General features: G+C 44.6%; 3 protein-coding genes across 4 annotated transcripts in view; 2 read left to right on the forward strand and 1 right to left on the reverse strand.

Moving 5' to 3' along the window:
* Positions 1 to 2789: 2789 nt before the first annotated feature.
* Positions 2790 to 79604, reverse strand: SUPT6H (SPT6 homolog, histone chaperone and transcription elongation factor). Its single transcript, XM_068270151.1, has 37 exons — positions 79445 to 79604; positions 58577 to 58698; positions 56477 to 56644; positions 56314 to 56384; positions 56020 to 56215; positions 55832 to 55916; positions 53611 to 53881; positions 50444 to 50545; positions 45744 to 45860; positions 43652 to 43741; positions 42409 to 42551; positions 39038 to 39186; positions 38107 to 38205; positions 36001 to 36130; positions 34423 to 34573; positions 34169 to 34323; positions 31721 to 31916; positions 31451 to 31590; positions 28698 to 28815; positions 28534 to 28610; positions 26930 to 27065; positions 25739 to 25876; positions 25485 to 25652; positions 24954 to 25081; positions 23517 to 23724; positions 21316 to 21463; positions 21043 to 21185; positions 20818 to 20958; positions 20534 to 20729; positions 17799 to 18037; positions 17271 to 17384; positions 9595 to 9719; positions 9376 to 9488; positions 9096 to 9173; positions 5942 to 6111; positions 5252 to 5454; positions 2790 to 3777 (listed from the first exon to the last, which is right to left on the reverse strand). The coding sequence occupies exons 2-37, from the start codon at positions 58677 to 58679 to the stop codon at positions 3591 to 3593; spliced, it is 5196 nt and encodes a 1731-aa protein (XP_068126252.1). The 5' UTR covers positions 58680 to 58698; positions 79445 to 79604; the 3' UTR covers positions 2790 to 3590.
* An 8370-nt stretch (positions 79605 to 87974) lies between these two features.
* On the forward strand, positions 87975 to 95627 carry SDF2 (stromal cell derived factor 2). The gene is made up of 3 exons (XM_068265911.1): positions 87975 to 88192; positions 90803 to 90999; positions 94740 to 95627. The coding sequence occupies exons 1-3, from the start codon at positions 88021 to 88023 to the stop codon at positions 95025 to 95027; spliced, it is 657 nt and encodes a 218-aa protein (XP_068122012.1). The 5' UTR covers positions 87975 to 88020; the 3' UTR covers positions 95028 to 95627.
* A 21242-nt stretch (positions 95628 to 116869) lies between these two features.
* BLTP2 (bridge-like lipid transfer protein family member 2) overlaps positions 116870 to 144179 on the forward strand; it is a 118994-nt gene continuing 91684 nt past the window's right edge. For both annotated transcript variants that reach the window (XM_068270152.1, XM_068270153.1), the window contains exons 1-2: positions 116870 to 117034; positions 141829 to 141961. In XM_068270152.1, the coding sequence (XP_068126253.1) occupies positions 116967 to 117034; positions 141829 to 141961 (201 nt within the window). In that variant the 5' untranslated portion in view covers positions 116870 to 116966. The remainder of the gene's footprint in view (positions 117035 to 141828; positions 141962 to 144179) is intronic.

Here is a 144179-nt window from a genome sequence, read left to right on the forward strand (position 1 = left end):
TCATCCATAGAGGCCTTTTTTTATTCCTAGACATTTTGTTTCCATATGGGATATACATACTACAATATTGATTGAGTATAAGTTTAAAAGCTTGCCATTTCCCTTCAGTGTCTTCCCCGTGTAGTACATTATCCCAGTTCACCAAACTTAGTGCCTGCCTAATTTGATTGAACCGCTGCCCCGTGGCCTATCAGTCACCAGATCAAACGTTATCATGTTGTGATCACTATTTCCCAAATGTTCTTGAACCTGCACATTTGATACATTATCTGGTCTATTAGAAATTATCAGATCCAGTAACGCATTCCCCCTAGTTGGTTCAGTTACCATTTGAGTCAAGTAATTGTCCTGTAGTGCTGCCAGAAATCTGCTGCTTTTACCAGAATGGGTAGCCTCCATACTCCAGTCAATGTCTGGAAAGTTGAAGTCACCCATAATTATGACCTCATTTTTACTTGCAGCTTTTTCAATCTGCTGTAGTAATCGCAGTTCTGCAGCTTCATTAATAACCTTACAATTGTTCCCATGTGGCTGCACATCTCCCCACATCTGATCCCTTCAGGCTTTCCATCCTCCTACATCTTTTCCTGCAAGGCTGACCATTTCACAACTTGTCTGTGAGAATGCACCTCCTCATCTCGCATGTCGTGATGTTGCCTCACCATCTCACAACTGATCATGTGTGATTGCATAGAGACAATCTCACAACTGATGCCCTATGGCTTCCCACCAGCTAACTTCTGACTTTGTGCAGCATGCAACCACCTCAAAACTGATCAGTGAGCCTATCCTTCATATCACATCCTATCCTTTTAGGCTTCTCGCCTACTGTATCACAACTGATCTTACTAGACTGCTCACTACCTCACAAATGATCTTGTGAGCCTGACCATCACATCACAACCTATTAGGCTGCTCACCATACCACAACTGATCCCGAGAGCCTGACCCTCATATCACAACCTATTGGGCTGCTCACCATCACACAACCGATTCCATGATCCAGGCCATCATATAACAACCTATCCTATTAGGCTGCTCACAACTGATCTTATTATGCTGCTCACCATCACACAACTGACCCCATGAGCCTGGCCATCATATCACAACCTATTCTATTAGGCTGCTCACCATATCACAACTGATCTCATTAGGCTGCTCACCATCTCACAAAAGATCCCATGAGCCTGGCCATTATATCACAACCTATTCTATTAGGCTGCTCACCATCTCACAACTGATTCCGTGGCCATCAATAAATGTAATCCCACAAGACTGCACATCATCTTGTAGCCAATCCTGTGAAGCAGTTCATCATGTGAACTAATTGTGAGGTTTAGAAATCAAACCTCAGCATGACTTTCTGAACATCTCTACATGACTGCACTAAAGTACCAAGAGCAATTAACGTTGTGTTAGGTTTCATTTAGTGAGATTTCCAGTCAGTTCCATGACATTACCTTAGGCATTACATAGGTTTTACCTATATGTTCTATGCATACGAAGTATGGTCTATCCCATTTTTTTTTTAACTACCAGGGATGACGACTACACATTCTAGCATACTTTTTTTTACCTTTCTTTTGCAAACAACCAGCAGGAAGGATAAAAGCTCATGTGACCCAATTCTGGTAATTTCTATTTAGTGAACTGGCCCCAGGCTTCTAAGTCTCTGTGGGACTTCCACACTGATCTCCATCCTTAAGCAAATCTGTGAGGTTAGCGGTGCACAAATGTAGATGCTTAATTCCGAAGAGTTAAACTTCTGGGTCTTTCAGAGGCTTGCCCTGTCCTCCTACTCCAGGCCATTCCAGTGCTGAGACCCCCGGGGCACGGCTGAACAGAAGCACAAAACCCTCTCTGGATTTGGCGGAAATGGCTGAGCACGATTTGGTCCGCGCTAGTTCACAGGCTGCTCGTGCAGAAACATGGACCCGATCAAGCTCAGAGTTTTCCAACAACATCTGACTGGATCTGTGCTACTGCACATGCGTGAGCCGTTGACAAACCCTTGTTGACTGATCTTGTGCAGGGACAGCGCTGGTGGAGGAGGATGCCCTCTCCTGGAGGAGGATGCCCTCTCCTGAGGTAAGTACCCAAATCGAGCACTTTTTTTTCCTACAGATTTTAAGAAAACACTGCATCTGCGAACCCAGTCCCACCCAACCATCGTTCTGCTTGGGCAAACAACAGTCAGCCATATTAGACGTATTGTGCCAGCGACAAGCGTATTCCACAGCAGGAAGCTTCCTGATATTTACCTCTTCATAGTTTTTGGCACTCAGGTAGGTAGGTCTGTATGGAAGTCACTGTGTCAACCAAAGATGATTATTGTATCATGCTTGTCTGCCAGCACAGCTGTAGGAAACAGTCTGATTGCTGAGGTAGGCGCTCACACATCAGTAGGAGAGACACATTGGAGCTAATGGCGCCCACACATCTAGCAAATTGAAGCTAAGTATTCTAGTCAACCATTTTATTGAAATGACTATAATGTGACTAATTACAATATTTTCCATTTGATTCTATGTACATTTCAGCCTGTTGCGGATTGCATGCAATATAAATTTGTATAGAACTTCTGATAGGAACATTTGCATATAATGATAGCAATATTACAGTTTCCAAATAACATTATCCCAAATGCCTGAAACTAAGCAACAACCATGTGTGTGAGCACCATAAGACCCTATGGTGGGATGCACATCTCTCTACAGCACACTGGTGTCGCTATGGAAACAGCACAATTACATCACACATCCAAAAAAAAAAAACATACAGAAAGGCAATAATGTTCAGACTGTTTATTTGCCTGTTGCATAAACAAAACAAATAAAAAATAAAATAAAGATATCTAAAGGTGCCATTAGAATCTCAGGGCACCCGTACACTGCAATGGAAATGATAAAAATGCTAATCTGTCACATACATAAGCACTGACCCTGTGCAGAAGGGCACAGTCGCAAAAATTACAGATAGCTGCACACTGCAAGTGCAACAAGAAACCAGAGCAAAGAGGAAAATAAATACCCAAACGAATAAAAGTTTGTTGCAAGTAACCTGGTTTCAGCTTTCCGAGGATCTCCTATAGCCGTCACCCCTGACTCATCAATGCTTGTAGTCAGCCCTTTGTTCCTCTTGACTATACAAGCCAGCTCCTCTCAGTGTAGAAGTGCGTGAAATTTAGCCGAGTGTTGAGATCTTAGCTTCAGACCTCTCTAGTTTTACATGCTTTGGCAGAATATGCAATTAAAAAGGAATAGTGAAGCCCATCCTATGTTTAAAACATAGCTCATAAAAAGCATAACTGTCGGATTTTCCCAACGTGGCTAATTTAGTAATTTGACTTTCCTTTCCTGAAAGTGACAGAATACTTGGATAATGAAAACAACCGGGGCTGAGTGCTGAATAATATTATCAAACACTCACCAACGCAAGCACCACATTGGAAGGGTCCAATCGTCTCCTGAAGGTCAGCACAAGTATTGGCCCATTAATTACAACCAGCCTCCACTGAGTCTGGGAACCATTTCATATATACAGTGAAAAATAAAATGGGGGATGCTTCCATATGTCCTTCCAGTTTGTTCTCATCGGTCCATTTCATCCAGTAACGGTGTGGCATCTCCTGCGACTGACATAGGAGTACTCTCGATCATAGGACTTGGAGAAGGACGAGGAGTTAAGCGCTGCTTCTGTTTCCGCCTTTCTGCCTCCTTCTCATGCAACCACTGCTCGGCCATTTTGCCCCAGTCGATGGGAGTAGTACTGCTGGTTCTGACAGAATACAAAAGAGAATGGTGTTAATGTATGCACAACAAAGTAGAATAGATAAAGCAGCTTAGAGAGCATTGCAACAGACAGCATGCTGCAGGTGTGGATAACCTGTAGACCTTCAGCTATTCATTTTTCGGCAGATCGTTTTGATAATTATCAAATCGGATGAAAATCGGTGCCGCAACAAGTATGCCCAATCAACGATTCGACCCATTTCGGGCAAAAATCAGTCTAATGCATCAAGCGGACATGCTGGGAAATCTCAGAGCAGCGTAGCCGATAGGGCGTGCAGTGGTAGCAGCTTGCGATATCACGGCCGACAATCACGACGGAACCCACGGGTGTTGTCGCCCCAAATGTTATATGCGCCCCTTGGTGCCCATGCACTAAAATGCTTTACCCTTCCGCTGTGCTTCTACATTCGTTCCCCACATGCTGCACGCGTATAGTGCATGTGTGACATCACAAACGCACTATGTGATATACGCCCACAGCACATGGGGAATAAAGGAAGAAGCACAGCGGACAGGTATATATATTTTTTCAGCTTACTGTAAAATCACATTTTTTTTCTAGTTGAGAACAGAACTTTATACATAATGTAAAAGTATTTTGCCCTGTATGGCTACAGGAGGCTGAACTATAAGAAGATATGGCTGCTCCTCCCTCTATGCATGTTTGTATACCTTTGAAAACAAGTACTGACTTTTCAGTGTTAGTTGAGGCCCTATTCACACTTGAAAGCGCAATGAGTGATTTTTCAGCGGAAAAATCAGTGAACACTGCGGCCGATTTTTCCGCGGTCGCATTTAACGCTTCTATAGCACTGAAACGTGATCGCCGAGAAATCGCCTGAAAATAGTGCAGGCGACACGTTTGCGTTTCGCGATTTAAGGCGATTACCACAAATCGCCCAAGTAAGAACGGGCCCATAGGCTTTAATTACACTAGCGCTTTCAAAAGCGCTAGCGTTTGAGCGTTTTGCCGAAATCGCCGGCAAAACGCTAAAGTGTGAATGGGCCCTTAGGGTCTCTGAAGGTGGAGGATACTATCCATCTTTGATGGTCTCCGATTTTGCAATTTTTTCTCACTCTAATAGAGTTTAATGGGTACAAAGACTTGAATGAACTAGCCCTACACTTATGGACTCTCACACATGCTTGAAAAATCAGAGCACCTTATTTGTTAGGCCCCATGGAGATTGGAGCAGGATGACTTCAGGAGGCTGGAAAAAGCACCAGGTAAGCAATTCGGGCATGTCTCCAACTATCGGCTTTAACTTCAGCTAAATCTAGACAGAGCAAGAATCAAGCTGTAGCAAAATAAATTCTGCCCACTATTTTGCTTCTATATACTGTTTATATTCACTTATCAATTGTTCAGTTGTATGTTCAGATAGATAGGCTTTTGGTTCAAGTAAACAATAAGAAGATTCTTTTCATCTCATTCTGTGCACATCAGATGCTGTACTCACTTTGTCTGCTGTCTGTGACGGGAACCTGAGGTGGAACTCTGTGAATGGGAGGATTGAGGCGTCGGTGGTGCAGGTGTGGGCGTAGCACTTGGCGGCAGTTGATGATACTGTGGAGTTGTCATGGGTTGACTTGGGGTAGCATATGAGTAGCTGGGGGTCATCAGAGGAGTAGCCACAGGCTGCTGTGCTGGAGTGGCGAAAACCTAGAATACACACATTATAATCAACAAACAGCAAAAGGCATTTCAACACAATTTACCCCATAAAGCCACATTAATCCATGTCATGCACTGATGGATCAATCAGTCCAAAACAGTCTGTATGCATGTTGCATTATTGTGGCTCTAATATTAAAAAGCTGACATGTCTTTGCATTCCAACGGCTCTGGAGCTGTGCTTAGCTCGCAGGGACAACAATGGGTAATTTGCATATTTCAGCAGTGATGCACTGGGAGACATCTCGGAGCTCACTCCAACCTGAATTATCGCAAATAATTTCCGTTTTAAGAAAGCAAGACTTTTGTTTTCCAACACAATTTATGAAACTAACTCAAAACCTTCATTTTTATAAATAGCAAATAATGCTAACAACATTTCTAGTGAGATACTTCTGACAGGGAACACATATTAAAGCATATGATTGATTGGCTAATGTTGTAGTGTAGAATGAGAGATAAAGAGAATACTTACATGATAAGCACTGCCTCCGCCTCCACTGCCTCCCCCATAGCCATACTGGCTGGAGGCCCATTGAGCAGGTGTTGCATTAGGATTCTGTCCATGTCCAGTAACTGCAGCAATAGCGCTAAACATCTGGGAGGTCATGTTTTGTGGGAGGGCATTAACAGCACGGGTCAGATCTGCAAATAAGGAAGGTCATTACAAACTGCTAGAAGAAAATTGACTTCTAAAGTCTGGGGTGTACTAATGAACAAGCAAGCATATTCAGATTTGCCTTTACATCTCTACAAAAATGTACCAACATGTATCCATCTTACGTTTCCAACACTGCCTCTCTGCTCCTGCTAGATATTCTTCAGAAGCTGAAGAGTACAACCCAGTGATGTCACAGGCTACAATAGGCAGAGATGCATTGCATACATGCAATAAATGTTAATCTATTTGCAGAGCTATGCATTTTAGGAGAGGTAGTTGCATGCATATTTAATGCAAACTGTATGTAGCTTGGAACTTGATTAATCAAATGCACTGCCTAGTGGCAAGTTCCAAACTGAATACAATTTAAATGCAAGCAGTATCTATAAGCATGTCAATGACCAGCGCTAGTTCTGTAACTATGTAAGCATGTGACATAGCAGTAGGAAAGCTCCTTTTTACTTTTAAAGAGAACCCAAAGTGGTTTCTAAGAATCCTATTAGCACACAGAGGCTGGATCTGCATATAATGCCCAGCCTCTGTTGCTATACTGTTTCCCCCCAGGCTCCCCATGCTGTGCTGTCCCCTATAAATCAAACGCAGTGTTAGCGACATGCAGCGTGTCGATAGCAGGCTGTTTACCTCTGCAATGTCACTCTCATCTCCTCTATATTTCCTCTCCCAGCCTGCGTCCCTTTCCTTCAATCAGCGGGGAGGGAAGGGACGCAGGCGGGGAGCGGCGACAGAGGAAGCGGGGGAGCGGCAAGAGTGACAGTGCAGATGTAAACAGCCTGCCAACGTTGTCGCTAGCACGGCATTTGATTTATGGGGGACAGCAGAGCGCAGGGGCGGCCTGGGGGAAGACAGTATAGCAACAGAGGCTGGGCATTATATGCAGACCCAGCCTCAGTGTGCTAATAGGATTCTTAGAACCCAGCTCGGGTTCTCTTTAAAGCAATGCTGATCATGCGTTGCTGTAAAGCTGCTTTTTTTTCACTGATTTTTTTTTCCTCAGACCAACTTCTGTAATTGTATACTGCTCATGAAGGGAAGGATGAGCTGCCCGAGTGTGATTAAAGAGGAGCTGTTAGGTATAAGGTCTCAGAGAAAATAAACACATATATCAGTAGCTAAAGATTGGCTGTACTTACATTACATATGCATTTCACTGTCCATGTTTGGATTTCACAGAATTTGTATATAGTATATGCAGAGATAGATGCTCCTGACAGCTCATGGCAGGCTCCATGTTTTTCTGTCAAATGTGTCGTCATGTCCTGCCTGCTTCCTGATCACAGATAAGCTCGTACTTGAACAACACAGTGTGCAGTGAATATTAATGAGCCATGTGGCTAGGAACAATAGCTGACTCCTGCAGTGTACTCTGCCCGAGATTTATCAGTGCTACGCGATTACAAGCTGCTGTAACGTCTCATTAGCAGCCGAGGGGAGAGCCCCAGAATGCTTTGCAGTATGGTATGCGGCTTGCGTCTTCTTAAGAATAACAGCCTTGCTGATAAGCACACATCAAAGGTAACTGAGATTTTTATCTTCACTAATTGCTTTTGGGCTTCCTTCTAAACTGTTTAACACAGGAGAATAGAGGTTTAAATTAGCTTCTGCAGCCTGACAGTTACTCTTTAAATAATAAAAAATTGTAAAAAGATGAAAGGCAGCTTGCCGCCAAGTAAATACAAACAATAATGGTTCCAGAAGGTTCTATTGCATACGGTGCCAGTTAGCAGCAAACCAATAGGCCACTGATATCTCTCCGCACACAGGCAGGTCTGAAAATGTCATCTCTCTCCTCACACGGGCTGGTCTGTAACAGTCATATGTCTCTGCTCACACAGGATGGTCTGTAACGGACATCTCTCCCCACACAGGATGGTCTGTAACGGACATCTCTCCCCACACAGGATGGTCTGTAAAACTGTCATCTCTCTGTCCCCACACATGCTGGTCTGTAACTGTCATGACTCTCTTCACACAGGCTGGTCTGTAAGGGCTCATTCACACTAACACTGTGCTGCGCTGTCAGTTTTGCCGCAATGCACAGTGTACGATCTACACGGCAACATGAAAGTCCATAGACTTTCATGTTACCATTCACATTACAGATGTGCGTTCCCATGCGTTACGATGTAATATGATGTAACGCTTCTGGGAACATCTAATCGCACAACGCACACATTCTCCTGATGGGTTGGCTGCCGACGCCTGCGCTCCTAGCGTACCACAACGCGTATTCTGTGCGATGGCCGCACGATGGCAACGCATGCACGAAATCGCATTCGTGTATGCGCTCTGTAGGGTGAATGAGCCCTAACGGTTAACTCCCCTCACACAGGCTGGTCTGTAAACTGTCATCTCTCCTCACACAAGCTAGTCTATAATGGTCATCTGTCATAACTCTATCCACACAGGCTCATCCACCACAGTCATATCTCTCTCTCTCTCTCTCCACACAGGCTGGTCTGTAAACTGTCATCTCACCTCACACAAGCTAGTCTATAACGGTCATCTGTCATAACTCTATCCACACAGGCTCATCCACAACGGTCATATCGCTCTCTCTCCACACAGGCTGGTCTGCAACTTTCATCTCTATCTCCATAGAGGCTGGTCTATAAAGCTGGCTTCACACATGTGAATAGTTCCGTTCCAGTCCTGTCCGTTTTATATGGCTCGGTTCACACATACAATGTGTACTCTTCTATTCCTGTCAGGTAAAACTAATAGAAAGCTGATGCAAAACTGACAGGACTAGAACGGAATTGTACGCCTTTTATGTGTGAACCTAGCCCAGTGATATCTCTCTCTCCACACGGTAGTCTGTAGCTGCCATTTCTCACCATGTATTAACCTGGGGAAGATGGGTTGATCCCACAAAACACGTTCTTAATTTTATTTTGGTACTTTGGTATTGGTATTTTGGTAAAGAAGGGTTATACACATGGACACTTACCGGCAAGGTTTATATTGGCAGGTGTAGCTCCTATAGAAGCTGGAGTTCTAGTTCTGCTGCTGCTACTTGGTGTAATACCTGTCAGAAACAGAAGTTAAGTCTATGAGTTACAATCAGTATTATCCAGAAATGCAGTTTTGGGTAAAGTAATAAAAGTATAGACAGCACAAAACTACAATGAACAACATTTTTCACCAATTGTATTTTTGTTATCCAGTCTGTGTTTTATCGATCAGCAATTTTAGAACATTGTATTTCAAGAATCTCACAAATCCTTTACCTGGAACAGGATCCTGATAATGGTCTTTAAACCATCGGAAAAGTCCATTCACTGTAGGAAAGATCTGTCCTCTATACCTATAACCTTCCGGTGTCACCGTTACGTATTCAATTCTAGGAAGGGAAGCATTGGATAAATGAGTATACTTACAACAGGTCTGTAGACACAAAGATGGATGTAGCCTCCTGACTGGCCGGTGTTTCCAGCCAGAGAACTCACCTTGGTTTAGCTCGGGGTTGATATCCTAGCAAGAATTTCCCAGGGAGCTCCTTATGTGCAGAGACATAGTATGGAATAAACGTGGGCTTTTCCTTCTTGGTTTTTATTAATAGCTCCTCTAATTTCTAGATATGGACAAAGAAAACGAAAAGTCAGTAAAACAGGATGTCCACCTAGACAGCCACCTTCAGCACACACTAGAGAATCAGTTAGGCCTGGTTCACACATAAATCAGCACATTTCTGGTCCTGTCCAATACTAGCCTGTCCTGTCAAGTTTTGCATCCATTTTCTATCAGTTTTACCTAACCGGAAATGTACACCTTTTATGTGTGAACACAGCCATAGAAAAACACTAAACAGATGTAAAACTGACAGGACTGTACTGATTTATGTGTGAACACAGCCATAGAAACACATGCAAAACTGATGCCAACAGTCAAAAACTAACAGCAATGGACACCTTTTTGTCTGCGAGCCAAGCCTTTGTGTTTGGAATATGCAAGGAAGGTTAGGATAATTAAGGAGCACAGCAGAGAAACAACAGACTGTATTGAATTAATATGGAGGCATGCTCCAGTGAAAGGAACCATTACTACCACTAATATTAAATGAATACTAAAGCCACTCTGCAGAAAGAAAATGCCTTACACCTTTGGAGAGAGAAAGCTCTGGAACCCATAGTCTTCCCTTCCCTCTCTCCATGCCATCGGTCCACCACTGTTGCCACATGAAAGTTATTCATCCAACACCTTTGGAAGTACTTGAGAAGGCTTCACTTCCAAAGTGGGTCTGTACTACACTTACACACGCTCACTATGGGTGTGTCGTATTTGGAAGCACTCAGGAACACGGATGCTTCCAAAGCCTTTCCGAGGACACTCGAAGGTGCAGACTTTCATGGGGGGAGTGGGGGGGGGGGGGACAACGATGGACTGAGGGCACAGAGAGACCATGAAGCCTCTACAAAAGGGGTCCCCAAACATTTTGGGTCTAGGGCCGGGTCAACATACTTCAGACTGCTGGGGGCCCGGAGTATACATAAGATGATATAGAAGTCTTTGCGGGCCAAAAAGTAAAGCATACCCAGGTGACAATCTGCAGTCCAATTGGACAGCAGTGTCACCTGATGTGAAATTTGATTGGAAACCAGCAAAATTACTGCTTTCTGGCTTCCATGTGGATGGGTTTTGCCAGCACTGCTGTTCTTGATGCAGACCACCAATATTTAACCTCCCTGGCGGTCTATTAAGATCGCCAGGGCGGCTGCGGGAGGGGTTTTTTTTAATTAAAAAAAACTGTTTCATGCATTCAGTTGGCTGCATGAAAGCCCACTAGAGGGCGCTCCGGAGGCGTTCTTCCGATCGCCTTCGGCGCCCAGAATAAACAAGGAAGGCCGCAATGAGCAGCCTTCCTTGTTTTGCTTACATCGTCGCCATAGCGACGAGCGGAGTGACGTCATGGACGTCAGCCGACGTCCTGACGTCAGCCGCCTCCGATCCAGCCCTTAGCGCTGGCCGGAACTTTTGTTCCGGCTGCGCAGGGCTCGGGCGGCTGGGGGGACCCTCTTTCGCCGCTGCTCGCGGCGGCGATCAGGCAGCACACGCGGCTGGCAAAGTGCCAGCTGCGTGTGCTGCTTTTTATTTCGCTCAAATCGGCCCAGCAGGGCCTGAGCGGCGACCTCCGGCGGTGATGGACGTGTATAGTCGTCCATACCGCTGAGGAGGTTAAAGAGGACCACTGCTCTACAAGATCCAGAGCTTTTCCTCTCCATAGGAGTACAGCCAACCTTTAAAAAAAAAAAAAAGTACCCTTTTGGAATGACCTATTCTGTCCTATGGAAAGTGGAAGGATGACCAGAAGATTCCCTGCAGTAGTTTGCAGCGAGTACTTCAGAAGGCCTAGTGAGATCAAACTTATAGGCTTCGCTGGAGAGGAGGGCACCTGTACACATGCTTGCAACTGGCACATCCGGAAATTTTGTTAATTAATAACAGTGACATCAAGTTTACAGAGCTCTTTTGCTGCACTACAGGCCATGGGATATCTTTTACACATTCTTTGAATGAAGATACAACTTTGAAATGCCCAGATTTGTTTATGGTAAAAATTGTTGCAAATGTCATAATTAAAGAGGAACTGTAACCACATATTGAACTCATCGCCAGCGTGAAGCTGACATCCACTTTATGGGGGAAAACCAAGTCTTTCCAGGAAGAAGAAGCCAAAAAAACACATTAAATACAGTGTTAAGGCTTAAGCCCCGCCCACCTAATAAAGTTAGTCCGCGGCTGAATTTTAATTGAGCCTAGGACGAACAGCCATCTGGGAAGTAACAGTTGTGAAAAGAAAAAAAAAAAGCTCACGTCATCTCTGCAGGACACCTCTGCAGAGGGAGAAGTGTACAGAGATAGCAGGGGCTGGCCGTGTGTGGCTCTCACTTCTCATAGATCTCTTCGTGCTCAGGTGGTGAGCAGGAATTTCTGTGGGCAATCCGTCTCCTCCTCTTCCAGCTTCACCCTGAAGGCTGCATCATCTCGTTCCCCCTGCTTGCAGAGTGTAATATATACACTGTGTATACCTTGCCCAGTGTTGTGCGTCTCTTCACTCTGCTCCCTTCAGCTGTAATCACAGCCGCTCAGTGTACTGAACTGTGTACTGTGCTGCAGAGTGGAGCAACACAACACTGGACAAGGTATACAAGGAGTATAGCCTGCGTTTTGCTAGGAGGAGGGAGAGAGATGCTGCAGCCTTCAGGGGGGGAGGGGGGCTTGCAGGTACATGATGATCATGTAGAGAGGGGGGAGCTCCAGTGGTCAGATAATCCTCCTAGGTGTAGTGGTTGTGTTAGTCAGTGGGTGTGTATATATATATATAATATACAGCGACCACACATGCAGGGGGGGAGGGTCCCCTAGAATACCAGGGAATACAGCTAAAAGGTATGGAGGCTACCATACTACCGGGGGTTAACGGGAAACTTTAAGGAAGCCTGTTTTATACTTATCTGGGGCTTTCTCCAGCCTTGTTGAGGCCACTTCATCCCTCGCCATCTCACCTGGCCACTCCTGTCCCCCACTTCATCAGCAGCACCTGCTCCCTCGTCGCACTCCCGTACCCGGGAGCAATCTCTGCCTGCCATGGGGGAGCACGGCCAGGCCACACATGCGCAGTGAAGCACAACTCAGCTAGAATACTGGGCTGTCCAGGAGTGGCCCAGGGGAGAAGGTGAGGGAACGAGCGACCTCAAATGGGCTGGAGGAAGCCCCAGGTAGGCATAAAGCCTGACATGACTATTGTCTCAGGTACACTGTAAATCCAGTAATTACCGTATAAAAGATTTATACATACCTGGGGCTTCCTCCACCCCCTCTGCACTGATCACTTCCACGCCGTCTTCCTCTGCCTTCTTGTTCGCATGCGCAGTGCGCCCCTATTCACTGAGCTAGCAGGACTGTTAATGAAAAAACAAGAAGGCAGAGGAAGACGATGTGGGGTGGGGGGCTGGAGGAAGCCCCATGTATGTATAAATCTTTTATAGTTACTCGTCTCTGGTACACCTGGAATGAGAACCTGAAATGAAAATAAAAAGTCAAAATAACCATACACGGTCATACTTACCTCCTGTGCAGTCTACTCCTCAATCTCTTTCTCCTCTCCTGTGTCCTGTTTTGTCCACTGTGATCAATGGAATTCTCCATCCTCCATTTTAAAAATGGCCACTACCCCATAACGGCTTCCTGGTCAGTACACTGTTATGCTGGGCATACACGGATTGATTGTTCTTATCAATCGAGCCACTGATGGCTCGATTGATAATTTCCGGCAGGTCCGATACCCCGCCGGTTGTGTTCTCGATGCCCGTGGGCGGACAATGGGAAGAAAACGAGCGAAAGATAAGGAGCGCCCACGGGGACGAGCGGGAATCGTCCGGCCAGGCACATGGCTAATTAATATTCACTGCACGGTGTGACGTGCAGTGTTTACTTCCTGGAGCGGCCGCTCTGTGCGGCGATTGGCCAGGCGGGACCACGTGATGCTGCATGCGTCCGGGCGGGACCACGTGAGTACGCATCACGGACGCCAGAGTGAGCTGCACAACGCGGCTCACTGACGCCCACATCAGAGAGCACCAGGCATTGCGTTAGGGGCACGTTATGTGCCCTATAACGCCCCCTAAACGCAACATCCTGGTGTGTAAGTAGCCTAAGTCGAAAACAAAATGCAGTTTATTTTTTATGGGGCTTCTTGCAGCACCCTGAAATTATCCTGTGCCTGCGCTGTACTTCCACGACCCTCCAGTCAGCATCAGTGACCCTTCTCAAAGTTGGTTAGTTGTGGCCGGTCGCGAGGTACTACGCATGCTTGGCCCTGGGCTGCATGCATTCTGATAGTAATGATTTTTCAGTACTGCGCATGTGTTCTGTACTGCGCGTGTGCAGAACGCTGCCTTGCACAGGAAAGCAATGTGGCGCCTGGCCTGGGGCCATTTATACAGCTTATTGGAGGCTGATACAGCTGACGAGAGGATCGCGGACTGACAACGTAGGCACAGGATGACTGGAGGAATACTGTGAGAAAACCAGGATTTAAAGGGAACCTTAACCGGCGGGGAAAAATAAATTCACTTACCTGGGGGCTTTCCCAAGCCTCCTGCAGCCGTCCTGTACCCGCGCCGGTCCTTCGGTGCCCTCCGGTCTCCCTCCGCCGCTAAGTTTCGTTTTCGGCCGACCGCCAGTCGTCCTCCGGCAAAGCGTCCTCTTCTTCCGCATTCCCCGTCGTAAAGAGCCGTAAAGCGCGTCCGCATGACGCCAAACGCGTCATGCGGACGCGCTTTACGGCTCTTTACGACGAGGAATACTGAAGAAGAGGACGCTTTGCCGGAGGACGACTGGCGGTCGGCCGAAAACGAAACTTAGCGGCGGAGGGAGACCGGAGGGCACCGAAGGACCGGCGCGGGCACAGGACGGCTGCAGTAGGCTTGGGAAAGCCCCCAGGTAAGTGAATTTATTTTTCCCTGCCGGTTAAGGTTCCCTTAAAGGTAATACTTTGGTAAAGGAGAGGGGACCACAAGACTGCCAGGGAAGACTTTGAAGGGAAACCACTAGATCACCAGAAAATACTGCCAGGAGGGTAGGGGACAACTAGTGGATCAGGTAATTCAGGAAACTGCTCCAGAAAGCGCCTAATAGTCACCAATATAAGGTAGTGATAATCGGTGCCAAGGCATTGATCAAAAATCAATCTGACATTTATGGGAATCTATTCCCAGTAGGAATCTGCAAGGAATTGAATGAGAAAATCGTAAGTGTATGAGCACTTTGACGCTATGCTAAAACTTGATACTAGCTGTATAGAAACAGACCTGATCTGCTTTCATTTTCCTTTCTCCTCTATGGGCCCTTTTCCATTACAAGCGCGATCGCAACTGCGCTGCATTTGTGATCGCACATGCTGCTTTATCCACTTGCTTCATTTGCACTGTTGGGATTGGAGCACGATTGCAATGAGAATCACGCAAGTCGATAACTGCATTCTGGGAAAAATGGGAGCACTAGTGGGATATGAGCACCGCGATTTATATGTAAATCGTGGTGCTCTCGCAATCAGTCAAAATCACAGCCAGTGGAAAAGGGCCCAGCCCATTACAATAAATCACCCTTTTTCCATACATTTATCCTTTTACTTACTAAACATGCTTTACAACAACCATTCAATTTTGTTTGTATATACAGACAAACAAATTTATGGGCCTGTTTCCACTAGGTGCGGTGCGATGCGGCTACACAAGCGCATCGCACCGCAGGTGTCCTGAAACACATGCACAGCAATGGAAGAGTTTCCACTGCGTGCATGTTATGCGGAGCAATCCGAGAATCTGCAGCATGCTGCAGATTCTCGCACGGCCGCATCCGCTTGCAGCCATGTCCCATCTCCTCCAATACACTTCCGCATCGAGAGATGCGGAAGTGATGCGGCCGGCGGCGAAAGTGATGCGATGCGGCTAGATAGCCACATTCGCATCACTTTGTAGTGGAAACCGGCCCTTAGCCTCCTTCAGCTAGTTCTGAACTTCTCTCCACACATACATTGGGCGCCTTCAGATGACATCAGTCAGTTAAAAAAAAAAGTGGTTACAGCCTAGTATAACAGTTACAGCTGCTGGAAGAAAGGAAAAAAACCGTTACTCTGCCAGGAGTAAAAATGGTTCGTCTCATCACTCTCTAGGAGTCCGTTTTTTTTTTGTTTTTTTTTCTGTTTACAGTTCCTCTTTAATGTTTCAATATAATGGCTTCCAACAGTTCTATTAATCCATAATCCCATTTTTAAATACTCTTACATTAGAAAGGGAACAACCTTATGTGTAATGTAAATATATCTTAAGGGGCCCATACACTTAACGATTTTCCCGCTGATACACAGCCAAATCACTGTGATCGAATTGGCTGTGAAATCGCCGCGCAAACGCTGACCGATCGATTTCCGTCCGAAATCAATAGTTCCCGTCCATGCGGAAGATTTCGCTCGACTGCCGGCGGGTCGGGAGTGCATTGATAGCGGCGTTCGAATCCCCGACGACCGACGCAATACATTACCTGTTCTGCTGGTGTGAGTCCCCTGGTCACCGCTGCTCCGTCTCCGTGCTGGGCTCAGAGTCCAGCAGGCTTCACTTCTTCCTGTCCCGGCAGGAAGTTTAAACGGTAGAGCGCCCTCTACTGTTTAAACTTCCCCCGGCAGGAAGTAAAGTGAAGCTGGAGGAGCAGAGCGCGGAGAAGAAGACAGCGGAGACCAGGGGACTCGCGCCGGCCGGGGAAGGTAATGTATGCAGGGGAAGGGGGTGGCGGCGGCAGCTTCACAGATGGTGAATCCCAATCTGTTTGCAGTAAAGGCAGCCATACTATCCCTCTCTGATCAGATTCGATCAGAGAGGGATCTATCTGTTGGTCGATCTGATGGCAAATCGACCAGTGTATGGCCACCTTAAAGAGAACCTGTACTGAGTAAAAATATTTAAAATAAACACATGAGGTAACTTCAAATGAACATTACATAGTTACCTTGCCATCAGTTCCTCTCAGAAGCTCACCATTTTCTTCTGACAATAATCCCTTCCAGTTCTGACAATATTTTGTCAGATCTGAAATATATCAGTTGCTGTCAATAAAATATCAGTTGCTGTCAGTTATAGCTGAGAGGAAGACTAATGTACCAGGTAATGTCCATGTTTCCCTATGGCTCAAGTGGGCGATGTTACAGTTTAACTGTGTGCTGACCAGAAAGCTGTTATGGGTAATGGTCATTTTCAAAATGGAGGACGGAAAATTTCCTTGATCACAGTGAACAAACAGGATGCGGGACAGGAGAAAGACGCTGAGGAGTAGACTACATGGAAGGTAAGTATGACTTGTGTATGCTTATTTTGACTTTTAATTTTCAGTTCAGGTTTTCTTTAAGTCATTGTCCTGACACTCTAGCAAAGGTAACATGTATTCACCAACAGTGGTAGAGGAGAAGAGTGTGATAGTAAACTATTGTTCAGTACCAAGGAAATACACAGAATGCCTTTTACCATCTATACCCCCACTGTATTTCATTCCAATACTGTATAAGTAACAATGGTCAGCCTTTGAGTCCAGTAAATATAGAAGTCTAAAAGCAGCATTTAGACATACATACCTTCTTATCGCCGAAATTACAGTCTTGATAATACTTGTGGTTTATAAGGTCTCTTGCAAAAGATGCCATGGGCTGCACGAATCGAGCAATGATTTCATCCAAGTCCTCAAATTCCTACACAAAATAAGAAAGGCAAGTCAATGACAGTGCAGTGTTCTCTAATACCGAGGCTTGCAATGCTCCACTAGCAGTGCATTTGAGACTTGTCCCACACTTTAGGAAACACTGACTTAGAAGACCATATTCTACTGGGCTTCTAATTAGCTGTGTATGTATCAACATAATATCCTTATACAAGCACTATAAAACATTTATTGTGGCTAAAACATGATAATATGCTTCTGAAAGGGTGGTCTGAATGGCTTTTCCCTCTGTCACCTCTGATGACACAGTCCCAAGTGTAAGTAGATGAGTAAGCAGACCAGCTGAAAGTGACAAATTTACAAATAATTATACACGCTTCAGATAGTTCTATGTACATTAAGTACTTTATCAGAGTAAGTTATATACAGCTCACTTCTGCCATACCTCAGTATTAATCCAGAGCGTTGACCCCAGACTGAAGGCATTCTCCTTGCCCTCCTCTCGCACGTCCACATGCTGATAGATGCCTTCGCTGACCTTCCATGTGACTGTTAGATGGTTCTCTCCTTTACTACTGGGCCGGATGATGACATCTCCCTGATCCATCGTCTCCATCATCTTCTCAGCTTGCTTAAAGTTAATGTTGTGGAAGGAGGGGTGTGCAATGACTCGCTTTATGTAAGCTGCAAAGAAGAAGCCAAATATTTTTAATCAATGAGGAACACATTAAGTTAGCACATTCTGATTAATGGCCTTTACTCTAAATTGTACTACACAACCAGTTCAAGTGAGTTTGATGTTAGTGCTCATCTTAATGAATAACTCATTTTATTAAGCAGTTTACAGTGCACCTGTGACATGTGACTAGACATATGTACTGTACAGGGAGTGCAGGATTATTAGGCAAGTTGTATTTTTGAGGAATAATTTTATTATTGAACAACAACCATGTTCTCAATGAACCCAAAAAACTCATTAATATCAAAGCTGAATATTTTTGAAAGTAGTTTTTAGTTTGTTTTTAATTTTAGCTATTTTAGGGGGATATCTGTGTGTGCAGGTGACTATTACTGTGCATAATTATTAGGCAACTTAACAAAAAACAAATATATACCCATTTCAATTATTTATTTTTACCAGTGAAACCAATATAAGATCTCAACATTGACAAATATACATTTCTGACATTCAAAAACAAAACAGAAACAAATCAGTGACCAATATAGCCACCTTTCTTTGCAAGGACACTCAAAAGCCTGCCATCCATGGATTCTGTCAGTGTTTTGATCTGTTCACCATCAACTTTGCGTGCAGCAGCAACCACAGCCTCCCATACACTGTTCAGAGGTGTACTGTTTTCCCTCCTTGTAAACACCCCCCTTTTTTTTGATGGACCACAGGTTCTCAATGGGGTTCAGATCTGGTGAACAAGGAGGCCATGTCATTAGTTTTTCTTCTTTTATACCCTTTCTTGCCAGCCACGCTGTGGAGTACTTGGACGCGTGTGATGGAGCATTGTCCTGCATGAAAATGATGTTTTTCTTAAAGGATGCAGACTTCTTCCTGTACCACTGCTTGAAGAAGGTGTCTTCCAGAAACTGGCAGTAGGACTGGGAGTTGAGCTTGACTCCATCCTCAACCTGAAAAGGCCCCACAAGCTCATCTTTGATGATACCAGCCCAAACCAGTACTCCACCTCCACCTTGCTGGCGTCTGAGTCGGACTGGAGCTCTCTGCCCTTTACCAATCCAGCCACGGGCCCATACATCTGGCCCATCAAGACTCACTCTCATTTCATCAGTCCATAAAACCTTAGAAAAATCAGTCTTGAGATATTTCTTGGCCCAGTCTTGACGTTTCAGCTTGTGTGTCTTGTTCAGTGGTGGTCATCTTTCAGCCTTTCTTACCTTGGCCATGTCTCTGAGTATTGCACACCTTGTGCTTTTGGGCACTCCAGTGACGTTGCAGCTCTGAAATATGGCCAGACTGGTGGCAAGTGGCATCTTGGCAGCTGCACGCTTGACTTTTCTCAGTTCATGGGCAGTTATTTTGCCCCTTGGTTTTTCCACACGCTTCTTGCGACCCTGTTGACTATTTTGAATGAAACGCTTGATTGTTCGATGATCACGCTTCAGAAGCTTTGCAATTTTAAGAGTGCTGCATCCCTCTGCAAGATATCTCGCTATTTTTCACTTTTCTGAGCCTGTCAAGTCCTTTTGACCTATTTTGCCAAAGGAAAGGAAGTTGCCTAATAATTATGCACACCTTATATAGGGTGTTGATGTCATTAGACCACACCCCTTCTCATTACAGAGATGCACATCACCTAATATGCTTAATTGGTAGTAGGCTTTCGAGCCTATACAGCTTGGAGTAAGACAACATGCATAAAGAGGATGATGTGGTCAAAATACTCATTTGCCTAATAATTCTGCACTCCCTGTATATGCAGTATCACTCATTGCAAAGGTTAATACACTAGTGCATGCAGTGGTAGCGCTCCTGAAAAGTAATTTGTGTCTGGCTATGCAAAGACTCCTGGCAGCTGTATAGTTATGAAAAGCTCTACAATTCATAATTTCTGTGCTAGGAAGCTGAATGATCAATATTTTATGTCATACTAACATATTTGCTATTCATACTTCAGATGTAGAATTTTAACCCCCAAACTGAATAGTAAGAATCAGGGACTTCAGAAGAGTGCTATTTACCATTTACTACACATACGATTAATTATCTCACAAGTTTATTTTTACAGGTTTGCTTTAAAGAAAATGTACTCTCTCTGCATGTCTACAGATAACAGGCAAAATACGCCACATTCTTACATTAAAGGCACACTTTACACTACATGTACTTATTAGATTTTTTTTCTCCCAATCAGGTAAAAATCTAGCAAGTGAACAGGTGTCCCCAAACTGCTGATACCTGCTCCTGTAATTTGCTAAACTGGAAATGTTTTGGCTGAGTCTTGTCGTACATGCAGTGGGGCATCTCTAAATAATTTTCCCACCTTCATAGAAGAGATTGGCTGAGAACAATTATTACTAAAGCTTCACCCAACTCCAACAAGAACAATTATTTCAGGCACAAAAATCTACTGCTTGTATGACTATAAATGATCCTGCACACCCAGAAACATAATTCCAATGTGTAGGCAGCCAGGACAGAGTACTCACTTGTGCGTTGCTGTTTCTTCTTCAACTCTTCATCTTGTTTGAGATGCGCCGACTCTGTATCAAAGTCATAATAAGTGTCTTTTGGTAGCTTCCACTCATTGTTTTTGTCCATCAAATCAGAGGTTCTGCATGTCATATCCACACTGAACTTCTCGATGTTGATTTTCATGATTCGGCAATGGACAGTCATGCCCACCTATATATTACAAGATACAGATTTGTATTTTGACTTAAAGCATCGTAGATGCTAATCAAGTCTCTATGATACGGCCTCAGACACGTACCTTTACTCGTTCCTCAGGCCTCTTCACCACTTTATCACTAATAAACTTGGTTGGGATGAAGCCCGTCACACCATTGTCTAGCCTAGTTTTAACACCAATAGCTTGACCAGGACAGGAGCCGCTGTCAAAATGATTCCATACCTACAACACAATTGATCAGATGATTACCTTACAAACTATGGTGGTTAAGTCCATGTACAACCTTGAGTTTCCTAGACTGTATACCTCACTGAGCTCTGGAAAATTATCCTGCTGGCAAAATGGGCACTGCCAAAGTCCTGTCTCATCATTCCTGATGGCCTGGTCATAACTTTCTCCTTGAGGCCGCCTGTGTGCAATACCCGTAACATTACAGGTAATCAATTTACCTAAAGAAAATAATAAAGTTCATTAAACCTAGGAGAATATACAGGGAAATAGCCACCTATAAATAATATGGACGGTGCATTTTGTGAGAAAAATGCAATGAGGACAACGTGAAATAGGAAGCACAGTTACCTATGTAGAAAGTCTCTGGAGTTTCTCTGGTCAGCACGTTGAAGACCTCCTCTGGGTTAGGCGACCTGAATGTTGTACGAAGGTCTTTGTACCTGCAGCTGAGTTCAGCTCGTATGTCATACAGTGTAATGTGCTTATCACCGTAACCCTGTAGGGAGAAAGACAGTTTAGTAACTTGGTATGATTTAGAGCAAGTTACATAACTTAAAGTGGACCCAAACTAAAAATACAGGATTTTAGAAATAAAATCTATTTTCTAAATTATAATAATAAATAGCAGCCTTTTTTTCAGCTGCATGATGACAGATATAAAATATTTTACATTTATTGGAGAAACCCCTCCCTTCCTTTCATATTGCCGGCAAATAATCCGGCAAACTGGTGGAGTAGATGGTGTCCAGCAAAGGAGGAATTGCTAATGGCTGCCACCTGTATAATCCTAGTTGTGCAAAGAGGAGGGTGAAAAGCATGCACTGAAATGCTCATAGGCTTGAAGGAGTGTTTATTTATACTTGTATGTGTCAGAGTGGTGCAACTAAATATTTTGAATTAAAAAAAATGTTTGGTTTGGGTCCGCTTTAAGTGTCAGAAACAGACAGGAAACAGGGCCAAAAACAAGCAGGGTTATCTTTCCTCAATAATGAGGAGGTCATCCAATTTTGGGTCATTAAAATAAATCTTAAGTGATGAGTTGAAGATCTATTTAACGTACCTGGGGCTTCTTCCTGCCCTCTGTAGTCCTTTAGGTCCCTTGCTATCCTCCCGGTACCCTTGCCTGTGCCACGGTAACCCCAATTGCAGTTCGTAAACTTTGCAACTGTGCATGTACAAAATGCTCCCAACGCCAAGAGCAGGATGGAGGAGGCATTGGGGCGTGTATGTGCAGTAGTCCACGACTTTACTGGGCTGATAGCAGCACAAAGGAACGAACCGGGAAGACAGAGGTATCTGAAGAATTACAAGGGGCTCGAGAAAGCCCAACGTAAATTAAACAATGTCTCCACATCACTTAAGATTTTCTTTAAGACAAAAGTGTTATTCTGCTTTAAACCTAAGCGCCCCCCCCCCCCCCCCCAAAATCAAGAGCTATGTGGCCATTATGCTCATTTCTCAGTTAACATCACAGCACACATTAAGACAATGAGAGAGACCATCTGATGGTTTATGGATTTATATTAGGGGCAATTAGGCCAGAAAGGGTACAGCAAAAGATGGAGAAGCACCACAGGTTTGTTTCCATACAAAAAAAAAAAAATAGAATTGGTCAAATTAATAAATGCATACACAAAAATAATGTCCTATATCTAACAAGCAAAAAAAAATTAGCTGGCTCTCATTACAAATAAAAATACTAGCAACTACGAAGTTAAAACTGGAATTCTAACTGGTCATCTCAATGGAGATGTATGTTTAAATGTGAGCATTGATTATACAGGTTATATAGGGCGGTTTTGTTTATGTAGATTCTATGCTTCACATTATCTATTAGTCTACCTCCAAGACATCTGATGATGCCAAGGAACAGCTAAGCTCTGGCATTTGGGCACAGGTCTCACGCTGCATACAAATTAACATAAAGGTCACTGAAGGCTGCCTGGTCATGCCTCAATGTGTAATACTCCACCCCTGCCGGTGCCTAGTGTTAGGCCTGCTACAACAATCTACTGAGCATCAGAATGAAAACTGCTTGTGTCCAGTAGAGTACAACAAGCTTGATAAACAAAAGCAGAATTCATATGAAGGGGGGCACAGGAAGAGCAAGTGACACACAACAAAGTGGATTCCCTCAGGTGGGGGAGTGGGGAGAACATTGAGATCGGGCAGAGCTCAGACATTGGGGATCTCTAAAGATAAGGCATGCTGGATGTTTGGCAGATGTAAAGGGGCCACTGTACACCATTGGAGTCACTCACTATTCTAAGCCATGGCGGGATTATCTACCACAGCAAAGTTCATTCCAGAGCATGTAGGTAGCATAATATATGGTGGCCTTCAAAAGGCTTTCTCTTCAACCCCCATGTTCTGGCTCTAGGTTTTGACACTAGGTTACTTTGTATATGAGATTTGCAGTGAAAAGCAGTGACGTTTACTGTGATTACACGGAACATCCAATAAAGACCCTGGAAATGTAAACCTCTGCCAAACTGGACATTATCTGCTAAAGGCAAGTATTGTAGTTATCTGTAGAAAAATAAATGAACCTGTCTCTCGAGTTCTTCAGCAAACGCATCCAAATCCAGGTCCTTCAATCTCTCTGGATTTTCTAGAATCTCTTCCAGAGCTCCCGCAGGATTAGCATCTTCCGCAGACTCATCATACTCTAAAGCATCCACAGCCATTTTGCGGGCCCACTCGTAGGTTTCAGGGTGTACTCGAGAACCATCAAGTACTTCAATATAGGAATCCGTACTGGAATGGAAAAATGCCTTCATTTTAGGATGTAACATAAAAAGTATCAATTACAGTAATAATTTTACTATATTTTTTTCTCAGCTGAAGAGCAATCAGTTGTGGTCCCATGTGATGGAACTGTAAAAAAGTCCCTTTGGGTCAAGTTGTCTCTACAGAAAGCATAATTCATAATTCAAGCAAAACCATCACCAAGTCAGGTGGCACTGACGACCTAAGAGATCCAACAGTAAAATATACAGTTACCTACCACTGGACTTTCTACAGCCAAGTTTTTGGGGCACACAAACCTCTTAAAGCGGAATATAACCCTGCATTTCAACTTTGCTCTAAAACATTATTTACAGCATATTACATGCAACCAGCATTTTTTTTTACTACACCAGCATTGGAAGGGTTAAACACAGAGGGTTAAAGTTCCATGGAGAGATATGCAGAAGTTCAGATAGATACATTTAACTAAATAGAATGTAACAAGTGATAAATGTTACACACTCTTTGGCTGTCCTCCAGCTCCTTCTCAGTCAGAGAGAGTGAGTCACATGCGTCTGCAGTTCTCTCCAGGAACTTTAAAGCTCTGTGTAACCCTTCCAATGCTGGTCTAGTAAAAAAAAAATGCTGGTTGCATATAATATACTGTAAATAATGTTTTAGAGCAAAGTTGAAATGCAGGGTTATATTCCGCTTTAAAAAAAAATCTTTTTAAAAGCATGGTTGGCTTAGTGTCCATAGATAGGACATCTAGCTAGTAAGCCTGCCCTGCAGTAATGATGGTGGTTCAGAATTCTCAATGTACAGTATGGACTGAAGAAAAACTTCAAGTGCATAGCTCTGGAAAGGACTTTGTTGGCAAAACCAACAAAAGCAAAATGAAAATAAAGCAGTTTTCTGTGAAAGATCATCATGCTCTAATTTTACTAAGTAAAGCTGCAGAGAACTTTGAGGCAAGGATGAGACTTGTTGAAATTGCAGGCATTTTGCCGCAATACAAAAATTAATGCGAAAAAGCAACCTGCAATCTATTGCTGACAAAAGCAAAAATGGCTTGGGAGGAATTGTCTGCATTTCCTGTGGTGTGATCTTTCCCAGTCCGGTGCTACTGTGGCATAACTTCTAGATGTGAAAACCCAAACACACACTAGCAAAACCAACCTCCCCACAAACCTTTTCTCTGAGCCTTTTTATTCAGATTTCTCTGGCAAGGTTTTTACAAAACAAAACACACTTACCTATCACCAAGAGAGTTGGTGTCAATCTTGATAAAACCAGCACAGTTGATAAAGACCTTAGGGCCCATGTGACACATTGTAACAAGCTGGGTACGGTTTTCTAGACGTGTATTGTTCTGCTTAAGAATCTATGAGGGTGACAAATAAAATACTTCAACACAACATGTACAAGGTAATTAGTGTGTAACTACAGACAAATCCCTTTATAGTACACTCCAAGGGACCAGGAAAAGTAGTTTACTATATCAGAATTGGTCATACATTGTATATTTATAGACATTTGCTGGGACCTGAGGACTGAGTTTACTATTACCAGAGGTTTACTATATCAGAGTTTACTATGAGATTCTGCTGTATTTGTTTTTAAAGTGTCCTAAACTACTACTGCTACAGCAGTTTACTACAATATTGTAATATCAAAAATATGCAGTAACACAAACAGTATAGAGTGGATAATACAGAAAAGATACCTCAACAATGGGTTGTTACTTGGTATTTTACTGTTTGCAGCAGAAAGCTGTTTATACTTGCCTTCAGAAGATGAGTGCCTTTACGTGGTCCAAGGCCACAAACATACTGGATGAGGGACTGGGTATATGGGTGAGCGATAGCCCTGTTCACATCCACTCCCACCTCATTCACTCTATTGATAAACTCACAGTACAAGGAATTTAGCAGTTCCTCTTTCACTACATGCTCCTAAGAAAAGAAAAAAAGAATTAGGGGTAAGTTGTTGTTAAAGTACATAAAAAGTCTACCATGCTGAAAGCAGAGCTCAATGTTACCTGTAAAGGATGAAGTTTCAGACACAGGATGTCGTCATCTGAACTGCAGACTTGTGCAAATTCAATCAGAGGGTCCTGGATACGGCGGGCAATGGAAACCGCCTGACGTAAAACTGGGGGGTAGTCTCTAAAATCACTCTGCAGGAGAAGACAGCTAAATATTAGATCCGTATAATGGAAACTGACCAAACGAAAGGAAAGGAGAAAACATAACATTCTACATGGAAAGGTAACAGCTGAATATTTAAAATGTGAGATTTTCATGCAATGGCCAGCATACAAATGAGATGCAACACTAGCGAGTGAAGTGACTAACACTGATTAATTACAGCAGAGTCCCCAGTATTCCGCACCAGTGGGGATTGCCTGATGCTGGATACATGTGCTTGCCTGTTGCTTGAGCAACCAGCCAAAAAAGCACTAATCTACCCCCAGGTGCAGGCTGAATACTCACCCCTCCAGCAACGACCTGCATCACCTCGCGGGCTCCTAGCAGGTTTCCGGCTTCTCCAGTGCATGGAAGCCGGAGTGTCACCTGACCCACACCAGGTCATGTGACACTCCACCTCGCATGCACGGACGCCACTAGCAGCCCGCGAGGTGATGCAGGATGTTGCTGGAGGATCGGTGGAGGCTCAGTATTTTGTGGCTGGGCAAACCCCCAGAACATTGTAAAAAAGGGTCCCCGTTACCCATCAGGCATGCCGGTTAGCTGAGATGCCCGGATGCCTGAATTTCAGGTAACGGGGATATCTTGTTACAAAAAAACCTGTCACAGGGTGGTATATATAAGGCAGCAAGTGAACTGTCAGTTCTTTAACGTGTTAGAAGCAAGAAAAAAGACAAGCGTTAAGATCTGAATGACTTTGTGTTGGCTACATCAGTGGGTCAGAGGATTTTCTAAATGGCAAGTCTTCTGGGACATTTCCTGTATGCATTTGTTAGTATCCATTAAGAGTGGTCCAAGGAAGGTCAATAGGCAAACCAGGAATAAGGTCATAGGCTGCTGAGGCTCACCGATGGAAAACTAAAGTTAACCTGTTTGGTGTATTCCCATAGAAAACCTAATGTAGCACATAATGAAACCTTAGGCAGGGAACACCCTTATGCGTGTGATTCCGCTGGCGTTTTTCAGTTTTGTGGCACTAAATGTTTTGACTGATCATGGTACATCCAATTTGTAATACTCACTTCTGACTTTTTACTGTTCATATACAAAACAGCCAGTTCATTGTCAATCATCTCCACTCCAATAGTAGACATTTGCTGTCCTTGTTCAAGGTCATGAACAATACGTTTAACATCATCGATCATCATCTGTGCATCCCTAAAGTAACAAAACCACAAGAAAAAAAACAGAAAAAAAACAACTTTAAATACAAAAACAGACTTAAATGCAATCAGTTATTCTTCCATGCTGTACCACCACCTACTGGCCTATACTTAAAATAAATTTGGGCAAAAACCATTTTTCCAACAAGATAAAGACCCTGTTCACATTGCATGCGTTGCCGCCCAGATTTCCGCAACACATGCAGGAGGCAGAAATGCACGACATCAGTGCATAGACTGCAATGTCTGATGTTCACAATGCATGCCTTCCGGACCAGTGCGGTGCGCAAACGCATGCTGCACGCATTTTTTCCTGAAACGGGTGGCTGACCCATTCACTTTCAGTGAATAGAATCAGCCACGCAATGCACGCAAATGCAGATGTTGTGCGATCTTGTGCGTTGCGTTCCGGTCGCATGGCCATCTGTGTGTTGTAATGTGAACAAGGCCAAAGTCGTATGATAGCTATGACCACAGCTTCCCAGATGCTTCACTACAGTCCCTCCCAGAAAGTGTCAGCTACAAAAGTATTTTAAAGGGAACCCGAGGTGAGAGACATATGCCAGCTGAAATACGTATTTCCTTTTAAACAATGCAACTTGCCTGGCACATTACCTCTAATACTTTTAGCAATACACCTTGAACAAGCATGCAAATCAGGTATTTCTGACGATATCTGACAAGATTAGCGACATGCTTGTTTCTGGCTGAGTGTGTCAGACACTACTGCAGCCAAAGAGATATGCAGTATGCTAGGCAACTGGTACTGTTTTAAAGGAAATAAATATGTCAGCCTTCATGTCTTTCACCTCAGGCTCCTTAAAAAAAAAAAAAAGAAAAAAAAAAGAAAAAGTGCACTACATCCCTATCATATGCAGCACTGCCAGACCCCTCTGTAATGGGTATGGGAGTGAAGAAAATAAAAAATGTCGATATGAATGTCTGAATTTGGACACACATCAAAAAATATAGCCTGATGCAACTATTTATTTAAAGTGGACCTGAACTGAGAACTTCCGCTCGGCTCTAAAAGATAAACAACAGCATAATGGTATTTAAAGAATAACCATTTGTTTGTTACAGCTAATACAAATCCTGCAATAAATCTGCAGTGTGTCTACTTAGTGCTTTCATGGAAGCAGACATAGCTTATCCAGTGTTTACAAATTAGCTGCTCTGCCGAGGCAGCCAGCCGACACAACTGAGAGATCAAATTACACTTGTGATTTGTCACAGATGAGGGGGAATTAGACAGGCTAAATGCTCTAAATACATACAGGGTGCATTTCTCTGTTTTCTTTCTGACCTGTGCAAGAGTTCAGGTACACTTTAAGCCAAGAAGCTGACAATATATTGAGAATTACTGAAGATGTTACAGACACTTGCCTGGTGTCCAAATGTTTAACCCCAATTTAGTCACAAAACAGCGGTTTCTCATCAAGAGATCTGAAAGGCAGTCTTACCGATTCTCGCTGGCAATGGCGACAACATGTGGCTTCTTGGCTATCAAGAACTTTTTCATGGTTTCAATGTCTGTAGTCTGCAGCAAGTGAATGATAATATTGTTAATTAACAAGTTCAATACATAAGTGCATATGAATTATTCCCTACCGAGGCCAACACTCACCTTTCTCTCTCTCTCCTCCTCCCTCCAAGCATTCTTACGCTTTGTAAAATATGGCAGACGAAGGAAGTCAGTGACTTCACCTTCACCGTTAATAAGTGAGCAAAACACAGGGTGGTCCCTGAAAAACAAGTATAGGAAGAGCCAAGGTATTAGAGTGGAGATTGTAATCGCTATGTCAAAAAGAACTGAGTACAATTCTGTATACAAGCTAAAATGGAAATGCGATGAATGGGATGATGGGGCTATGGGATCTGTAAAGATTTGGGTACTAGTCTAGTTTAGGGGACTCAGCAGTAATCATCATAGGGAAATTCCACTAAGTGATTGGATGGACAGCACCCTCTTGAACTGCTAGGTTTCAGATAGGTTGAGGTAAACTATGCACACACTATTCAGCCAGTCACAACGCTTCATGCTGTGTAGAGGGTGCTGCGATTGGAGAACGGTTCCCTTTGAGGTTTGCTGCTGGGTCCCCTAAACTAGACTAGTGCCAAGATTTATATTTACCCGTATTTTTCACCGTATAAGATGCTCCGGAATATAAGACGCACCCAGGTTTAGAGGGCAAAAAACTGGGGAAAAAAAAATATATAAACTAAATCTGGTCTGTCCATATTTCAAGAGCGTCTTGTACATGCCCTCCCCCAAATGGTGTCATCCTGTCTACCCCAAGTGTCCTCTTATCTCACCCTGTCTACCCCAAGTGTCCTCATCTCACCCTGTCTACCCCCAAGTGTCCTCATCTCACCCTGTCTACCCCCAAGTGTCCTCATCTCACCCTGTCTACCCCCAAGTGTCCTCATCTCACCCTGTCTACCCCCAAGTGTCCTCATCTCACCCTGTCTACCCCCAAGTGTCCTCATCTCACCCTGTCTACCCCCAAGTGTCCTCATCTCACCCTGTCTACCCCCAAGTGTCCTCATCTCACCCTGTCTACCCCCAAGTGTCCTCATCTCACCCTGTCTACCCCCAAGTGTCCTCATCTCACCCTGTCTACCCCCAAGTGTCCTCATCTCACCCTGTCTACCCCCAAGTGTCCTCATCTCACCCTGTCTACCCCCAAGTGTCCTCATCTCACCCTGTCTACCCCCAAGTGTCCTCTGGTCTCCTACCCTGTGCCCTGTGAACTCCCCCCCCCCCTGTGCCCTGTGGTCTCCCCTCTGTGCCCTGTTGTCTCCCCCCTTCTGTGCCCTGTTGTCTCCCCCCTTCTGTGCCCTGTTGTCTCCCCCCTTCTGTGCCCTGTTGTCTCCCCCCTTCTGTGCCCTGTTGTCTCCCCCCTTCTGTGCCCTGTTGTCTCCCCCCTTCTGTGCCCTGTTGTCTCCCCCCTTCTGTGCCCTGTTGGCTCCCCTCTTCTGTGCCCTGTTGGCTCCCCTCTTCTGTGCCCTGTTGGCTCCCCTCTTCTGTGCCCTGTTGGCTCCCCTCTTCTGTGCCCTGTTGGCTCCCCTCTTCTGTGCCCTGTTGGCTCCCCTCTTCTGTGCCCTGTTGGCTCCCCCCTTCTGTGCCCTGTTGTCTCCCCCCTTCTGTGCCCTGTTGGCTCCCCTCTTCTGTGCCCTGTTGGCTCCCCTCTTCTGTGCCCTGTTGGCTCCCCTCTGTGCCCTGTTGTCTCCCCTCTTCTGTGCCCTGTTGTCTCCCCTCTTCTGTGCCCTGTTGTCTCCCCTCTTCTGTGCCCTGTTGTCTCCCCCCTTCTGTGCCCTGTTGGCTCCCCTCTTCTGTGCCCTGTTGGCTCCCCTCTTCTGTGCCCTGTTGGCTCCCCTCTTCTGTGCCCTGTTGGCTCCCCTCTGTGCCCTGTTGGCTCCCCTCTGTGCCCTGTTGGCTCCCCTCTGTGCCCTGTTGGCTCCCCTCTTCTGTGCCCTGTTGGCTCCCCTCTTCTGTGCCCTGTTGTCTCCCCCCTTCTGTGCCCTGTTGGCTCCCCCCTTCTGTGCCCTGTTGGCTCCCCCCTTCTGTGCCCTGTTGGCTCCCCTCTTCTGTGCCCTGTTGGCTCCCCTCTTCTGTGCCCTGTTGGCTCCCCTCTTCTGTGCCCTGTTGGCTCCCCTCTTCTGTGCCCTGTTGGCTCCCCTCTTCTGTGCCCTGTTGGCTCCCCTCTTCTGTGCCCTGTTGGCTCCCCTCTTCTGTGCCCTGTTGGCTCCCCTCTTCTGTGCCCTGTTGGCTCCCCTCTTCTGTGCCCTGTTGGCTCCCCTCTTCTGTGCCCTGTTGGCTCCCCTCTGTGCCCTGTTGGCTCCCCTCTGTGCCCTGTTGGCTCCCCTCTGTGCCCTGTTGGCTCCCCTCTGTGCCCTGTTGGCTCCCCTCTGTGCCCTGTTGGCTCCCCTCTGTGCCCTGTTGGCTCCCCTCTGTGCCCTGTTGGCTCCCCTCTGTGCCCTGTTGGCTCCCCTCTGTGCCCTGTTGGCTCCCCTCTGTGCCCTGTTGGCTCCCCTCTGTGCCCTGTTGGCTCCCCCCCGCGTCCTCTGGTCTGCCCCCTGCTTATGTCTTCGGGTCCCCCGTGCAGTGTCAGCAGCTTACCTCCTCCATGTTGCCCGCGGCGATTGAAGACATCCGGCTTCCCTATGCGGCTTCCTCTAGTTCCGGCTTCTAATGACACGGGAAGCCAGGCACAGCGAGGAGACAGGCAGGGAATCCCCAATGATGGCGGGTCGTATCGGCGGGCATTCGGAAGTCGGTGATTCCCTGCCTTTGCGGTATAGGACACAGGGACTTTTTCTCCCCATTTTTTGGGGGAGAAAAAGTACATCTTAGATGGCGAAAAATACGGTACGTACCTTGCTGAGGAGAAGGCCATGCCCAGAACTCGGATTCCCTTTCCTTGGCTCTCCTCCATAAAGTCATCATCTTCTTCTACTTGCTGCTCAGGGCGGTAGGGCGCCACCTTCAGCCAGTTGTACAGCTTACGACTGCATGCCTGAGGATAGAAGAACGTCACGTAAATTGTTCTTACAATCACATGATAAAATCCTGGTCTTAGGATTAGAGATTTTCCCCTCCACAGAAATATTACAGACACCTCTGTGTTCTGCATTTGCCTTTCTCACCTTAATAACAAATTCTTTAGCCTCCAGGAGAAGTTTGCTTTTTAACTCTTTCCCCATCTGAGGGTAGAGGAACTGCTTCAGAGCACGTTCAATGGCCAGTGTGCGCTGCCTGTTCCACTCTTGTACCTGGTGGCTGAATTCATCCCTATAGTAGAACTGCTTGATCTCTTCAAAGTAAGTCTGGTCATTGCCAAAGCTGTAGAATAAGGAAATGAGAACGAAATGCAATAACTTACAGTTGGAAATACTAACGTCAGCAAAAAGAAAACAAAAAGCATATATCTCACATCTCCAAACTTGAAACCAGTGCAGTAACTGGTTTTAAGATCGGAAAAAAAACATTTTTTTCAGGCTATCCACCTTCTTCAAGGCACCTGAGAAAGTGCAAGCAGCCTGAACCATAGTGCCAATCCTGCTGTAAAATTATGTCAATAAACACAAGGAATTATACCAGAAGGTTGAGCCCTGGTCTCTTATTCAATTCAGTTTTTTTACCAGAGTTTTCTCTCAGGAGATCATTTTTTCATATTGCCTACAAAAATACTTTTCAGCACTAAAAGAAATGGAAAAAGTACTAAAAGTAGATATTAAAGTTGAACTAAACTCAGACTTTCCTCTGTAAACTATTAGCTACAGCACAACCTTTATGGACAAAAAAAATGTACAGAAATGCTATATACTAAAGTTTACAAGTTGTTTTCACTTTGCAGGGAGCACTGAAAGAGTGAAGCCTCAGTACTTACTGTATGGGGAGAGCTGCCTTGGCAGTTCTTGCAGTCTACAGCAATAGAAGAAAAAGACTGGGTCTCCACCTGGATAAATGCAATTGTAGCACTATTTTATTGCACCATAGTGACAAGGGTTGTCTTGTCACTATGAGACCCAGTCTTTTTCTTCTATTGCTGTGGATTGTTGCACCTTGAAGGATCTGGGTGTGATCTGGTTGACTCCCTGGCTTCACATAGTATTGCAGTTGAGCTTCTAGGACTGCTTTTTTCCTTAGCTCTTGCAGTCTATTCAAAGCTGATAAGAACTACTAATTGGATACTTTGATCTGGCTAAACAAGCACAGGAACACAGAACAAACTATATGTGGAATAAACACTTTTCAGGGCTGGAGCCCACTAGAGCGATTTTTTGAGTGTTTAGGGAGCGATTTCCCTAAACACTCAGATAATGTTAATGGATGGGCCAAATTCCACTGGAGCGATTGCGATTAGCAAAATCACTATCGCAGAACATGCAGCATTTTGGTGGCGTTTGCTTTTCTGTAAAGTATACAAACGCTGGTGTAATCGCTCATGAATCACTGCACACAGCTATTTGAGTGCAATTTTAAATTAATGCAAACTGTAAATAAAATCATAATACATTGAAAGGACCAATCAGAATTAAAATCGCAAATCGCTAAACAATCGCTGGCAAATAGCTTACACTTCTCAAAATCACTATCAAAATTGCCAGAAAACACTTACAAAACACTCATTAAAAACGCTAGCAATTGCTATAGCGATTTGTAGTGGGTTCCAGGCCTCACTGTGTGCTGTGCAAGAGTTCAGGGCCCATATGCATCTCACCTGTTCTCCTACATTTTCTGCTAGGAGATCATTTTTCATCTTCGCTTTAAAGTGAACCAGAGAAGAAGCAGACTTGTGTATTTTACCATATATATCAGTAAGAACATTAGAGAAAACACCTAACCTGCTCTCTGTTTCATCCTCACTGCTAAAAGTGTCTGTTATCAGCTGTGATAAGAATCCCGGATAAAAGGTTGATAAGTTGTGAAAATATCACCTAAGAGAAAACTCAGGAGAAAATGTTAATTGCATATGGGCCTGGGACCACTTTAAGTTTATTTTTAATATTTTCTTTCTTGTTGGGGGCTTTAAAGGTATTCTGTTGATAACTTGCGAAAGTATATTCTGGGAGAAAACTCAGAAGAAAAATTAATTTGATATGGTTCCAGGTGTCATGTCTGTCTACTCTTGGGTAAGGGGTCTACCTACTCAGTCCAGTGGCTGCAAGATATTTGTAGATACAACAGGGCTCATTACCTACAGCTCTCATGTATCCCCAAGTCAATTACACTTGTTAGAAACTGCATGTCAAGAAGTACAGACAATAGTGAAAAACACCTTTTCAAAGGCAAACACACACCTACTACTGGTAAACTACTACTATCCGATAGTTTACCACCTTTCTCCACTTGATATTGTATCAGCTCTCAGTAAAGTGCTTTCACACTAGCACATATTGTTCTGCAGAGACTGGACTTTCCTCATCAATATGTTCAGTTACCAGACCGATCAAGAAGTCCTTCGATTTTCAATTTTATATTGAATCTAACATCTAATTTATTAAACATGTGAAGCAGGGTGTGGGTCCCTTTACCTTCCAATGTCCTAAAGGTAATGCAGATATTTCACAGGCCTGCATTTATAAACTTACCCCTCCACATCCTTCATATCGATGTTGATCTCCATGGTAATTAAACCCTCCTCTTCAGCAATACACATCTTGAGGTAATGATCATCTCGAAGCTCCTTTACGGGTTTATTTTTCAAATATTTGAAAGCATACCCAAAATGAGCTTCATCAATTTCCTGCAAATATGAAAAAAACGAATAAATATGAAAGAAGTATGAAAAAAGTCAAAAACACACAAAAAAAACAAACCCTTGTAAACCATGTAAGAAACCCACCTTTCTTCCTTTCTTTGTTGGCACAATATTGATTTTCCCCCTTTCCTGGAAGGTCTGTCTCAGAACTTGTCTAACCAGAGGTTCTCGAGCAATCTGCAGGGCAACCATATATCGGGCCCCCTCCAGCACCAACTCAGGTGTTGTGAATTGGCTACAACAAAAAGAGAAAGTCAAAATAAATACTGAAATAATACAAAAATTTATGTTAAGCGGAATGTTGGTTTAAAACAAAAAACAAAACAAAACAAACAGCATGTGGAGAAAAGGTGTGTAGAGACCTCTTTTGTGGCAATTTGTCCACCCAAAAATATTTTGACCAGATTTTTCTCTGCTTTAGAGCGCATAACACAAAGATCATCATAAAAATAGCCATCAAGTACTGTACGTCACCTAAAGTGGTTGTGTATTTATACGTAAATGTTCTAAAAATGACGCTCTGATCTATAAAGCAATATACTCTTATTACAGATTTTGCTTGTAAATACTTGACAAATGCCTGCCAGGCTCGTAGCACTGTAGTCGTGAGCTGCAGTCAATCCCACCTACATTGGGGACCATTTCCAAAAAAGGTCAATGTGCATATTCTTGTCATTTACGAATGACCAGTATTTATTACACACTCCCATGCAGGTCTATTGAGGGTGTTAGCAAATTGACAAATGCTGCAAGTGGTGTCTGGGAGCAGTGAATCAAGGCTAAAGTTAATACATTTTGAACAACTGCAGATGACAAGTGCATGTTTAAAAAAAACTTTAAAAAGAAAATTCAGTTTGATTACGTGTGAAAAATGGAAGGTGGTGGTGAACTGATGGATGTTTGGCTGCAAATCACTAAGTAACATGGTTTATAGGGAACCTGAGAGGCTAACCTAGGGTAAATGAAGACGAGGAAAGCCTTTGGGTGCTGTAGTGGTTTCTCTTATCCTCCTTACCAGGACCCTCTGAAAAATCCAGGCCATGCTTCTCTTCAGGCACGAGTGCAGCTGTGCAGATCCCACGTGAGCATTGCCGTGCACGAGCGGCTGGGCCATACTAGCACAGGAGCAGTACGGCCATGGATGTGCCTGAAGACTAGTTCGTCCCCGATCGTCACAGATAAGCCCTTTTCCTGGTCCTGACATCACACTGTGGGCGGGGTTTCACCACAATATCAGCCATATATAGCCCCCTGATAATCAATTTGTGAAAAGGTAAAGATTTCTCGTGGGAAAAGGGGGTATCAGCTACTGATTGTGATTAAGTTCAATCCTTGGTAACGGTTTCTCTTTAAAGAGGATTACCGTATCAGAGCCTGCAGCGGATATCAGAGGTTTTCTAGGAGCTAAGCAGCAGCATATCAAGACATCGGGATACCTGCAAATGTTTTCACTGAGTGTAAATTTTTCCTACAGGCTTTTTTTTGACCATCTACGCATGAGATCTAATTGATATGAGGTTATGCATGATATAAACAAACAATGTAACAAAGACATATGGTGAGTAGATGCAGGATCTTACATCCAATGTACTGCGACTGTCATTTCTCCACAACAAACGCTGTATAAAAACATGTAAGTAAAAACCAGGACAAACGACTGACCTGCACACATAATCCTTGGCAAGCTCCAAAGGCTCAGCTGGAAACTGCTCAGTTTCGTGTCGCTGGTAACTGTCTCGCAAGTTCTCACCAAACTGCTCCGGTGTGAGACCAAACTTCTTTGCCAGACCATCTGTGTGATTTTACAAAGCATATTGAAGTTAATTTCTCAGAACACAAAATGCAGTGAGTATGTCAAATATCACCAGCTAATATTCAAAAAGATCAAGGTTTAGCAAAGCAGCTGCTGATGTAAAAAGGACACAAGCAAACAAAAATTAAACATAGCTGGCATCAAACAATCCCTGCCAGATACCAGGGACTTTACTGTAATACAAAAGCTGGACCAGCAATAATTTGTCCACAAGCCTTAGAGCTTGGCTTGACAATGAGAGAAACAGCAAATCAATTATTGGGGGTTCATATTTTCTGTCTAGTGTCTCTGCATTCAAAGCATACAGGGGATCTTAGCATTAATTGCCACACCATAGGTAGTGTATCTGAGATGGGACTAAAGGGTATATTTACACTTACCTGGGGATTCCTCCAGCCCCAAGAGGTGCATGGGATCTCATGCCGTCCTCCCATCTCCCCTGGTAAACTGGGCAGTTGCGGTCAGTTGTGTGCTCCTGAGAATGCACAGACGTGCCCACGTGCCCAGAAGCGCTCTGCTACTGCGCAGGAGCACAATGATCCCGCCTGCAGGAGTGAGCACAGGCAAGCATGCACAGAAGAGTGCAGCTGGCTGGATTACCGGAAAGGATCAGAAGACAATGAAGTGACCAGAGAGGATGGTGAGGGAGCCTAAGCACCTCATGGGGCTGGAGGAAGTCCCAGGTAAGTATAAATACACAAAGCAAAACCTATCTCAGATTTCCTTTAATTGAAGGGGGCAAAATGTTTGCATATGCTTAGATGGGATTTCAGCTTGTTATTAGCTTCTTTGTTGTATTGATGTGGGTCAAAAGGCTGAAGGTTATTTGGCAACGTACATTATAAACTTTCTACTTTGCTCAGCCCTTTAGGCAGGCCATATAATCCAAAACCAGGCATTGAGTCTGAACAGCACAAAAATGTTTGCTTAAGTTTACAACTAAAAAGCTGCCCACAGACTATTCCACTTGTAGAACATCAGGAAAATGATTGATACACTTCTTGTTATTCATTGGTTGCCTGGAATATCATCTTTTATTGTGACTGCACCACTGCCAGCTTTGTGCAGCTTGATAGGAATACAAAACTATGCAGATATCAATCACTTGAGGCAGGTAATTTGGGCAGTGCCTGGTAATTTAGGCATCACCATAGACTGCAATGTTAATTGCTGCTATAGCAGAGCCCAGTGTGTAATTTGGAGTCGGACTTCTAGCAAATATTGTGCAAGAAGGGACAGGTAGTGTTAGGTATATCGTAAAAGAAAGGTTCGTTTAGAAGTAATAAAAAAAAATCAAAAAAAAAAAAATCAGTAAGTGTTAGGAGTTTGGTAAAGCATTAGTATGATATCGGCAGTACTGCCAATATTCTAATAGCAGCTTCACTCGATGACCTTTTCCCATGCATGCTCAATCAATCACGTACTCTGTCACAGTAGATTAAGAATAGCCTTTCTATTTAATGTTCAATTGATAAAACCATTGGTTAATCAAGTGCGCCTTTATATTTAAAGGACTTCCGAGGTCAAATGTTTCCTGTAGCGTGGATCGGGGGTTGGCCCTTGAGCTGCGCAGCCGCAGTAGCGGCCATGCGGAGTGCGCAGCCGTGGCCAGCGCCCATCTTTATACAGGCAGCAGACAGGCAACAGGGTCGGGAGCTATTTGGGGGGATATTGAGAGGCGGGGACCCCGCGAAACTGCACGGAGGGCGCGGACGGCGTCCTCCGTGTCCACCAAAGTTATACAGGTATCTAACTTTTTTTTATATTTTGGGGGAACATTTGGTCTCGGAAGTCCTTTAATAGATTTTTGTTATGTTTATTGCCAAGACCAAGCTTATTAAGGAAGAAATGGTAAGCTCCTTTAAAACAATATGTAAAATCAACTTTAATATAGTATTTAAAAAGGTACAAAGGGATAGTAATATATGTGTGCATTCTGGTGAGGGGACACTTACCAAGACCAGCAGCTTGACAGATGGAATACATATCTCTACGTGAAGCCTGCTTTAGCTCCGGCCCCTTGTGCTCCTCCTCCGGCTCTACAGGTTCTGCTCCTGTGAAGTAATTGCAAACCACAACGTTAATGAATGACCTATATCTTGCACAGAAATAGATCAAGCTACACAAATAACTGCTTGTGTGATGTTTATTGTACAGGTTAACATGCAATTATTTATTCTAAACAACATGTAGGCTGACAGGATAAAGTGACAAGGTACAAGGATAACACTTTTTGTGTCTCCACATAGTATAACTCAGGTAGCCGGAGGTTCTTATTCCATTCCTGGAATGCCAATTTTAACATTTAACTCCAGCCACAGGTCTAATTACTGATCGAGATTACCTCAGACCCCAGGACAGACTCAATCCAATGAAGGAGTGTGGATGACGGTGCACGCCTCTAGACAGGTACACCACTCTTGTCTCCACACAGTGAATAAACAACATTCAGGTGTGATGAAGGGCCTAGCCTGTAACATGTAGTGTGCCTGACATGAATACGTTTTGAACAGTAGTTCAAGCCTAAAGAGTGCCTCCTCCTACATCATTCGTTCATAGGTCTAATTACACCACCTGATAGCTTACCAAGCCGTGAGCCACAATTTGTGTGCGTGAGACTAAGCTTCTGCAGGTAAAAATCCTGTTCCTATAATATGATCATGTGATCTAAAACAGCTCAGCTAATAATGTTAACAGCAGGCTCAGCCGAGGAGACAAACAATGCTTGCCAATGCATCAACTTGCTGTTCAGATCGCAAACAGAACTTTCCGAGTAGACGGTTTTCTGTGTGAATCTGATCTGAGCTCAAAGGTTCCTGTGCACTACATATTGCATTAGAACTATAACCATACAGTGGCCTTTTTATCACTGCATAACATACAAACCTTCTTCCTCTCCTTCCTCAGGGATGCGTTTTAGTTTCTTCTGGGTGGACTTAGATGCATTTTGCATTTTGGGAATATCTCTGCCGTAGTACAGCAAGAAGTGGTTGTAAACATCCCTCAATTCATCCATTGACCGGACGTCTTTCAGCCTGCATAAACATCACATTTCAAACATGAATGTCATAAACTAAACAGAGAAGCCTAACTACATTAGGAGCGTCAAAGTCTGTTTTGTTCCCACCAGGTGTAAACTGAGTCCAGCTATGGACTTGCAAGGAAATGCGTGCAGTTCTCAACTGGATCGCATTATACCCGTTCCTACCAGCGTGACTGCATTTTTCCAAATATGCAAACACGCTGCTTTAGTAAAAATTCATGCCGCACATTGCAAGAAGTGCCAAAGTCATTTGCACTGAACCACAAATGTACTAAATATGAATAGGTTTTCACACAACAATTAGCAGGTGACGCTTGGTTTAGTGGAGCGCACACGCAGCACAAAGGAGACGGAGGTGTCTAGGTGCTTCTTATCCTGTAACTATGTGCCGGCCAGAAGCGAAGGAGGAAGGACATACTGTGCACACAGGGCGCAGCATGTCCGGGGCAAAGGTCAACAAAGTCGCAGCAAGAACGGCGGCAGACGGAGGGGACCGGCCAGTATGTACTATTTACCCCCCTACACACTGCATCTACCATTTTTACCAGAGCTTTTTGGTTCTGGTATCCTTTACTGAAAAGGAAGAGCCAAGATTCGAACTCTAAAGGTGGCCATACACGATACAATAAAATGATCAGATTTTACAGCAATTCGATAAAAACGATCGTATCTCTCGGAAAAAAATCGAAAGTTTTTTTTGTCATTCGACTGAAAAATCCGATCGGATTTCCAGTTTTTTTCGATTTAAATCGATCCAGAATGCCAGATATTTCTCTTCAATTTCTACTAAAGATTGTATGGTGTTTGTTAGATTGTCAATTTATTAATATACACATCCTAGCAATTTTTTCAGAGTTCCCAATCATTTTTATCATAATTGGGGAAAAATTTAACGTGTGTGTGGTACATTGGTCATATTTTTGAAATGTTACAGTCAGAAAAACTGATTGCAATTCTTAAAATTGAACAGATGTTTAAAAAACTGTATGGTGTGTGGCCACCTTAAGTCTCCAGTGTCAAACAAAGAACCCTTAACCAGTACACTATCCAGCCACTATATACAGGATCTTCTCAAAAAATTAGCATATTGTGATAAAGTTCAATATTTTCTGTAATGTACTGATAAACATTAGACTTTCATATAATTTTAGATTCAAATACACACAACTGAAGTAGTTCAAGCCTTTTATTGTTTTAATATTGATGATTTTGGCATACAGCTCATGAAAACCCCAAATTTCTATCTCAAAAAATTAGCATATTTCATCCGACCAATAAAAGAAAAGTGTTTTTAAAACAAAAAATAGTCAACCTTCAAATAATTATGTTCAGTTATGCACTCAATACTTAGTCGGGAATTCTTTTGCAGAAATGACTGCTTCAATGCGGCGTGGTATGGAGGCAATCAGCCTGTGGCACTGCTCAGGTGTTATGGAGGCCCAGGATGCTTCGATAGCGGCCTTAAGCTCATCCAGAGTGTTGGGTCTTGCGTCTCAACTTTCTCTTCACAATATCCCACAGATTCTCTATGGGGTTCAGGTCAGGAGAGTTGGCAGGCCAATTGAGCACAGTAATACCATGGTCAGTAAACCATTTACCAGTGGTTTTGGCACTTTGAGCAGGTGCCAGGTCGTGCTAAAAAATGAAATCTTCATCTCCATAAAGCTTTTCAGCAGATGGAAGCATGAACCCACTTTTGAACCAGAAACAGCGGCAGAAGCGCCTGACCTGGGCTACAGAGAAGCAGCACTGGACTGTTGCTCAGTGGTCCAAAGTACTATTTTCGGATGAAAGCAACTTTTGCATGTCATTCGGAAATCAAGGTGCCAAAATCTGGAGGAAGACTGGGGAGAGGGAAATACCAAAATGCCTGAAGTCCAGTGTCAAGTACCCACAGTCAGTGATGGTCTGGGGTGCCATGTCAGCTGCTGGTGTTGGTCCACTGTGTTTTATCAAGGGCAGGGTCAATGCAGCTAGCTGTCAGGAGATTTTGGAGCAATTCATGCTTCCATCTGCTGAAAAGCGTTATGGAGATGAAGATTTCATTTTTCAGCATGACCTGAAACCTGCTCAAAGTGCCAAAACCACTGGTAAATGGTTTACTGACCATGGTATTATTGTGCTCAATTGGCCTGCCAACTCTCCTGACCTGAACCCCATAGAGAATCTGTGGGATATTGTGAAGAGAAAGTTGAGAGACGCAAAACCCAACACTCTGGATGAGCTTAAGGCCGCTATCGAAGCATCCTGGGCCTCCATAACACCTGAGCAGTGCCACAGGCTGATTGCCTCCATGCCACGTCGCATTGAAGCAGTCATTTCTGCAAAAGGATTCCCGACCAAGTATTGAGTGCATAACTGAACATAATTATTTGAAGGTTGACTTTTTTGTTTTAAAAACACTTTTCTTTTATTGGTCGGATGAAATATGCTAATTTTTTGAGATAGGAATTTTGGGTTTTCATGAGCCGTATGCCAAAATCATCAATATTAAAACAATAAAAGGCTTGAACTACTTCAGTTGTGTGTATTTGAATCTAAAATATATGAAAGTCTAATGTTTATCAGTACATTACAGAAAATAATGAACTTTATCACAATATGCTAATTTTTTGAGAAGATCCTGTACACACACAGTAAAATATTGCCAAATTCAACAGGTCCTAAACCTACACTGATTTTTTGCCTATAGCAGAGTGTTTTTCATTAAATAAATACGTTTATTTCACCTCTTAAAACTGGATTTTTCTATGTGACTATTTCCGCTCATCCTATATTACCGATCATATCTGATCCTTTTACCACATGACTACATACTTGAGGGTCGACCTCCGCACTGTGAAAATCCCCAAATCCCGGGAGCCCCAGGGCATACCCCTTGTGTGCTTGCATGATTATATCATTGCACACAAAAAGGGACAGACATGGGTGACCCCAAAGACAGGTGAGCAGGGCGACAGTCATTTGCGAAGACTGCAATGTTGCCAAGTGGCAGCCTTAACGTCCAAACCAGTTTTACAAGTTAATGGTGCACTTTTGCAAATGAAGTGTTTTCAGTTAATGTAATAAATGATTTGTGCAAGAGGAGGAGGTTATCACACAGTTAAATTGGTTGGTCCAAGTAAATCTGTATACTGAGGTGACTTACATCAAGAGACAGGAGTATAACTACACTCACAAAAGTAAAAAAAAAACAAAAAACATTTGCAATCACCTCTCCATGTCGGCAGTATCCAAGGGCCTTATTTCATCAGCAAGTGGCTTGTCTGGATCCGCAGCGATCTGCTCATACTGATAGGCTTGCATTTTCTGGAACAATCGCATCAGGTTCTGCTTCCTCAGCCTCAGTTGAGTCCACTACAAAATAAAAAGAGATATAGTTATGGAAATGTAAAAAAAAAAAAAAAAAAAAAAAATCAGCATCAAGTTAGCTGCCTAAATGGATATACCGTATATGCCGGTGTATAAGACCACTGGGCGTATAAGACGACCCTCCAACTTTGCCAGTTAAAATATAGCGTTTGGGATATACTCGCCGTATAAGACTACCCCCTCTCTGCATCCTCCATCCACCTGTCCCACCCCTGTATACCAACCCCTTTGCACCTCACATCAAAATGATTGTATCATAAAACATTTATCATAGGACATCATAGGACAATATAGGAGATAAACAGTATAAAATATTTACTGAATAAAAGATACCGGTAGTAGCTACTGGCATTGCAGTGGGAGGGAACAGACATCGCGCTGTGCTGGCCATGCGGGGACCGATGACTCCATCGCTGTACCGTGTGCTGGAGTCATCGGGAAATTGTTGCAGGCTTCGGGCTTTCCATCTTGAGTTAAAGTTTCCAGCAATCCAGATGGCATATTGCGAACAGCCACTCGCGCAGGTAATAGAGCAGCTTCCTGGTTGCGGGTCACCTGACCGGTGACGTGCGCTCCACAGTCCGCCGGCAATCTCTTCCAGCGTGAGCACACATGCCACCATTGGAGCGCACAGCCGCACACGTCACCAGTCAGGTGACCCCGAACAAGGAAGCTGCTCTATTACCCACACAAGCGGCTGATCGCAATATGCCATCTAGATTGCTGGAAACTTTCATTCAAAACAAAGATCCCAAAGCCTGCAACGTTTCCCGATGATAGCAGCACCTGGTTACAGGTCAGCCTAACACATGTGCTGACACCCGGCGTATAAGACGACCCCCGACTTTTCAGAAGATTTTCAGGGGTTAAAAAGTAGTCTTATATGCCGGAATATACGGTAGTTCATTTTTCACAATGATATACTCTCCCCTAAATCCCCTCATCCTATGTACTGTTCTGATGATAAACAGAAGGAACATGCTACATAAGTCCAGCCAGCGCCGCATAATAAAATCAGAATCTTGAGAGTTACAATAGGGATGCTGTACGGAACACCACTGGTTATTCTCTGATAAAAGGTTTACCTTCTCGTCCCACTGCCAGACTCGCCACAAGTCATTGATGTTCAGCTCAGGTTCAACATATTCTTTTCTGTAAAATGCAATAAATGGGACCTGGAAGAAAGACATAACTGATGTTCATATCACGCACAGCCTACCATGTTTACAAAGCACAGAGATTAAATTAACAAAAAAGAAATATAAAACAAAGGCAGTTATAAAATAAAGAGGAGGAGAACACTGGCACCTAGTCACAAGCAAGGGCAGCCTGGTAACCTTAATATCTTGTATGTATATAAACAATAGATTCATATATCAAGAAGAATCTCAAGTATAACGTGTCAGATTATACAGGAGCATAAATTCCTCTTTTAGCAACCAATCAGCATCTCCCATTCCTGGTACTACAGATAGCTAGGGCACGGAATGAGGAGATAACTGGTTGGTCCAAGAGAAGAAGAGCTCTACAGCAAGACATGCCCTGAATAATCTGTAAAGGCACAAACTGCTGCACAAGAAAATAAAGATTAAAGGGAATCTGAAGTGAAAATAAACTTATGATATAATGAACTGTATGTGTAGTACAGCTAAGAAATAGATTAGTAGCAAAGAAAAGAATCTCAAATAGTTTCCAGAAAAGAATCTCATATTGTTTCCAGTACAGGAAGAGTTCAGGGGCCCATATACCATACAACTATTTTCCCGCCGATATACAGCAGATTTGATCACTGTGATCGAATCTGCTGTGAAATTGTTGCACAAACGCTGACAGAACGATCGATTTCCGTCCGAAATCAATCGTTCCCGACGGTTCCTGTCGTTCCGTCCGTGCGGAAGATTTCGTTTGATCGCCGGCGGGTCGGGAGTGCGTCGACAGCGGCGTTCGAATGCCCGACGACCGACGCTAGCGGCAATAAATTACTTGCTCCGGCCGCCGCGTGTCCCCTGGTCTCCGCTGTCCCTTCTCCGTGCTCGGCTCCTCCAGCTTCACTGAACTTCCTGTCCCGGCAGGAAGTTCAGTGAAGCTGGAGGAGCCGAGCACGGAGAAGAAGACAGCGGTGACCAGGGGACACGCGCCGGCCGGATCAGTTAATGTATGCGGGGAAGGGGGCGGCGGCAGCTTCACGGATTGTGATCGGTTTCATGCTGAAATCGATTCACAATCTGTTTGCAGTAAAGGCAGCCATATGATCCCTCTCTGATCAAATTCGATCAGAGAGGGATCTATCTGTTGGTTGATCTGATGGCAAATCGACCAGTGTATGGCTACTTTTAAGAAACTGCAGTTATCTATGCAAAAGAGCTTATCTGAGCTCTGTGACCCAACTTGTGCTGGAGACAGTCCTATTTTCTGAAGCATTCAAAATCTGTTTGCAGTGTAGGCAGCCAATAGATCCCTCTTTGATCAGATTCGATTACAGAGGGATCTATTTGCTAGTCGATCTGGTGGCAATCGACCAGTGTATGGCTGCCTTTAGGAACATGGTTGCCGTGCTCATCCAATAACTCTGAGTCACTGACACAGAACAGGTGTGCAGATAAGGTATTCTGACATCACCGGCTGCATCCATGTTTTGAGTTAGGGTCTAAAGTGAGAGGCAGCTAGTCAGTATTTTCAGAGGAAGGTTTAAGGGCCCGTTTCCACTAGAGCGAATCCGCATGCGTTGTCTGCATGCGGATTCGCATAACCAATACAAGTTTCCACATTTTTCTGCACGGTAGAGCCTGCAGAATTCACCTGCGTGTGGAATGCAGGCGATTCGCAGGCTATGTATTTGATAGGGAAAACGCACATGCGTTTTTGCCGCGATTTCGTGTGCGAATTCGCACGAAAACTAATGTAAATTGAACCAGGCAGTGACATGGTTACATTCGCATATACCCTGTCATGCGAAATCGCATGCAAAATCGTGGCAAAAAACGCGAATCGCATCCGCATGCGATTTCGTCAGCGGTGGAATCCCGGCGATTCGCACCGCACTAGTGGAAACAAGCCATAACAGTTGCAGCCTCTATATTTATATCGGCATATTAAAAAGGCATGTTATGCACGAAGCAGCCAGCCTAGTAGGCCCTGCACTGCAGGCTGATTTTTGACAGTTTATAGGTTACATACCTCAAAGTGCTGATTTCTCATGAAGTTAAGTGCTTCTCGAATCTTCTGTATGGTGCTTGGCCCTTTGCGGCTGAAGCTAGCTCCAACCTGTCCACGTTCCAGGTAATCAAAGCTCTCCTGTAAGTTAAAGGAAGCATTCATCATCTGAAGCAAACCCAAATAGACACCCAATATTGTTCCAGACCCCCTTCGTCCATCGAAAAACACGCCCAATTCAATTCTGATGTTAAACCACATCCAACATGCTTCCCCACATGGCCAGGTGCTAGCCCCACCCCTCTAAACTTACTAACCAAGCAGCCACCATCTACATTGAATCAGAAGACAAAGCAGATGTGCCCAGTAACATTGATATTAAACAGAATTGCTGCTGAAATATCTTACAGTACAGAAACAAATTTACAGAACAGGTAAATAATATCAGGAAGCTATTGATGGTTTACCTGATCTACTACTAAATGAATAATATATGGACAGCTGAAGACATTTTTAATAAATTACAGGATGGATTCTGTATTTGTATTGAGTCAAACAAAAATGCGATATTAATCAAAATTTGATTGTTTTGTTAGTCGATCATTAGCTGGGACAGGCCATCCATGAGATCAAGGACTGTGTGGTGGTGAGAGCCACCAGGCAGGAATAGCACTATGCCTGGTACACATTGTATAATTTCCCCATAAATTCGAACTGGAATGTTCCAGCACGTCTGATTTGCATTAGATTGAGAAAGCGGACGATTTTGTGCAGTACTTATTTTAAAATCGATACTTATCTCGAGTGCGTGCAGATCAACAAGCTGGAAATCACATGGGAAATCGCCTGTCGATCTGACGGGAAAATTGCACGTTGTGTACCCACCGTTATGCTGCAGTGTTCTCCCCAGAGCCTTTCAAGTGGGTGGACCGCCCACCTGAGATTGTTTCTCCCCCCCCACATCAGAATTACTTTCCTCCTCTTTATTTATTGCAGCGAGCAGCGGCTGTGCCTGTGTAGCCGGCCGCTGTCACTCAGGCACGCTGTCTCCGCCCTCCTCCTCAGCTCCTGTCAGTAGTGTGGAGGGGCGGGGAAAGCTTGTTACAAGCAGTGGGGTGAGGATATGACGTTTGGAGAATCGAGGATGCGCAGCTCCGCTGCTCGTTCAGAGGAATGTCTGTCTGTGCTCCCATCAAGAAGTACATGTGAAGCTAGTAATAGCCGTTGCAAGGAGCTGAAGTTTGTTTTGTTCTTTCAGGCATGTTTCTCTTTCCTCCCCCGCAATTCAGTGCCTGAAAAGGTGCATACACACGCACTACAAAAGGCAACGACGGGTCCGCCGGACCCTCCCGCTGGGCGGTCTTTTAGCCGAAAGTAGAGCGTGCCTACGCGCTGTCGGCGGACTGATAAGGCTGTTTCTGAACAATCCACTGAGTGGATAGTTCAGAAACAGCCTTATCAGTCCGCCAACAGCGTGTACACATGCCCTACTGTCGGCTAAAAGACCACCCAGCGGGAGGGTCCGGAGGACCCGTCGTTGCCTTTTGTAGTGCGTGTGTACGCACCTTAAGAAAAATAAACTCGTCCTGCTGCCTGGCCTTTGTGTATCTATCTGAATGTGCTGCACTTGTCTCCTGCTTAATTAAAGAGACTCACAAAATGTTCAGCCTTATTTCTTCTATCCTATAAGTTCCTATACCCAGGGCCGGTCCTGGACTTTCTGCTGCCTGAGGCAAAAATCATGAAGGCGCCCCCCCCCCCCTCCCCCCTCTCCCCTCCCCCCTTTTCCTTAAAACAAGATTAAAGAAGACAGCTTCAGTTTCTGATCTACAGTGAACTATCACATACCTTGTGATGTGCAGGCCCTGCATATACAGGCTGGGGCCCTGCATTGCAGGGGGTAGTGCTTGGCTGCATATACCAATACAGTACCACACTAGACACTACCAGCAACAGGATGACATATACACCCCCCTGCAATGCAGAGCCCCAGCCTGTATATGCAGCCTGGCCTGCATATACCAATACCACACCCACTAGACACTACCAGTCTGTCTAACACACATTCCAAAATAAATACCAGTAAGTCTGACTACCACATTTATATATCATCATTATGATGACGTCACATTACAAAATACAAAAAAATGAATCCGACGGACCGTGAAAGGCAGAGCAGAGCGCAGTGGCGGTTCCAGCTTCAGATTTTTGGAGGGGCTCAATGGCTGGCAGGCAGGGCTCACGCCCAAAAATGGGCATGGGCACACAACAGAATGTGGGCATGGTCATGAGTTTGAGCTCCGCCTTAGTGTTTACCCCCAAAATACATGTAATATGACAGCATTTCACCAAAAATACACGTAATTTGGCAGAGGTTCCTCCAAAATACAGATAATATGGCAAACCGCTTAAAATGTACATATTGGAGGTAGCAAAGATCGGCGCACACTGCAGCTGGTTTACTATCAGTACAGGCACAGAGTAATAGCTTATACTGTACATACTGGAAGCAGCAGAGATCAGCACACCCTGCAGCTGGTTTACTATCAGTACAGCCACAGAGTCACAGCTTATACTATACATATTGAGGGTAGCAGATATCAGCACACACTGCAGCTGGATTACTATCCGTTCAGGCACAGAGTAATAGCTAATACAGTACATACTGGAAGCAGCAGAGATCAGCACACCCTGCAGCTGGTTTACTATCAGTACAGGCACAGTGTCAGAGCTTATACTATACATATTGGAGGTAGCAGATATCAGCATACACTGCAGCTGGATTACTATCAGTACAGGCACAAAATCACAGCTGATACTGTACATATTGGAGGTTGCAGATATCAGCACACACTGCAGCTGGTTTACTATCCGTTCAGGCACAGAGTAACAGCTAATACAGTACATACTGGTAGCAGCAGAGATCAGCACACCCCTGCAGCTGGATTACTATCAGTACAGGCACAGAGTAATAGCTTATACTGGAGGTAGCAAAGATCGGCGCACACTGCACACACCCCATTAAACTAATGCCCCTCTCCTTCCCATGCCATTAATGTCCCCCCTCCTTCTCCCCCATGCCACTAATAATATCCCCCCCTCCTCCCCCATGTCGCTAATGTCCCCCCTCCTCCCTCATGTCTCTAATGTCCTCCCTCCTTCTCCCTCATGTCTCTAATGTCCCCCTCCTTCTCCCCATGCCACTAATAATATCCCCCCTCCTTCTCCCCCATGTCGCTAATGTCCCCCTCTTTCTCCTCCATGTCGCTAATGTCCCCCCTCCCTCCTCCCCATGTCTCTAATGTCCCCCCTCCTTCTACCCATGTCTCTAATAACCCCCCTCCTCCCCCATGTCTCTAATGTCCCCCCTCCTTCTCCCCCATGCCTCTAATGCCCCCCCTCCTCCCACATGCCTCTAATGTCCCCCCTCCTTCTACCCATGTCTCTAATGCCCCTCCTCCTTCCCCCCCATGTCTCTAATGCCCCTCCTCCTTCCCCCCCATGTCTCTAATGCCCCTCCTCCTTCCCCCCCATGTCTCTTATGTTCCCCCTCCTTCTCCCCCATGGGGGGGCTGTAAACATGCACATTACAGGCAGCAGTCGCAGGACGGGGATAAGGGTTTTTAAAAAAAAAAAAAAAAAAAAAGTCCTCTCAGTGCCTCCGGGCCCTCTGTGGTGGCTGGGCTTACAACTTGCCAGCTGGGGCTTGAGCTCCGGCAAGCCCCAGTGTAGCGCCGCCACTGACAGAGCGGCCTGAGCCTGGGGCAGCAAACTGACTCACCGGCGATGATGGGGTCCGGCGGCGGCGATAGCGGAGGGCAGGCGTCGGGCATGATCCAGGCCCAGCATCCATCATCTTGCGCTGGCGGGCAGGGGGCAGCTGCAGGCGGCGAGCTTGCTACTCCATCTCGCCGGGGCTGGGGGGCAAAGGCTGGCTCATTGTCACGGTCACGGGCAGTGACCGTGACTACTATCAAGGCGGGCTTCCGGTTCTGTATTCTGTCTGGCACCCACCATTAAGCAGTGTGCAGGTGCAGCAGCCTCACAGAGGCCTAGTAGGCGGCAGAGCTTGGACTCGGAGTACGGCATGGTGGGTGGGCCGCAGGCAGCACGTCACATGGCAGGGCTGGCCTGCACTGTTCACCGGGTCAGTCACTCACGATTGACGCTTCAGTGTGCAGACTTCACTGCAGTTAGAGTCTGCAGCCAAATTGAAGTTATCAGGCGGGTCGGGCGGGGGTGGCAGTAAACCAGCACACACTCCAGTCTGAGCAGTCTCTCCCGAAGGCGGCAAAAACCAGGCCAGTTACTTCCTCTTTATGCCTCCTGCTGCCGCCCCTCCACTTCCTGCCGCCTGAGGAACCCGCCTCACCCCGCCTCATGGGCGGGCCGGCCCTGCCTATACCTGTTCTAATGTGGTCTGTCTTACTGCAGCCTTTTGAATCTGATTGAATATTGACTGAGGCAAACCGCTATCTGACACATATCACTTGCTAACCCCATTTAAAAAAAAAAAAAGCAAAAAAAAAGCATAATCACTTCATGAGAGATCAATACAAAGCAGCACACTGTTCCTCAGCACATAAAGCTGCTTATGACTCCAGTTCCCAAACTGAGAACCTCACATACCAGTCCCTCCTGCTCCGTTGTATAATCTTCAATACAATTATGGCATAAAAGAAACTGTCTAGTGTAGCTGCACTTCTCTTGGGAAGTCACATTACCTGTTGAGAAATACTGGGAGTAGCAAATGCATTCCTGTAAATCCATTCAGCTTCTTCTTCTAACTCATCATCTTCTGCAGATTTAACAGGTGTGGTGCGGAGCTAGAAAAATACAAAGCTACTTAAATCACACACAACACAAGTAGTCAGCATAATCTGCAGGCAGCAGTGTGAGATATAACACAGGTAATACAGATTTTACAGGTTTTTGCAGGAAAATCCATGTAGCACTCTGCCAATGTACCAAAATAACTTAACCCATTAGCAGCTTCAAAGGAATTACTGTATCTTGTTTGATAAGTGCTCTGCTTTTGACTTGAGCCAGCAGAACTCAGTGCTGTAAATTCCTGTAATTCTTTGATGTCACTCTGCTAGCAGAAAATACAGAAACTGAAAACAGAAGTCCTCGGTCAGTGTCTCACACTGCTCCTTAGTGACAAGTGGCAATAAATAAATATTACAGCAATACTAATTATTAGCAAAGAAATGTAACAAATAAGACATAAAAAGAACCAAAATAAATTGGCCTGGAGCACTTACAAGCCTTGAAATAAATTGGCTGCTAAAGAGTTAAATTGCAACTCGGTGCCATCACCCTGAAAATATGCATTACACAGGGCCGAGAGCTGGCAAAACTGTTATGACTGGAAACATGACAAGTTTGCATTACAGAATATTGCTGCATGTATGATTACCAAAAGCTATTTGATTTAGCTCCTCAGAATATAAGTGCTTGTCGCATTCAAAGTACATACAAGCAATGGACTAAAGCACTCACCAAGTACAGACTCTCCTAAAAGTAATCTGAGTAAAAAAGTATAAAATAAATAATAAAACATAATTTTGCTTAAAGAGAACCTGAACTGAAAATAAAAAGTCAAAATAAACATACATAGGTCATACTTACCTTCCATGTAGTCTGTTCATCAATCTCTTTCTCCTCTCCTGCGTCCTGTTTTCCACTGTGTTTGATGGAATTCTCTGTCCTCCATTTTGAAAATGGCCATTACCCCATTACAGCTTCCTGGTCAGCACACCGTTAAACTGTTATATTGCCCCCTTGAGCCACAGGGAAACCTGGACATTACCTTCCACTTTCAGCTGTAACTGACAGCAGCTGATATACAGTATAACTGACAGCAACTGGTATATTTCAGTTCTGACAAAATCTTGTCAGAGCTGGAAAGGATCACTATAAGAAGATAATGGTGAGCTTCTGAGAGGAACTGATGGCGAGGTTAGTACGTAATATTCATTTGCAGCTACATAATGTGTTTATTTTATATAATTTTACTCAGTTCAGGTTCCCTTTAAGGCGAGTACACATGCCGTATTGTTACAAACGACGGTTCCATCAGACCCTTTCGCGGGGCGGTCGTTCTGCTGACAGTAGTACGCGAGTACAAGCTGTCGGCAGGCTGATAAGACTGTTTTTGACTGATCCACCCGGCGGATCAGTCTGCTGACAGCCTGTACTCACGTACTACTGTCGGCAGAACGACCACCCGTGGGAGGGTCTGACGGACCCGTTGTTTGTAACAATACGCTGTGTGTACGCGCCTTTAGGCTAGTCAGCCTCCAGTGGTAGTTATCCAGATATCTTAAGCATCTCTCCAAGACGCAGTGGGGTAGATTCATCTACCAGCATTTAACTGCAGTAAACTGCCATGCCAAAATGGCGCACAGCAGTATTATCTTTATTTCTGTCCACAAGTATCATGCATAACACTGTCACGATCCGTAGTACTCACGTAGCGCAACTGTTGCTATGTTAAGGCTCGTTAGGAATGCTCATTACCAACGAGCATTACCACAGCAACAGCCCCACTACACAAGTACCGCAGCTCAAGATAACAGCGTTACGCACGATACTTGTGGTCAGAAATAAGGATAATACTGCCGTGTGCTGTGTATACGGCAGTTTAGCCCAGTTTAATGCTGTTTGATGAATCTACCCCAAAATCCTCCATTGCCTGTAAAAAACAGAGTTTGGCATTCCCTGGAAAAGATAGCGATCCAAAAGTACCAGATGTTTGCATCTATCCCTTTATTTCCCTGTGAGCGCTAAACGCAAATTGGGGTGATGCAATAGCCACCAGTACCGAGCAGTTGCCATTAGTAGGACTCACAATAAGATTACCACGAGCGATACTATGGTAACACGCATTATGGAAATTAAAGAGTACGTGAGACGGATGAAAAGAAAAGTGTTATATATACCTGGGGCTTCCTCCAGCCCTTTTCAGGCCAATCAGTCCCTCGCTGTCTTCCTCCGCCACCTGGATCTTCAGCTATGAGTCCCGGTAATTCAGCCAGTCAGCGCAGTCCGGCCACGTGCCGCTTCCACAGCCAGGAGCCTTCTGCACCTGCACAATAGTGCTGCGCAGGTGCAGTACGTTCCTGGGGGCAGAGTGTGTGCATGCACACTACACCAGACTGGCTCAAGTACCTGGACTCATAGCAGAAGATCCAGGTGGCGGAGGAGGACAGCAAGGGACTGATTTGCCTGAAGGGGGCTGGAGGAAGCCCCAGGTATGTATACAACTTTAATTTCATCTGTCTCAGGTTTCCTTTGTTACACAGTAGTACTATACTCTAGATATGCACTCCCCACAGAGCTGCAGGGAATCAACTGAGAATGTTGTGCACATTGAACACACAGAGGTGTTGTCTATCACCCATAAACCTGGATCAGATTGTGCATGAAGAATGTGTAATAGAGGAAGAATTGCCTCATTCTCCTGCAGAGTACCTGCACATCATTCTTACATGTACCCACAATTACATTGCCTAGGGGCTGAGAGATGTTCTCTGTTCCTTTATGTACCTTCTACAAGTACTCTTACCAAGGACTAGTTTTAGTCTATGAATAAAAGTGTTAGAGGCAAAAGATCTGTCGGATATCCAGGTAACTGGTATTGTTTAAAAGGGAATAAATATGGAAGCCTCTATATCCCTCACTTCAGTAGTCTTTTTAAATTCCTAAGCGTTGGCAGTTAAGACATGCATTTCATGTTGCACACTTTCAATCAATAAGATTATAATATGCAAATTAGAGGAGTCGGAGTCTGTGGATTTTTTTTACCAACTCCACAGCCCTGCAATACATCAGTGCCATTGTGACTCCACATGCAAAGGTAGCAAAGCATCCTGCTTGTTTTCTGTACCTGGAATCTTTCTGGTAGATCTGTGGTTCGGATCTCATTGTCCTGATCAGTCAGGTGACTTTTCTCCAGTTCACTGGGCTCATAGATGTCAAATATACTTCTTCTGCTAACACGCTTCTTAGCGGTCTTCTTGGGTCGCACACGTATTTCCCCATCTGCTTCCTCATCTTCATATTCATACTCCTCCATCTCTTCATCATCCTCATTATATTTTTCAAATTCTTCATAATCAAAATCTACACCGAAAATCTCCTGGGCTTCCTGCAAGGCACTGGGATGGGAAAAAAAAGGACACTGAGGGTTACGCTTAATATAAACATATGTTCAAGAGAAAGAAATAAAGTTTGATATTTTTACGTAACACTAAAAATGTTGCTCAAACTGTACTGCCAGCTACTTTATAGCTACCTTAAAGGGAACCTCAACTGAAAGGAATTACAAGAGTTTCACTTACCTGGGGCTTCGACCAGCCCCCTAAAGCATGCCGAACCAATCGTTCATTCCCCCTCCACGGGTCAGTTTTGTTTCTGCCGATTGATCAGCCAGCGGTCCACTGCGCCTGCGTGGCACTGGCCGCGCGCATCCTTATGCGCGTTCATGTCAGCAAACGCACCCTTCACAGGTGCAGTAAGAGAGAACCTCTCTTACTGCGCCTGCGCAGGACGCACTTGCCAATATGAATGCAAGAAATGAGAATGCAGTGTGGGAACAGAGGATCTGTTCAGCACGACGTGGGCACAGGACAGCTTCAGGGGCCTGGTCGAAGCCCTGCAAACTACAGTAATGGATTTTTTTTTTTTTTTTTAGGTATATTGCTGAGGCCGCCATTTCCAGGAACCCCAGTGCACATATTACATTGTCACCTGAAAAGATCTAGAAAGATTGTACCGGGAAAAGGAAACCTAGCAAATGATTGAAAGGGAACCTTAAGTGACATATGAGAAGATGAGTCAGACGTGTACCAGTATGTGCAGTGGCAAGCATACAAATACCTATGCTGTGTTCCTATTCTTCTCTTTCTGCCTGAAAGAGTTAACATTTAGTTAATCAAGTGACAGTTTCTCTTGAATCGGGACCTAGTCAGATTATAGCGTCCCTTAGGGCTCTTTTCCACTAAGGCGTTTGCGATGGCTGAATCGCAAAAACGCAAACTGCTAGCGATTTTCCAAATCGCTACAGTTTGCTTTTAACATAGGAATCGCGGTAGGTCATTTCCACTACCGCAATTCCTTTTATGCCTGATCGCGCGGCGGAACTATTATTGCCACGATTTTGCTATGCAGTGCATAGCATAGCAAAATCGCGATCACAAACGTCGGGAAATCGCCGGGAACTTTTTACCTTTTGCTGAATCGTGAACGCTAGCGATTGCTAGTGGAAAAGAGCCCTCAGTGATATAGAATCAAAGCCATAAAAACACAAGAAAAAAAAAAACTTTCCTGGCAGAGAACTGGGCTTCTGAGAGCAGGAGATAGATAAAAGTCAATAGCTGGTATATTTTAGCTCTCTGAGACACATAATCACTGTGTCCTTGAGCAGAGAAAAAAATAAATCTATTTAAGTTTTAAACATAACACAAAAAAACAAACAAAAGTATTTTAAGAGTAGGATATATAAAATTGTTTTTATAATCACTTTATTTTTACTTAATGTTCACCTTACCCTGGCAGCAAGATTGTATGCATATTCAAGCAGGTCCTCCCTACCAAATCATGTACATTACAATTGAATGCATATTAATGCCGTATTTACAGCATGTTGTAAGCAAAGTGTTTTACCACTCGAAGACCTACCCAGTAAGGTCACAGTTCGTCTATTCATTTGAATTTAGATGCCTGCCTCCAGAATTTAGGAGGACTTTAGCATTACAAAAACTCACCAGATTTGGTGACTGACACTAGTCTCTAGTGTTTTCTATGAAGCCATCTAGGTTTACAAGAAATAAGGACTGTGGAGTACTTACAAAGCTGCCGAAGGAATTCTTAAAAAATATCACATTATAATTTCTACTATTTAATACCATTTCTAGTGAAAATTATCTTAAAAAGCTCAACTGCAGGACTCCAATCAAAGATAAAAGTGAATATGCCTAATTTTAGTTGGTGGTGGGGTTTTAGCATTTGGTCAAAGAGGGGGTGGGAGAGGTTTAAAAAGAGGAAAAGTCTGCTATAGCTTATAGCCCTTCATTGAATGACCACAGATTAAAGTTGCTATAACTTACGCATCGGCATATCCTGGAAGTTTCTTTCTCCATTTGGGTTTTTTCAATGGTTGTCCATCATCATCAACAATGAAATCATCAATGTCTGAAAAACAACAGAATCTGGAATAAATATAAGGTTCAAGTCTTACTGCACTAATTTCATATGGACTATATGACCATAGAAAATGTTTTCCAAAAAATCCTACCAGACTCCTCATCTTCCTCTTCTTCCTCCACCTCAGGTTCAACAATTGCCGGCTCTCCAGGCTCTCGCCCTTCATCATCTTCTCCATCTTGGAAGATTTCCCCAGCGATGGCTTCCTTCTCATGCTCCTCCTTTTCAGGGTCTTCTTCCTCATCTTCATCATCTGACATCTTCCGCACACGGCGAAATTTCTTTTGCTGTATTGAAAGATTGTCATATGTAAATATAACACTATACTGGTTGAGACTATGGACAACTCATTCCTCTTGATGCGTGCAATAACCGGTTTACTTACACGTTTGACTTTTACACCCAAGTTCTCCTCAATGAGATCAAAATCGTCATCTTCCAATCGGTCATCAAATGCTGAAGGTTTAGAGAAAAAAAAATTATCTTAAAGACAATGTAAAGATAGGAAATTCAGTATTTGCATTTCAGTTTTCAAAATCTGGACTTACAGCGCTTTTTGCTCTTGTGGCCCACTTCATCTTCTGATCTCCCAGACTCACTTCCACCATCTCCCTCCTCCTCCTCCTCATCTTCATCATCATCGTCATCATTAATAAAACCTCTTAAGTTTCCCTGCTCATCCTGATCTTCAGGATTCTCTTCCTCCTCCTCTTCATCTAAATCCAAACAAAAACAAAAAACCATCATATTTAGCAAATTTTTGAATTTTACAAGCTCTGAAAGCAGGTTCTAAAATGTACTTGTAAATACTGTATACTCCATCATATAGGAATATATTGCACATACAAGCTCATAGTCAGAAAGTGCAGTCAGACAAATACAATGGCATGTGCTAAAGGCAGAGAAGAAGCGCAAAAATATAAATTAAACTATAGATCCTTCTAAAAGCCTATGTTCATTTGCAGTTTAGAAGTGCTGCGCTTAGCCTTCCCCTACCCCCAGAGACCAATTCAGCAGTATTCCAGTGTTGTCCCCGGGCTCTTAACTGGGTGCTCCATCCGGTTAGTTTTGGTGAGTACCCGGCTGTCATCGGCTCACCTACTTCTCTGCTATAAGCAGAGTTGTGCAGGGAATCGCCGGCCCCGCATTACCTCACCCCCCCCCTGACTATTTTTTTATGCCACCCAGCTGGAAGAAATTTCTGGTGAGAACACTGTATTCTATTATTATTTATTTTATTTAAGAAGCGCCAACATATTACACAGTGCTGGACAATAAATATATACAATGATACAAGGATGACAGACGTAACAAGGTCACACAAAACATAGAATAAAGGCAAACGGTACAAGATACATGATCATGCGATTCTGGGCTGGTTAGGTAGGCCCAGTAATACAAGTACAAGGCTGTCATAGGAAAGGAGCACACAATCATGTAGACTACACTAGGGAATGGAGGACCCTGCCAAAGGCTTAAAATCTAGGGGGTGGAAACACTATGTAGGGCTGTGGAATAAATATTCAGCAAAGTTACTGTGTGGTAGGGGGGTGGGTAGGCTATCTTAAAGAGGAGGGTTTTGAGGGCTTGCTTGAATGTGTTGACAGAGGGAGCAACTCTGATGGGCGGTGGAAGGGAGTTCAGAGGGTGGGGGTGGCTCTTGAAAAATTCTGCATGCGTGCATGAGAGTGGGAAATGTGTGGGGCATTCAATTGTGCACCGCCAATCAGTTTGCGTATTTTAACTACTTGAAGACTGCCTTACGCCAATGGGTGTGATCGTGGCGGCAGCCCCAGGACCGCCTAACGACTATTGGCGTCAAGTCCTAGAGCTGCAGTTTGGCAGGGAACACGTATGTGCATGCGCGATAGTTCCCTGCCGTTTCATGGATCGGGTCTCCGTGATCAGCCTGCTAGCCGCGATCGCAGCTAGCAGGATGTTTTCTGCCGAAAGGGGAAGTAATTCCCCTTTGTTTACCTCTGTACAGCGCTGCAATCTCCTGCAGCGCTGTACGTCTGTCACTCGGCTGTCCCCCGGATTGGTTGGGAGATGGAGCCCTCTCATAGGCTGATGCCCATGAGAGGCGGGGATAAGTGCCGATTGCCTCCCTATGGCGATTTGGCCGGCACAGGGGGAGGTAGTAACAGAGAGGAAGGAGGGAGGGAAAAGCCTCCCCTTTCTAATAAAAAAAACAAACAAACAAAAAATAAAAAAAATGCAGCAGCGATCAGATACCTCTAGCAGAGTGTCCTATTAAGGACACTAAAAGGAGGTAAAGTTCGTTTGTGTGCTGAGTTGCAGGGCTGTGCAGCACCCTGACCAAGCTGCACAGCCCTGTATTGTAAAAAATAGCCTGGTCTTTAGGGGGGTGTAAGCCTATGGGCCATGCCACAATCACTGGCACTAATTTCGCACTGGACATTTTATCATTGTGTACTTGCCACTCCAATTCAAGTCTGTCATACTACATGACAGAGTATGGGTAGAGTAGATTGCCATGAGGAATTGCAGGTGATGTTCGCCCAACACGCACCTGATTGAACACTGAAGATTATTGTTAGTCAGGAGGGTCATACTGACATTCATTTGCATGATTTCTTTGGCAGCTCACTCCCACTGTAAGAAAACATCTTGCACGTGAGACTTACCATCATCTTCTACGAACTTCTTGTTAACCCTCTGAACCACCTCGCCTTCCTCATTGTATTCCTCCTCAGACTCCTCAGCTTCACTCTCCACAAAGTCAGACATGCTTCAGTGGTTAATATTTCTGCAATTAAAACAAACATTGATAATGTGCCATTCTGTTTTCGGATTTCAGTAACATAGTTATCAAGGTTAATGATAGTCATATGTCCATCAAGTGCAACCTCTGAACAGCACCACAAAAGACCATGGTGCTATATAAATCAATAACAACAACTAGAATTTGAGCTCCACCTGCAACAGATTACTGAGGCTTTTAAGCCACTGATGACATGCTAACTCAGGTTTCGGTTCCTCTTTCCACTAATGGAAAGTTTAGTCTTGTTTATAGTCTTTTTTCAGTTTCAATGTGTTTGTTTACAACAGGGTGAAAAATAATAATAATAAAAAGATTAAAAAAAAGGGGGGGGGGGGGGGGGAGAGGGAGATTTTATTGTCTTTATAGCATGTTCACATACTACATTATACAGTCAAAAGAAAAACCCCTGTGTATTGGACAAATGCTCAGATGTTTAGCGACATATGCACTTTTGCACTACCATTTTTTCTGTAAATGTTAAAGGACAACTGTAATGAGAGGGATATGGAGACTGCCATATTTACTGACAGGTTGTCCAGCTGATCCTGTCTAATACTTTTAGCCATAGTCCCTAAACAAGCATGCAGCAGATCAGGTGTTTGATATTGTCAGATCTGACAAGATTAGCTGCATGCTTGTTTCTGGTGTGACTCAGACACTAGTGCAGCCAAACATATCAGCAAGGCTGCCAAGCAACTAGAATTAAATATGGCAGCCTCCATATTATTCTCACTGCAGTTCTTTAAAAAAGGGACTCCGAGCACCTCTCATGGGCATGCCTTTTTTTTTTTTTTTTTTTTTAAATCAGCCTTTATTAAACAATTTAATACAAACATCATAATAACAATTTTTCAACCAGTACAGCAATATAAGTTAACTTATGGCATACCAAATAGAAATAGTGCAAACACACTATAATAATATTTGTAAAAAAAAACCTTTTTTAACAGCATCGATAAAAGTACAAGATATATGTCTCATTTAGGAATGGGAAGAGAGAGAAGCTTCATTAACGAGACACTGAAGACTAAGTAGTGACAAATATTCTTAATTCTCATTTAAGACCAGAAAACAGTCTATCCTGTATTAAGGAAGAATCGGGTAACCTAAGGGTATCCAACCAGCCTGCCCAAATCATATCAAACTTCTGTGGGGCTTTCCTATGTAAATATATCACCTTTTCCATCTTTAACCACTTGAGAACCGTGAGCTTTACCCCCCTTAAGGACCAGGCACTTTTTTTCCATTCAGACCACTGCAGCTTTCACGGTTTATTGCTCGCTCATACAACCTACCACCTAAATGAATTTTGGCTCCTTTTCTTGTCACTAATAAAGCTTTCTTATGGTGCTATTTGATTGCTGCTGCGATTTTTACTTTTTATTATATTCATCAAAAAACACATGAATTTTGGCAAAAAAAATGATTTTTTTTTAACTTTCTGTGCTGACATTTTTCAAATAAAGTAAACTTTCTTTATACATGCAGCGCGAAAAATGTGGACAAACATGTTTTTGATTAAAAAAAAACCCATTCAGCCTAGATTTATTGGTTTGGGTCAAAGTGATAGCGTTTACAAACTATGGTGCAAAAAGTGAATTTTCCTATTTTCCAGCATCTCTGCCTTTTCTGACCACCTGACATGTTTCATGAGGGGCTAGAATTCCAGGATAGTATAAATACCCCCCAAATGACCCCATTTTGGAAAGAAGACATCCCAAAGTATTTACTGAGAGGCATAGTGAGTTCATAGAAGATATTATTTTTTGTCACAAGTAAGCGGAAAATGACACTTTGTGACAAAAAAAAAAAAAAAGTTTCCATTTCTTCTAACTTGCGACAAAAAAAAAAATGAAATCTGCCACGGACTCACTATGCTCCTCTCTGAATACCTTGAAGTGTCTACTTTCCAAAATGGGGTCATTTGTGGGGTGTGTTTACTGTCCTGACATTTTGGGGGGTGCTAAATTGTAAGCACCCCTGTAAAGCCTAAAGGTGCTCATTGGACTTTGGGCCCCTTAGCGCAGTTAGGCTGCAAAAAAGTGCCACACGTGGTATTGTCAAACTCAGGAGAAGTAGTATAATGTGTTTTGAGGTGTATTTTTACACATACCCATGCTGGGTGGGAGAAATATCTCTGTAAATGACAATTGTTTGATTTTTTTTTTTACACACAATTGTCCATGCACAGAGATATTTCTCCCACCCAGCATGGGTGTGTGTAAAAAAACACCCCAAAACACATTATACTACTTTTCCTGAGTACGGCGGTACCACATGTGACACTTTTTTGCAGCCTAGGTGCGCTAAGGGGCCCAACGTCCTATTCACAGGTCATTTTGAGGCATTTGTTTTCTAGACTACTCCTCACGGTTTAGGGCCCCTAAAATGCCAGGGCAGTATAGGAACCCCACAAGTGACCCCATTTTAGAAAGAAGACACCCCAAGGTATTCCGTTAGGTGTATGGCGAGTTCATAGAAGATTTTATTTTTGTCACAAGTTAGTGAAAATTGACACTTTGTGAAAAAAAACAAAAAAACAATTTCCGCTAACTTGACAAAAAATAAAATCTTCTATGAACTTGTCATACACCTAACAGAATACCTTGGGGTGTCTTTTTCTAAAATGGGGTCACTTGTGGGGTTCCTATACCGCCCTGGCATTTTACGGGCCCAAAACCGTGAGCAGTCTGGAAACCAAAAGGTCACAAAATGACTGTTCAGGGGTATAAGCATCTGCAAATTTTGATGACAGGTGGTCTATGAGGGGGCGAATTTTGTGGAACCGGTCATAAGCAGGGTGGCCTTTTAGATGACAGGTTGTATTGGGCCTGATCTGATGGATAGGAGTGCTAGGGGGTGACAGGAGGTGATTGATGGGTGTCTCAGGGGGTGGTTAGAGGGGAAAATAGATGCAATCAATGCACTGGGGAGGTGATCGGAAGGGGGTCTGAGGGGGATCTGAGGGTTTGGCCGAGTGATCAGGAGCCAACACGGGGCAAATTAGGGCGTAATCTGATGGGTAGGTGTGCTAGGGGGTGACGGGAGGTGATTGATGGGTGTCTCAAGGTGTGATTAGTGGGGGGGATAGATGCAAGTAATGCACTGGCGAGGTGATCAGGGCTGGGGTCTGAGGGTGTGGGCGGGTAATTGAGTGCCCTAGGGGCAGATAGGGGTCTAATCTGATAGGTAGCAGTGACAGGGGGTGATTGATGGGTAATTAGTGAGTGTTTAGGGTAGAGAACAGATGTAAACAATGCACTCGGGAGGTGATCTGACGTCGGATCTGCGAGCGATCTATTGGTGTGGGTGGGTGATCAGAGTGCCCGCAAGGGGCAGGTTAGGGGCTGATTGATGGGTGGCAGTGACAGGGGGTGATTGATGGGTGATTGACAGGTGGTCAGGGGGATAGATGCATACAGTACACAGGAGGGGGGTGTCTGGGGGGGGGGGGGTGATCAGGAGGGAGCAGGGGGCAGTTTAGGGAATAAAAAAAAAAAATAGCGTTGACAGATTGTGACAGGGAGTGATTGATGGGTGATTAGGGGGGGTGATTGGGTGCAAACAGTGGTCTGGGGGGTGGGCAGGGGGGGGGGGGGTCTGAGGGGTGCTGTGGGCGATCAGGGGGCGGGGGGGGGGGGGAAATCAGTGTGCTTGGGTGCAGACTAGGGTGGCTGCAGCCTGCCCTGGTGGTCCCTCGGACACTGGGACCACCAGGGCAGGAGGCAGCCTGTATAATACACTTTGTATACATTACAAAGTGTATTATACACTTTGTATGCGGCGATCCGGGTGCTAGTAACCCGCCGGCGTTTCCGAACGGCCGGCGGGTTACAGCGCGAGGTGGGCGGAGCCAGTCCCCGGCGGCCGATCGCGTCACGAATGACGCGATCGCGCCGCCCATGCCCCTACAAGGACCGCCACCTTTGGGCATGAGCTGGTCCTTGCGGGATCCACTTTCCGTCCGCCCCTGTGCGTTAGGCGGTTGGGAAGTGGTTAAAAGGGAAGATCTGCGGTGGGGGGAAAAAATAAAAATGCACATCCATTTACCTGGGGCTTCCTCCAGCCCGTGGCAGGTAGGACGTGCCCTCGCCGCCACTCTACAGGCTCCCGGTCGCCTCCGGTGGCGCACCCGACCTGGCCAGGCCGGCTGCCAGGTCGGGCTCTTATGCGCTCCAAAATGCGCCTCACGCGGGCGCGCTGACGTCATCGGACGTTCTCCGGGCTGTACTGCGCAGGAGGAGCAGAATCTAAGCCAAGACGATTCAGCACTCCAGATCTGCCAGCAAAACATTGAGACGGCCATATTCATGCTAGATACTCAATAGTAATGACCCGAACAGCCAGCCTTCCAACAGTCCCCCAGTAGATAACAGTGATCCCTAGCGCTGGAATCAGTACACACTCTCTCTCTCTCTCTGGAGTAGACTGCCTATTAACTTCCCAACTTGCTGCATGAGTAATTATCCAATTCCCACATCACATCCTCTGCTAGGAACCCTTGAGAAAAGCTGTACATTGTACGCAAACTGTAACAAAGCTCGCCACTGGTCCCTGCACTGTATAGTGCTGAATACAGAGGACTGTCTTTATACACTCACCTGCCACTTTATTAGGTACACCTGTCCAACTGCTTGTTAACACAAGACTTAAGGTAGCCATACACTGGTCGATGTGCCATTAGATCGACCAGCTGACAGATCCCTATCTGATCGAATCTGATCAGAGAGGGATCGTATGACTGCCTTTACTGCAAACAGATTGTGAATCGATTTCAGCCTGAAACCGATTCACCATCTGCTGAGCTGCTCCTGCCGCCTGTCCCCTCCCCGTATACATTACCTGATGCTGGCTCCGGGTCCTCTTCTCCGCATTGCACGGCTCTGTTCCGGCTCCATTACGGCGCTTCCTGTGTTACTCCGTGACCAGGAAGTTCAAATAGAGCGCCCTCTATTAGAACTTCCTGGTCACTGCAGTGACACAGGAAGCGCTGGGATGGATGGAGCCGGAACAGAGCCGTGCAGCACGGAGAAGACGCCCGGGAGCCAGCCTCAGGTAATGTATACCTGATTGGATCGGCCGCCGCTAGCGACGCGCACTTTACCCGCAGGCGATCGAGGGTAATTTCCCGCACGGCGCGATCGACGGACCGATCCGATTCCGGGAGGGAATCGGATCGGCGGCTGCGTTTACCGCGAACGATTGGCAGCAGATTCGATCCCAGGATCGAATCTGCTGTCGAAACGGCCGGGAATCGAGCCAGTGTATGGCTACCTTAATTGCTGAAGTTAAAATAGAGCTTCAGCATGGGAAAGTAATGGGATTTAAAGAGAACCCAAGGCGGCATGAAGAAAAAAAAATAAAAATAAAAAAAAAGCTTCCCAAGTCCTCCTCCAGACCACAGCTGCTGCCTGGGACCCTCTTAAAGTGTGTACAAGCATGACCGTACTGTGCCTGTGTGAGTACAGCCATGCCTGCTAACTAAGCTGAAGTTGCTTGTATAGGAGTGGCTTCAGTTTTATGTGCAGGCACTGCCATACTCACGCAGGTGCAGCACAGGCATGCTCATAGAGGAGGAGGAGGAGGAGGAGGAGGAGGAGGAGGAGGGGAGGGGGGGGGTTATAAGCACTTGCTTAAAGTGGACCCAAATTAAAAATACAAGATTTCAGAAATAAAATCTATTTTTTAAATTATAATAATAAATAGCAGCCTTTTTTCAGCTACCTGATGACAAATATAAAATATTTTACATTTATTGGAGGAATCCCTCCCTTCCTTTCATATTGCCGGGACAGAATCCGGCAGACTGGTGGAGTAGGAGGTGTCCGGCAAAGGAGGAATTGCTAATGGCTGCCACCTGTATAACCCTAGTTATGCAAAGAGAAGGGTGAAAAGCATGCACTGAAATGCTCATAGGCTTGAAGGAAAGTGTATTTATCTTTGTACGTGTCAGAGTGGTGCAACTAAATATTTTGAATTAAAAAAAAAAATGTTTGGTTTGGGTCCGCTTTAAAAGTGAGCAAAGTGTCTGCACAGCCTCAGCTCTCCAATGTCACTCGAGTCATCAGGTCCCCATCAGGCAACATTGGTTGAGCATGTAATCAAACATCTGTTCCTTCTACTTTGTGAGTCACACCTGGGTGACCTGCTCAGCTACTGAATTTTGGTTTCAGATGGACTTTAAAATTACAACTGGCACCTAAATTCTGGACTCAAAAGTTATAACTAGCAAGAAGTCTAAAATTCACCTAATATAGATATTACAGTTCCACAAGAACATGACTGAGCAGAACCAGAAATTTGGATGGATTAATCAAGTTCAGGAGCTGCTGGTCAATTAGTCAAGAATTCATTAATCTGTTTAGCCCCTTGAAAAACTGTAGTATATGCCATGCAATAAGTATACTAGTCTAATTTTAAAGTTCATTACCAGGCAAAAATATTAGCCATTTAGTCACCATGTATTTAGCCCCTTGGCTTTTTCTACATTCATACATGTCAAAGCAGAACGGTACTTTTCAAGTGTTCTTACATGTAAGGGTGCATGCACACAGTGTGGAAGGAGGAAGCATCGTAGCCACGTGAAGTGCAACATAGACTGCAACACCATGACCCTCTATTGGCGCTGGCCAATAGGATCATGCCACCAAAGCAACCTGTGTGCCGGTCACCAATGGAAAGGTGTCCAATCTGTCCAGAGAAGAGCTCCTAAAATGGGAACCCTCAGTCAGAAACAATCCGCCTAGGGGAGCACCCCTGTGGGACGCAGTCACTGCCCACAGCAAACATCAGCTCAACATTGCCGAGGGGGCCCGAGCAAACAGTCACAGAAGGAGAAGGGCTGGTTCATTTGCGCGGGTCAATAGTAAAGGCCTACCCTCTCCGTCTCTGCTAGCGAATGTTTGCTTACTCCCCAACAAAGTGGACGAGCTACTCCTGCTCCTACTCCTCAGCAGCAAACCCTCGATTGGCAGGAACACCTCAGGTCTCTGCTTTACTGAGACAACCTTCTCTCCGGGAAAAGAGAGGTGGAGGGCATTTGCTTCTACATAAACTCCACCTGGTGCACAAATACCACCACCGTTAGCAAGGTCTGCACCCCGGATGTGGAGTTCCTAGCCATAAACTGCAGCCACAGTACTCTCCCATGGAGTTCTTCTCCCTTGTTCTTGTTGGGGTATATATTCCCCTTGGCACTAACAACAGGACTGCCCTGCAAGCATTTAGCAACAGCATTTCAAGGTGGGAAAAAACCCTCCGTGAAGCTCTCTTCATCATCCTGGGCGACTTCAATAATGCAAACCTGCGACATGAGATGCCCCACTATAAGAAACACATCACCTGTGCCACCAGACACCGCAACACCCTGGACCACTGCCAAACAGTCCACAAGAAAGCATACAAGGCCATCCAAGAAGCCCCCCTGGAGAGTTCCAATCACAACCTAATCCATCTGATCCCCACCTACAAAAGACACCCACCCTGGATGAATGGTCAGAGATTGTCACTTCTTACATCAGTTTCTGTGAAGAAACATGTAGCCCTCCAAGATCTTTAAGGTCTACCCCAAAAACAAGTCCTGGTTCAGCAACAAGCTGCGCTGGCTCCGGGAATGTAAGGAGGAAGCACACAAGTCTTGCTCCCCAGAGTTCAGGGATGCCAGAAATGCCCCGAAATGTGAACTGCGAGCTGCAAAGAAGGTCCACTCAGTCAAGCTAGGTCACTGACTCCAGTCCAACAGTTCGTGAGATATATGGAAAGGTCTTAGAGTGGCCACAAACTTCAAACTCACTCCCCCAACTTGTGACCCCTAGCATCTAACTGGACAAGGAGCTCAACGAGTTCTAATTCGGATTTAAAGAGAATCTGTATTGTTAAAATCGCACAAAAGTAAACATACCAGTGCGTTAGGGGACATCTCCTATTACCCTCTGTCACAATTTCGCCGCTACTCGCCGCATTAAAAGTGGTTAACCACTTCACCACTGAGGGGTTTTACCCCCTGACCACCAGAGCAATTTTCACCTTTCAGCGCTCCTTCCATTCATTCGTCTATAACTTTATTATTACTTATCCCAATGAAATGAACTATATCTTGTTTTTTTTTGCCACCAATTAGGCTTTCTTTAGGTGGGACATTATGCCAAGAATTATTTTATTCTAAATGTGTTTTAATGGGGAAATAGGAAAAAATGTGGGAAAAAATTATTATTTTTCAGTTTTCGGCCATTATAGTTTTTAAATAAAGCATGCTACTGTAATTAAAACCCATGAAATGTATTAACCCATTTGTCCCGGTTATAAAACCATTTAAATTATGTCCCTATCACAATGTTTGGCGATAATATTTTATTTGGAAATAAAGGTGCATTTTTTTCAGTTTTGCATCCATCCCTAATTACAAGCCCGCAGTTTATAAAGTAACAGTGTTATACCCTCTTGACATAAATATTTAAAAAAAGTTCAGTCCCTAAGGTAACTATTTATGTTTTTTTTTTTATTGTATTTTTTTTTTTTTTTTTTAATTACAAAAAATAAATAAAAATTGGGGAGTGTGGGAGGTAATGAGTTAATTTATTGTGTAAATGTAATGTTTGTATATGTAAAATGCTTTTAGGGTGTAGTTTACTATATGGCCACAAGATGGCCACAGAGTGTTTGTTTACATGCGACCTGTAAGCGTCCGGAAGGACGCTTACAGGAAGCAGTAGGAGGCTGGGAGACGCACAATGATCTCGCTGTTTCTGAAAGAAGCAGCAGATCATTGCGGGGGCTAGATCAACGAACGGGAATGGCTTTTCCCGTTCATTGATCTCCGGGCGAGCGGGCGGCGGCGTGCACGAGCGGCGGGTGCGCGCGCACGAGCGGCGGGAGCGCGCGCACGAGCGGCGGTAGCGCGGAAGGTACGGATTTCTCCGTCCCTGGTTTTTAGGAGGGAAAAAAGGGGCGGAGAAATTCGTACCGCTGGGGGTAAAGTGGTTAAAAACAGTTTTAAAAAGTTTGTTTATAAACAAACAAAATGGCCACCAAAACAGGAAGTAGGTAGATGTACAGTATGTCCACACATAGAAAATACATTCATACACAAGCAGGCTGTATACACCTTTCCTTTTGAATCTCAAGAGATCATTTGTGTGTTTCTTTCCCCCTGCAGCTATCTTCCACTGAAGTGTCAGGCTGTTTCTTCCTGCAGAGTGCAGACAGCTCTGACTGTATGTAATTCCTCAGTATGTGAAAGCCCAGCCAGCTCAGAGGAGGATTTATCCAGCTTATAAAAGATAAGAGAGAAGAGAGAAGCTGCTCTAATCTAAATAATACACAGGCAGTGTACAGAGAGGGGCCTGGAGGAGGGAGATGCATCACAGAACCACAACACTGAAGAACTTGGCAGCCTTCCAGACGCAGGCTGACAAGTCTGACAAGAGAGAGATAAGTTGATTTATTACAGAGATGGTGATAGTAGAACGTGCTGCAGTAAGCCAGAACACCTTAGAATAGCTTTTGGAACTTGTAGGATGATAAAAAACAGGATGCAATTTTTGTTACGGAGTCTCTTTAACCACTTGAGGACCGCCCCCAGCCGATGGGCGGCGGCAAAGTCCGGGCCCAAACGACCGCAATACGCCCATCGGCGGGGGCGGCTGCGGGAGTGGCTATGCGGCGATCGCGTCATTCGTGACGCGATCAGCCGCCGGGGACTGGCTCCGCCCACCGCTCGTAATAACCCGCCGGCCGTTCGGAAGCGCCGGCGGGTTACTAGCACCCGGATCGCCGCTGCACATATGTATAATAGGCTTTGTAATGTATACAAAGCCTATTATACTGGCTGCCTCCTGCCCTGGTGGTCCCAGTGTCCGAGGGACCACCAGGGCAGGCTGCAGCCACCCTAGTCTGCACCCAAGCACACTGATTTCCCCCCCACTGCCCCCTGATCGCCCACAGCACCCCTCAGACCCCCCCCCTGCCCACCCCCCAGACCACTGTTTGCACCCAGTCACCCCCCTAATCACCCATCAATCACTCCCTGTCACTATCTGTCAACGCTATTTTTTTTTTATCTCCCCCCTGCCCACTGCCCCCTCCTGATCACCCCCCACCCCTCAGATTCTCCCCAGACCCCCCCCCCCCCCCCCCCCGTGTACTGTATGCATCTATCCCCCCTGATCACCTGTCAATCACCTGTCAATCACCCGTCAATCACCCCTGTCACTGCCACCCATCAATCAGCCCCTAACCTGCCCCTTGCGGGCAATCTGATCACCCCCCCACACCAATAGATCGCCCGCAGATCTGACATCAGATCACCTCCCAAATCCATTGTTTACATCTATTCTCTCCTCTAAACACCCACTAATTACCCATCAATCACCCATCAATCACCCCCTATCACCACCTGTCACTGTTACCCATCAGATTAGACCCTAATCTACCCCTTGCGGGCACCCAATCACCCGCCCACACGCTCAGATTGCCCTCAGACCCCCCCTTATCAATTCGCCAGTGCAATATTTACATCTGTTATTCCCTGTAATAACCCACTGATCACCTGTCAATCACCTATCAATCACCCCCTGTCACTGCCACCCATCAATCACCCCCTGTCACTGCCACCCATCAATCAGCCCCTAACCTGCCCCTTGCGGGCAATCTGATCACCCACCCACACCAATAGATCGCCCGCAGATCCGACATCAGATCACCTCCCAAGTGCAGTGTATACATCTCTTCTCTCCTCTAAACACCCACTAATTACCCATCAATCACCCCCTATCACCACCTGTCACTGTTACCCATCAGATTAGACCCTAATCTGCCCCTTGCGGGCACCCAATCACCCGCCCACACGCTCAGATTGCCCTCAGACCCCCCCTTATCAATTCGCCAGTGCAATATTTACATCTGTTATTCCCTGTAATAACCCACTGATCACCTGTCAATCACCTATCAATCACCCCCTGTCACTGCCACCCATCAATCACCCCCTGTCACTGCCACCCATCAATCACCCCCTGTCACTGCCACCCATCAATCACCCCCTGTCACTGCCACCCATCAATCAGCCCCTAACCTGCCCCTTGCGGGCAATCTGATCACCCACCCACACCAATAGATCGCCCGCAGATCCGACATCAGATCACCTCCCAAGTGCAGTGTTTACATCTCTTCTCTCCTCTAAACACCCACTAATTACCCATCAATCACCCCCTATCACCACCTGTCACGGTTACCCATCAGATTAGACCCTAATCTGCCCCTTGCGGGCACCCAATCACCCGCCCACACCTCAGAACGTCCTCAGACCCCAGCCCTGATCACCTCGCTAGTGCATTGCTTGCATCTATTTCCCCCCTCTAATCACACCTTGAGACACCCATCAATCACCTCCTGTCACCCCCTCACACACCTACCCATCAGATCAGGCCCTAATTTGCCCTGTGTGGGCTCCTGATCACTCGGCCAAACCCTCAGATCCCCCTCAGACTGCCTTCCGATCACCTCCCCAGTGCATTGATTGCATCTATTTTCCCCTCTAACCGCCCCCTGAGACACCCATCAATCACCTCCTGTCACCCCCCTAGCACTCCTATCCATCAGATCAGGCCCAAAACATCCTGTCATCTAAGAGGCCACCCTGCTTATGAAAGGTTCCACAAAATTTGCCCCCTCATAGACCACCTGTCATCAAAATTTGCAGATGCTTATACCCCTGAACAGTCATTTTGAGAAATTTGGTTTCCAGACTACTCACAGTTTTGGGCCCGTAAAATGCCAGGGCAGTATAGGAACCCCACAAGTGACCCCATTTTAGAAAGAAGACACCCCAAGGTATTCTGTTAGGTGTATGATGAGTTCATAGAAGATTTTATTTTTTGTCAAAAGTTAGCGGAAATTGGATTTTTATTGTTTTTTTCACAAAGTGTCATTTTTCACTAACTTGTGACAAAAAATAAAATCTTCTATGAACTCACCATACCCCTAACGGAATACCTTGGGGTGTCTTCTTTCTAAAATGGGGTCACTTGTGGGGTTCCTATACTGCCCTGGCATTTTAGGGGCCCTAAACCGTGAGGAGTAGTCTAGAAAACAAATGCCTCAAAATGACCTGTGAATAGGACGTTGGGCCCCTTAGCGCACCTAGGCTGCAAAAAAGTGTCACACATGTGGTATCGCCATACTCAGAAGAAGTAGTATAATGTGTTTTGTGGTGTATTTTTACACATACCCATGCTGGGTGGGAGAAATCTCTCTGTAAATGGACAATTGTGTGTAAAAAAAATCAAAAATGTGTCATTTACAGAGATATTTCTCCCACTCAGCATGGTTATATGTAAAAATACACCACAAAACACATTATACTACTTCTTCTGAGTACGGCGATACCACATGTGTGACACTTTTTTGCAGCCTAACTGTGCTAAGGGGCCCAAAGTCCAATGAGTACCTTTAGGATTTCACAGGTCATTTTGAGACATTTGGGTTCAAGACTACTCCTCACGGTTTAGGGCCCCTAAAATGCCAGGGCAGTATAGGAACCCCACAAGTGACCCCATTTTAGAAAGAAGACACCCAAGGTATTCTGTTAGGTGTATGATGAGTTCATAGAAGATTTTATTTTTTGTCACAAGTTAGCGGAAATTGATATGTATTGTTTTTTTTTTCACAAAGTGTCATTTTCCGCTAACTTGTGACAAAAAAAAAAAATCTTCTATGAACTCACCATACTCCTAACAGAATACCTTGGGGTGTCTTCTTTCTAAAATGGGGTCACTTGTGGGGTTCCTATACTGCCCTGGCATTTTAGGGGCCCTTAACCGTGAGCAGTAGTCTAGAATCCAAATGCCTCAAAATGACCTGTGAATAGGACGTTAGGCCCCTTAGCGCACCTAGGTTGCAAAAAAGTGTCACACATGTGGTATCGCCGTACTCAGAAGAAGTAGTATATTGTGTTTTGGGGTGTATTTTTACACATACCCATGCTGGGTGGGAGAAATCTCTCTGTAAATGGACAATTGTGTGTAAAAAAAAATCAAACAATTGTCATTTACAGAGATCTTTCTCCCACCCAGCATGGGTATGTGTAAAAATACACCCCAAAACACATTATACTACTTCTCCTGAGTACGGCGGTACCACATGTGTGGCACTTTTTTGCACCCTAAGAGGCCCAAAGTCCAATGAGTACCTTTAGGATTTCACAGGTCATTTTGCGACATTTGGTTTCAAGACTACTCCTCACGGTTTAGGGCCCCTAAAATGCCAGGGCAGTATAGGAACCCCACAAATGACCCCATTTTAGAAAGAAGACACCCCAAGGTATTCCGTTAGGAGTATGGTGAGTTCATAGAAGATTTTATTTTTTGTCACAAGTTAGCGGAAAATGACACTTTGTGAAAAAAAAAACAATTAAAATCACTTTCCGCTAACTTGTGACAAAAAAAAAAAATCTATGAACTCACCATCCTCCTAACGGAATACCTTGGGGTGTCTTCTTTCTAAAATGGGGTAATTTGTGGGGTTCCTATACTGTCCTGGCATTTTAGGGGCCCTAAACCGTGAGGAGTAGTCTTGAAACGAAATTTCTCAAAATGACCTGTGAAATCCTAAAGGTACTCATTGAACTTTGGGCCCCTTAGCGCAGTTAGGGTGCAAAAAAGTGCCACACATGTGGTATCGCCGTACTCAGGAGAAGTAGTATAATGTGTTTTGGGGTGTATTTTTACACATACCCATGCTGAGTGGGAGAAATATCTCTATAAATAGACAATTGTGTGTAAAAAAAATTAAACAATTGTCATTTACGGAGATATTTCTCCCACCCAGCATGGGTATGTGTAAAAATACACCCCAAAACACATTATACTACTTCTCCTGAGTACGGCAATACCACATGTGTGGCACTTTTTTGCAGCCTAACTGCGCTAAGGGGCCAAAAGTCCAATGAGCATCTTTAGGCTTTACAGGGGTGCTTACAATTAGGCACCCCCCAAAATGCCAGGACAGTGAACACACCCCACAAATGACCCCATTTTGGAAAGTAGACACTTCAAGGTATTCAGAGAGGAGCATAGTGAGTCTGTGGCAGATTTCATTTTTTTTTGTCGCAAGTTAGAAGAAATGGAAACTTTTTTTTTTTCTTTTTTTTGTCAGAAAGTGTCATTTTCCGCTAACTTGTGACAAAAAATAAAATCTTCTATGAACTCACCATGCCTCTCACTGAATACTTTGGGATGTCTTCTTTCCAAAATGGGGTCATTTGGGGGGTATTTGTACTATCCTGGAATTTTAGCCCCTCATGAAACCTGACAGGTGCGCAGAAAAGTCAGAGATGCTTGAAAATGGGAAAATTCACTTTTGGCACCATAGTTTGTAAACGCTATAACTTTTACCCAATCCAATAAATATACACTGAATGGTTTTTTTTTATCAAAGACATGTAGCAGAATAACTTTCGCGCTCAAATGTATAGGAAATTTTACTTTATTTGAAAAATGTCAGCACAGCAAGTTAAAAAAGTCATTTTTTTGCCAAAATTCATGTCTTTTTTGATGAATATAATAAAAACTAAAACTCGCAGCAGCAATCAAATAGCAGCAAAAGAAAGCTGTATTAGTGACAAGAAAAGGAGGTAAAATTCATTTAGGTGGTAGGTTGTATGACCGAGCAATAAACCGTGAAAGCTGCAGTGGTCTGAATGGAGAAAAAGGCTCTGGTCCTTAAGGGGCGAAAAGACTGTGGTCCTGAAGTGGTTAAGCACCAGTCGAAGCAACTCGCGGCCCTGGGGTCCACGACTATGGCACTTTCCCCACTGGAAAGCTGTGGCGCCACTGTGCCGGTTGCAGTCCAGGAAGCAGAAGTTCTTAAGCTCCTCCGCATGCTCAACTCCAGGAAAACCTCAGGACCGGATGGCGTGTCATCAATCTGCCTAAGAAACTCTGCAGATCAGCTAGCTCCCGTGCTCACCTCCTTACGCAAGAGGTTGCTATCGGAAGGTACAGTTCCCTCCTGTTTCAAGAGGTCCACTATCATACCAGTCCTCAAAAAGCTGGGCAACACAGATCACAAGAACTTCAGACCCATGGCTTTAAATCCCACTATCATGAATATCCTCGAACGACTAGTCCTCGCTCACCTGAAGCACTCCACCAACACCCTCCTTGACCCACTTCATTCAGCATACAGGGCTAACAGGTCTTTAGAGGATGCACCTCAATAGACCCGACTCCTAAGCCAGGACCCTGTTCCTGGACTTTAGCTCTGCTTTTATCGCAATCTGCCCAGACATCTTGCTCGACAACCTGGTGCAGCTCAGCGTTTACACCAGTCGTTGCACAATGGTCAAGAGCTCTGAAACAAAACGCTACAGGTCAAGCTCAGTAACTCGTAGAGAAGGAACAGAGGTGCCAACAGGAAAAAATAAACTAAATTTAAAAAAAAAAAAATGCTTGGGAGGCAGCAATGAACTTACCTCCAAAAAGCAGATCCAATGACTCAATTTCAAAAAGACAAATGTATTGTATACTCCCAAAAAAGTGCTGCTACGCGTTTCGCAGGTATAACTAGCTTCATCAGACAATAAACAACATGTAGTCAGTGATGCACCTGGCGACTCTGTGTGGCAGGGCATGCTGTTTATACCCGTATTTAGTGCCTTATGAAACAGGTCATACCTGTGAAACGTGTTGCATTGTTTGAGAGTATACAATAAATGTATGTATTTTAGAAATTGACAGTCATCGTATCTGCTTTTAGGAGGTACAGGGGTTGGACAAAATAATGGAAACACCTTGAAAATCAACAAAATATATTTTAATATGGTGTAGGTCCACCTTTTGCGGCAATTACAGCCTCAATTCTCAGAGGTATTGATTCATACAAATTTAGAATTGTTTCCAAAGGAATTTTAGCCCATTCTTCAGTTAAAACACCCTCCAGTTCTGTTAGAGACGATGGCGGCGGAAATCGACTTCTTACTTGAATCTCTAATAACAACCATAAATGCTCAATAATGTTGAGATCTGGGAATTGTGGTGGCCAGATGAGATGCTCAACTTCATTAGAATGTTCCTTGTGCCATTCTTTGACAATTTTAGCTGTATGGATTTGGGAATTATCATCGTGAAAGAAAGCATTCCCCTCTGGAAACAGTTCTTGAACCATAACATGAACTTGGTCGCCCAAAATTCTTAAATAGTCTAGGCTGTTAATTCTTCTATGAAGGGAAATCATTGGCCCAGCGGATTTCCAAGAAATGGCACCCCAGATCATCACAGAACCCCCGCCATGTTTTACGGTTGGGAGAAGGCAGTCTGGATGATATGCTTCTTTCGGCTGTCTCCAAACGTACACTCAGCCAGAGGTCGGAAATAAGGTAAACAACGATACGTCAGAGAAAATCACATTTTTCCACTGCTCGAGAACAGGTCTAATCTCCTCACCTGCATGGACAGTGGTTATCTGGAAGGTAACCCTGGTTTGTGAATATACTATTCTCACACCAACATTCACCCATTTTCAGTACATACTACACTATATTAGGATCTCTGTGTTCTTTTTGTAAGCTCGGTAACTGCTCCTCCAGAATGAGAACTACCAATACATGTGCTCCACAGGGGTGTGCACTGTCCCCGCTTCTGTTCTCCCTGTACACCAATAACTGCACCTCATCCGCTGAATCCATTAAAGTAATCAAATACGCTGATGACACAACTATCATCAAACTCATTGGCAGCAATGGAGAGCACGATTATTGCAGCGAAATTGACTGTTGATACCAGGAAACACCCATCCACACTCCCATCAGTCCATTTAGGCGAGCCAGAGTTCTCCAGGGTATCATCCAGGGCTGTGTAGTCAGAGTAATTTTGGGTGCCTGGAGTCGGAGCTGGAGTCAGTGGTTTCATTAACGGAGAAGTCCGAAGATTTTTGTACCGACTAGTTACAGTATAATACGCTTTGTAATGTATACAAAGCGTATTATACAGGCTGCCTCCTGCCCTGGTGGTCCCAGTGATCGAGGGATCACCAGGGCAGGTTGCAGCTGTGCAAGTAAACACAGCAGCACACTGATCCTGCCCCCTGATCGCCCACAGCACCCCTCAGACCCCCCCCCCCCCCGATCACCCCCTCAGACCCCTGTTTGCACTAAATCACCCATCAATCACTCCCTGTCTCTGTCATTGCTATATTTTAGATTAGGTCTCAAACTGCCCCCTGGGGGCTCCTGATCACCCCCCCCCCACACGCCCTCAGATCCTCCCCAGACCCCCCACCCCTGTGTACTGTATACATCTATTCTCCCCTGTAATCACCCACTGATCACCTGTCAATCACCCATCAATCACCCCCTGTCACCAAATATCACTGCTACCCAGCCCCTTGCGGGCACCCAATCACCCGCCCACACCCTCAGATCGCCTTCCAGACCCCCCCTGATCACCTCGCCAGTGCATTGCTTGCATCTATTCTCCCCTCTAATCACACCCTGATCACATATCAATCACCCCGTCACCCCCTGTCACTGCTACCCACCAGATCAGACCCTAATCTTCCCCTTGCGGGCACCCAAACACCCGCCCACACCCTCAGACCGCCCTCAGATCAGCCAGACCTTCACTGCTGGTTTGAGGTGGTACAGTTCTTTCCTGATGGCATAGAACGTTCTGGGGCCTCTGTGGCTGCTTTTAGATTTCCAGATTGGTTGATTTACAGACCAAGGTAGGTATATTTGTCAGTTCTGCTGATTTCACAGTCATTTAGTGTAAAGGATGGGCTCTGGGCCGACCTTGTATTTTTCCTCTGGAACACCATGGTTTTGGTTTTCTTCAGATTAATGGGGAGTGCCCATGTTGTGCTGAATTTCTCCAGGATTTCTGGGCTGTCTTGTAGACCTTCTTTAGTTGGCTATAGCAGTAAGAGGTCATCTGTGTACAGTAGGAATTTCACTGTTGCGTCATGTAGGGTGACTCTTGGTGCTAGTGAGGCCTCTAGGCGTTGGACTCAGGCTGAAACCCTGTCTTATCCCCGACCCTGGAGGAAAAAAGGTGTTCTTTTCCCCATTCACTTTCACACTGCACTTGTTCCCAGTGTATGAGCTCTTTATGACATTGTATGTTTTCCCTCCTGTTCCGCTCTCTAGGAGTCTCAGGAACAAACCTGGATGCCACACTGAGTCAAAAGCCTTTTTAAAGTCCACAAAGCAGGCAAATATTTTTCCTTTTCTTCATCTGTGTACATGGTGCTTGATAAGGGTGTGCAGGGTGTAGATGTTGTATCTATTCTGAAGGGAGTTTCCTCTTTCAGGAAAAAAGGAGGGCCAGAGAGGAGGGAGTCAGTTACTTAGCTCAGTAATTTGAAACCTCTGGATGGTCCAGAGACTTCCCACATCATCAGAGAGACCACTGTTTCAGCACAGGGTCCCTTCTCCGTCTTCAGGCCATCCTCTCAGCTGTGGATGAGCACACCCAGACTGTACATGTGCAAGTAATGCCAGGTACACACAATGCAATCTCCCATCAGATAGATGGGTCGATAGATAATTTCCAACATAACCGATCAGATTTCGAATCGTTTTTCTGATAACTTCTATGCAAATTGATCAGAAAAACGATCGGAAATCAGATTGGACCTGTCGGAAATTATCTACTCAACCCATTTATCTGACGGAAAATTGCATGGGGTGTACCCGACTTCAGGTCTGCAAGACCCAAGAAGAACAAGGCCATGTGCAGACCTTACTCATACATGCCCAGTCCAGAAGCTCTCATCCACAGCTGACAGCATGGCCAGAAAAAAAAAGAAAACTTTTGTTGAATAGGTACAGTGGGACCTTGCATTAGAATGGTGGGCTATAGGAGGATCTGGAAAGGCAGCTAAGCCGAGCACCTATTTTACAAACTATATACAATGAACCTACAGCTAAAGCAGATTTGCAAATGGAGTGATCCGAGGGGAAAATGCTCCCTAGCCCCGTCTGTATGCAAGCCTCCATCTTCTCCAGGGATACCTACAGCGCTGCAGTCTGAAGAGCTCACAGGAAATTCAACTGGCTGCAGACGTCCCTAGAGAAGTTGGAGGCGCACATACAGACAGGGTGGCTAGGGAGCAGTAGCTAATATCTGTCTCCCCCCAGACTATTTATTAACCCCCCCCCCTCCCTTCCTTAGGGAGAGGTTTTATATATTTTGTAAAATTTACAATAGGTCCTTGGAACCCTTTAAGGATCCTTCTAGCATGTGTACGGGTTGCTGAGCAGAAAACACCTCCGAAAACTACCTGCACTGTTGGCACATTCGATCAGTTGAAACAAAGATTTACCAGAACCATCTAACCAGTGTGTAGTCGGCAGAATAAAAGCAAGATTAGATCATCCTCCAGGACCAGCCCAGTCTAGCTACCAGGCACAGCTGTATTCCCACTAAGGAAGAGCAGCATCACACAATCATATTATAGGAAGACACATGTATACGTGAAATGGCTGGACAGTCATAAATTCAGGCCTCACTAAAAATAATTCACACAGATCTTGCCACTCCCAGTCTAACCCAGGCATAGGAAGCACAAATAGGAGACCAACATGTCCACCCCCCGCAGGCACGAGATGGATTGCTGGAGGCCGAATTATTGTGTTTTTTAAGCAACTTCGGCTCCGTCTTCTTACGGAGCCGACGTTACTCACTGAGCGCCGCTGTAGAAGTGATTGCCATTATAGTCTATGGCAGTGCCGGCTGCGCCCAAATCTAGCAGTGCTGAAAAGCACTGCTCCGCTCACCTCAGTCATTCGACCACAGCTTTCTCACCAGCCTGTGCTGCACAATTCCAAAAAATGGAGCCTCCACTGCATACTACCATACTACCAGACAACCAAAAGGGAGAACGCAGAGCACATCCAAACTGGGCATACGCATGTAAGATCTGTGCATGACCAGCAAGAACAAGGTCATTCGTTCAGCTTTTTTTTTTTTTTTTAAACTGCCGCACATGCGGAGCTAAGACCTCCAGCTAAGGGAGGTCTGTAAATGGAGTGAACCTAAGGGAAAATGGCAGGCACCATTTACCTTTGGAGATGGTTGCTCCCTAGCCTCCGTCTCTATGTTCTCCTCCATCTCCAGGGATACCTGCAGCTCCGCAGTCTGAAGAGCTTGTGCAGATCTCCCTGGAGAAGATGGTGGTGCACATATAGAGGGGGGGGGGGGGGGGGGCAGGGGAAGCAGCCCCTAAAAGTAGATTATCTGTCCCCAATCAATGGCCCACATTATTTATTAGCTTCCCTTAGGGAGTGGCTCGTTTTATATATTTTGTAAAATAGCTGCTCGGATCCCTCTGAAGAGCTGTCTAGCATGTGTGTGGGTTAGTAAGCATAAAACAACATCTTTACAATACCTAATAGGGTGCTGGAAATCAACACTCCGAAAACCACCTGCACTGTTGGCATCTTCCCTCAGTTAAAACAAAGATTTACCAGAACACCAGTGTGGTCGGCATAAGAAAAGCAAGATTAGGTCATCCACCACGACCAGCCCAGTCTATTCACCAGACACAGCTGTATCCCCACTAGGGCAGCCTCACACACTCATATTATAGGCAGACACACGTATGTGAGATAGCTGGACAGTCCTAACTTCAGGCCTCACTAACATAATTCACACAGCTGTGGCTCTCGCCAATCCAGGCAGAGGAAACAGAAATAGGAGAACACAGTGTCCCCACCCCACAGACACGAGACGGGCCTTACCTCAGTCGTTACACGACAGCCTTCTCTCCGGTACCACCAGCCAGGTCCGCACAGCAGAATTCCAAAAATGGAGGCCCCACTGCCCTACTACGAGACAACCGGAAGGGAGAACACCGAGAAGCCCACCATGACGTCACTTCCTTCGTCAACACCCCACTGCGCCTGCGCATCCTTCCAGCCACTCGTAATGTCTGACAGTGATGTCATAGTGGTGTGTAAAAAACGCACATGCGTAGAGTGATGTATTGCTGATGCAGCCGCGTTGAGGCTGCCAAGGCTTCTGATCATGCGTAGTGAAGGCTAAATTAGAATACAGAGGATCCCCTTATCATCCTGCGGCTAGGTCTCGAAGAATTTCACAGTGCAGTGAATGCACATTGGCCTCCATTCACTATACCATGGCCCATATGCAATTAACTTTTTCTCCTAGGTGATATTTGCTCACCTCGTCAATAAAATGTAATTTAAAGTGACTCAAAGATGAGAATAACTAAAGATTTAATATTTACCCGGGGCTTCCTCCAGCCCCATAAGCTTGTCTGAGTCCCACACCGTGCCCGTTCAGCCGCGATCAGCTCTGGTAACAGCGCAGTCATGTCCGGTCGGAAACAGGAAATTTGGGCGCATGAGGCAGGTGGACAAAAAGGGCGCCGCCATTCACTGCCATAATAAAAATCGTTTAATGGGCGCCCAACAGGAAAAAAGGGCGCCGGAGAAAAATAACGTTTTAAAAGCGGCGCCCGGAGACTTTTAATGTTTTATAACTGCTTCTCATGATTACACATTATTTAATGATTTATAATTTTTTAAACATTATTTTTAAACGAAAAACAGTACAATATTTTTTTAAAACATTATTTTTAAACGAAAAACCGTACAATTTTTTTTAAAACATTATTTTTAAACGAAAAACCACACAATATTTTTTAAAAACGTTATTAATGCTTATCACAGGGGGGTCTTAGATTTAGGCATCACCAGGGGGGTCTTAGGTTTAGGCACCACCAGGGGGTCTTAGGTTTAGGCACTACCAGGGGAGTCTTAGGTTTAGGCACCACCAGGGGGGTCTTAGGTTTAGGCACCACCAGGGGGGTCTTAGGTTTAGGCACCACCAGGGGGGTCTTAGGTTTAGGCACCACCAGGGGGGTCTAGGGGTTAGGGATAGGTACAGGGAGGGTTCTGTGTGAGAGTAGGGTTAGGTATAGCTTTAGTAACATTCTTATTAATGTTTTATAAAACGTTATTATAAATTTCACTTTTTAAACAGGGAAAATTAACGTTTTTACAATTGCCGATTTCATACACATTATTTCATGATGTACAACTTTATAAAACATTATTTTTAAATGAAATATAGCGCAATTTTTTTTAAACGTTATTCATGCTTATCGTTTAAAACCCTGCGCCCTTTTTTCCCGGCGCCCTTTTTTAACGTACGCCGTCCGGTCTGGGTCTTCTGCACATGCGCAATATTCAACATACCTTGAAAGGCTACATATGATCAAAGGTTATGTGAAAAGCGCCAGGTACTTATAATTATAAATGATGATTAATGATAAAACAATGCACTTTTTTCATTATGAATTCCATTTTTGTGGTATGTGCCCTAAAATACCAATTTTTTATGCACTTTTAATGACATGACTGTGCTTTTATTGCGTTTGTTCCGTATCATTTGTCCGCAAATGGTAATTTCACCCGGAAAATATTTAGAATTTTAACATGGTCCTGCCACAGTTGGTAATTTACCGGCATATCACTACCACATGCGTGAGAATGGAGGCCATTGTAGTCCCCGAGAAGTTCCAGAGGACCCCTAAGATTATAACTTGTAAAATACCTTCTGTTAGTAGGCCTCGACGATGGAGCTTCCATATATATATATTCTTTTTTGGATGGGGGGGGGGATAAGGAGGCGACGGGAGCGGGATGGGGGTGCGCATGAGGTCGGGGAACGTGTGCAGCCGGGCCGCGTTTTCACAGAGCAGCGCAACTGAACCATATTACCAGGGAAGACTGTAGACAAACTGAGCTGCCCAGGAGGACAGCGAGGGAGCCCACGTTGTGCATGGAGCTGCAGGAAGCCCCATGTAAGTATACATTCTACTATAGTAGGGTCTCAGTTATCTGGAACTCATCTAACCAGAAGTCTCAACCAAACTTTTAAGGCCATTTGTGGGCCCTGCTGTGCTTAAAGGATGAATTCCACGGCTATCCCAAGGTTAATATAGTTACAATTACTGTATTTTAACAATTAAGGCTGTTTTTAAATTTTTATTTCTTGCGTTGCAGTGAGGATTCAATGCTCCTGCCACATCCCACCGCTTTACAAAAAATGACAATCATATGACCCTGCCGTAGAGTGCGCCAACAGGGTCATATGCATAGTGCTGCACCCTGTTCAGTGACATACTCCCTGATGTGCAACTCCAATTACGTCACTGGGATTACTGTCGGTCTGCGCACTGCAACGCACCGCAATTCTGTCAATGAAATTCCTGCATCACCCATTGACTCCAATGGTAATCACTGCTGACTTTGTGACTAATCAGAAACTTACGGCTCTAGTTAGACGAATAATTAGCAGTTTACCGGTGGCGGGGAATAGAGCATTGGAGGAGGACGGCGCGGGACATTACAGCTGCAGGGGGCCGATAGAAGCCCCAGGTAAGTGTCAGTTTTAGCTTTTTTTAAACATACCAGAGAAACCCTTTAAGAATTCAGAGTCTGTAAAGGCTTAATTTATAAATCTTATAAATTTGAAAAAAAGGAAGAAAATGCTAGAGTTGAGCTACATTCCCTCCCATTTTTTATGGCCACATTTTTAAAGTGTATGGAATACACACTAGTGTTTGACGCCATTGTTTGACTATTATCGCACTTCACACTACTTGCAGTGTCTTTAGGCCATTTCACAGTGAGCGCTGTTAAAACAGTGCAGGAGATTTGGGTGCAGTCGGCACCACCATAGGCTGTAATAGGAATTACAGCTATAGCTCAAAAGACGGAGCTAAAATAACTTTTAAAACACTGTAATTCAGCCGCCAGCAATAGCTGGAAACCAAATTACAACATTCCCCACTATCCATGGCGGCCTGGAGGGGGAATAGTAATTAACCACTTAAAGTGGATCCGAGATAAACTTTTACTCATTGCATAATTTTTGTTGTTTTATTACTCTAATTCTAATAATTTTCAATTATATTCAGGTCTGTGGACTGAGATGGCCATTCCAGAACGTTGTACTTGTTCCTGTACATGAATGCCTTAGTGGATTTTGAGCAGTGTTTAGGGTTGTTGTCTTGTTGAAAGATCCCGTCCCGCTGCAGCTTCAGTTCCCGGGGCCCCAGGCTGGCTCATGCACCATTGTTTTTAATTTTATTGTAGTATCCCATGCAGTTTAGTTAGGAGGGGGGCAGATGAGAGGGAATATCCTACACGCTGGTGCCCCCTGCTGGTCATATAGCCATTGTCTATATGCAAATGAAGCCCTCTCCAACTGACTGGCTGACTTGCTCAGCTTCTGTTTGATTAATCACTGCAAGCTAGGTGTAATATATGTGTGCACTTCTCATTGGCTTATAAGCAGCCTGCAGGCTTTATAAAGCAGCAGAGAACTGTTTGGGAGTGAGTTTCTCCATTTGTGTGTTTGGTAAGTTTTAGAGCAGTAGGAGACAGGCCTTGGGGGTGGCAGCTCCAAAGGTTTGGCTGCGCTCACATATGGTGTTAGATGCTGGTTCTGGGGCCCCGGGCAGTGAGAGTTCCCGGGGCCCCAGGCTGGCTCATGCACCATTGTTTTTAATTTTATTGTAGTATCCCATGCAGTTTAGTTAGGAGGGGGGCAGATGAGAGGGAATATCCTGCACGCTGGTGCCCCCTGCTGGTCATATAGCCATTGTCTATATGCAACTGAAGCCCTCTCCAACTGACTGGCTGACTTGCTCAGCTTCTGTTTGATTAATCACTGCAAGCTAGGTGTAATATATGTGTGCACTTCTCATTGGCTTATAAGCAGCCTACAGGCTTTATAAAGCAGCAGAGAACTGTTTGGGAGTGAGTTTCTCCATTTGTGTGTTTGGCAGCTTCAGCTTTGTCACTCATTCCTGGACATTCGTCTCCAAAATCTGTTGATACTGAGTAGAATCCATGCGTCCCTCGACTTTGACTAGATTCCCAGTCCCTGCACTGGCCACACAGCCCTCCAGCATGATGGAACCACCACCGTATTTTACTGTAGGTAGCAGGTGTTTTTCTTGGAAAGCTGTTTTGTTTTTCCTCCATGCATAACGCCCTTTGTTATGCCCAAATAACTCAATTTTAGTTTCATCAGTCCACAGCACCATTTTCCAAAATGGAGCTGGCTTGTCCAAATGTGCAATTAGCATACCTTAAGCGTCTCTGTTTGTGCTGTGACCAGCAAAAAGGCTTCCTCTGCATCACTCTCGCATACAGCATCTCCTTGTGTAAATTGCGCCAAATGGTTTAGGCTGGTTTCACTGTGGGACGTTTCAGGCGCACGTTAGAGCAGCCTGTAACGCACCCCAACGCACAGTAATGAAAAATCAATGGGCTGGTCACAGTGCCCACATTGCGTTACATTGTAACGCAGCACGTCCAGATAACATACTGCATGCAGTACTTTACACGCGGCGAAGTCGCGTTAAACTGTTTGCACATGCTCAGTACGGGTGGGGTTTTTTATTTTGGGGGCAGAGAGGAGGCGGGGAGAGGCTGCTACGTAGCTAGGCACATGGCTACTTAATATTCACTGTACTTGCAGTGTTCTCTTCTTGGAGCGGCCGCTGATTGGCTGGCGGGACCACGTGGTGCGGAGAGCTCCGCTCACGTGGTCTCCGCAGTGCCTCCGACAGAGCAGGCACACTAAGAGCTGCTTGTAACGCGGCTCTTGGTAGCATCCTGCTCCAACACTACCAGGCGTTGCGTTAGGGGCACGTTATGCGACCTTAACGTCCCCTCTAACGCAACATCCTGGTGTGAAACCAGCCTAAACGATGCACAGTGACTCCATCTGCAGCAAGATGATGTTGTAGGTCTTTGGTGCTGGTCTGTGGGTTGACTCTGACTGTTTTCACCATTTGTCGCTTCTGTTTATCCAAGATTTTTCTTGGTCTGCCACTTCAAGCCTTAACTTGAACTGAGCCTGTGTTCTTCCATTTCCTCAATATATTCCGTGGAACTGTGGAAAGAGACAACTAAAATCTCTGAGACATCTTTCTGTATCCTTCCCCTAAACCATGATGGTGAACAATCTTTATCTTCAGGTCATTTGAGAGTTGTTTTGAGACCCCCATGTTGCTACTCTTCAGAGAAACTTAAAAGAGGAGGGAAACTTGCAATTGACCCCCTTAAATACTCTTTCTCATAATTGACTTCACCTGTGTATGTAGGTCAGGGGTCACTGAGCTTACTAAGCCAATTTGAGTTCCAATAATTAGTTCTAAAGGTTTTGGAATCAATAAAATTACAACAGTGCCCAAATTTATGCACCTGCCTAATTTTATTAATACATTTATTGCACACTTTCTGTAAATCCAATAAACTTCATTTCACTTCTCAAATATCATTGTGTGGGTCTCCTATATATTTACCGGACATTTTTTACCGTAACAACCAACGTTTTATACATGAATGAAAATTAACAAGGTTGCCCAAACTTTCGCATCCCACTGTATTATTGAATCAGATGAAAATCATTGCTGCCTCAAGCATGTCCAATCGACAATTTTACTGATTTCGGTTTGCAATTAGTGGAATGTATCGACATGCTGGGAAATCTTGGACCGACATGGTTGCTCAAGTGCATGGCGGTGACAGCATGCGATAATCGCAAATGACAAACATGATGGAAACCCCTGACCCCCCCAAATTTGTATGTGTCCTCCAGTGCCCATGCATTTATACTTTACATAGATGAGATGAAATCCGCACACAAATCTAAGAGGTAGAGCAGTGTTTTTTCTTTACACTTTACCTGTCACGCCGTCCCCAGAGTGTCCGCACTGAATTTGCGCCCACATGACTACCAGCATATAGTACGTGGGGTGCGCGTGACATCATACACATGCCCCACATGCTATAATGCCGGCAACCATGTGGAGAGCCAATACAGCGTGGGCACTTGGTGATGACGTGACAGGTAAAAGTGTAAATGCAAGGGCACTGGGGGTGGGGGGCACATAAACCTTTTGAGGGGAACTCAGCCAGAGGCCTATTCTTGAAAGATTTCATACTCAAATCAATTGGGAATGTCCTGCAGTGTACAGGCAGCCAACAGGTCTCTCTCTGATCAGAGAAAGATCTGTCTCTTGGTTGAATCTGCCCATCATCTAATGCTGTACCTTGGGAGCTGTCAACATACCTCCCAACTTATTGAGACACTTAAGCGGGACACTTAAGCCATGCCCCTGCCACACCCCTGATCACACCCCTAGCCACGCATACCATAAAGACTTCATAAGAGAAATATGTTGTTTTATAATTCAAGCCACACAGGTCCTTTCTATCCTGGTCCATTTTCCTTCATATTAACATTTTGAAATTAGTAATATATCAATTTAAAGGATGGGAATAAAGTTTAAAGTCAAACACATTTTTTGGTAGAAAAATACATATACAAAGATGGACAAAGTCCTGAAAGAGGGACAAATGAGTAGGAAAGAGGGACAGGGCTCTCAAAGAGGGGCTCTCCCTCCGAAAGAGGGACAGTTGGGAGCTATGTATCAAGCATACCCAGGGTTGGACTGGGCCACAGTAGTACAGTTTTTTTCCCTCGGTGGGCCCCGCCTCCAGGTCTCTGATGGGCCCCCTCCTTGTCTGACAGAGCTCCAATTGCTACCTGCAGCACAAAAATTCTCTTCTAAGTGCTGTAATCCCTCATGCTGAGAGCAGTGGCGTAGCTAAGGAGCTGTAGGCCTCGATGCAAATTTTACAATAGGGCCCCCCAAGCACTCTATACATAACAATTGAAACGACGCACCAAAACCTGCCAATGGCAACTACAGTGTCAGTGGTGCAAGTAAGGGATGGGAAATAGCTTGTTAATGATTACCACTGTTCAAAGTATCTATAGAAGTGATTATTATGAGCACAGGACCAATAGAGAGGTAATACTGTAGTTGAGGGAGGGCCCTTTGGGGCCCCTTTGGCCCAAGGGCCCCGATGCGGTCGCAACCTCTGCGGTCGCAACCTCTGCAAAGTAGGACATTACTTTATATTGAAGGAGGGGACTCTATGTAATGTTTTGCTGGGCAGCAGTGTCTCTGAATTACAATGCTGCTAAGATCATGTACATTTGGCCCTGTCCATAATACATCATGACCACGCCCACCTTCCAAAGCATGGTCACGCCCTTTTTTTCAGTGCAATCATGGGATGTGTGGGCCCCAGGTTGAAATTTCTTTGGTGGGCCCCCAGTGTCCTAGTCCGACCCTGAGCATACCTCAAAACTTTTTGGGATAAGAAAGAGGAACACTTAAGCCACGCCCCGGCCACACCCCTAAATACACCATGACACACCCTTAACCACTTCCGGATACCGGGTGGTTTGGCTGATCTGTGCTGCGGGGGCTCTTCAGCCCGCAGCACAGATCAGAAATCAGGCAGGGCGATCAGACCTCCCCCCTTTTTTCCCCACTAGGGGGATGTCCTGCTGGGGGGGTCTGATCGCCGCCGCGCTGCTGTGCCTAGCGGGGGGGGGGGGGCTCCTCAAAGCCCCCCTCCGCAGCACTAGTCCTCCCTCTGCCTCCTTCCCTCCCTCTCCTGTCCCCTGTGTGCGGCGCAGGACGGAAAGCCGTCCTGCGCCGGATAGGATAGGCTTCAGCCTATCAGGTGCCGGCGGTCCCCGGCCAATCAGAGGCCGGGGATCGCTGATCTCTGCCACGGCGCTGCTGCGCAGCAGCGCCGTTTACATGTAAACACCGGGGAAGATCTTCCCCGTGTGTTTACATTTACCCTGCGAGCTGCGATCGGCGGCTCGCAGGGTGCTCACGGAGACACCCTCCGTGAACTGACATGGAACGGCCGCTCGTTCGAGCGGCCGTTTCCATGGAAACCACTTCAGGATTCAGGGGCGTAGTTAAGCGTACGCAGAATCCTGAAGTGGTTAATCACCCATACTGTAAACATTTAATAAGAAAAATATGTTTTATGATTCATCATTCAAACCTCACTGGTCTACAGGTCTCTTCTATCCTGGTTCATTTTCCTTCATATTCACATTTGAATATAATAAATATATCAATGTAAAGGATGGGAATAAAGTCTAGAGTCAATTAGATCCAATTACAAAAATACATATATTTACACAGATCTGTACATCAGTCCTAAAAGAGGGACAAATGAAGTAGAAAAAGGGACAGAGGCATGTGGTTCCCAAAGAAGGGACAGTTGGGAGCAATGCTCAAGCTGTACATTTACTTTTATCAGGGGGAGGGGCATGGGAGGAGGAACTGAGATTGGAACAATTTTTCCTGGGACACAGATTTCACCGAGATAATCACTTCCGGGTAGAGTTCGCTGTGTTTCCGGTGTGTGGCTGTGCCCGGCTGGCGAGAGTGATGATGAAGGGGCAGGAAGGAGCGGGCTCTCTCCTGCTGTTCATCACTCCCCTGTTGCTGCCGCAGAGTTTTGCCTCTGAGCTCTCCGTGGTCACGTGCGGCTCGGTGCTGAAGCTCCTCAACACCAAGCACAGCGTCCGTCTGCACTCTCATGACGTCAGATACGGTTCAGGTAACGTGACAGGAGGCCATGCCTGTGTCGTGGCTGAGGTGTGACCTCACTGATTCTCCTTAGGAATGGAAATTGGGGAGGAATGAGTTACTGTCCTATGTGTTCTTCTGTACTGGCTGGTCCTGAGTGACAAGTCATTCATTTTCTGGATTTAGGCTCATAACCTATTTTTGTGTGTGTAACTTACTACAGACATATGAGTGGATTAACCCATAGACTGCCTGCTAAAAATTTTTCAATACCTACATGCCAGTGATATTTGAAATTTTTTTTTTAAATTCTTGTCCATCATTTTATGTAATGCTATCTATCTATCTATCTATCTATCTATCTATCTATCTATCTATCTATCTATCTATCTATCTATCTATCTATCTATCTATCTATCTATCTATCTAGTTAGGAGGGCCAGTGAACTGCATCTCTCTCCATGAGGAGGCTTGCTGCCGATATCGAGTGGCTGGTGCCGCCTTAGCCAGTAAATTTATTGTGGGCTATTTCGGTGTCCAAATTAACAGGGTTTTTAGCTGCTTTGCTATTTATTGTCCGGCGCGGCATAATATGTTGCCTCTTTATAAATATGTACCATATTTACTCAGCTATAGGTCAAGAAGTGTAGAGGTTGCCTTGTCAGTCCTTAATATCTTGCATTATAGATGAGGGGGTACCACTCTCTCTCCACATCCTCTGATGCAGCCCCTTTCTGTCAATCCCTCCGCTGGCTCTCAGTTACCAGTTCAAACGCCTAACACTATCATGCAAAGCTCTACATAAGCTACCCCCTATATCTCAATTAATCTCCAGATACCATCCCTCCCGCCACCTTCACTCCTCCCATGAGACACTCTTGTCTTCCAATTAAGTCACTCTCGCATCCAGTGCTGAAGCTTCAATGGGCTCTATTCTCAAAGAGCCAAATTTTCCGCAAAATGTTACCGCTATATTCCCGCCAGCGGTAAACTCCGCATTTTTTCCACATTCACTAATATTTTCCGCATGTTTTCCGCATGCGGGAAAAAAGATGCGGAGACAGGCATTATTCATGCGGGAATCATGCGGTAAAAAGGTCGCATGAAAAAGTGTTTAAAAAAAAAAGTTAAAGTCCACCAAGCACAGCCCTTAAAGAGAACCCGAGGTGGCCTTGTATTACGTAAGTGGGGCACAGAGGCTGGTTGGGCACACTAACACCAGCCTCTGTTGCCCCATCGTGTGTCTCAAAGACCCCCCTGCTCGCCGCTATACTCCCCGCAGTGCTGGCGACACGCAGCGCGTCGCCAGCACAATGTTTACTCAAGCGCTGTCTGTCAGCGCCGCTCCCACGCCTCCTCCGCATCGCCGCTACCCGCCCTCGTCCCTTCCCTCCAATCAGCGGGAGGGAAGGGACGAGGGCGGGTAGCGGCGATGCGGCGGAGCGGCGCTGACAGACAGCGCTAGAGTAAACATTGTGCTGGCGACACGCTGCGTGTCGCCAGCACTGCGGGGGTATAGCGGCGAGCAGGGGGGTCTTTGAGACACACGATGGGGCAACAGAGGCTGGTGTTAGTGTGACCAACCAGCCTCTGTGCCCCACTTACGTAATACAAGGCCACCTCGGGTTCTCTTTAAGCCTCCACACTTCATTAAAGTCAATGGGATGCGGAATATATCACCTACTACTTGTAGGTGATAAAAATTCGGTAATTAACGAAGAAATGATGCGCCTGAACATCTTTGAGAATTGATCTTTTATTGCGGAAAATACCGACTTTTGCCGAAATTTTACTGCATGAATCCCGCACTTTTATCACACTTTTTCCGCATGCGGAAAAAACATGCGGAACATTTTGAGAATCCCAACTTACCGGTATTTTGGGTGCAAACTTCCCGCATGTACTTTACCGCATGCGGGAAGTCTTTGAGAATAGAGCCCATAGTGTACTTTAAATGTCACTTTCCTTAGTCCTAGCCCTGACTGGTAAATCTAACCACCCCAACAATTATTTCTGAAAACTGAGTCTGTATCCTCTCCAGAACTGCATTGGCTATTTCTTTTCCATGCACTGCATTTTCTGATCGGGTACAGTGAAGCATAAAGTCACTGGAAAGTATGCTTCACTTTTACTGTTAATGCTTTTAGCGGTAACGTACTGCATGCAATGTGTTACGATGCCACAACCAGTTATACCGCAAAGCTCCCGCTGCACTGTGAACATCCTATAGGTAGCGTATTGCTATGCAGTAAGCCACGTTACAAAGCGGCTGCTACACCGCACCTTTTACTGGGATAGTAATTTATAGTAAATTGTTCTGTGTACTCTGTATTGCTGCATAATGTCCATGCAATATAAAGAAATGAGTAATAACACTACTGCTCTTGTTTGATGTCGATGCCTTTGGAACACTTCAGTTGCATAGTGGAAATACAAGTCCATCTAGAAGGGCAGGAACGCACAAATAGTTCATTAAATTGCAACAGCTTGAAAATGATTCATGCTTTTCACTACTTTTACATTCAGGAAGGAAATTACTTGGTTTCTATAAGCTTTTTATATCATAGCAAGTTTGCATACTTGAACAACAAGCAAAATAAATAACTAAATGGTCTAATTGTTTTACATGCTATCTTCCTAGGCAGTGGGCAGCAATCTGTGACTGGGGTCACCACTACGGATGATGGTAACAGTTATTGGCGGATCCGTGGGAAAACCTCCACCGTCTGTGAAAGAGGAACACTAGTAAAATGTGGACAGTCTATTCGGCTTACTCATGTCAATACTGGGCGCAACCTTCATAGCCACCACTTCACATCTCCATTATCGGGAAACCAGGTAAGATTCTGTAGTATGATTTGTAGGGAATGATTGGCTATATTATCTCAAAGCAGGCAGATTTAGGCCTCTTGCACACTGCAAGTGATTCCGATTCAGATTCCGCTTTTTAATCAGTTTTTACATCCCGATTCAGATTCCGATTTGCAGTTTGCAGGGAGCAAACTGCAAATCTGAATCGGAAGTAAAAACTGATTAAAAAGCGGAATCTGAATCGGAATCGCTTGCAGTGTGCAAGAGGCCTAAGCCTGAAGTATACTACAGGATGGGACAGTTATATGGATACACCTCATCTATGGATACACCCCATATACTACACCACACCATACCATCAATTTTTTTTCTTCCAACAGTCTTGGAGGGATCTATCCAAAGTGGGTTAGTGTCAGACCAATAGCGGTGGTTTTGTTTGTTAACTTCACCATTCACATAAAATGATGTATCCATATAAATGGCCCACCCTGTACACTATACTACCCATATTCTAGTAGTCAGTTTAAAATTAAAAGCCTTACAAATTGCTCTCTTTACTTATTGCTCTTTTCCACTAAGAAACACAATCACGCTGTGATGCGATTACGTTTCTTTCCAATTACCACCACTGCGATTCTGCTGCAATCGGGCTGCGATATGTTAGGTGTACACTGTGACTACTTTGCGTTATCAATTTTAAGCAGGGGAAGAAACGAGTGGGAAATTGCCATATCTTGGTGGAAATCATATAGAGGTGTGATTCTCCTGTGCTCCTATTCAGAGTATAGCAGCTGAATCGCACAGAAGCTATGGCAAGATGATGATTGCGCTTGGGAAAAATTACAGATTGGTCGCGCTAATGGAAATAGTCGCCATTGTTTCTATTCCTTATTACTGTACCTTGTATTTTGCACTTCGCTAGCGATTAGGATTGCATCAGAAAATGTTGGTGGTGGAAAAGGGCCCTAAAGTCAAGCCTCTCTGTATCAGTAATGGGGCGGTGCTTCAGAGGAGACACCAGCCATTGTCTTTTGGATGACTGTTCCAAGTTTAAATACTTTAGTGAGAGGCTACCTAAAGTGAAAACTGCACGATGATATTATATTTAGTTTCAGAAATATGTACATGAGAAGTATGATTATTGCTAGGATGGTCATGAATGATGGATCAGGTGGTTTGGCCGGCGTCTCATAAATGCTAATGCTGGCATGGTGCGCCCAATAGTAGACAATCGACTGTGTACAGTTTTATTTGTGTAACCGATTGGATCTTTGTAGATGATCCGTTACTAGTGTAGAGTCGATTGAGGTCTTAAGTTTCGGTTGTTTGGCCACCGGGAGGTTGGTGTTAGGTACTGGTATTGAATAGTGTGAGAAAAGTGGGCAGGGTAAATTTTATAGTGAGATATCAGTAATATTACATTACCGATATTGTATCTATCTGATTCACCCGGTGCCTTATTCAAGCAGCCGCAGCTCAATATGTGCTCCATTAGTGAGCTCTCCAGTATCAGCAGTAAGCCCCTCCCTGTTGATCTTCCAAGTCTTCTTCTTGGTTCTTTAACATGGATGACTGGGCAGCTCATAAGTGCAGCTAACTAATTTAGACACCGAGCATAAACTCTGATCATGTGCTTTATTGCTCTGTATGCTTGCACGTTTATTGCATGGTGTGCCTTGCCATATTGCTCAGGTATACTCCAGTCACTTTAAACATAGTACCGAAGAATCCAACTTTTTTTCTGCACTGATGCTGATTGGAGCACAAAATGGCAGGGCTGTTGAGTCGGAGTCGAGGAGTCAGAGCCATTTGGTCACCCGGAGTCGGTGATCTCATAAACTGAGGAGTTGGAGTCAGGCTTTGAAAATCACTAGGGCTCTTAGAAAGGGCAAAACTGTTTGTTTTTGTGGGATTAGCAGAGCTCTCTTTTCCACTGCAAATTGTGATTGCCTTTGCAGAAGCACTGTGATTCTGCTCACATTTTGAAGTATTTTCCAAACGCGACTTACCGTACATTGTGCTACGATTTTTGGCAAGAATTAAGGCGTGGAGCTTCATGTTGCAAGGGTGAATTGCACTAAAATCTCATAGTACCGCCGCTCTTACTATGTGATTTTTCATGCACTCTCATAGAGTGCAACCTAAATGCAATTGCATGAAAATTGCAGCAAGTAGTGCAATTGCATTCAGGTATAAGTCGCATTGTGAAAGTGGGCACTGCATTTACAGTGATCATCATGGTGCTCCTGCAATTTCCTGAACACTGAGAAATGTTATCCGATTTTCTAATCAATATGCGTCCAGTGGAAAAATGTTTAATTAATAAAATCTTTGCTCTGAGAAGTAGGGAGTGTTAATGAGACGCAAATAAGTCTGAGTTGATGCAGGATAATGCAAATTTTGTATGGAAATGTATACAGCTTTTATATGGACCAGTCAAATTCCACCTCATTGGGGTGTGATTGGTTATTTATTTTTAAGCTGTACAAATTTGCATAATTCTGCATTAATTCATAGAACAGTGGTGCCTATTAGGTAGATTGCGATCTACTGGTAGATCGCAAAGCACTTCATAGTAGATCCCGATCCCACTATAGTTTCCATTCTGTATATAAATTTGTGCTCCTAAAATTATACATAAGTACCGAATATACCCGCATATAAGCCGACCTGCGTATAAGCCGAGGTACCCACTTTTCCCTTACAAACCAGGAAAAAGTTATTGACTCACATTATAAGCCCCCAAGTATAGCTCACTCCACAGTAGCCATATGTGCCCCCAGTACAAGTCAGCCCCCCTCCCCATAGCCATATAGATATGAGACAGCGAATGCCACACAGGAAGAATCCCTGATCATTGCACCACTAACACGTTGTTTGCACACTCTGCTCCACAAGTCAGGGGACACAGGTAGTCTTGAGCAGCACACTCTGCACACCATGTTGCCAGGGATCGGGGGCACAGACACAGCAGGGAGCCAGCTGGCAAGAGCAGGATCACTAGTACAGGATCCTTGCGCTCCTCTGCAAGTAACACCTGCTCCACCATCCGTTCTGCTAAACTGACTCACATATAAGCCGAGGGGGTAACTTTTCAACACATTTTTTGTGCTGAAAAATTAGGCTTATATGCGAGTATATACAGTAGATCGATTTGACTATTTTTTAAAAGTAGCTCACAAGCCGAAAAAGTGTGGCCACCTCTGTCATAGAACATCTCTACATATTAGTGGTTTTGCCTCTAAGCTGTGTAGTATGGCAGGGCTATAAAACTGAATTAAAAATACTTTGGTTATATTTTTTCCACAGTAATTAAATATAAGCAGCTGAAAAGTGTTGCAAATCAATTTTACATCCTATAGCATGAGTTTGGTACATGCAGCGCTTAGCCCATATTTGAAGGACTACTGAAGTGAGAAGAATATAGAGGCTGCCATATTTTTTTCTTCTTTAAACAATACCAGTTGCCTGGCAGCCCTGCTGGACCACTTGGCTGCAGAAGTGTCTGAATAACATCAGCAACAAGCATGCAGCTAATCTTGTCAATAATAATCTTGTCTTGACAATGTCAGAAACTTTGATCTGCTGCATGCTTGTCCAGGGTACATGGCTTAAAGTATTAGAGGCAAGGGATCAGCAGGATAGTCAGACAACTGGTATTGCTTAAAATGAAATAAATATGGCAGCTTTCATGTTCCTCTCGCTTCAGGTGTCCTTTAAAGAGATTATATCAGTAGGGACTTCATGGTTTGTTGTGTTCTTTGCAGGAAGTCAGTGCATTTGGAGAAGATGGTGAAGGGGACTTTCTAGATGACTGGACTGTACTCTGCAATGGAGAATATTGGCAGCGAGAGGAGGAGGTGCGGTTCAAGCACGTGTCAACCAGTGTACTGCTTTCCGTCACAGGAGAACAGTATGGACGCCCTATAAACGGGCAGAGGGAAGTGCATGGCATGACCTATGCCAGTCCTCACAACTACTGGAAAGCAATGGAAGGCATCTTCATGAAACCCAGCGAGTTCTCAAGGACTGACTACAGTCACTCAGAGCTATGACAGCCCCAGCACAGACTGTTTTTAAAATCCTCCAGTCTTCTTACCATAACCGCACAGTGTTGAGTTCCGTAAGGATTTCTTGAAAATCCTGTACAACTCCAAGGAGATGATATGCTAAAGGAGAAGTGCAGAGGTGTAGAATAGGAAGCATCACTCATCCATTGTCTGCAGCAGTGCTTAATATAGTGGGTACTTCTGCTCACATGACTGAAGTGAATGACCAGAATGCTCCTTCTCTACACATCAATGCACTTCTTTTTTTAGTAAATCAATCCCAGAGGTTTTAGCAGTGAATTCAGTGGCACATGATTGTATGGTGCTTCCTTGTGTTGGTATTATAATTATTATTTTTATGTTGAAGAAACACAGGAATAGATTGTTTGGAGACTACAGCCACACTTCAGCAGATGCCAATTTAGTTTAATAATATTGTCTTTGCTTGAAGTGGATGTAAGTACAGAGTTAAAGTTGTGATTGTTTGCGAATACATTTGAGACAACTTGTGTGTATGCCTTGCCAGACACCTGTGTTATCTTTGTTTTTACCGACAGCCACCTTTTTAAAACATGGTGAAATTCAAACTAAAGCTGTATGCCTCCACCTCTTGCATCAGTCTGATTCATTATGTCGCTTTTTCATTTTGGTTAAAGCAGGGAAGACATGAAACTGTTTTATTTTTTTGTTTTCTCTCCACCTCTTATTATTAGTTGCCAACAGCAGTTGGTAATGCATTACCCTAATTGAAAAACAAGCAGTAGAACAAAAACAACATATTGTGCTTTGTCTGCTAGAAAAAGGTCTCTTGGCGTAATAGTGTAAAGGTAGCCATACACTGGTCGATTTGCCATTAGATCGACCAACTGACAGATCCCTATCTGATCGAATCTGATCAGAGAGGGATCGTATGGCTGCCTTTACTGCAAACAGATTGTGAATCGATTTCAGCCTGAAATCTGTTGAGCTGCTCCTGCCGCCTGCAACCCTCCCTCCCCCCCCCCCCCCCCCCCCCCAAGTTAATGCACGCTTGCATGGAAGCAGGAACAGAGCGGTGCAGCGCGGAGAAGATGCCCGGGAGCCAGCGTCAGGTAATGTATACCTGGATCGGCCGCCGCTAGCGACGCGCTCCCTACCCGCGGGCGATTGACGGATCGATCCGATTTCGAGAGGAAATCGGATCGGCGGGTGCGTTTAGCGCGAACGATTGGCAGCAGATTCTATCCCAGTGATCGAATCTGCTGTCGAAACGGCGGCAAATCGGGCCAGTGTATGGCCAGCTTAATGGTAATAATAGATAATGTAATGCCTCTGAGACAGGAGACCAGGGTTCAAATCTCACCTCTTCCTGTTCAGTAAGCCAGCACGTATTCAGGTGCACGACTTCCTATTCAGGTGCAAGACTTCCTAACACCGCTACTGCCTTTAGAGCACTCTGGTGCTTGGAGTCCGCCAGGAAAAAAGTAAAATATACATGTTCTGTGTCTTGTCTTTTGACTTCACTTCCATTATCAATCATTTTTAAATGTCAGTATGTACATTTTAGCTACATAACAATTAAAGGACACTTGAAGTAAGAGGGATATGAAGGGTGTCATATTTATTTCCTTTTAAATAACAGTTGCCTGACTGTTTTGCTTATCTTCTGCATCTAATACTCTTAGAACAAGCATGCAGATCAGATGTTTCTGACTGGATAAGCTGCATGCTTGTTTCAGGTGTGTGACTTAGACGCTACTGATGCCTGAAAGATCAGCAGGACTGCCAGGCAGCTGATATTTAAGAGTAAATAAATAAGACAGCCTTCATATCCTTCTCACTTCAGGCATCATTTTTTCAGTGGCACAGTGGCAAGAAAAATAATCCTTGTCCTTGCAGAAATTCTCAGGCATGCCACCTGCAGATATAGTAACTCATCAACTATAACAGTAGCTACATTTGTTTTTTATGTGAAGAGATTACCAAAGAAAGACTTGAATAGGTAGTCTGTGCTATCACAGAATTGCACATCTGAATTCCCCTCTATCCATATGTTGAGCCCACAGGAAACAAAATATGTTTTTATGGCTCACAACTTAATTGATTTTCTTTAGCTTGGCCAGTTACCCAGCCGGTAAAACTACAGTTCTCCTCAGTCCTTTTGACAGCCTCGTTCCTTTTTAATGTTCCTTGCTTCTAACGCTGCTATGGCTTAGTCCTTACTTTATAGACAAGTGTCAATGAATCAAGTGTATAGTCCTGAAGTTTCCTGGATTCTCACCATTCAAGCATAGGGTCTTTCTATAACTGCATGACTCGGTGTGAGTTGAATTGGCTCTTCTGACTAGAAGAGAGCATCCAGACTGGTAATATGCGACCAACTGATCTTGATTACTATGAACAGATGGTATAAGTAAACTCTCATACCAGTGTACACATAGGATAAGGAGAAAGTCTGGCACTATTGAATTGTTTGTTCCAGTAAAGGGCAAGTGCATCCATTCATAGCAAATACTCATTGCAGGCATAAAGTGAACAATGCATATACTTGTCAATACTGTTGGCACTGCATGCAAAAGTGGAGCAATGGGCGCTGTGGGTGCCACAAATGTTAAGCCCTCATACTACAAGGAAGTGGTAAATTTGGATGGATGTACACACCCTTACTTGCTAAATATCATTATTTTGCTAAACCATTATCCTGCAGATCCAACAGTGAAGGTGGTTTGCCATAAGCATAGCTAACTGCTGCAGCCTGCTTGTTGTCCCCCTTTATTAGGATGTGTATAAAGTGGGAAGTTGTAGTTTGGATTTAGTTGGACATAAGCTGAGAACAGGAATGGGGTTTACAGCAGAAACCTGCAGTGTGGTATGTCTTCCTAGCAGAGATGATTGATGTGAGTATGCACCTTTGGGGAAGAATGCTGAACACACATAGAATGCTGCCACAGGCAATACTCTGCATACCATAGAGTGTAAGCTTCAATCTGTTCACAAGTCAAAACATTGAGCCACACACTATTAAAACCTAGATAAACCTTGGCAACAGAATCATTTTGCCACCCAGATGCTCCATAGTAAAGATTTTTTTCCTGGTATAAAAATACAATGCACTTTTGCTGCGGTGAGACCAGTTTCTGCTCCGCTTTCCCTGGAGTTTATAGATCACATCTGTAGCTACAAAGGGGGAGATGACGATAGGTGTTTAGGTTTAAACTGAAAATATTTGCTTTAGGTGAGTTTGGGGTTTTTTCCATTCATGGGATTCACTTACCCTGAACATAAGTACAAACCGTTAATCATATTTATAAATTGATTACCAGCTAAATAATGAGCTTACTAGTACAGTATTGATTATTGCTCTTCTAAATCTGATTAGTCCTCTTCAGTCCAGCGGGGTTCTCAGTCATTTAATATTATTCAGCGAAAATGAAACCATTCATGTCACACTTCTACTGATGTGAATGGAGAGTTTTTGCCACATTCAATAGAAGTCTTCTCTTGAATTTGATGGTTCTGCAACTTACAATCTCAAATTCCACATTTCTGTCTTATGTGTTGCTTCCTAGTTTAATCTCTATAGCAGGGGTAGGGAACCTATGGCTCGGGAGCCAGATGCGGCTCTTTTGATGGCTACATCTGGCTCACATACAACTCAGTAGAGGTTTATTCACTGAGCTACACTGTTCAAGCAGCACAACTTAGTGTGGCAGTGCAAGTAAAATTTTCAAAGTAGGCACACTACTACTGTAGCATGCACTACAAACTTACTTGCGCTACCCCAAAAACGAATAGCTGCTCCAACTGTCCCACTCTGGACCCTACTGTAGCATGCACTACAAACTTACTTGCGCTACCCCAAAAACGAATAGCTGCTCCAACTGTCCCACTCTGGACCCTGTCGGGTCCTGTGACTTTGTAGAACGAGATCCCCACACTGTGATTGGCCCAATAAGCTGCCTGTCACTTGACAGGCAGCCTATTGGACCAAAGTGCGGGGATCACGTCCTACAAAGTTTATCAACCTCCCAAGTCAGCTAGATAATTGTACAAGCTGTTAGTCAGTATTTCTCCTGTCTGGCTCTCGGGGAAATTGCTGATGTTGCTGAAACCCAAGAGAAGCTGAAGACATGTCTGACACTTCCGCTGCCCGGCGGATCAATTGTATATACATCTCCATGACAACAAGGAAGTGAGCCCTACTGTCCCAGTTTAAAACATATTGTATGGCTCTCACGGAATTACATTTTAAAGTATGTGGCATTTATGGCTCTCTCAGCCAAAAAGGTTCCTGACCCCTGCTCTATAGACTATAGGAAGTGAAAAAATACTGTATAGGCCTGTTGTTAAATTACAGAGGATCAAACTCTAATGCTGGGGATACACGGTACATTTCTGTACCGTGTATCGACCAGCTGATAATATGCAGCTGGCCCGATCATGCCGCTCGACCCGCGCCCGCATGATTCCCGCTGGCGGATAATGGCAGGGAATCAAGCGGCTGATAAGGACCGCCGGCGGGGACGAGCGGGAATCAATCCGCGCGGACGAGCGTGGACGCGGCTGGAGTCGATCCGGCGGCTAATCGATTAGCCGCCGGGTCGACCCGTCTATGCCCAGCATTCAGGTGAATGACACTACCACCACCCATTAAGCAGCAAAAAAAAAATACTCCCTGCAGGGAACACTGAACAATGCTCTGTCAAGAATGCCTTTTGGCATGAAAACACAAGATGTGTTGGTTAGTGGGACAAGCAAGGTCAGCTGGAAGCAGTGATATGGGGACTGTAAGGCTAAGTTCACATACCAATATATAGAGATGTGTGTTTCTGATGCTGATACCAGGATAAGTAAGGTAAAAACAGATATCTGGAATAATTATTTATGTTACTATCATTAAAGTTCTTATGTAGGAGATAATATACATCTTAAAGGGAAGATCTAAGGTAAAAAAAAAAAGTTCTACTTACCCGGGGCTTCCTCCTGCCCCTGGCAGCTGATCTGTCCCTCACCACAGCTCTGCTCCCAGCTGGTGGCCCAGGATCCTCTCTGTTAGATGTTCCAGACCGCGTGAGTGCGATCACGAGCGGTGCAGCCGCGCACTTGTGCAAAAGATGCCAACCTGGCAAGATCGGCATCTCCAACGGAGGGAACCCTGGGCCACCGGCTGGGAGCGGAGCTGTGGTGAGGAACATAATGGCTGCCAAGAGCTGGAGGTAGCCCTGGGTAACTAGAACTTTTTTTTCAACCTCAGTTCTTCCCTTTAAGGTCTTATTTTCATTACATGTGGCTGTATGCATTTTTACATATGTGAATATACATTACATCTGATAGCCTATGTAGAAAGCAGTGGGCTAATTCCATCTAAATTTGCTTTTTTATGTGTAAAAAACATTTTTTAAAAATTAACAGCATGTTGCTTTTTCCTGGACACCATGCACATTTGTTCTATTTATTACACTGTGCAGTAATGGAAGATACAAATATTATCTGGAAAAACTGCACAAAAAATACACACAGGAAAAATGTATTTTACTATAAATGGGGCCTATGGCATAAACACAGAAATTAGAGGAAAAACAGGAACAGGTGATAGAGAACAGGAGACTTGAAAAAAAGCATATACAAATAATACATAACACCATCTTGTGGCCATTTTACTATATTACAATACTAGAGACTACTGTATAAAGTCTAAAACACACGTTGCACATACTGTAGGTCATTAGCATAAAAAGTTATAATTATCTGCCTGGTCTTTTCTGTTCAACTCTCCCCTGGAGCCCTGTATGCACGAGTTCTGGTGCCTAGCCCCGCCCCCTGCAGAGGAGTGCTGTAGCACTATATCTCCGATACAGAACGTGCCATGGCACTCATCTGAAAGGGGATGGGGATACATGCTGTAATTTGGCGCATAAAGGCGTCCAGGGGAGAGTTGAACAGAAAAGACCCGGCAGGTAATTACAACTTTTAATGTTAATGGAATATGTGCAATGTATGTTTTTAGACTTTCTAGTCTCTTTATGTTTAACCTCTTGAGGACCACAGGCTCATCCCCCCCAGTGACCTGGTGATTGTTTACAATTCAGTGTTCTTCAGCTTTAACAGCTCGCTGCACGGCCATACAACTTAGCACACAAATGAATTTTACTTCCTTTTCTTGCCACGAACAGAGCTTTCTGTTGGTGGCATCTGATTGCTGCTGCAACGTTTCTTTTATTTAAACTAATGTTATTGTTATTTTTTATTAAAAAGTTATTTTTCTTTTAATTTCCTTTCCCAGCATCCCATGCAGGGAACGATCGCGCATGCATGCGAGCATTCCCTGCTAATCTTCACCCCCAGGACTTTACGCCAATCGGCGTTAGGCGGTCCTGGGGGAGCCACTCTGCGGCTGCCAATCGGCGTTAGTAGTGATAGTCTAGAACAGTGATGGCTAACCTTGGCACTCCAGCTGTGGTGGAACTACAAGTCCCATGAGGCATTGCAATACTCTGACAGCTCGAAGCATAACTCGGGGAGGCAGAGGCATGATGGGATTTGTAGTTTTGTCACAGCTGGAGTGCCAAGGTTAGCCATCACTGGTCTAGAACTAGAGGATGTGAACATTTTGGACAGGTGATTGCTTTATAAGTCTCTTATTTGCTGTTGGTAATTAATTAAAAGCTCTGATCTTTGACTACCTCATCACAAAGTTCTGCCCCTACCAAATTCTGCTTTCTATATAATGTATAATGTTCAGTCAAAACAATGCAAATCTGTAAACATGGGTGTTGGCCCACCTGAATCTCTGGATACTGAATCAAAATGCTAGAACACAGAAATCTAGAATTACACTGTAATCTTTGGACATAAAATGGGGAAACTATGATGGAGGCAACGGGAGATTGAATATAGTAGAACTATAACTAGGTACACATAATTTAAGGGCATGGAATATTAGTGCTACAATGACAAATTGACAAATGCAGCAACCATAAACCCTCAGGTGACAAGTGCAACAGCCATGAGCCTCCAAGTGGCAAATGCAGCAACTACAAACCCTTGTATGACAAGTGCAGCAGCTATGAGCCTTTAGGTGATAGGTGGAACAACCATGAGCTCTGAGTGACCAATGCAGCAATTATGAGCCCTTGAGTGTAAAATACGTAACCTGAGCCCTCAAGTGACAAACTGGCATAGGGATCACTGTAGCAGCCTTAGTGGGTGCTGTAGTGCCTGTAGCCAAGGCCATGGCCCCCAACTGTTTCACAGTTCTCCTGTCCTGGCAGCAGGCAGGTGAAAAAAAAGAATACAAATAGTTGGTCTGGAAAGGAGGTTGTTGCGCATTAATACCTTTACCAGCAGCGAATCTCGGAAGGAGACCAGCGGAAGGCGCCCATGTTGATCCAGCACCAAGCATCCCTGGAAAACCACTAGACCACCTGGAAGCTTAAACTGGGGGGGGGGGGGGGGGGGGGCATTAGATTGTCAGAGAAATATATATAAGTGGGGGCCACGAGACCACCAGGGAAAACTATAAGGGTGGGTGGAGGGAACCAATAGACCATCAGGAAAAGCAATATGGGGGAGAGGACCACTAGACTAGTATGTTTTGTAAAGCCACGTCTTCATGTGGGTACCAATTGTTGTCAATATTCCACTATTGGCTTACCTAACCCTAATCTTCTCACCAAAGCAAATTCCTGTCTATCTGCCAAACACTAACTCCCTCCCTAAGCGTACCTCTATCTATATGCTAACCTCCTCCCCTAGCATACCACTAGCTATATGACAACCATTAACCCCCTATCCTTACATACCCCTATCTATATGCCTACCCAATACTGCCCCAGTCCTATCCGCAAAAAATAAAACACCGCCAGGGTTTGGCTGTATCATAGCTGAGCCCAGTGGTGATATTTAGGGCTTGGCTATATAACAGCCTATACCCAGTGGTGTATAACCAATAGCTGACACTGTTATACTGTAGCCAAGCACATGCTATTAAATAGCCAAGTGCTGACATCCAAAATAAGCACCCAACATCCCATAGCCGCAAATTTTCATTGCTTGTCATTTCTATTGTCTATGTCGGTGCCTAGAATAGCCAAAGGCAGCATGCAGAGTTCACCATGATTTGCCACTAGACCACCAGGGAATATAATGAGGAGGAAGGGCCAATAGACTAACAGGAAAACTATAAGTGGAAGCAGGGACCACTAAACTGCAAGGGAATACGTTAAAGGGGAACTGAAGAGAGAGGTATATGGAGGCTGTCATGTTTATTTCCTTTTAATCAATACCAGTTGCCTGGCAGCCCTGCTGGTCTATTTCTCTGCAGTAGTATCTGATTAAAACCAGAAACAAGCATGCAGCTAGTCTTGTCAGATCAGACTTATAAGTCTGAACCACTGAAACACCTGATCTGCTGCATGCTTGTTCAGGGGCTATGGCTAATAGTATTAGAGGCAGAGGATCAGCAGGGCTGCCAGGCAACTGGTATTGTCTAAAAGGAAATAAACATGACAGCCTCCATATACCTCTCTCTTCAGTTCCCCTTTAAGAGTGAGGGAGTACCACTAGACTTGCATGGAATATTATAAGGGGGGGGGGGCAATTAGACCACCATGGAACGCTGTATGGGGTGGGTATCCATGATTTCCATTGGGGTCCCAACCAATTTCTACCTACGCCCCTGGTGACAAATGCAACAGCCATAAGTCCTCAAGTGAAAGGTGCAGCAGCCAAGAGCGTGAAGATGGAAAATGCAGCAGCCATGAGCCCCTGGGAGATAAATGTAGCAATCATAAGCTCTCAGATGACAGACGCAAAGATCATGAGCTCTCAGATGCGCAACCATGAGCCAAGTGACAAATGCAGCAGTCATGAGCCCCGGGTGACAAATTCAGCAGTCATCAGCCCTGGTTGACAAATTTGGCAGGGACCCTGAACCCCTAGATGACAGATACAGCAGCCATGAGTCCTTAACCTCCTTGGTGGTTATCCCGAGCTAGATTATTACAGAGGCGCCAAAAGAATAAAAATTCACCAATTAAAATCATAAAATGGGGGGTACTGGATGACTTACCTCCCCAATGATGACAAATTGCAAGTGATCAAAGTAAAAGAAACAATTTATTCTTACTTCACAATACATCTTTCAACGCATTTCACGGGTCTATAGCCCACTTCCTCAGGCAACATAAACTTCAGCAATAAGGACAAGTGGAAACAGCCCCAACCACTTGTATTGGCTATGCGAATCCGCATGCGGACAACGCATGCGGATTTGCGATAGTGGAAACGGGCCCTTACAGTTGCTCCTAATTTTATGTTGCCTGAGGAAGCGGGCTATAGACCCGTGAAACGTGTTGCAAGGTGTATTGTGGAGTAAGAATAAATTGTTTCTTTTACTTTGATCAATTGCAATTTGTCGTCATTGGGGAGGTAAGTCATCCATTTTATGATTTTAATTGGTGAATTTTTATTCTTTGGGTGCCTCTGTATTAATCTAGAATATTACTGTATCCACTGGCTGGATGGGTGTGAACACCTTTTCCTTTCTATGGAGTGGGGACAGGCTTAAAACTCCCCGCATGCGTAAATAGTGGTTGCCTAAAAAACTGGCAACCCACACTTGCGAGTATTATTCCTTCAATCTTTAAACCGCAATTTGAAACAACGTTAATACACTATTGGGGCTCTCGTTTCTCTTTATTTGTTTTCACATCCCAAGCTAGGGTCGGGGCGGAAAATCGCAGCTAAGAGCGGTGATCCCGACCTCTGCTCGGGGTGGCCGCCAGAGGCGGAATGCAGAGCAATGCGCGCAGCGGAAGCGTTTCTACATACTGTATATACTCGAGTATAAGCCGAATTTTTGGGACCAAAAAAGTGGTCCCAAAGTGGGGGTCTCGGCTTATACTCGAGTCACCTTTGTTGTTGATCCCCCCCCCTGATGGCTGCATGTCCCCTCGGCACATACAGAGCACTCTCTGCTCTGTATCGTGGCTGTATAAAAGGAATGGGCGTTAGATTACAGCGTTCCACTCCTCGCCAGACCATGCATACACTCTGTGTTCCTCCCGAGTGTCCCCCTGCATAAGCACAGCGCTTTGTGGTTCCTTTAGTTATCGGTCCCGGCAGCGATGTTTTTCCTCTTGCTTGTAAGTCCAAGTCTCTCGTCACTATGATCACTACAGATGCATCATAGTGTGAGACTGCAACTTACAAGCTAGAGATAAAATGGCCAGGACCGGTAAGTAAGGGAACCGCAAAGCGATGTGCTTATGCCGGGGGACACCCAGAGGGAACACAGAGTGTATGCGTCACATCCTGCTCTGGTCTGGCGAGGGGCCGCATGCGGTAATCTAATGGCCATTCCATTTATACAGCCACGGTACAGAGCAGAGAGCGCTCTCTACCTGCCGAGGGGACATGCAGCCATCGAGGGGAAACAGCAACAAAGGTGACTAGCAGAGAGCGCTCTCTACGTGCCGGCTTCTCCAACCTCTTCCTTTGCTTTCTAACTCTGCACCCCCTGATTTAATAATCAGTTCATAACTATCTGTGTCCTGAATCCATAGTATTCTACAGTATAGATAATCAAGAGGCCATCCAGTCTCTGCAGTGGAGCAGAATTACCAATGGATTAAAACTGTAATATTAATTAGAGGCCAAACTGTGGTTCATTTATTATAATTATTTTTAAAAGTGTTTATCCTTGAAAGGTAACCAATTGTAAGAGGAGGCACACAGCCATCTAACGGCCATTAATCTGCAGCCATGTGCCCAATACAGAGCAGAAAGCAATCTGTATATAGTTCTGTAGCCTGCTCCATGTTAGCCTATCAATCATGTTGCTGCTTTTTTTTTTAGTAGTAGGGGGCTTATACCCATGGGCTTATACTTAAGTCAATGGTTTCCCCCCTATTTTTTAGGTAAAAGTGGGGGGGTCGGCTTATACTCTGATCGGCTTATACTCGAGTATATACGGGGATCCCGGGTACCTCCTGTGGATCCGGACGTCGGCTGACATTCTACTTCCTCTCCTCCGGGGCTCTGCTTCCTGCTGGTCAGATCGCCGGCTGTCGTCATGACGACAGCCGGCAATTTCACTTTAGAGTTGTAGAGCCACCCGGAGGATGGAGGCTTAACTGCAGCACTGGAGCCAGGGAGGTGAGTGATTGCTGAGCTGCTGCAGATCTCCCTGGCAGCATGATTTTTTCCAGGTTTTAGAGTCTGAAAGGGTGCAAAAAAATTGCACCGCTTTTAGACCCTAAAACCCGGAAAGAACCAGAACGCCAAGGGGGTTAAAGAGACACTGAAGTGAAGAAAAATTATGATATAATGAATTGGTTGTGTAGTACAGCTAAGAAATAAAGCATTAGAAGCAGAGACATAAGTCTAATATTTGTTTCCAGTACGGGAAGAGTTAAGAAACTCCAGTTATCTATGCAAATAGCCATTGAGCTCTACGACTTTCAAAGTCGCAAAGAGCTCTGTCTTCTGATGGTTTTTATCTCAACTGTATTGGGTTTTTTTCTTTTGCAGAGAACAGTTCAGGACAGGCCAAAAGTTCACTGCCTGTTCTGTAAAAACATTTAGAATGCTGAGTAGTGTGTAAATTGCAAGTATTAGAGAATGAATCAATGTTATAAAAAAAAAAAAAAAAGCTGTAAAACTGAAAATAAAAATGAGAATTTTTTTTGGGCTACTAATGTTCTAGTAATTACCCCTCCCTACTACACAACCAATTCATGATATCATAATTTTTTTTTGCTTCAGTGTCTCTTTAAATAACCAATTCAGGATCCAGGAGCCCTTAAATGTCAAACCGAGCAGTCGTTACCCCTATCTAAAGTGTGCTCATTGTAACAAGTGTGCTCTCATGTGTCCCCCAATATAATAAATAGTGTGCCCTGTTGCCCTCTTTACCAGTGTTGCGTTTTCCCCTTTTTTATTAATCAGCCTCTATGGCCTCCTTTAATTATACCCCCATAAACATTGGTGTTCAATGGTACTTAGAAATAATGTGGCCTCTGTGTCTTCATTTAAAATGACGACCCCATACATTTTGGCATTCAATGGTGCTAAAGAAAAATAAACATACTTACCCAGTCCTTGAGTCTCACATTGCAATTCTTCATCCTCAAATTTCCACAGATAGCTGGTACTAACTGGCTTTTGGAGATGTGGCTGCAGGCGATATCCCTCCACCACTGTGGAGGGATACTCGAGACATGGATTCAGGACTATATTTTCCTGAAACATTAGCGGTGTAACGGTTGTGGAATTCTCTCCGTGATCAGCGCACAGGATGTGCGCTGACACTGCGGAAATCCTCCACAAGCGTATAATTTGAGGGAACCCAGCAAAAGGTGCAACGCACCTGTAGAGGGAAATTCCTGTCGGCAGATGGAGCTGTGGAGTGCAGAGGAACAGATCCTCTGCCCTTCCACAGACGCCAGACAGGAATTGTACGAAGGGAAGAAACGCAGGGCAAGATAGCCCTGAAAGAGAGAGATCAAAGCGACACAGGGTATGTGTGTCCACCAATCTAGTCGCCCCCCTGTGACGATGAACACACAACCATGAAGATCAGGTGAGAAGGCAATCGCAAGAGATGGCGATTGCTAACAGCGACACAAGACCGAATAAGCACAGATGAGGAATGTATGTATGTCCACCAATCTAGCCGCCAACCTGTGACGGTGGACACACAACAGAGGAAACCAAGTGAGATCGCAATCGCAAGGGAAGCGATTTCGAATGAGAATGAGCACACAGACAGAATGTATGTATGTGCACCAATCCAATCGCCAACCCGCGACGGTGCACACGCAACAGCAGAAACAAAGTAGGAACGCAATCGCGAAAGAGGCGATTGCCAGAGGTGACACAAGGCTTAAGCAAGACAGGGCATGAGAGTAGCAAAGGCACAGCAAATCATACAATGAGAAGATAAGGAAAATAACAAACGCTAACTAAACGTGAACACCGCACTCATTCGCAACAGCGAACTCGTTTACAGTGCGGTCTCCGCGTGTTAAGCACAACAGAGACAAGCACGCCTAACTAACCACCGACAGACAAACATGAAACAGAGGACGCGAGCGCTTGCTTAACGGTTACTTCACCGAGCCTCCAGCAAGAGTTCGTATCAGACAAGACAGATACACGAAAACAGGAATAAGTGAGAGATACGATCCACTGCTCTTTCCGCCAGAGCGAGTGCGATCCAAGTAAGGCAACAGAGCTAGCAGGATCCACTGCTCTTTCCGCCAGAGCTAGTGTGATCCAAGTATAGAAACAGAGCGAGCTGGATCCACTGCTCTTTCTGCCAGAGCAAGTGCGATCCAAGTACAGCAAGAGAGTTGTAGATCAGAAGGATCCACAGCTGCTAGCGCTAGAGGCTAGTGCGATCCAAGCACGACCAACAGGTGAATAGAAGGGCCTACCAGTAACAACCGCTGCTCTGGTTAGCACCCCACAGACAGACAGAACAGGCAATACAAATAATACAATCCTGACTGCTCTAGCAAGGATGCCTAATGCAGTCCCAGGAATTACTCTAAGCTAATCTTTAAACAATAAGCATGGCTGACACTCCAGGAGTGTTACACAGGACAAACCCTTATGACCAGCGAAGTACTGTGTAATCACATGGTATTTATAGAGCAAGCCTACAAAGGATGTGGCTAGGCAATTTGCATGACAAACGTATGCAAATTCCTCAGCAGCAGCAAGCTGCAAAACTGACAAAAGGTCTCTTTTCCAGAGACCTGCAGAATGCAGACCTGAACAGTGGTCAAAAAGCTGCCTGCCGGCCTGCACAGGCAGTTGAGCGGATCATTACAAGCGGGAAATGAGACAATTTTATCCCATGCAAGTGTACCGAAAATTACACTGGAACCCCGGTTGAGAATCTCTGTTCTAAGGACACGGAATGGTAACCAGGGCTGTGGACTGGAGTCGGTCCAAAAATCCACCGACTCCGACTCCTCAGTTTAGGATTCCACCGACTCCGACTCCTTCGACTCCTCTAATTTGCATATTACAATTCTGTTGATTAAAAGTATGTAACATGAAATTCGTCTCTTAACTGCCAACGCTTAGGAATTTTACAAGACAACTGAAGTGAGAAGGATATGTAGACTACGATATTTATTCCCTTTAGACTAAAACTAGTCCTAGGTAAGAGTACTTGTAAAAGGTACAAACCGGAACAAAGAACATCTATCAGGCCCTAGGCAATGTAAGTGTGGGTACATGTAAGAATGATGTGCAGGTACTTTGCAGGGGAATGAGGAGATTGTAAACAGACAACACCTCTGTGTTCAATGTGCACAGCATTCTCAGTGGATACCCTGCAGCTCTGTGGGGAGTGCATATGTAGAGTATAGTACTACTGTGTAACAAAGTAAACCTGAGACAGATGAAATTGAAGTTTTATACATACCTGGGGCTTCCTCCAGCCGCCTTCAAGATAATCAGTCCCTGGTTGTCCTCCTCCACCACCTGGATCTTCTGCTATGAGTCCAGGTACTTGAGCCAGTCGGGCGTAGTGCGCATGCACACACTCCGCCGCCAGGAGCATACTACACCTGTGCAGCACTATTGCGCAGGTGCAGAATGTTCCTGGCTGTGGGAGCGGCATGCGGCCGGACATCGCTGACTGGCTGAATTTCCAGGACTCATAGCAGAAGATCCGGGTGGTGGAGGACAGCGAGGGACTGATTATCCTGAAGGGGACTGGAGGAAGCCCCAGGTATGTATAAAACTTTATTTTCATCCGTCTCAGGTACCCTTTAATTTGTAGTCACCAAACCAAATTTTAACAACATATCAAATTATTTGATTTCATCAGCAAAGGGAGTGCATACATTTGCATAAATCAGCATCAGTGCAGAATTATTTCCATCTCATTGACCATCTCTATAAGTGACACAGCTACACATCAGGCTTTATTCTTACAGCATAGATGTTATTTAGTATATATAAGAGATTCCTGTGTACACATCATATATACAGTCACAATCAGATATGTATATCTGACCTTAAAAATACGGGGACTGCTTTATTGAAGCAGCACAAGTAACTAATTTTGATTGGTTTATTTCATTTTTGTGGACTAAGCACAGCTATTACTGTATATATACTGTATATATACATTATTTTTAATGACGATTATCCGAGAAATAGAACATTTTATCATATTTTCTATTTTAATTACAGTTACAAATTCATTAGGAGTCGGAGTCGGAGCATTTTTTCCCGACTCCGACTCCAGGCACCCAAAATTGCCCGACTCCACGACTCCGACTCCACAGCCCTGATGGTAACACTGAGGAATGATACTGTAGAAAAATGAAACGCTCAACCCTGGCTGTTCACCACTTATGTGCAGAGTTCAAAACAACCTGGAACAGTAGAGGGATGGAGTAGAGGGAATTGTAATAGAGAAGTAAGTTCTAGTAGTGTTTTTTGGATTGTTTAACTCTTTCCACCTTGATGACTATGAAAGGTGTTTAAAAACATCAGAAATATTGAGAGGCAATCCAGTATGCCCCCCACCACCACCCCAAATGCTCTGCAATACATAGGGCTTGGTTCACTAAGACAAATAGCATGCCTTATCAAAGTTAGCACGCCTTATCAAAGTAGCATAGAGAGCGCTACGAACCCACAGGGGCTCAAGGCAGGACGAGTGGAGCTCTGGTCATTGCCAATTAGCAGGCATAAATTCGCTATGCTACTCTGATAAGGCGTGTTAACTTTGATAAGGCGAGCTAACTTTGATAAAGCATACTATTTGTCTTACAGCGCTTTGAGTCCCCAGGGAGAAAAGCGCTATATAAATATTATTGTTATTGTTATAGTCTAAAGTGATGTTGAATACAGCCCGTGTATTGTAGTTTGCAGATGATACAAGAAATTAAATATGTAACATATTTAGTGTGACCATAACCACCTTAGCGTTATTGACAAGCTCAGCTCGTCCATTACCGCCACGGTGGATATCTCAGCCCCTGGTGGGTCTTTTTTTTTATAATTTTTTTTAAAAAACACGCAGCTAGCACTTTGCTAGCTGCGTGTTTAATTCGATCGCCGCCGATCTGCTGCTATGCACCGCGAAAGAGGGCCCCCCCAGACCCTCAGCGCAGCCTGGCCAATCACCGCCAGGCTGCGCTATGGGGTGGATCGGGACTCCCCCTGACGTCATGACGATCGTCGCCATGGTGACGAGGGAATCCCTAACAGGAAATCCCGTTCAGAGCGGGATTTCCTGTTGGGTATGATCGCTGGTGGCGATTGGAGGGGTGGGTGGGATGCCGAAGGTAGGGGGGAATCATGTAGCTAGTGCTAGGCTAGCTACATGCTAAAAAAAAAAATAGGTCAAAAAAACCCACCCGCAGCCGAGCGCTGCAAAAAATCAAATCGCCAGGGTGGTTAATAACATGTCAAATGGGGAAGGCCTTGTTTTCAGAATAATAAAAAACAAAACTGAACTCTTCAAAAGTGTAAATTAAGGATCCAAATGCAAGACAGCCATGCTGTGCTAAATGGAAAGAGTGTAGAAGAGAAGAGACTGTGGGACAATATGGAACCTAGAGCATTGGAAGCAAAAATGACAGCCATTTTGAAGAATTCAATGTAACTTAGTGTCAGAATACAAGATAGATCCCTGCTGTTAGTGTTGGGCGAACAGTGTTCGCCACTGTTCGGGTTCTGCAGAACATCACCCTGTTCGGGTGATGTTCGAGTTCGGCCGAACATCTGATGGTGTTCGGCCAAACTGTTCGGCCATATGGCCGAACTAAGAGCGCATGGCCGAACGTTCCCCGAACGTTCGGCTAGCGCTGTGATTGGCCGAACAGGTCACGTGTAGTGTTGGGCGAACATCTAGATGTTCGGGTTGAACATGGTCGCGATGTTCGGGTGTTCGAGCCGAACTCCGAACATAATGGAAGTCAATGGGGACCCAAACTTTCGTGCTTTGTAAAGCCTCCTTAGATGCTACATACCCCAAATTTACAGGGTATGTGCACCTTGGGAGTGGGTACAAGAGGAAAAAAATTTTTTAAGCAAAAAGAGCTTATAGTTTTTGAGAAAATCGATTTTAAAGTTTCAAAGGGAAAACTGTCTTTTAAATGCGGGAAATGTCTGTTTTCTTTGCACAGGTAACATGCTTTTTGTCGGCATGCAGTCATAAATGTAATACAGATAAGAAGTTCCAGGAAAAGGGACCGGTAATGCTAACCCAGCAGCAGCACACGTGATGGAACAGGAGGAGGGCGGCGCAGGAGGAGAAGGCCACGCTTTGAGACACAACAACCCAGGCCTTGCATGAGGACAAGAAGCGTGCGGATAGCAATTTGCATTTTGTCACCATGCAGTCATAAATGTAATACAGATGAGAGGTTCAATAAACAATAAACAGTAATTGGTGTTGTCCAGAATGCGCACAATGCGTGGGTCGCGTTCAATGCAGTCCTAGGCCGAAGAGGTCATAGCCTAGGGTCACAAAAACCTGTTTATTTGGGCAATTTCAATGGTGGCGAGTCTGACGTACATAAATCGCAGCAATGGCCGTTAGCAACATCTGAATCTCACGAAATGTCTCATGCAGGTAGAAGACATATTGTTAGACTTGGGCTCCAAAGATGGGTTCCCTACATCTCTGCAAACCAGAGTTACAGGGCTCCAAATTTGGTAAAATCCCCCATAGGCTTTCATTGGGCCTCCTATTTACAGTTCCAAAATCTCACATCTTTTCAAAGGGCAATTGCTCAGCAGTGGCAAATTTTCTAGCATTGTAGGGACCCTTAGGGGGAACATGACTGGTGAGTTTCGGGCCCCTAGGCCAAAGGGGTCATAGCCTAGGGTCACAAAAACCTGACATTTCGTGAAATTCAGACGTTGCTAACGGCCATGGCTGAGATTTATGTACGTCAGCATAACTACCATTGAAATTGCCCAAATAAACAGGTTTTTGTGACCCTAGGCTATGACCTCTTCGGCCTAGGACTGCATTGAACGCGACCCACGCATTGTGCGCATTTTGGACAACACCAATTACTGTTTATTGAACCTCTCATCTGTATTACATTTATGACTGCATGGCGACAAAATGCAAATTGCTATCCGCACGCTTCTTGTCCTCATGCAAGGCCTGGGTTGTTGTGTCTCAAAGCGTGGCCTTCTCCTCCTGCGCCGCCCTCCTCCTGTTCCATCACGTGTGCTGCTGCTGGGTTAGCGTTACCGGTCCCTTTTCCTGGAACCTCTTATCTGTATTACATTTATGACTGCATGCCGACAAAAAGCATGTTACCTGTGCAAAGAAAACAGACATTTCCCGCATTTAAAAGACAGTTTTCCCTTTGAAACTTTAAAATCGATTTTCTCAAAAACTATAAGCTCTTTTTGCTAAAAAATTTTTCCCTCTTGTACCCACTCCCAAGGTGCACATACCCTGTAAATTTGGGGTATGTAGCATGTAAGGAGGCTTTACAAAGCACGAAAGTTCGGGTCCCCATTGACTTCCATTATGTTCGGAGTTCGGCTCAAACACCCGAACATCGCGACCATGTTCAACCCGAACATCTAGATGTTCGCCCAACACTACACGTGACCTGTTCGGCCAATCACAGCGCTAGCCGAACGTTCGGGGAAGCAGACTTTTTCTATGAGGTTTCCTGTTGGGCCACTAATGTAGACTAGGGCCGCAAATGCAGCCGACACTGGCTTCACTAAAGCTGGGGAAGACATACACAACAGGGGTAGAGTAAGGTTTGTACAGCCAGTATGGTATAAAAATGTTTGCATCTTTGTCAGATTTTGCAACCAGCTGCAATTATTTATAGGTCCTACCATCAGGAAGGGCAACCTAACCAATTGCCTAGCTAATACTAACATAAAATGCAACCCAACCTAATCCTATTCTCACACAGAACCCTCCCTCTATTGATGCCTAACCCTAACCACTTCCCTTCCCATGCCTTAGGCTACGTTCACATTATGAAACTCGGATGGCCATGCGTTTGGAACACAGCGTGTACGAACGCACGCCATCTGCGTTTCTATGTGTTGCGTGGCTGGTCCCATTCACTGAAGTAAATGGGTCAGCTGCGCGTTTTGCCAAAAAATGCGTGCAGCATGCGTTCCCTGACCGCACTGATCCGGAACGCATGCAGTGTGAACATCAGACAGTGCAGTCTATGCAGTTTCTGATGTCCTGCGTGTAGGCCTCCTGCACGCGTTCCTGACACGCGGATGAAAACGCGTGCAGTGTGAACGGGGCCTAACCCTAACCAATCCCCTGCCCAACCTGAAAACACTCACCACCAACATGTAATCTTAAAGTGTACCTGGGGTTTCCTCAAGCTCTCTCCAGCCTAACTGCTTCCTTGTCATCCTCAGTCACCATCTAGTTCGTCTGTAATTGTCCCCTGTAAGTCGTCCAGATGGTGCAGGAAGGCGACGGGCGCTCCCCTGCCGCGTTCCAGTCGCCAGTAGCATTCTGCACCTGCGCAGCACTAATGCGCAAGCACAGAACTTCCCAGGCAACGAGAGTGTGTAGCCGAGCCATGCATGGTGCAGGAAGGCGACGCGCACTCCCCTGCCGCGTTCCAGTCGCCAGTAGAGTTCTGCGCCTGAGCAGCACTAATGCGCAAGCACAGAACTCTCCAGGAAACGAGAGCATGCAGCCGAGCCGTGCATGTAGAGTTGTCCCCAGACTGAAGGACTTTCCAGGGCAAATTGCTGAAGAACGAAGAGGTGGAAGACGATGAAAAGGGAGCGTTCAGGCTGAAGAAAGCCCCAGGTATGTATATATATATATTTTTTAAAGGCCCCATTTCAGGTTAAAACTCCCCTCTCCGATGCCTAACCTTAACCATCCCACCCCCAAAATCAAAAATATTGCTGTTAGCAAATAACTACAGTGGGATTATGAAAGGAAGCCAATGAATGAGTACATACATTGCTCATGCGCTGAACAGCAAGTTGCAAAATCTGCTCGATCACATAAAAATTTCACTACAACTACATATGCCTGTATGGGTGCACTCATTAGAGGCAGTGAGCCTGACTAGTCTTTCACCACCGGGTATCATCAATGGGCATCTTACAAGTCCATCAAGTAATTGGAAATACCACAACTTTACTGTCGTACAGTCAGGGGGGTAACTAGAAATCACTGGGCCCCCCTGCGAAAGTTTTGGATAGGGCCCCATCCCCAACACAAACAGCGCCAACATCCCCCTTTGCTTTGTGAATGAACAGGTAAACTGAGTTCCAATGTTATTCAGTTGGTTAGTGCACACTTGAATGTGTTTTCCTCGTGCAGATAAAAACTGACAGCAGCGAAGCACTGCACACATTTTTGCTATCAATTACATTAGCTTCTGTGATAAAACGTGCATGTTTGCACACATACAGACACACATAAGGTGCAGAAAACGCTCACAGAAAACTGACAGACAAGTGTGCTCCCAGCCTCAGCTTATAACACTCACTCTGTCCATCTCCGATGGAGCAGAAGTGGCTCTGCAGACTCCTCCAGCATCAATACAGTACACAGCACTTGGGGAGGGGTAGAGAGGTTGGGGGCTGGGCGTTGTACACATGACCCTGCTGCTGCACACTGAACAGGGACTATCTACAAATCTTTGTCTGCAAAACTTTGTTTGATTCGTTATCAACGGCTGTCATTAGAATAATTGTGCAGAGAGTAGAAAGCATTTTCTCTTCCTGCCCTTAGTTGTCAGTTCCTCTTCCACGGGCCCCCCTGCAGAGTCGATTGTTACACCCCTGCATACAGTATTAAATTATAAGATACTCTTATGCTGGGGATACACGGTACGTTTCTGTACCGTGTATCGAGCAGCTGAAGCGGCCAGCTGATGATATTCAGCTAGTCCGATCACGCTGCTCGACCCCCGCCCGCTCGGGAATCGAGCAGCTGATAAGGAGCGCCGGCAGGGACGAGCGGTAATCGATCCGCGCGGACGAGCAGGGAAGTGGCGGGAGTCGATCCGGCGGCTAATCGGCCGCTGGATCGACCCGTTTATTCCCAACATTAGGGCTTGTTCACACCTTGTGCGTTTTGCGTCTTTTTTTGAGCACCGGCGATTTTTCAAAATGCACTAAAATCTCACGTGCAATGAGTCCTCATGGAATAGTTCATATCAGCGCGTTTCGTCTGCTTTCTGCTCAGCAAAGCTCTGCCTGTACCATTTTTAGGGCGTTTTTTTTCTACAATGGAAGGTATAGGAAAACCTCAAAACGCTCACAAAATCGCTTTGTGCGGCAATTGTTTTTGCAATTTTAAGAATAAATACATTGTATTCATTATTTTCCTGTCAAAGAGTTCACTTCCTGACTTGCGCCAGGAAGTAAAAAAAAACAAATCGCTCTGCAAAAACGCTTAGAAAAGCGCTTTACACAAAATCGTAGTGCGCAAGCGCCGGGAGGAAAAAAAAAAAAATCACTCACAACATTGCAAAACGCTGGCTTCAGCAATTGCGATTTTAGATGTGAACAAAGCCTTATTAATGTTTGACAAGTGCACCATTTTACAAAAAAAATGTTTTACAGACACGAGATTAGAACATAAAACCTTTTAAAACGTCAACAATATGGCAGTCTCTGTAATTTTCAGGTTTCCTTTTCGGCAAATGCATTGCGCAATGTACAGGTTAATAATATATACATTAGTCCCGATAAGTGAGTGACAAGCAGCATAGCTGCAGAGTGTGATCTGGTGGTGGTGGCTGTAAGCAGGGCTGCAGCACACAGACCACCACGGTGCAGCGGCCACCGCACACACCCCCAGCCCTCCGGCAGCCGCTCTCCTCCTCCGCTCTCTCACTTCCTGTTCCCGGGACAGCTGCTGCTCTCCTCCCCCCGAGGAGGAGGCTTCTCTATGCTCTCCCGGAGTGCTAGCAGTCGTGCAGGAGCCGGTGGGCCGGTGTCCGCGGCGCTATGCCGATGATTTCTGTGCTGCTGGTGGCCGTGCTGCTGCTGGTGCTGTGCGCCGTGCTCCTGGGAAGGTGGGTACTCGGGCGTGCGGGGGGCCTGCACTCGCCAGCGGCCTGGGGCGTTCAGACGTGGCGGAGGTGCTGATAGTAATGTGATGTGCAATACAGCGCTGTGTGTCTGGTGTCTGGCACCTCCACCTGTGTATGTGGCACAACCCTATATAGAGCAAGTGTCATCTTCCCTCTGCTTGTCTGTGCTCAACCTATACTACCTGTACTAGATCTACTAGTTACACATCTATCTATCTATCTATCTATCTATCTATCTATCTATCTATCTATCTGCTGTGGAACTACAAGAACCAGCCTGTACTGCAACTCTGGATCCTATAAGGATGCTTTCCTCTGCATTCCATTCCAAAACATATGCTGGCAGCTGGCTTAATGTGTTCTGTGCACTTGACTTGACATTTTGTGTTTGGTATTGGTCACATTCCTCTGCACCATATAGATACAATCAGCACTGCCTGTTATTGCTCTGGTATATATATATATATATATATATATATATATATATATATATATATATATATATATATGCTGGTAAACAATATTAAACATGTCTTGCTACAGCAAAACCTACTTCCAGTCCACAGATCACAATGAGTCCATAGATCTCAATGATCAGCTAGTCAGTGGAATGGAAGGAAGTGAATTTTGCTGTAGCCTGATCTGAAACAACTGATGGTCATTTTCTCTTGCATAGTCATGGCGGTTATCGCACTTGTGTCTGTGGGAAACAAACATGATTTCTTGCAAGCGTATTTGCACACAATATGTGCGTTTGTCTGCAGTTGAACACAGTTTTATTTACAGTAGCCAGTGAATTTCAATGAGGAATCACGTGTGTTGTGTGAAAAAGTAGTGCAGGCAGTGGCGTAGCTAAGAAGCTGTGAGCCCCCTAAGTTTAGCATTTGGGCCCCCTAAGCATGTTGTAGATAACAATTGATACAACACACCAAAACCAATCAAGGACAACCACAGTGTCAGAGGGACAAGAAGGGGATGGGAAGCTGTGTGTTAATGATTATTATCATTCAAAGCATTTACAGAAGTGAGTATCATCAGCACAGGACCAATAAAGAGCTAATACTGTGCTTGAGGGGTAGGCCCCTCTAGCCCAAGGACCCCGATGCGGTCGCTGCCTCTGCACCCCCTATTGCTACTCCACTGAGTTCAGGTTAGATCTTTGGCGCTTGTCTACTTTAGGGGACCCAGCAGGAAACTTCATAGGGAAAATTTGCTAATGTGACTAGGTGGATAGCACCCCCTCCAACTGCTATGCTATTTCAGATTTTTTGTATTAAACTACGCCCATGCTTTTCGGCCACTCACAGTGCTTCATGCATGCTTTAGAGCAGGGGTCTCAAACTCGCGGCCCTCGGTACAATATTTTGTGGCCCGTGCCGGCAAACACGTAAAACCTTATAGTTCGCTTCAGTGCTCCCAGCTGTAGCTCTGCCCCTCCTGACGTCAATCGCCGCCTCTCCCTGCCCCTCTCTGTGAAGGAAGAGTGAGAGGGGCGGGCAGAGGCGGCGATCCGCAGCGAATGACGTCAGGAGGGGCAGAGCTGAAGCTGAAAGCTCTGCCCCTTCCAGGAAATGCCCGGCAGATTGCCTCCCGGGCGATTTGGGGCTCTGCAGGCCTCGTTTTGCGGCGGGGACACGGCAGATTACTTGTAATGGGAGCACTGAAGCGAACTATAAGGTAGGACACTTCATGTTCAGAAGAAATAATTAAAACTGTTAATAATGACATTTGAGGACTTTTCTTGTGAAATCGCAGCCTCATCCTGACTTTGCCTTCTGCATCCCCCAGGTAAATTGAGTTTGAGACCCCTGATTTAGAGGGTGCTGTGATTGGAAAATTGTTACCTATGAGGTTTCCTTCTGGGTCCCCTGAAGTAGTCTAGTGCCAGATCTTTTTTTTATTTTTATTTTTTTAAGCACTCTAGAGAATCGCAAATACTAGTCTAATTGAGGATACCCAGCTGGAAATCTTATAGTAAAAGTCTGATGATGTGATTGGGTGGACAGCACACTCTTTAGGTTTCAGATAGGTTGTAGTAAACTATGATATTCGGCTATCAACAATGCTTCATTCTGTAGAGGGTGCTGTGATTGGAGAACTGTTCACCTGGTTTCCTGCTGGGCCCCTTCAACTAGACTATAGCAGAACTGCAGATGGCTCCTGAAAATGCTGCAGCCCCAAAGGAAAGCATTACCTGCATTTTCACATTGCAACAAAACCTGTGCTGTGTAGTTGAGGAATCGGAGCAATTTTTGGGTACCTGGAGTTGGAGTCGGTGTTTTCATAAACTGAGGAGTCAGAGGTGGAGTCAGATGTTTTTTGTTCCGACTTCTACAGCCCTACTAGGGCTGTGTAGTTAGTCGAGAAGTTGGAGTAATTTTTGGGTACCTGGAGTCAAAGTTGGTGGTTTCATAAGAGGAGGAGCCGGGTGATTTTTGTACTGACTCCACAGCGAAGGGCAAAACACCTGCATGCTAGTAAATGTCAATTGGTCCTGCCCTGCACCTTGTATGTGTGTGCAGGCGATCAATCAACATACACATGAACTTGTTCAGAACAAAGGATCTTTTTGAAAAGTCACTGTACATGTTTGTGTAATGAGTTTGTTTTTGACCGATTGATAAATCAGTCATAATGATCGATTGCTCAAAAAGTTGTCTGTAGACTGTGATTTTCATACTAGGCCTACTGCATTAGTTAAGTCTGGAAAAACGCATACATTGAGTTTATCCAGGCAATTTTCAAGAATTTATTGTGCAGCTGGTATCATTTTTCTTAATTTTAAAGCTTCAATACTCTTAACCTATAAAAATTCATCCATATATTGCATGCCATGTTTACCTGATTGTCGTCAAGCGTGACAGCATACAATCCCTTACTTGTGTACTGGCATAGAGGTTTAAATAGAGATTTCACACAACTTCCTACAGTCCAATATGTGGAGATCACTTTCCACTCACTCAAAACCATATATCTTTGAGGAGAGGGGGGGGGGGGGGGGGGGGGGTTAGTAACTAGAAACAATGTTTCAATGCAGATGAGCTAACTCTGAACATTTCTATAGCGTTTTTCTCCAAAAGGACTCAGAGCGCTGGCTCTCTCAGATTCAGTAATTGGTAGTAGGATAACGTGTTAACACAACAAAATTTATAATTCTGCAAATACCGGACTGAACATGGGGGTTTTCAGTCTGGATTTAAACATGTCCAGGGATTGAGCTGTCCTGATCTGCTGAAGTAAGGAGTTCCATCATGTATGAGCGTCATATCAGAAGGCTCTGGGAAAAAAAATTTCAGATAGACTCTGGGTATGACTAGACGCATACATTGAGTTTATCCAGGCAATCTACAATAGAATACTTGGCCTTTTCTGAACAGTTCTGTGATATTTAGGACAGGAAGCTTTCACAAAGAATACTGAGAAGCTTTTCATTACTATCTGTTTAGTAGCACAATATGGGTGAGAGGCACCCTGGTATGGATAAAATTCTTTAAAAACAAATAAAAATGAAAGAAAGGGAGGTAGCTTACCTCAAATAACAAAATCTTTGTAACAACAAAAGATTTTTATTATTAAGCACAGGCAACGCGTTTCATGGGTCTAAGCCCGCTTCCTCAAGCCAATAACAGCGCCAAATGGAAAAACCTCATTAGCATAGTGTGACTCCCTCTGCAACCCTCCTTTGTGAATAGTTTTTATTATACCACTTATAGACCTTATACTAAAACGTATTACGCTATTGGACTCCCGTCCTTTTTGTTTCCTGTGTCTTTTTGCCCAGGGTGTCAAGACACCCCTACCATACCACATCTTTTTAGTAGAGCTGGCATAGGCTTGTAAAGGGCTCATCAATACTATCCAGTTTGTGGAGGGTTGACTGATAGCTGTACACGTGAGGTTTTGGGGTGAAGGCGCAGTAGTCCCTGACTGGCTCAGTCAGGGACTTTACCAGGACTAATAGCGGAGCAATGGAGAGGACAGCAAGGTAGCAGACAGACTACAGAGGGCTGAAGAAAGCCCCAGGTAAGTATAAGTCCTTTTACTTATTTGTCTCAGGTACACTTTAATTCCAAATTGCATACACTTTGCATTAAATGTACTTGCAAGCCAGAAAAATTGACTTCTTATTGCCCATCTCTAGGTTATGCTAATGAGGATAAGAATACAGACGGCACTGACTCTGAGTAGTCATTGCTTCACGAGAACTGCTTTAGTAGCTTTAACCTCACTATGGGGTCACTTTAAGAAACTCCACTTGCCTGGCCATCATATTGATCTTCTGGTTCCAGAGCCCCTGAGTCACACATCTCCAAAAAGCCTGCAGCTAGTGAGGTCAGAGTGAGGTAAGGAACATGATCTGTCGCTGCCGCAACACACCCGCTGTGTGAACATCGAATATGTGGTGCATTGCTGTGTGGTAAGCTGCGTTACATAGAGGCCAATATGCCACACCACTGTAAACATAGCCTTAACCTCCTTGCCGGTTATCCCGAACAGAGTTTGGGGTAAGCTGCCAAGGAGGATTTCTCAGGCCCTGGTGGGCCGATTTGCATAATTTTTTTTCTGTTACACGCAGCTAGCACTTTGCTTGCTGCGTGTACTTCCCGATCGCCGCCGCTACGCGCCGATTCGCTGCTACCCGCCACGTGCCCCCCCAACCCCTTGCGCAGCCTGGCCAATAAGTGCCAGGCAGCGCTGAGGGGTGGATCGGGATTCCCTCCGACGCCATGACGTGGATGACGGTGATGTCATCCTGATCGTCGCCATGGCGATGGGGGAAGCCAAACAGGAAATCCCGTTCTGAACGGGATTTCCTGTTTGCTCTGATCGCCGGAGGCGATCAGAAGGGGTGGGGGATGCTGCTGCACAGCGGCTATCGTGTAGCTAGCCCTGGGCTAGCTACATGATTAAAAAAAAAAAAGTGCTGCGCCGCCCCCTGCCTATTTTTTTTTTTTTTTAAAGCAAACCTGAAAATTTAAAGTCATGATAAACACACACGTCATACTTACCTTCCGTGTAGTCTGCTCATCAATCTCTTTCCTGCGTGTTGTTTGTCCACTGTGATCAATGGAATTCTCTGTCCTCCCTTTTGAAAATGGCCGTTACCCCATAACCGCTTCCGGGTCAGCACACTGTTAAACTGTAATATTGCCCACTTGAGCTATAGGGAAACATGGACATTACCTTGAACATCAGTTGTCCTTTCTGTTATAACTAACAGCAACTGATATACAGTATATAACTGACAGCAATTAATATATTTCAGTTCTGACAAAATCTTGTCAGAATTGGAAGGAATTGTTGTAATAAGAAAATGGCGAGCTTCTGAGAGGAACTGACGGCGAGGTAAGTAGTATTTGCAGGTACTTCATGTGTTTGGTTCAGGCTCACTTTAAGGTGTTTTTCTATTGCATACTGTGTGGAATAAGTCACAATATGCATCATACAAAGTTTTGTGTATTGCATAGGTAGAAAAAACAAAGTTAAACAAAGTATCATCTTTCAATGGCTAACTTATAGAGTTTAGTTATGCAATCTATCAGGGAATGAGTCCCCTTCTTAAAGAGAACCCGAGGTGGGATTTAATTATTACTGGGGCACAGAGGCTGGTTGTGCACACTAAGACCAGCCTCTGTTGCCCCATGGTGTGCCTCCAGGTCCCCCCTGAGCGCCGCTATACCCCCCGCAGTGCTGGCGACACGCAGCGTGTCGCCAGCACAATGTTTACCTATGCGGTGTCAGTCAGCGCCGCTCCCCCGCCTCCTCCGCATCGGCACTACCCGCCCGCGTCACTTCCCTCCTATCAGCGGGAGGGAAGGGACATGGGCGGGTAGCGCCGATGCGGAGGAGGTGGGGGAGCGGCGCTGACAGACAGCGCTTAGGTAAACATTGTGCTGGCGACACGCTGCGTGTCGCCAGCACTGCGGGGGTATAGCGGCGCGCAGGGGGGACATGGAGGCACACCATGGGGCAACGGAGGCTGGTCTTAGTGTGCACAACCAGCCTCTGTGCCCCAGTAATAATTAAATCCCACCTCGGGTTCTCTTTAAAGGACCTCCGTCGCGAAAATCTTAAAATTTAAAATATATGTAAACATATACAAATAAGAAGTACGTTTCTTCCAAACTAAAATGAGCCACACATTACTTTCTCCTATGTTACTGTCACTTACAGTAGGTAGTAGAAATCTGACAGAACCAACAGGTTTTGGACTAGCCCATCTTCTCATGGAGGGGGGGGGGGATCACAGGGGTTTCTTTATTTTCAAAATGCACTTGGTGAATGGCAGTTGCTCCATCTAACTGCCAAAAAAGTGTAAGGTGAGCAGGGAGGCTGGCCAGCATCTTTGTATAAATCTTTTACATGGAGTGTCTTTTTAGTAAAGGCTGTGCTGAGAATCCCCTATGGAGAGATGGACTAGCCCAAAACCTGTCGGTAACGTCAGATTTCTACTACCTACTGTAAGTGACAGCAACATAGGAGAGAAGTAATGTATGGCTCATTTTACTCTGGAAGAAACATACTTCTTATTTATACCTTTATTCCTCTTTCGGGCATATTTTCAGGCGTTTGCTGAAGTAACACACAGTATGTAGGTAAATGGTAAACACACAGATGACAGTTGTACTGGTTACTATTTAGCAGTTAGGTGTCAGGTGGCCAGTAGGCTGGAGGCTGTGACCTCATAAACATTGCATGTAAACCATGTTCTTATTTTTTTTTTATAACTTGTTTTACAGACTTCCTGTGTAATATCAGATGCAGTTTGGTTACATTGAATAGCAATGTGTGAACTGTCTCCTTTTCTGTCTCATTCTCATTAGGCAAAATTTGGAGTGTGTAGAAACTATGACTGCTGAGATATTGGGCTTTATATAGCAGTAGCATACTGTAATACTGTAGAAAATGCAATCGGACACAGGATTAGGCAGCTCCAGCATAGCAGCCTTGTGGAGAGCAGAGAAATAGCAGACAGAGATGGCAGAAAATAAGTGGTAAACACTTTTGATAATGATTGGCCAATCACTGACCAATTGTATCACCTCCATGTAGTACGAGGGTCAACAGACATTGAGTACTGTGAGCAGATTGTGTAGGTAAATCCTCATATTACATGGTGTGTACCAAGCTTAAAGAGAACCCGAGGCGAGGTTCTCACAACGAAATCCACATACAGAGGCTGGCTCTGCCTATAGAGCCCAGCCTCTGTTGCTAATCAGCTCCCCCCTAAATCCCCCCTGCGCTCAGCCAGACCCCATAAATTACAGCCGCGCTGTGCGGCTGTGTTCACCTTTCAAACGTCAGTCTCGGCGCTCTCCCCCGCCTCCTGCTGAGCTCCGTCCCCGCCCGTGTCCCTTCCCTCCAATCAGCGGGGAGGGAAGGGACACGGGCGGGTCTGGAGCGATGCAGGAGGCGGGGGGAGCGCCGAGACTGACGTTAGAAAGGTAAACACAGCCGCTGCTGACACGCTGCGTGTCGGCAGCACGGCTGTCGTTGATGGGGTCTCGCTGAGCGCAGGGGGGATTTATGGGGGATCTGATTAGCAACAGAGGCTGGGCTCTATAGGCAGAGCCAGCCTCTGTATGTGGATTACGTTGTGAGAGCCCCACCTCGGGCTCTAAGGGAGAATACACACGTGATATTCAATTTAGAATGGCCAATGATATTCCAATTTTACCACTTGCATGTAGAATAAGGGACAGATTTTGAATGGTATGAATAGATTGTGTAGATAAGCTCTTACACTACACTAGTAGACCCAAGCCCATTTAAAAACGGGCTCTATGGTCTGTTTCTTGTCGCCGGCTGACGCATGTTACTGCGCATGCGTGCGATCCCGCCACACATGTCCGCGCGCACCCGCCATGCGCACACCCGGCAGCCCGCCCGGCTCCCTGGCCCCATCCCTCTGTCTCTGTGAGGCTGGGTCCGCTATACAGGGACAGTGTGACGCAGGGACACGGGGGTTTTATTATAGAGGATGGAAGTGACAAATTCGACTAATCATTGGCCAATCAAAATTGGATGTGTGCATGCACCCTAAAGTCTGGTACACCTTTTCAATTGTGATTGGCAAATCGCTGACCAATTTTACCACCTCCATGTAGCATAAGGGTCAACAGATATTACAGTGGGATGGGAAAGTTTGGGCAACCCTGTTAATGTCATGATTTTCCTGTATAAATCATTGGTTGTTACCATAAAAAATGTAAAATGTCAGTTAGATATATCATATAGAAAACATAAGTTTGCTTTCTTAAAACAGAAAGTGTTTGCAATAATTCACTTTGGAGTGAGCTCCGAGATGTCTCCAATATATCATATAGGAGACACACAGAGTGATATTTGAGAAGTAAAATGAAGTTTATTGGATTTACAGAAAGTGTGCAATAATTGTTTAAACAAAATTAGGCAGGTGCATAAATTTGGGCATGGTTGTCATTTTATTGATTCCAAAACCTTTAAAACGAATTATTGGAACTCAATTTGGCTTGGTAAGCTCAGTGACCCCTGACCGACATACACAGGTGAATCCAATTATGAGAAAGAGTATTTAAGAAGGTCAATTGTAAGTTTCCCTCCCTGATGACGGCACAAGGCCGAAACTGGTAGGAACTGGAGACTGGGCAACTTATATGAGATCGTTTTTGGATTTTAAATGTGTACTGGGTTACACTATATGCTTTTAACTACTAAGGGTCCCTGTCAAAAGGACCCTGGAAGTAAGTCATTGTATATGTGATGTAGATTCAGCTTCTAATAAATGTTTATATGTTTCTTGGATGGAGAAATGACCTTTCTCGATTTATTTCTGGTGATGGTCACTATGGAAACATGATTTTGAGCACTGTGGGGTTACTGCAGATGCCGATCTGAGTACCAAGCGCTGTGGATTTGTATGCAATTTTTCTTGGAACCGATTGTGGATGTGGTTGATCCTGAGCAGCTGGTGGAACATACACATGAGATAAAGATTGGATCAGCGCCTGTATATACTACAAAATACGTGACTATAAAGTTTCCCTCCCCTTTTAATTTTCTCTGAAGAGTAGCAACATGGGGGTCTCGGAACAACTCTCAAATGACCTGAAGACAAAGATTGTTCACCATCATGGTTTAGAGGATGGATACAGAAAGCTGTCTCAGAGATTTTAGCTGTCTGTTTCCACAGTTAGGAACATATTGAGGAAATGGAAGACCACAGGCTCATTTTAAGTTAAGGCTCGAAGTGACAGACCAAGAAAAATCTTGGATAAACAGAAGTGACGAATGGTGAGAACAGTCAGAGTCAACCCACAGACCAGCACCAAGGACCTACAACATCATCTTGCTGCAGATGGAGTCACTGTGCATCGTTTAACCATTCGATGCACTATACACAAGGAGACGCTGTATGCGAGAGAGATGCAGAGGAAGCCTTTTTTATGCTCACAGCACAAACAGAGCCACTAGAGGTATGCTAAAGCACATTTGGACAAGCCAGCTTATTTTTGGAATAAGGTGCTGTGGACTGATGAAACTAAAATTGAATTATTTAGGCATAACAAAGGGTGTTATGCACAGAGGAAAAAGAACACAACATTCCAAGAAAAACACCTGCTACCTACAGTAAACTATGGTGGTGATTCCATCATGCTGTGGGGCTGTATAGCCAGTTCAGGGATTGGGAATCTTGTTTAAGTCGAGGGACGCATGGATTCCACTCAGTATCAGCAGATTCTGGAGACCAATGTCCAGGAATCAGTGACAAAGCTGAAGCTGCGCCGGGGCTGGATTTTTCAACAAGACAACGACCCTAAACACTGCTCAAAATCCACTAAGGCATTCATGCAGAGAACAAGTACAACATTCTGGAATGGCCATCTCAGTCCCCAGACCTGAATATAATTGAAAATCTGTGGTGTGAGTTAGAGAGCTGTCCATGCTTGGAAGCCATCAAACCTGAATGAACTAGATGTTTTATAAAGAGGAATGGTACAAAATATCTTCAACCAGAATACAGACTCTTATTGGAACCTACAGGAAGCGTTTAGAGGCTGTAATTCCTGCAAAAGGAAACTCTACTAAATATTGGTTTCATTTCTTTTTTGTGTTGCCCAAATTTATGCACCTGCCTAATTTTGTTTAAACAATTTATTGCACACTTTCTGTAAATCCAATAAACTTCATTTAACTTCTCAAATATCACTGAGTGTGTCTCCTATATGATATATTTAACTGACATATTTTTTTATCGTAACCACCAACAATTTATACAGGAAAATCATCCCACTGTAAATGCTATGAGCAGATTGTGTAGGTAAACCCTCATATTTCATGGAGGTGGTAAAATTAGTTAGTGATTGGCCAATCATAATTGAAAGTGTGAACCAGGCTTAAAGTGTACCTGAGACGATATGTGACATGAAGATATAAACATGTATATGTACAGTGCAAACATATTAATAACCAGGTTATATTACTTGCTTTATTTTGCTGCCTGAAAGAGTTAATTTATAAGCATGGGAGTGACAGCTTCTGTCTCATTGGTACCTTGTGGGAATATAGTAACATCACTAATGAGCAAATTACAGCCATAAAAAGTTACCTGGCAGAATACAACTTCTAAGAGCAGAGGGAGATAAAATACATGAACTGTTGACCTTTTTCTAACTCTAATGCTGGGAACACGATGAGTTTTTTTAGTCTATTTACTATCCGATCTTATTTTTGATTTTCTTATCTTTTCTTATCAATTTCCATTCACTTCTATGAGAAATCTATCAGAAAAACGATCGAAAATAAGATCAGAACATGTCGAAAATTATCTATTGAAACATCTATCTGCTGAAAAAACGTATGGCGTATTTCCAGCATGAGATACCTATTAGGCTGACATTGAACAGAGGCAACAAAACATGCAATCTGGCTTGTAAAAATGTAGATATAGAACATAAACATGGGGGGGGGGGGAGTCATTTTCAGGAGTAGGAGGATTAATACAATTGTTTATCTCATCAGTTTATTTTCATTTTTATTTTTCTTTAATTCTCTATCTTGACAAGGAAAACACCTGAAGTCAAATTCTGAGCATGTTCCTACTATAACCTAGACTGCTGATATTGGTATTTATTTGTGCTTTTCTGGAATTTGGACCAAATCATTGGTAGCTGTAAGGAAAATAGTAAAGTCATCATTATAAAAGTGTTTAATATGACATCATTTGCATACTTGTGAAAAAAAGTTTTGGGAAGTATCCCTATTGCAGCCACTGTCCACTGCTGTAGGGTCTCCCTTTCTGGTGGCCTGTGTCACAAGGCTTTTCCTGAGATCTAGAAAATAAGAATCCTAAGTCCTTTGACCTTCCATCGTTTGCAGGTGAAACCTTTGAGCAGCTACTGGCAAGCCACGTGCACAATACAAATGCTGGATTGAAATAGTCTGAGGCGGCGATAATGATCACTTCTGTTAACAATCTAGCATGTGTATAGCATCCCCCAAATCCCCCCAGCCAGTGGTCTGCCTGGCGGATTGTTTCAGCTGAGCGGCAACCGAGAGAATTGTCGTCCTAACCCTTCTCCTTACCCCACCCCCCACACATGACATCACTACCCCCGCTCAGTCATCCCTCCGTGCCCCACATAGCAACAGAACACTTCACTAGCTGACAGGACTCACACGTGTGTACCAGGCTTTAAAATTTCTTTCTAAAATTATAATGGGGATTTGAGCAGCATGGTGGTGTAGAAGATAGCTCTCTTGCCTTGCAGCGCTGGGGCACTATCTGCATGGAGTTTATGTTCTCCCTGTGTCTGCATGCGTTTCCTCCGGGCACTCTGATTTCCTCCCACACCCCAAAAACCATACAGATAGGTTAATTGGCTTCCCCCCCAAATTGGCTCTAGATTACAATGATTATAGGAGTATGGTAGGGACTAGATTGTGAGCTCGTCTGAGGGACAGATAAGATTACCATACATCAGGTAACTTAGCGGGCGATCGACCATTCGTTTTGATTATTATAATTGGACCGCATGAAAATTGGTGCCGCCAAGAGCATGCCTGATCGACGATTTGACCAATTTTGGACCGAAGATGTAGGGCTGGCATGCCTAATGGGGGTGCAGCGGTAATGGCGTGTTATATCGGGATGAGCAACGAGCACAACGGAATTTCTGGCGCTGTCCCCCCAGTATTAAATGTGCCTGTGCAGTATACTTTACCTGTCTGAGTCCGCCGCTGACTCCATGCCCTGTCCTCCGTGCACATACACGCGCCCCACGCGGTTGCCAGTGTAACGTGGGTGGGTGTGTGATGTCACACGCTTCCACATATACTCTAGGCAACCGTGTGTATGTGGGCGGAGTGCAGAGCCAGCAGCGGACACCGACAGGTAAAGTATACTGCATGGGGCACCAGAAGCCCTAGGGGATAGAGATAGTTGGTTGGTGTGTGTGGTCGTAAGCAACTTGTCATGCGGTTGGTCATGTTGTGCATTATGTTGCAGGGCTGTGGAGTCAGGGCAATTTTAGGTAATTGGAGTCGGTGGTTTTATAAACTGAGGAGTCGGTGTCAGATGATTTTTGTACCAAATCCACAGCCCTGGTAAGAATTAGACTAAGGAGTCGGAGCCATTTTGGGTACCTGGAGTCGGTGGTTTCATAAACTGTGGAGTCGAATGATTTTTGTACCGAAATGTCCGATCAGCGCCTGGATTGATTCCACGCTCGATACCCGCAGGCAGAATAATGGGAGAAAACGAGCGGAAGATAAGCGCCCGCGGGGACGAGCGGGAATCGATGCAGGTGCGCGCGGGGATGCGGTGGGAGTCGATCCTGCGGCTAATCGAGCCACTGAAACAGATCATGTATGCCCAGCATTACACTAGATATTTCTTAGAATGGTGTGTGAGAAGAAGCTGATGGTGATAGCTGTAGAAAATGCATGGTTCCTGTTTTAATACTGTAAAGGAAAAATGTGAAAGAGGAAGCATTCCTTGTTTCCAAAGCCTCATGTACACACTAGATGGCTTTCATCCGAAAGGATCTTTCATGATCATTTCAGGTGGCAGTTTAGCATTGATCTTTACACCCTGTTCTGCTCGGAGGTGGGGAGGGGCCTAAGAAATAGGAGGGGTTTGCAACAATAATAGTATTTGTTACAAATAAACAAAGTGGATTGTTGCAGGGAGGCCAGCAATATCAGGGAACATCTGTCTACATTTTTACCCTCATCACAAAAAATGTCCTCAGGTAATGTAAATTTATCATGTATCCTGAAGTCCTAGTTCACCCTCCCAGATTTTCAGTAAAGGTTATTAGTGGTTATGCTAGTGTGCACACAATTTCAATATTTGATACAGCTGTTTCAAAGAAATTTCCTTTGGAAAACTTAGTCACATGACTCAATGGTCTTTACAGAAAGTATAGAGATGCCAGTAGAGTGGCAGCTTACTCTCTGCACAGAGCCATCACTTGACCATGTCCACCTGCTCCCTCTGCGTCTTCCTGTGGAGCACAGCTGGGTGGGGAGGAGGGAGGGGTCTCAGCTATGTGTTCACAGGAAAAGACTGGCTAGTGGCTCCTCCCTAGTGCCTCTGAACACGGGCAGTTTGTTACTGCACATACGCCAGCATGTATTTGCGCATGCTCAATACGGAGCCACCCGTCTTTGGAATGACTCGGGGGCACACGTGCTCCCTGAGGCGGCAAATTTGAACAGGGAATAATGCTGAAACAAGGTCACTGAGATAGAACTGGGAAGGCTCTGAGATCCAGAGCCTCCTTTCTCTATAGGTTAGTATCTGCCCCCCCCCTTCAGTGGAAAAGGAGCCTAAGGTGAGTCACTGGCCCAGAATGAGCATGCAGATCAGATGCTTTGACTCTGATCTGTCTCCACTGGCTGCTTGCTTGTTGCAGGTGTGTGACTCAAACACAGTTAAAGCAAAAAGCATGACAGCCAGGCAAACTGGCATTGTTTATAAGGGAAGAAAGATGGCAGCCTCTCTATTTGTCTAACTTCTGGTTAATGTTTCCTCTGGACCGTGCTGCTGCTCATCTTTTTCCAGGTCTGTGTTCCTCTGGTCCAGTGGTGAACTGTGCAGTGGGAACAACAGACGAAGAAGAACAAGGGGCATTGGTGGGGAACAGAGGGACCTTTTGGGGAGGCGTGAGTATTTGATTCGTTTTTTTTATGCATGCCCATAATTCTGTGGTAAAGTGAACCTGAGCTAAAGCTTGGGTTCAGAAACGCATACCGTATATTGTGGCGTATAAGACGACCCCCCAACTTTTCCAGTTAAAATATAGAGTTTAGGAAATACTCGCCGTATAAGACTACCCCTCTTCCAACACACACCAAATTTAAAATAAAAATAAAAAAATCATGTACTGGTGCTGTGTATGAACAGATACTGGTGCTGTACTGTATGTGTTACCCAGTATATAACAGTATATAGTCAATTGACTTGTTGCATTGGTCAACTCTCCTTCAGTAGACTGGTCAGCTCTCCTTGTCTACCTGTTTATCAGAGCGGTATGGAAGAATAGATCACGCTCAGCAGGGAGATCTGAGAGGCGGTAACAGGATAGGGCGTAACACCCGGCATCAATGACACCCGGCGTATAAGACGACCCCCAACTTTTCAGAAGATTTTCAAGGGCTAAAAAGTAGTCTTATACGCAGGAATATACAGTACTTACCTCATTTGGATCCAGAGACTTCCTGCCTCTTAGGTAAGTATGTGATTTTGTACTTAAGCTTCTGCTCGGGTACACTTTAGGCCAGGGGTGTCAAACTCAATCACGAAATCCTAGTCTAAGACATTGGCTAAATTGCTTAAGATTTAAAATTTATTGTCGCAATCTAAGTGGCACAATTGTAACAACCACAAGTGCCCACCTTCTGCAGAGTAGCACAGTGGAACAGTTTTAATATTTACCTTCTCCAAAACTCTTTGGGTCTCCCCTAATTTACCTGACAATCACACACTCTATGCTGCATACCTGTGGCTCTCAAATGAATGTCACATGATCAGAAGCTGGAGGTATGGACGCATAGGCCTCAATTCACGGAGCATTATCAAACGTTTATCAAACACTTTATCAAACGTTTGATAATTTACCTCATGGGTAGAATCTCATTTTAAATTCACTAATGTGTTATAAATTTATCGAATGTTTTACCGATAAAACGTTCAACAAATATATAACACCTTAGTGAGATTTTACCCATGAGGTAAATTATCAAACGTTTGATAAAGTGTTTGATAAACTTTTGATAATGCTCCGTGAATTGAGGCCTAAGGTGTTATATATTTATCGAATGTTTTACCAATAAAACGTTCAACAAATATATAACACCTTAGTGAATTCAAAATGAGATTTTACCCATGAGGTAAATTATCAAACGTTTGATAAAGTGTTTGATAAACGTTTGATAATGCTCCGTGAATTGAGGCCTGTGTGGCTGGATGGGAAAGTGGTGTGCTGTTGTCCTTTTACTGCTTGCTTACAATGATGCTCTTGAGGGCGACATAATATGGCAAGGAGGGCCACTTTCGGCCGACTGGCCTTGTGTTTGACACCTGTGCTTTAGGCCTTTACAGTCTTTTTGGTTCTCTTTATTCCACACTGGACATGATAAAATATTGCTGACTGGATAGCATGCAGGAAAACAGAATTCCTATCCACAGTTGCTTATGGAGTATTCTCTGACAGAGCATTCTCAGTTGGGCACAGTGAACACCATGAAACCATATCTAATGAAATCAGAACAAAATGAATACTGTTTACAAAGAGGGTTGCTTTGCTTTACGGATTTAGAAAATCTGTTTAGCCAGAACAGTGTACAAAGGCTGAGAAAACCTTTTATTACACTTGTGTATTCTTATGCTGTGCTAAAAAAGGTCTCTTCTCCCTATTGAGAAACTCCTCCACCTCACCCCTCTTGTGAGAATACCTCAGCAAGATCCAAAGCCAAACGCAGCAAAAGTTCAAAGTGCTGTAATTCCCAGGAGTTACTTGTAGTCAAAACACTTTGCTTCCTTCTGTGCCAGGTTAAGTGGAAACAAATACAAGCACTTTTCCTGCTGAGAGGTTTCTCATCACATATGTAGCATGTACAGAACAATACAGAAAGAAAAAATGACAGTGATAATTGTCCTTTAAATCACAATTTTTTTTATTTTTACCAGGGCTGTGGAGTCGGAGTCATGGAGTCGGAGTCGTGGAGTCGGGCAATTTTGGGTGCCTGGAGTCGTAGTCGGGAAAAAATGCACCGACTCCGACTCCTAATGAATTTGTAACTGTAATTAAAATAGAAAATATGATAAAATGTTCTATTTCTCAGATAATAGTCATTAAAAATAATGTATATATACAGTAATAGCTGTGCTTAGTCCACAAAAATAAAACAAACCAATCAAAATTAGTTACTTGTGCTGCTTCAATAAAGCAGTCCCCGTATTTTTAAGGTCAGATATACATATCTGATTGTGACTGTATATATGATGCGTACACAGGACTCTTATATATACTAAATAACATCTATGCTGTAAGAATAAAGCCTGATGTGTAGCTGTGTCCCTAATAGAGATGGTCAACGAGATGGAAATAATTCTGCATTGATGCTGATTTATGCAAATGTATGCACTCCCTTTGCTGATGAAATCAAATAATTTGATGTGTTATTAAAATTTGGTTTGGTGACTACAAATTAAAGGGTAACTGAGACGGATGAAAAGTAAAGTTTTATACATACCTGGGGCTTCCTCCAGCCCCCTTCAGGCTAATCAGTGCCTCGCTGTCCTCCACCACCCGGATCTTCTGCTATGAGTCCTGGTAATTCAGCCAGTCAGCGCTGTCCGGCCGCATGCCGCTCCCACAGCCAGGAGCATTCTGCACCTGCGCAATAGTGCTGCACAGGTGTAGTATGCTCCTGGCGGCGGAGTGTGTGCATGCGCACTACGCCTGACTGGCTCAAGTACCTGGACTCATAGCAGAAGATCCAGGTGGTGGAGGAGGACAACGAGGGACTGATTATCCTGAAGGCAGCTGGAGGAAGCCCCAGGTATGTATAAAACTTTAATTTCATCTGTCTCAGGTTTACTTTGTTACACAGTAGTACTATACATATGCACTCCCCACAGAGCTACAGGGAATCCACTGAGAATGCTGTGCACATTGAACACAGAGGTGTTGTCTGTTTACAATCTCCTCATTCCCCTGCAGAGTACCTGCACATCATTCTTACATGTACCCACACTTACATTGCCTAGGGCCTGATAGATGTTCTTTGTTCCGGTTTGTACCTTTTACAAGTACTCTTACCAAGGACTAGTTTTAGTCTAAAGGGAATAAATATAGTAGTCTACATATCCTTCTCACTTCAGTTGTCTTGTAAAATTCCTAAGCGTTGGCAGTTAAGAGACGAATTTCATGTTACATACTTTTAATCAACAAAATTGTAATATGCAAATTAGAGGAGTCGGAGTCGGTGGATTTTTGGACCGACTCCACAGCCCTGATTTTTACTCACAAAATTTCTGACAAACCGTGCCAAGCAGCTGTGCCTAAAACCTAGGTAGGGAGGGTGAATGGACACCCTAACAAGAAAAAGCACAGCGACAGCTGGAGCCCCCATAGTGTAATATGTCACAAAAAAGAGATTTAGTCAAAGGAAAGGTGGTATTTCCAAAGCAAACGGAGCAACCAACCACTAGAAGCAGGTGGAGATGTGTAATCTGACTCCACTCAGATGTCCAGGAATACGGCGCTCTTGTGTAAAAACAACCACTGGTCCTGATGAAGACAGAGCCCCAAAAGGCCAACGTACACCCCTCGAAAGAAGGGTGGACAAGCACAAAGGGGAGGAGAAGAGGCACCCAGAGGTATAATATAACAGTTAAAAATAATTAAATGAGAGAAGTAGATGAGGTGGCTTACCTTAATAAAGACAAAATACATATAATGAATGAATTTTATTATGCACTAGCAAAGTGTTTTGTGTCTCAGAGGTGCTTCTTTCTAGGCTACAAGCACCCTTTGGCACTTACATTGGCCTAAGGATGTGGGGGCAGACCCCCAAAACGTGTTGCCATGGCATAATAAAATTCATTTATTATATTAATTTTGTCTTCATTGAGGTAAACCACCTTATCTACTTTTCTCATTTAATTGTTTTTAACTCCGTTTTGTTATACCTCTGGGCGCCTCTTTGCCTCCCTTTTGTACTTGATAACCAGATGTTGATCAAGTCACAATTTTCTGCTGAACAACCTGTTCTGTTTTAGGGAGACACGAGGGGGTATGGCCAGCAGGAGGCACTCTTTCATGAACTGCAGTAGGCTGTGAATACAGTTTGTTTGAGAAGCCTTCAGTGTACGTCTCCTTTGTGTTGTGCAAGTACTGTGGTGTGCAGGAGTGGTGTCTCTGCAGGAACTGGCACTGGCCTCCAGGTCAAGAATCACAGACCTGTATTTAATGGTGAGGAGAGTGTGGTTTGCATTACTTGATATCATTTATTGGGTAACTTAGAAGAAAACGAGTAAGCTATTAGCTGATAAGCCATCTTCAGACTCATTTCCCGTACTGGAACTGAGTTTAAAGAAGGCTTATCAGCCAAATGCTTAATCTTTTTCTTTTAAAGGACCACTCCGGCGAAAAGTAAGCAGTTAAAATCTGACAGAACTGACAGGTTTTGGACTAGTCAATCTTCTCATGGGGGATTGTCAGGGTTTTCTTTTTTTCAAAAGCATTTCCTGAATGACAGTTCCTATGTCTAACTGCCAAAATAGTGTGCAAGTGAGTTGGGAGGATGGCTAGTGTCTATTTTGGCAGTTAAAGTGCAGTTCAGGAAATGTTTTTGACAACAAAGCAAATCCTGAGAATCCCCCATGAGCAGATGGACTAACCCAAAACCTGTCAGTTTTGTCAGATTTTAACTGCTTACTTTTTTCGCTGGAGTGGTTCTTCAAGTTAGCCAATAAAATGACACTGTGTAATGTAGAGCAATACCTTGTTTTGCTTTAAAATAAACAGAGTACTTTATTCTATAGAGTTTTATGTTAGTTATATTAATAGCCCAACCACTGTCCCATGATCTACCTTGAATAAACACTACTAACACTGTATAATATATAAGCAATTTCCAATAGTACACAGACATAGCGCAGAACTGTATGTGATGTTGGGTGGATCTATGCTGCATAGCATTACATCATAGGAGATAGCATTACTCTGCAGACAGCATAGTAGCTGCGACAGATTGTGTACATGATCAGCTCACATTTGTGATGATCTCATCCTTTTAATTTAGTAAAGTGAAAGCTACTTGTGTTGAATACAATTGAATATTTTGTTTAGTGTTTGAATCTCTCGAGACAGCTGTGTAGTTTTTATTACACATCCTAACACTTTAGCTATCAGTGTGACGGCTGGCCTACTTAGCTTCTATTTGCTAGCTCATTACTGTGATCATCTTCTCAGCAGGAGAATGGGTGAGCTGACATGCTGATGAGTACTTAGAAGATGTGTGTTTTCTTCTATACAGCGGTGCTGAAAAGTCCCTCACGCCTTCAAATTTAGTTGAGTGTTACTATCGTTTAAGAGTTAAATTTTCTTTTATGTAATTCAAAATAGTTTCCGCTGAGAGAAAAACACACTAAACTGCTTTGAAGGAAGTATAATTACATGTAATCCGCTCATGAAGCAGAAAGGACATCATTGCTAATGGCTGAAACTGCTAATTTGCCATTGTACTGGAGGGAGGAATGAGCCTGCCAGGTCCCCCTCACAGACGTGACTACAATTCCCATCCTGCTTTGTGTATGTGTTAAAAATTCTGTGACATGAGGGGTTTGTGTCTTCACCGCTGGTACTAAGAACTAGCAAGCACCTGGCTGGTGTAAGGGAGCAGCTATCAGGCTGTGAATTCACTGCCTTTGGCTACTTGTGTGAAAGAGGCCTAAGTGACAGGACAGAGTGAAAGAGTTGAGGGGATTCCCACTCAGGAGTGCAAAGGGGTAACGTAAACCCTCTTAGCCCAACTACTGACTATTCCTTACCGATTGCCCCAGTAAATACTTTCCTCCTGCCTCCTTCAGTGGTGTTTTAAATGCGTAGTAACTAAATTCCCAGCGCTGAAATCAAGTGTTCTCCCCTCCGCCTGTCAAATGCCTGACAAATGCTGATGCGTGTGATGTCACAAATGTTATCATTCAGCTGCATATAATTGCCAAAACTTGCAGACAGCTAGGAGGATGAACTGCCCTACAAGTGTGCTACTTAGCATCCTGTATGAAAAGGACTTTAGTGGTTTACTATTAGATTCATTGACAGTCATCATATAATATGCACATGAGGGTCTTTTTGATCAGCAGTTTGGCAGAGTATTAATGCTTACTTAAATAAAGGACACTCCACTTGTGTCCAAAATGTATCCCCACTGTTGAGACCAGTGCTATAGGGGGTGTGGAGCCAGAGTTTCCTTCTATGATATGTGTTGGGACTGTCTAATAGTTTTATAGTTTTGGGCTCATGTCAGCAATCTGATCTCCAAGGTCATTGGTAAAACGGTTCTCTTGGACCCCACAATACTACTTCTGGGTAATGCGCCAGGTCTAATGCGACACACCGCTTAGTCCAACACATATAGCCAACTAAGCCCTCTCATACCTAGCGTCTAAGTGGAAGTCTCACACACTTGAGCTTGCTGCAGTGGTAGCACGGGTCCACGTCTGATGATATACGATGTATGCTTACTACTGTGGAAGATCATATGCCCCAGTTTACCAAAATGTGGACCCAATGTATGGTTTATCATATCTTTTATTATGAAACATTTAGACCAGGGTTCTCAAATTTGCGGCCCGCGGGCCATTTGCAGCCCTCGGTACAATTATTTTGTGGCCCGCGCCGGCAAAAGCAAAAGAGACCCGAAAGCGAACTATTTTACCTTATAGTTCGCTTCAGTGCTCCCAAGTAATCCGCCGCATCCCTGCCGCTAAATGAGGGCTGCAGAGCCCCCAAATCCCCGGGGCAAACATCCATGACTGCGCTGAGGGGCAGAGCTTCCAGCTGTAGCTCTGCCCCTCCTGACGTCAATCGCCGCACGAATCGCCGCCTCTCCCTGCCCCTCTCTTTGAAGGAAGAGTTAGAGGGGCGGGCAGAGGCGGCTATCCGCCGCGATTGACGTCAGGAGGGGCAGAGCTGAAGCTGAAAGCTCTGCCCCTTCCAGGAAATGCCGGCGGATTGCCCACGGGCGATTTGGGGGCTCTGCACGCCTTGTTTTGAGGCGGGGACACAGCGGATTACTTGTAATGAAAGCACTGAAGCGAACTATAAGGTAAGACACTTCATGTTCAGAAGAAGTAATTAAAACTGTTAATAATGACCTTTGAGGACTTTTTTTGTGAAATCCCTTATGCGGCCCAGCCTCATCCTGACTTTGCCTCCTGCGGCCCCCAGGTAAATTGAGTTTGAGACCCCTGATTTAGACTATACTCTTTTATATCTTGAATGTATAATGCACTGCTATTATCTGACTGAGGATACTGAGCTGTTTGTGGACTCTGACTGGTGTTTTCTCTTCTGTGTTCCCTTATTCTTTTTAGTGCATATTTTCCATTTCGGATATCTCAAGTGAAATTGCCCCTCTTTGGGGTAATAATCCATGTTATGACCTAAGCTCCCTGCGTGGAGATCACTGCTCTACTTCTGTCATTTTCATTTCGCAAAAGAAATAAAACCCCTTTTAAAACGAAAAAAGGACACTCCACTGTCATCATTATCCATAAAAACCTTTGTGTCCTGTTATGTGCAGAGATTAGTACCAACAGTATTTGCAAAAAAACACAAACATTCACAGGTTAGGGAATTAGTGTCTCAGCAGAGTTGATTAACTACGGTACCTCCGTAGATTTCTACAAGGCAAGCACTGTTGGTGGTACTTGAGCATTGGGTTCAGAAGCCCTGCTCTAGGTCAGACGTTTTTAGACCGTTCCTGTAATAGTCAAGATGTTTGTGGTGGCAGCAGACTGTTTTTTGGCTTCGGCTGCTCACACGGTGCACATCACAGACTGAGAGTGCATAGAAGTGATGTCACCTTAATGACTACTAATAGATTCTAATCGATTCACGCAGATTGTTGCCTTGAGCAATTCCAAATGTTGGTTTGATTCTTTCTATGAAACAAAGACTTTAATAGTATACTTTTAATAGGATGTGCCAGCTCATTGTTATTAGTATTGACAAGAGGCGTCATCCTCTCCTTCTGCTGTAGCACTCCTGTACAGGATCTTCTAAAAAAAAATAGCATATTGTGATAAAGTTCATTATTTTCTGTAATGTACTGATAAACATTACACTTTCATATATTTTAGATTCAAATACACGCAACTGAAGTAGTTCAAGCCTTTTATTGTTTTAATATTGATGATTTTGGCATACAGCTCATGAAAACCCAAATTTCCTATCTCAAAAAATTAGCATATTTCATCCGACCAATAAAAGAAAAGTGTTTTAAAAACAAAAAAAGTCAACCTTCAAATAATTATCTTCAGTTATGCACTCAATACTTGGTCGGGAATCCTTTTGCAGAAATGACTGCTTCAATGCGGCGTGGCATGGAGGCAATTAGCCTGTGGCACTGCACAGGTGTTATGGAGGCCCAGGATGCTTCAATAGCGGCCTTAAGCTCATCCAGAGTGTTGGGTCTTGCGTCTCTCAACTTTCTCTTCACAATATCCCACAGATTCTCTATGGGGTTCAGGTCAGGAGAGTTGGCAGGCCAATTGAGCACAGTAATACCATGGTCAGTAAACCATTTACCAGTGGTTTTGGCACTGTGAGCAGGTGCCAGGTCGTGTTGAAAAATGAAATCTTCATCTCCATAAAGCTTTTCAGCAGATGGAAGCATGGCAAAGAAATGAACAGCGCTACTTAAAAACAGATGAATGCTTACCTGCAAAAAAGTGCAGACCCCACTCATGGGATACAAATACACAATGAGCACACATACAACCTGTCTACCACTTGGAGGATGTTAGTTTCCACTAACAGCTTGCATGCAATTTGTTAGGTACTCGTCCCTCCCACTGTCGAAGAAGTCTTTCCTCCATGGGAGGGGACCTAACACTAACTAAATCCTACCTATGCATACGCATAGCCTGGGCGCGCTACCAGTAAAATTAAGAATTGCGCAGAAAAAGTGGGATCAGCGCATCACCAGGCCACCTCTGAATGGCCTCAGCTCAGAGATGCGCTGACCCCCCCCAGAGACTACAAACGCACCTTGATGGAAGCATGAGCCCACTTTTGAACCAGAAACAGCGGCAGAAGCGCCTGACCTGGGCTACAGAGAAGCAGAACTGTACTGTTGCTCAGTGGTCCAAAGTACTTTTTTCGGATGAAAGCAACTTTTACATGTCATTCGGAAATCAAGGTGCCAGAGTCTGGAGGAAGACTGGGGAGAGGAAAATGCCAAAAGGCCTGAAGTCCAGTGTCAACCAGTGTCAAGTACCCACAGTCAGTGATGGTGTGGGGTGCCATGTCAGCTGCTGGTGTTGGTCCACTGTGTTTTATCAAGGGCAGGGTCAATGAAGCTAACTATCAGGAGATTTTGGAGCACTTCATGCTTCCATTATCTGAAAAGCTTTATGGAGATGATTTCATTTTTCATCACGACCTGGCACCTGCTCACAGTGCCAAAACCACTGGTAAATGGTTTACTGACCATGGTATTACTTTGCTCAATTGGCCTGCCAACTCTCCTGACCTGAACCCCATAGAGAATCTGTGGGATATTGTGAAGAGAAAGTTGAGAGACGCAAGACCTAACACTCTGGATGAGCTTAAGGCTGCTATTGAAGCATCCTGGGCCTCCATAACACCTGAGCAGTGCCACAGGCTGATTGCCTCCATGCCACGCCGCATTGAAGCAGTCATTTCTGCAAAAGGATTCCCGACCAAGTATTGAGTGCAAAACTGAACATAATTTGAAGGTTGACTTTTTTGTTTTAAAAACACTTTTCTTTTATTGGTCGGATGAAATATGCTAATTTTTTGAGATCTGAATTTTGGGTTTTCATGAGCTGTATGCCAAAATCATCAATATTAAAACATTAAAAGGCTTGAACTACTTCAGTTGTGTGTATTTGAATCTAAAATATATGAAAGTCTAATGTTTATCAGTACATTACAGAAAATAATGAACTTTATCACAATATGCTAATTTTTTTTAGAAGATCCTGTATATGCAAGAAGGCTGTTCCCATTGTGAGTGCGAGACGATCCTTGAAAAGTTATTGTTTTTGGGAAAGACTGATAGGGGAGATTGACTGAATGGGATATTAATCTTTGGGGGTGATGCACTAACCGCTGGTAATATTGCAGTGCACACGCTTATTACTGATACTACCGCCAGCAGTGTACCAAGTGGTATACTATTAGCCCGACTCGCGATGCATGATTAACGTGTTACTATGTTAATGAGCGTTATGCTATTTGCATAACACGTGTTATTATATCAGTGCTCGCGTTATGTACCGCAGGTCGCGCTAATAGCGTAATGCATGGTAAACTACTGGCGGTAGTATTGGGTGATTGTGATCAGTGGTAAGGGACACAGCAGTGCAGCTACAGTTATGGCCTCCTGCTTTGTGCGGTGGGGACGTACCATAAATGTTCTATCTTCATTTAGATCTCTAGGCAACACTTGCTCTTATTCATGTATATGTAAGTTCAGTCTTGTAAGTTGTGCAGTCCTGACCATTCTGCGATTTGTTTGTTTTGGTGCAGATGGCTGCTCTATCGCCTGGCAACAAACTGGTGTCAAAGAAAACTTGGAGCAGAGTTAAAAATTGGAAGTGTGGGATTCTTCTGGTTCCAGAATGTCAGCTTGAAGTTTGGAAAGCTGCAGCAACAAACCCTGGTGAGAACATGATGAGCTTCCTGTGCTGTGAGCCGGACAGGAATGCCTCTTCCTGTGTTATCCGTTTTATATCCCATGGGTAAAAGAATATCCAGTAAATAAGGAAAATCACTCATGAACTTGTCTTGTTTTTCTGTCTTCGTTTCCTGCTTAGTGATTGTGATATGTGATGTCTGGCTGTGGAGAACAGGACAGGTCACTCAATGGTTCTGTCATTTTAAAGGAATCCTGTATGGAGATCAATGTGAAAGCTGACATTTGTATTCCCTGTGACAAAAATGTCAATTGCCGAATTATTATGCTTATATTTTGACATATAGGGCTCTATTCACAAAGCAGTACTGCATTTGGTAATGCTGAAAACTGCTGATTTTACCGATCACCTTCCCAAGTTACAATTCACGAAACCTGTCTCCGCACAGAAAATCACAGTTCCCGACTAGTGAGGTAAATTACCGACTTGTGCGGTAATTACCTCGTCAGATGTCAAGTAATTTCAATTCATAAAGATTTTTAGCATTTCATTTACCGGGCAAAAGTGTTCAGTACTTTTCTCCAGCTTACAGCAGCCGGTAACTGGCTCTCCCCATGCTGTGTGGTGGATTTGACAGACAGCCTTTGGGGAGAGCCAGGCAGCCAGTAGGGAGAGACGCACAACCTGCTTCTCACTGTGATTGGATGCAACAGGAATGCCGGTGGGTTTTTCAGTGTATCATGTGGGCGTGCCTCTCTCGCTGTCTCTTAGTAATGCAGAGCAGCATGCAGTGGAAACCACTTACCAGAGCTCTGGATGCTAGTCCCCTTCTATACTACAGCTGCCTTCTGCACTGCTGCATCCTCCATAGGCTTCCTATGTGTGTCACATGACCTGCATTGGATCACGTGATTCACAGGGATCCATGCAGAGGATGCAGTAAAGCAGGCAGCAACACTAAGTGAAGATTACCAGTGCCTGGAGCTCTCTGTTAGAGCTTAAAGGACCACTATCGTGAAGAATAAAATGTAAAGTGCATATAAACCCATGCAAATAAGAAGTATGTTTCTTCCAGAGTTAAAAGAGCCATAAATTACTTTTCTCCTATGTTGCTGTTACTTACAGCAGTTAGTAGAAATCTGACAGAACTGAATGGTTTTTGACTAGTCCATCTCTTTATGAGGGATTCTCATTATTTCATTTATTCTTTAGAAAAGCACTCCCTGAAAAGAATCTATACAAAGATGCCAGCAGATCTCCCTAAGTGTTTGCACACTATTCTGGCAGTTGAACTAAGCAACTAGCCATTCCCTAAGTGCTTTTGAAAATAAAGAAAACCCTCAGAATCCCCCATGAGGAGATGGGCTAGTCCAAAACCTGTCAGTTCTGTCAGATTTCTACTACCTGCTGTTAGCAACAGCAACATAGGAGAGAGGTAATTTATAGCACATTTTGTTTAGGGAGAAATGTACTTTTTATGTGTTTTCATGTATTTTAAATGTTATAATCATTACAGGGGCACTTCTCCAGCATCACACAGTCCCCACCTGTGCCAGGTCACTAAGACCCTATTGTATTAAACTACTGGTAGCTACAGCATCCGCTGATCCCTGCTTGAATGATGTGCTTTTATAGGGTTCCTTTCTCACTTCCTGGAAGTAAATTGTCCCTCTACACTCTATCATTCCCATGCAAAGTGTTTACAATGTAAAATAGCAATAGCATGTCTGTACCTTAAAAAAAAATACAAGTACTCTGTACGATTGATAAGAGCCTCATTTTAAGATGTTTTAATAACACGTAGGTATAAGTACATTAAGGCTGCTTACACACAGGGACGTTACAGGCGCACGTTAGTGCAGCCTGTAACGCTCCCCCAACGTACAGCAATGTAACACAAGTGGGCTGTTCACAGTGCCCACGTTGCGTTACATGTAACGCTGTACGTTCTTAAAGTGCTGCATGCTATGGCGTTACAGCGGCAGAGCCGCGTTAGACTGCTTGCACATGCTCAGTCATGTTGGGGAGGAGCGGAGAGCGGCCAGGCACATGGCTAATTAATATTCACTGCACGTTGTGACGTGCAGTGTTTACCTCCTGGAGCGCCGTTCTGTGCAGCGATTGGCCGGTGGGACCACGTGATGCCGCATGCGTCCAAGAGTACGCATCACAGCATCACGGACGCCAGAGTGAGCTGCACAACGCGGCTCACTCTGACGTCCACATCGAAGAGCACCAGGCCTT

The sequence above is a fragment of the Hyperolius riggenbachi genome, chromosome 2 (genome assembly GCF_040937935.1).
Source record: "Hyperolius riggenbachi isolate aHypRig1 chromosome 2, aHypRig1.pri, whole genome shotgun sequence".
Taxonomy (NCBI): domain Eukaryota; kingdom Metazoa; phylum Chordata; class Amphibia; order Anura; family Hyperoliidae; genus Hyperolius; species Hyperolius riggenbachi.

Coding starts and splice junctions, on each gene's coding strand:
- SDF2 (XM_068265911.1), top strand. CDS start 88,021: ATGATGAAGGGGCAGGAAGGAGCGGGCTCTCTCCTGCTGTTCATCACT. Junction 88,193..90,802: donor TGACGTCAGATACGGTTCAG/GTAACGTGACAG, acceptor CTATCTTCCTAG/GCAGTGGGCAGCAATCTGTG. Junction 91,000..94,739: donor CTCCATTATCGGGAAACCAG/GTAAGATTCTGT, acceptor TGTTCTTTGCAG/GAAGTCAGTGCATTTGGAGA.
- SUPT6H (XM_068270151.1), bottom strand. CDS start 58,679: ATGTCTGACTTTGTGGAGAGTGAAGCTGAGGAGTCTGAGGAGGAATAC. Junction 25,877..26,929: donor TGAACAGTAAAAAGTCAGAA/GTGAGTATTACA, acceptor CTTCTCCTGCAG/AGTGATTTTAGAGACTACCC. Junction 3,778..5,251: donor CGTCACAGACAGCAGACAAA/GTGAGTACAGCA, acceptor GTATTCTGTCAG/AACCAGCAGTACTACTCCCA.